This window comes from Oryctolagus cuniculus, chromosome 5 (assembly GCF_964237555.1).
Source record: "Oryctolagus cuniculus chromosome 5, mOryCun1.1, whole genome shotgun sequence".
Classification (NCBI taxonomy): Eukaryota; Metazoa; Chordata; class Mammalia; order Lagomorpha; family Leporidae; genus Oryctolagus; species Oryctolagus cuniculus.
Window position 1 is genome coordinate 38660605 of NC_091436.1, and position 144179 is coordinate 38804783.

General features: G+C 40.1%; 2 protein-coding genes across 5 annotated transcripts; both read right to left on the minus strand.

Annotated features, from left to right (window-relative positions):
• Positions 1-24996: 24996 nt before the first annotated feature.
• Positions 24997-114311, minus strand: TMEM200A (transmembrane protein 200A). 4 transcript variants are annotated; one of them, XM_051855331.2, is made up of 4 exons: positions 113442-114311; positions 110311-110407; positions 53590-53643; positions 24997-27974 (listed from the first exon to the last, which is right to left on the minus strand). In XM_051855331.2, exon 4 carries the CDS (start codon positions 27956-27958, stop codon positions 26483-26485), a length of 1476 nt encoding a protein of 491 aa, XP_051711291.2. In that variant the 5' UTR covers positions 27959-27974; positions 53590-53643; positions 110311-110407; positions 113442-114311; the 3' UTR covers positions 24997-26482. The 4 variants fall into 4 exon arrangements, with proteins under 4 accessions (XP_051711291.2, XP_008261719.2, XP_008261720.2 ...); XM_008263497.4 differs by lacking the exon at positions 53590-53643; XM_008263498.4 differs by lacking the exons at positions 53590-53643; positions 110311-110407.
• LOC100341875 (prothymosin alpha-like) lies at positions 80301-81424 on the minus strand. Its single transcript, XM_002714815.5, has one exon. The coding sequence runs from the start codon at positions 81257-81259 to the stop codon at positions 80933-80935; it is 327 nt and encodes a 108-aa protein (XP_002714861.2). The 5' UTR covers positions 81260-81424; the 3' UTR covers positions 80301-80932.
• Positions 114312-144179: the final 29868 nt, after the last annotated feature.

Consider the following 144179-nt stretch of genomic DNA (forward strand, 5'->3'; position numbering starts at 1 on the left):
ACAGCTTTTTTATAGTATTTAAAAATTATAGCCATCCCTTGGTATCCATGGGAGACTGGTTCTAGGACTCACATAGATACCAAAATCCTCAGATGCTCAGGTCCCTTATATAAAATGGCATCACATTTGCATGTAACCAGCCAATATCCTCATTTATATTTTAAAATATTTATTTATCTGAGTGATGGATACAGAGACACAGATGCAGACAGAGAGATCTCCCATCTGTTGGTTTACTCGCCAACTGCCTACAACAGTCAGGACTGAGCTGGGGCCAAAATGGGAATCGGGATCATAATCTAGGTCTCCCGTGTGGGTGGAAGGAATCCAGTTATTTGAGTTATCATTGTTGCCTGCCAGGATTTGCATTATCAGGAAGCTAGAGCTGGGATTTTTAAATATTTATTTATTTGAAAGGCAGAGTGACAGAGGGTAGGTGGGAGAGAGAGAGAGACTTTTCATTTGCTTGTTCACACCCCAAATGCTTACAACGGCCAAGGCTTGGCCAGTCTGAAGCCGGGAGTCTGGAAGTCAATCCAGGTCTCTCAGGTGGGTGGCAGGGACCCAAGTACTTGACACATAATCTGTTGCCTCCTACAGTATACTGGCATTAAGCTGAATTGGAACTAGAGTAAGCAGAACATAAATCAGCTACTTTGATACCAGATACAGGCATCCCAAGCCATGACTGATTCTGCTGTACCAAATAGCTGCCCTCAGAGCTAGGAATTCAACCTACATACCCCAGAATGGAACATGGGAACTTTAATTGTCATGCTAACTATCTGTTCCTCCTATCCTTTAGGTCATCTCTAGATGACTTCTAATGCCAAACATAATATAAATGCTATGAAAATGGCACTGTTGTTATATTGCACTGTTCAGGCAATAATGCCAACAAAAAGCCTGTGCACGCTGCATTCAGAGGCAATCATCGCAGGCCTAACTACATGGTACACAAGTAAAATGTGAGGCGAACAATACTCAAACAAGTGCTGCAGAGAGGCTGAGACCTGTGAGATGGCAGAGGTCTGCAGCAGGGTGTGCTTACACATCATCTCACATGGATTTAGCTTAGTGCTCTTCATGGGGAAATCCAGGTTTTGTCGTTTGGAATGTCTTTCCAAGCATGTTCAATCCATCAGTAGGTATCTGCAGACATTGTACCTGTGACCATGGCAGGACAACTGTTCTCACGAGTAGAGTAATCTCCTACCCAACAGCTATATTTTCAGGTAACAAATTTTTTACTACAGTGAGTTTAGGGATCTTTAATATCTCTTTCAGGGTACAGTAAACAAAGTTTGATACAAAAAGTCAACCTTATAAAATGTATGTTTCTTTATTTGCTATTATCTTTCTTTTGTCATGTATCTTCATCTTTTGTGACTTGAGATGATTAAACTCTTTGAAGTTTTAAATATTTAGTGTTTGCCTTGCTAGAGAGAGATTAGAAAGTCTATTATTATATAGGTAGAAATTGTTATGGCTTAAACGAAAGAATTCTTAATGGAATGTGGAGACAAAAAAAAAATTCTGTTACATCCATGAAAGGGTAGAGATTAGGCTGTCCTGATTTTAAAAGACAATAAAATGATTATCAACAAGGACACTGCTCCAATCCCACATTTCTTTCTAAAATTTTAGTATCAGAGGGAGAAATATAAGAAATTGTTATTCATTTTTAGGTGAAAAGAGTTATATTATGAAAATGATTTTTAAATTGAGTAATGTCAAAGATTATTGTTTTGATGACTATTGTACAAAGCTTTATTCATTTATTTGGAAGGCAGAGTATGTGTGAATGAGAGAGAGAGAGAGAGAGAGAGAGAGACAGAGACAGAGACAGACAAGGTGAGAAACACAGATCTTCCATCTACTGATTCACTCCACAAAGGGCTGCAACAGCCAGAGATAGGCCAAGTTGAAGTCAGGAGCCAGGGATTCCACTTTGTCTCCCACATAGATGGCAGGGAATCAAGGACCTGAACCACAATCCACTATTTCTCAGGCACATTAGTAGGGAACTGGATCAGAAATACAAAAGCCAGGATTTGAATGAGCACTAGGGGATAGGCTGCTAGCATCCCAAGCAGCTGAATCTGCTGTGCCCCAATCCTTGTCCTGATGCCTGTAATTCTCTTTGCAGTACTTCTTCCTGGACAAAGTAACATTACTACAGGAATATTAGTAATGATGGGTAACTTGATGGCAGTAACAGAAAATTATGGGCATTTTGGGGAATTAATTCAGTAAAGGATGTTTCTCAGTTCTATCACAATCAAACTTAATAATCTCTTATCAATCTTAATATCACAGGAGACTATAGGTAACTCATGCCTCCAAAGGAGATCCAGTGAGAAATACACAGTATCATCTACTAAACGATCTTACCAAAAATGCCTAGCAGATAAAACAACTCATACACAAGACATATGGGCAGAGAAACTTGTCACACACCAGAGGGATGTGATCAATTAAACCCAGATTGTGGAAAACGACGAAAGATAAATAGTTTAATTGCTTTAACAAAAAAAAAATGCAAGGAAAATAAAAGGGAGAAGAGAATGTAAATGAAATCTAAAAGATCTTTTAACCAACTACAATGTGTGGACTTCATTTGTTTCCTGATATGAACAAACCAATAAGTTGGGGCCGGCGCTGTGGCATAGCAGGTAAAGCCACTGCCTGCAGTGGGTACCAGTTCATGTCCCGCCTCTTCCACTTCCTACCCAGCTTTCTGCTATGGCCTGGGAAAGCAGTAGAAGATGGCCCAAGTCCTTGGGCCCCTGCACCTGTGTGGAAGACCCAGAAGAAGCTCCTGTCTCCTGGCTTTGGATTGGCACAGCTCTGGCCATTACAGTCAATTGGGGAGTGAACCAGTGGATGGAAACCCCCCCCTCTTTCTCTCTCTCTCTCTCTCTCTCTCTCTGCTTCTCCTTTTCTGTGTAACTCTGACTTTCAAATAAATAAATAAATCTTTAAATAAATAAATGAATAAATAAACTAATGGGAAAAAATATCAAGAATTATGAAGTGGAAGAATCCAAGATGCTGAATTAAGTAATGACATACTGTGCTAGGTTTGGGATAAATAGTTTTAAAAAAAGTATAGGAAGCACACTCTCAGGGGGGAAATGGACAGAAAGCCACACTGAAAATCCTACAAGAGGAAGAGGAATGCCATGGACCTGTGTGGAGGGTGAGGATGCACAGCAGGAACACAAACACAAACACAATACACAACTACAGCAGCCCAGAGCCAGAGCAGGCAACAGCTTAGAGACAGAAGTGAGACTAGATTGCAGCAAACAATGGTGACAGCCAGAGGGAGAGCATGGCGTGAGTCCGGACTGGAGCCCCAGGGGCTAGCAGTTGCTAGGGGTTGCTGGTGGACCCAGTGGAAACAGAGGGGGCATGTTTATCTCACCCCAATTTCCTCACAACAAAGCCCACTGCCTGGCTGAGAAAGGGCAGGCTTCACTCTGGATTTAAGCAGGAGCTGTGGAAGACTTTGTGCCATGCAAAGCAACTGGCTGAGACAGGCCACCATCTTCTTGGCAGTACTGGCAGCAATGGTGGGGAGAGAGCAACATTCAGCCAGTGGCTCTTAAATATGCATGTGATCCAAAGATTCTAGTGGAGGGAAAAATTCCTAGACCCCACTGACCTTGAGCATAGCTGAGAGGTGGCTGGGCATCCTAAGACAGTGAGTTGCCTGCAGGCTCACAGGACCAAGATGCCTAGGCAGAGCTGGCTCAGGGAACAACTGCATCTCTGTTGACTGGACAGCCTGGCAGGGAGGAAGAAATCTCGGCACCCAGTGACTATGGGAGCCTTGTGTGCTGAGTCCCTGGAGACTTGGTGGTTACAGGAGAGAGTACAGAGAGTAACTGGGTGTCTGCGCATTCACTGGGTGTGGCTCCACATGCTCAGAGCTTCGTGGTTGCATAGTGCAGGTCATTGCAGTGGGGACCGTGCTCATAATGAGGACTGTACAGATCACTTGTATGGTTTATATGGTGGCACAGTTGAGGAGGCTAACATCTGGGCATTGCTCAGCTTGGAGGAGAGGAGGTAAGGGGAATATCACACCAACAGAAGGGACCATTCCTCTCCTGTTGAAAAGGAGACCTATCACACCAAATGTGGGTGTTACCCTGGATACTCCTCTTACCCCAGAACACTGATCAGAGCGCCCTGGCCATTTTTAGAACATACCTCTTAATATTGACTGAAAGAACAGACATTCCACTAAGCCACAGAGTCATAGCTCAAAGATAAAAGCCATCAGAAGAAAAAACAACAATCAACTCCACAAATGCCTAAAAATAAATGCAGAAATTCAAGAAACAAGAATAAGGAAGACACAGTGACACCCCCCAAAGGAACACAACAACATTACGAGAATGTGAAGATGAAGAACTTGATGAAATGCCAGAAATGGAATTCAAAAAATTAATCATAGGATTACTCAAAAGCAATCAGAAGCAAATCCATGAACTAAGGGAAACTGTACGTGATATGAATGAAAATTTTTCCATGAAATCAAGATTTGAAAGAGAAATCAAAACAAAGTATTAGAAATGAATTCATAGATCCAATAAGAAATGCAGGGAAAAGCCCTAACAGCAGACTAAATGAGGCATAAGAAAGAATATCCAAACTAGAAGACAAATATTTGGAAATCTTACAGTCAGGCCAAAAAAATACATAAATAAAAAGAGAAGAAGAAGGAGAGGGAGAAGAAGAAATTAGAAAACTTAAAAAACAGTGTTGGAGATATATGGGATACTATCAAACAACCCAAAATCCAAATCTAGGTCTTAGGAGTTCCTGAAGGTGTGGAAAGAGAGAGTGGACTAGAAGACCTATTTAGTGAAATAATTATAGAAAACATCACCAAATTGGAGAAACAAAGGGATGCCCAAGTATAGGAAGCAAATAGAACTCCTAACAGACATGACCAGAAAAGAACTTCAACATGACACATTGTAGTTAAACTCTCCACAGTAAAACATAAATAAAAAATTCTACAATGTACATGAGAGAAATGCCAGATTACTTTCAGAGGATTTCCAATTAGACTTAGAGGTGACTTTTCATAAGATACCCTATAGGCTAGGAGAAAAATGGCAAGATATATTCCAACTCTTGAGGGAAAATAAAAACTCTCAACCTAGAATACTGTACCCTGCAGCTCTCATTTATGAATGAAGGTGACATAAAGAACTTCCATAACAAAGAGAAATGGAAAGAATTTGTCACCACTTGTCCAGCCTTACAAAAGATGCTTAAAGATGTGCTGTACACAGAAACATAGAAAGGTAGTAATCATCTGAAAGAATGTGAAGGCAGGTACTAGACTTGTTTATGTGCTCCCCTTGACTCTTAGTCCTTTCATTATGATCAATTGTGAACTGAAATTGATCACTTGGACTAGTGAGATGGCATTGGTACATGCCACCTTGATGGGATTAAATTGGAGTCACCTGGTATGTTTCTAACTCTACCATTTGGGGCAAGTCAGCTTGAGCATGTCCTAACAAGTCTAGTACCTGCTAATACTAACTGATAGAATAAATAAAGGGGAGAGTGATCCAACATGGGAAGCGAGATACACAGCAGCAGACTCATAGAATGGCAGATGTCCTAAACAGCACTCTGGCCTCAGAATCAGCCCTAAAGGCATTCGGATCTGGCTGAAAAGCCCATGAGAGTATTTCAGGCATGGAAAGCCAAGACACTCTGGCAAAAAAAAAAAAAAAAAAAAAAAAAAAAAAAAAAAAAAAAAAACAAACACCTAAATGAAAGATCTCTGTGAGTGAGATCCCAGTGGAAAGAACAGGTCTTCAAAGAAGGAGGTACCTTTCTCTGAAGGGAGGAGAGAACCTCCACTTTGACTATGACCTTGTCTAAACAAGATAAGAGTCGGAGAACTCAAGGGGCTTCCATAGCCTTGGAAACTCATGACTGGAGCATAGGGAGATTACTGATGCCATAAACAGGAGTGTCAATTGGTAAAGTCAACAACAGGAGTCACTGTGCACTTACTCCTCATATAGGATCTCTGTCCTTAGTGTGCTGTAACGAGTACTCAAACAGTATATTTCACTTTGTGTTTCTATGGGGGTGCAAACTGTTGAAATCTTTACTTAATGTATACTAAACTGATCTTCTGTTAAAAAAAAATAAGAAGAAATTATCAATTCCCAACTTGACTCTCGCTGGGATTAAACATGACAATAGGTCTGATCTGATTTCATCATCATTTAAAAAATCATCTATTATTTTTCACTTTATGTTTCTGTGTGGGAGCAAACTGTTGAAATCTTTACTTAATGTATGCTAAACTGATCTTCTGTATATAAAGAGAATTGAAAATGAATCCTCATGTGAATGGAAGGGGAGAGGGAATGGGAAAGGGGAGGCTTGCGGGTGGGAGGGACGTTATGGGGGGGAAGCCATTGTAATCCATAAGCCGTACTTTGGAAATTTATATTCATTAAATAAAAGTTAAAAAAAAAAAAAGAATGTGAAGGCAGAAAATCTCCCAGGAAAAGAACAAAAGAAATTCAAAGTAGACAATAGAAAATTTATGGAAAAAAGGCAGGGCCAAGATGTTACTTATCAATAGTCACCTTGAAATTAAATGGCCACAACTCTCCAGTTAAAAGATACAGATTGGGGCCGGAGCCGCAGCTCAATAGGCTAATCCTCTGCCTGCAGCACCGGCACACCGGGTTCTAGTCCCGGTCGGGGCGCCAGATTCTGTCCCGGTTGCTCCTCTTCCAGTCCAGCTCTCTGCTGTGGCCTGGGAGTGCAGTGGAGGATGGCCCAAGCCCTTGGGCCCTGCACCCGCATGGGAGACAAGGAGAGGCACCTGGCTCCTGGCTTCGGATCAGCACGGTGTGCTGGCCGCAGTGTGCCAGCTGCAGCGGCCATGGGGGGTGAACCAACAGAAAAGGAAGACCTTTCTCTCTGTCTCTCTCTCTCTCTCTCTCTCAATGTCCACTCTGCCTGTCAAAAAAAAAAAAAAAAAAAGATACAGATTGGATGAATGGATTAAAAATAAGACCCATCAATTTGCTGCTTAAAAGAAACACTTCTCACCAACAAAGATACATGCAGACTATAAGTGAAAGGATGGAAAAGGATATTCCATGCTAACAGAAATCAGCATTAGGTTGCCAACCTAATATCAGACAAAATAGACTTTAACATAAAAACTGTTAGATGAAGAAAGGCACTATGTAATGATTAAGGAATCAATTCAACAGGAAGGCATGACTATAATAAACATACACACAACTAATTATAGGGTGGCTGGCTATTAAAAGAATGTAAATGGATCTAAAGGGAGACATAGATTCTAGTACAATAGTAATGGGGGATTTCAACACACCACTTTAATCAATGGACAGAACAACTAGACAGAAAATCAACAAAGAAACAGCAGAGCTAATCAACACTATGGACCAAATGGACCTAATTGATACCTACAGAACTTTCACCCACATCTGGAGAATATACATTCTTCTCGTAAGTGCATGAAACTTTCTCTAGGATAGACCATATGCTAGGCCATAAAGCAAGCCTCAGCAAATTCAAATAAATCAAAATTGTACCATGCATTTTCTCTGACAATGGAATGGAGCTAAAAATCAACTATTCAACAATCTCTAGGGCCTGCTACACTGTGATGTAGCAGGTAAGGCCGCTGCCTGTAGTGCTAGTATCTGATATAGGCACAACTTCTAGTCCTGGCTGCTTCATTTCCAATTCAGCTCTCTGCTATGGCCTCTGAAAGCAGTAGAAGATGGACAAGTGCTTGGGCCCCTGCATCTGCATGGGGGACCCAGAAGAAGCTCCTGTATCTTGGTTTTGGTTTTGGATAGGCACAGGTCTGGCCATTGCGGCCATCTGGGGAGTGAACCAGAGGATGAAGATTCCTCTTTCTCTCTCTCTCTCTCTCTCTCTCTCTCTCTCTCTCTTGCTCTCTGCCTCTGCCTCTCTGTAACTCTGCCTTCCAAATAACATTAATAAATCTAAAAAAAAAAAGAATCTCTAGAACATATGGAAACACCTGGAGACTGAACAACATTTCCTGAAAGAACAGTGGGTCATAGAAGAAATCATAGAGAAATCAAGATATTTCTGAAAACAAATAATGACAATGCATCCTATCAAAACTTATGGGAGACAGCAAAAACAGCGATAAGAGGGTGGCTTATAGCAATCAGTGCCTACATGAAGAAATTGAAAAGGTACCAAATAAATGAACTATCAATGAATCTCAAGGATCTAGAAAAACAACAAACCAAACCCCAAATTAGTAGGTGGAAAGGAATAATTAAAATTAGAGAAGAAATAGACAAAATTGAAATAAAAAATACAAAAGATTAGTGAAATGAAGAGCTGATTTGGGAAAAAATAAAAAAAAATGATACACCATTGGCCCAACCAAAGCAAAACAGGGAGAAAACCCAAATCAATAAAATCAGAGATGAAAAAGGAAATGTAATATCAGATACCACAGAAATAAAAAGAATTACCACGAATTACTACAAAGAGCTGTATACCAACAAATTGGTAAACCTAAATGAAATCGATAGATTCCTAGATACACACAACCTATCAAGATTGAGTCATGAAGAAACAGAAAACCTAAACAGACCAATAATCATGATGGAAATTGAATCAGTAATAAAGAGCCTTCCAAAAAAGAAGAGCCCAAACCTGAATGGCTTCACTGCTGAATTCTAACAAATTTTTAAAGACTAATTCCAATTCTTCTCAAGCTATTCAAAACAGTTGAAAGGAATGGAATCCTCCCAACTCTTTCTATGAAGCCTGCATCACCATAATTCCAAAACCAGAAAAAAATACAGTAGAGAAAGGGAACTATAGCCCAATACCTATGATGAACATAGATGTAAAAATCCTCAACAAAACATTAGATAATCAAATCCAACATCACATCAGAAAGATCCTTCACCTCAAACAAGTGGGATTTATCCCTGGTATGCAGAGATGGTTCAACATCATAAATCGATAAATGTGATACATCACATTAACAAACTGAAGAACAAAAATCATATGATTATTTCAACAGATGCCGAGAAAACATCTGATAAAGTACAACAGCCTTTCATAATTAAAACCTTAAGTAAATTGGGTATAGAACTAACATTCCTCAACACAATGAAGGCAATTTATGACAAACCCACAGCCAGCATCCTATTGAATGGGGAAAAGCTGTAAGCATTCTCCTTAAGATCTGGAACCAGACCGGATGCTTACTCTCACCAGTAATATTTAATACAGTCCTGGAAGAGTTAGACAGAGCCATTAGACAAGAAAAGGAAATCAGAGGGGTACAAATTGGAAAGGAGGAAGTTAAACTATCTCTATTTGCAGATGACATGATTCTATGTTTAAGGGATCAAAAAGACTCCACTGAGAGACTATTGGAACTCATAAAAGAGTTTGGTAAAATGTCAGGATATAAAATTGAAAAATCAATAGCTTTTATATAAACAGATAATGCCATGGCTGAGAAAGAACTTTGTGAGAAAGAACTTTGGAGCTTTTCACATTAACTCCAAAAAGAATTAAATACCTTGAATAAATTTAACCAGGGATGTCAAAGATCTCTACAATGAAAATTACAAAATCTAAAGAAAGAAATAAAAGAAGACATTACAAAATGGAAAAATCTTCCATGTTCATGGATTGGAAGAATGAATATTATCAAAATGTTTTTACTACCAAAAGCAATTTACAGATTCAATGTGATGACAATAAAAATACCAATGACATTCTTCACAGAACTAGAAAAATATCTAAAATTCGTTTGAAAATGCAAGACATCCTGAATAGCTAAAACAATCTTATACAACAAAAACAAAGCCAGAAGCATCACAATATCTGATTTCAAGACATATTACCGAGCAATTATAATCAAAACAGCCTGGTACTGGCATAGAAAGAGGCATGTAGACCCAGAAATCAGTCCATTCATCTACAACCAACTTATATTTGACAAAGGAGCTAAAAGCAGTCCCTGGAGCAAATGGTGTTGGGGACACTGCTGCTTCTCTGTGTTCAGAAGTATGAAACTAGACCCATATCTTACACCTTACATAAACATCCACTAAGATTAGATAAAAGACAAATCTACAACCAGAAACCATCAAATTACTAGAGAACATTAGGGAAACTCTGCAAGACATTGGCATAAGCAAAGACATCTTTGAAAAGGCCCCAGAAGCATAGGCGATCAAAGCCAAAATTGACAGATGGGATTTCATCAAGCTGAGAAGATTCTGCAATGCAAAAGTCATACATAGCAAAGTAAAGAGGCAACAAACAGAATGGAGGAAAATAATTGCAACCCATGCTACTGATAAAGAGCTCAAGAAATTCAACAACAACAAAACAAACAATCCAGTTAAGAAATGGGAAAAAGACTTGAATAGGCATCTTTCAAGAGAGTAAATTCAAATGGCCAACAGACACATGAAAAATGCTCAGGATCACTAGCCATCAGGGAAATGCAAATCAATGAGGTTTCACCTCACCCCAGTTAGACTAGCTCTCATACAGAATTCAACAAACAACAAATGCTGGGAAGGATGTGGGGTAAAGGGTACCATAATCCACTGTTGGTGGGAATGTAAATTGGTGAAGCCACTGTAGAAGACAATATGGAGATACATCAGAAATATGAATATAGACCTACCGTATGATCCAGCCATCCCAATCCTAGAAATTTACCCAAACCAAAAGAAATCAGCATCTGAAAGAGTAATACCCCATGTTCATTGCAACACATTAAATAATATCTAAGATGTGGAGTCAACCTAGTTGTCCATCAGCTCTTGACTGGATAAAGAAGTTACAGTTTATATACACTATGGAGTGCTACTTTGATATGAAAAAAAATGACATCCTATTTTTTTTTCAACAATATGGACACAACTGGAAATCATTATTCTCAGTGAAATAAGCCAGTCCCCAAAAGACAGATATCATATGTGTCCCTGAACCGAGGTAACTAATAGAGTACCTAAAATATAATGTATAGGAGTGAAATGGACATTTTGAGATTCAATGATTGTTTACAGCCCTTGTCTTTTCCATTGAGGAACAGTGTCTTTTTTTTTTTCATACTATTTGTTGAACTCTTTCACTTAGTGTAGGGTTAACTATACTATCATTAAATCAACTGAAAGTAGATCTTTGTAAAAAGTAAGAGCAGGAATGTAAGAGGGAGGAGGAGGAAGGGTTGGGACACAGACAGGAGGGAAGTATGGGGGAAGTATCACTGCATTTCTAAATCTTTATATATGAAATACATTAAACTTGTATAACAAATAAAATTTAAAAATAAGAATTATGAAGTATGTGTTTGATAATATTAAGGAATTGATGGTAATTATTTGGTGGGATAACCATAAAATGTGATTAAATTAAACTGAAGGGATATTTGTGAGGGGATAAATGCTGAAATACTTACGGGTGAAATGGCATGCTTTGAATTTAGTTTTTAAATAACTCAGTGTTTATGGTTGCAGGGGTAGTACCTTCACTTTAAAAATGAACAGAAATGGGGTATTTACCAAATAGTAGGATGGTATTAGAAATGAATTTCCATTGTAAAATCAGTGGCTCTCTAAGAGCTAACTTTGTCTGAGAAATGGTCTTTTGCTGGTGAAATTCAACACCAGTGGATTTGCCAAAATTGGTATTCTTTATGTCCTTGCTTGAACAGGTTAAAAAATCCCAGGGGCCCTTGGATTTCTTTTTTCACTTTTCAGCCTTAGGGATGATGTCTGAGGTTTCATTACTGAACTATACTTTAGCCAAGTATTAGTTCCAAAGACTCTGGTTACCTCTGCTCAGTTTTGAATAACTGAATCCTGACTCTTGAGAGGTGTTTCTCAAAGTATGGCTTAGGGTCCTTTGGGGGACCCAAAACCTGAAAGGGGTCTATTATGTCTTTAATACTAAGGTCGTCCTTTCCCCTCTAAGTCTCTTAGGAGAGTACACAGTGGAATTTTGCACAGGATATATGAGATACAGAAAGATTGTTTTCCTGGTGGTTATGGGGTTGTATGTTTATGTTTTAAATTGTTCTGTTTTGCTTCCCAAACATTATTTATGTACAGATATAAAATATATAAACAGAATTTGTTTTGAAATTTTTAATAAAGTGAAGCATTCCTAAGGCTAAAGAGTTTGAGAACCACTATTTTAGATTGCTATCACTCTGCAAGGAGTGACACTGTCACACAACATGTAATAAGAGCACACAATATTTCAGTGTGTTGGGATTTTTATCAAGCACACAGAACAAACATTTTAACCTATCTGCTATTAAATTGTCTATGTTGATATAAAATTCCTGTGTTGCCACAGAGTTTCAAAGGAACCTGGTCTTGATTATAACTGTTAAAAGACAAAATCACAACAAATTTAGTTAAATGCTTTCATGAGCTTTTGAGATTCATGAATGATGGCAGCATCCCTTGTGAAAATATGGGAAAGCTACTCCCAGAAGCTAAGCAAAAGAGGCTACCTTATAGGCAGAGAAATGCTAAAGAAAGCACAAAGAACAATAAATATTCTGGTCAATTCAAAGTTACTTTCCTTTGGATTAAAACTGAAGAGATTTTCTTAGCTCAGCTAACGTTGGCCTATTTGGGAATTTGGCTCTTATCTCTCTCTCTCTTTCTCTCTCTCTCTCTCTCTCTCTCTCTCTCTCCAGGCTTCTCAGAATGTCAGATAAACAACTTGGCTTTGGTTTGGTGATGCGGCTTAGCTCGAGTGACTCCATTTTGGTTTGGAGTACTGAGGCCTAATGGAGGAGCACAGTCCAAATCAGTGGTCTTATATAAATCTTATTTAACACAGCCAAGTAGTTAAGAGGCCAGCTCACTCATCTCTATTATTGAGTGTTATAATCAACCAAATTGAGGGGAAAAATCCCTTAAAGTTGTTTGTGACCACACTTGCTTAGATCAGTGTGTAGCAGTAATGAGAACCATCAGGCATATGCTCAGGATATTTGGAAAGCAGAGTTCGAAAGTTGGAGAAGGATAAAGGCTCCGAAGATAGAGTGGAATCCAAGTTTAAGCAGAGAAGGGAGGAGAAAGGCTTGGGGGAAAGCTAGGTATGTGGATAATTGAGAGGTCTGGGTACCTGGGATGTAGGTGCCTCCATTCCCAGCAGTTCCCTGGCAGCTGTCCAGACCAGACCTGCTTTTCCCTTTCTTGAGAAAGGAGTTTCCAGGAGAGGAGGAGAGTCTACAGAAGTAATATTCCCCTTATCCCAGATTGGAATCATCTGGGATGTTTACTGGAGAACAAAGGCTTTCATTGCACAGTTAGAGATAAAGGGCCTAACATCAAAGTCGAATCAATTAGCAAGCATGAATAACCCTCTTAGATCTTCTCCTCCTGGGAGCTCAGAAGGTGGAAAACAAAGCCCTCAAAGAACCATAATAGAGATCGAAAGAGGAAAGGGGAAAGCTGAAAAGCAAATAGACATATGTTAAAATTTTCCTAGGGCATTCTCTGGGCTGGGTCAAGTCCACCTCCTTGCCTGGGAGCTTTTACCAGTGTAACTGAGAATAGATATTTCTCTGCTTCTTAAGTTTTGAGAAGACAGTTTTAGCCTAAGGGAATTTTTTCCTTATTTCTTCTCTTTTTTTTTTTTTAATAATGATTTTTAATATCCAGAAGATCTCTCACTGAGAAGGTACAAAACTTAGAATATACTCAAATCCATTCATTTCCAGGTGACACACCTTAATAAATTTCAAGTTTCTGGATTATGTCAAAACTGTTTGCCTTTGGTCTTCCTGGCTTTATCCAGCCTCTTCATCTTAAGTCAATGTTTCCTCCCCATCATCTATCAGGCTGTCAGCCAGGCTTCTTTGTATCCATGAGGCCAGAGCAGGCCACAAACACAGAAGGATGACCCTGACGAGAGTGCAAAGTCAGTATCCAGAGTGGGGTTGAGTTAAAGTTCACAGCACCAAGGCCACTTTCGTGTGCTAGAGGGAGATTTTGTTCTTTGAGCCTTGTAAGCACCTCAAGAATGGACCATGGGTTATTTGGCTTTATTTTTACAGAGCCTTACCCTCGAGAGCATGCTGCACAATGACTTCTCAAAAAGTGATTGTGACAGTGGTTGAGAAAGGAATCATGCAGAACATTTCACTCTCTACAAGGCATGGTTCCATTTTGTGCAAATGTGTTTATTTATTCTTTAGGATTTATTTATTTATTTGAAAGTCAGAGAGAGAGAACTTCCATTCACTGGATCACTCCCCAAATAGCTGCTACAGCCAGAGCTGGGCCAGGCTGAATCCAGGGCCAGGGACCTCTTCCAGGTCTCCCACATGGGTGCAATATCATTTTCCATTGCTTTCCCAGGTGCATTAGTAGGGAGCTAGATTGGAAATGGATCAGCTGGGATTTGAACTAGCACCCAAAGGAGTGTTGCTACACCACAATGCTGGCCCCTCAAATGTGTTTTTTTTTTTTATATAGCAATACTATTTCCATAATCAGTAAAATCATGCCAATAATTTTAAATATATTAATACTAATTTTAAGAAGTCTTGAAAGCAACAGTGAAGCAAGCAATAGGCTGGGGTGTCAAGTCAAAAAGAAACAACTAGACCAAGTACACAGGGAACAGTCATGGGAATACTGGGCTTGGGATGTGAGAAAAAGTCCAGAGTCAATTGGTATAGAAGTGTTGGGGACAAAGCAAGTGGAAGCTGACATCACTGAGAAAAAGTCTATAAGATGGACCAAGTTTAGGGGGAAAATTTGAGTTCAATTTTTGTTATATTAAATCTCCTTAGTCTATTAGACATCCAAGTGTTTGCTGTAAAGGGAGTCCCAGGCAGTAGATGATTTTTAAAGCTGTGAGATCACCAGTCAATGAGGGTAGATACAGAAAAGAGGATAACCAACAACCAACTCTTTGCATTTCATTACTGAGTGAATGGGAAAACCCAGCCACAGAGGCTAGAAAGCAGGGACAAGTGAGATAGGAATAAGACCCCGTAGAGTGATGTGCTGGAAACCAAGATAGAGAGAGAGACAAACCAATGCAGCTTGGAAGTTAATAACTGAGAATTGAAAATGTTCCCATTTTCCTTTCTACTACTTTGATCCAGGTTCCACCTACATCACTTTTCCTTGCATCCAAGTTTTCCAGACCACCAAGTAGATAACCACCAGGTTGATATTCCCAGAAAACCTCTTCCAGACTGTTTTTCTTATGTTTAAAAAGTCTTACCACACTATAGGACTGCAGTTCCTTGGCCTGGCTTTTAATATTTTTACTCATCTGTACTCCAAGTTCCTTTCCAATCTTGTCTTCTGTTCCTCTCTTACCCAAACTCAATATTCCAGATGGGCCACATGTCCTGCATTAGACTTTATTTCTCCTCAATTTAGGGTCTTAACCTTGGCAGCTCTTTCCTTCCACAAGATTCTCCTTGAACTATTTCATTGATTTATAGAAATCCTTCAAAGTTTATCTCAAAGTTGTATTTTTTAAAAAAGATTTATTTTATGTTTTTGAAAAGCAGAGGGACAGAGCAAGAGGCATAGACAGAGAAAGATCTGCCATGTGCTGGTTCACTCCCCCAAATGACCACAACAGCCAGGGCTGGGCCAGGGCAAAGCCAGGAGTGAGGAACCCCATGCTAGTCTTCCACATTGGTGGCAAAGACACAAGCACTAAAGCCATTCTTTTATTGCCTTCCAGACACTGAACACTTAGCTGGGACTTGGATTGGAAGAAAAGCACCTGGGTCTCAAATCAACACTTCAGTATGGGATGCTGGCATCATTGGTGGTGGTATAAGTGATTGTGTATCCTCTCAGGCTGTTTTATCCTACTAAACTGATCTTCTGTATATAAAGATAATCGAAAATTAATCTTGATATGAATGGAATGGGAGAGGGAGCGGGAGATGGGAGGGTTGTGGGTGGGGGGGAACTTATGGGGGGAAAAAAGCCATTATAAATTTCCAAAGTACAGTTTATGGATTACATCTACTAAATAAAAGTTAAAAAAAATACTGAAAAAAAAAGAAGAAAAAAAACCAGAAAACTGTCAAAGAAGCAACTTATAGCTGCACCTCAAGGAACTAGAAACAACAATAAATCAGATGCAACATATATAGAAAGAAAAAAAATAATAAAACTCAGAGAATAAATAACATCAAAAAATCCCTTCAGGTATCAAGAATAATGCAAGTCTCATAATTGCATCTGTGTTTCATACATAGAAATCATATGAGTGTGCATAAAAAATCTAGGTGTCTTTTTAAAAATATATTTCTTTATCTGCTTGGTGAAATTCATGTCAGAATTTTTTTCTTACCCAATTTGAAAGAGTGAATATTTGCATGTAAATTTTCTATGTTTCTACTCTTCTAGTATGTGCTGTTAGAGCCAATGTGCTAAATTTCTTTAAGTGAAGGTTTCTATTTCAGGCTTACACCAAGGAAATGAAAGTAATTTGCATGCACAGGTAATGCTGGAATTCCTGAGAGACTAGTGAATGAGGAAAATATGCTATAACAGTCACAGGGCCTTGGTAAATGAAATGTAATCTTCAACTTCCAAGAAACTAAATGAAGATGATCATTTTGACTTACAAAGTCATGAAATTAAAATGATATGAACACCTAGGTAATTGTTTCATCAATGAAATAGAGATATCTCCTTAATTTCAAATAAGACTTGGGCAAGGCCTTAAGGTTAAAAGGCAAAAATAGGACAAAATATAATAGAAAGTAATTGTTTTAAAAGGCTGTTGGCCAGTCCTACAAGTATTGGATTCCTTTTGCATTTCAGAAATGGCTTTTATAGATTGTTTTGGAAAATATATATTAGATTACACTTTATATTTTGTTTCTGAAAATATTTATTTCAGCCTCTGAAATTACTTTCACATTCATTCTAGAATCAAATAACTAACAGTATCACCATGTTAACTCCTCCTCTAACTCCCTACAGTTGGTTTATAGCATATCAATGCCTTATAAGCCAGGAAAGCTTGAAATTATATAGCCAGCCACTTATAGAGGGTACTTCAAAAAGTTTATGTAAAATGAAATTAGAAGATGTTTATTTTTATGCAAATGAATTTTAATTCCATGCATAATTTTTTCATAGTACTCATTTTTCATAACTTTTTGAAAACTTCTCATATGCATGGATTTAAAAAAATAGTTTTACACCAAAATAAGCTTTCCTTTTAATTCCATTTTCCACAAACTTCTTGAAGTCTTTATATGTTCTCTGTTTCTTATCATAGAGTCTTTGGCACACCGACCCATAATTGTATGATAGTGAAATTTAACCTGTATTTTCCACTATGAAGTAAAAAGTAAATTAATTCCATCAGCATTCCTTAGGAGCCTAATACGTACCAGCATTGCACAAGGCAGTTAAAATAGCTCAAAGCTGTTCAGGGATTATTATTTTTTAAAACCAGTTTCTGCAAATATTTTGTACACTCATTAGGTACATATTTTCCCTAAAAACATATTTTAAAGTCATTGGCAAAATGCATTAGTCAGCTTTCCATTACTACACCAAAATACCTGAAGCAACTAATTTTTATGAAGAGAAAAGTTTCACTTGGCTTACAGCTTTGGAGGTTAAGTGCAAACAGCATGACGCTGACTTTGGCAGGACCCTCTCCCTCCTTGGCAACATCATGGTGAAATGTGAGTAGAGGAAGGCTCACATGGTGAGCCAGGAAGCAGAGAGAGAGAGGTTGGGCCCAATGTGAGCTTTTATCACAATTCTGTAGCTAGAACTCAGGAGGTCACACAAGAGCCACCTTCTGAGGGCAGACGTGCCCTCAGTGACCTATGGACCTCCCACAAGGCCCCATTTCCTAAATGGTCTACAGCCTCCCAATACCTTCATGTAGGAAATTAATTCTTTAATACAAGGGTCTTTGGGAGACATTCAGAATCCAAACCATAGCACAGAATTTCCTGGAATTTCCAGTAAACAAATAATTCAGTGACATATTAGATTCACAGTAACCCTCATTCTGATCACTAATTACCTTTTGGTTGATTGTGGCAATAAGAGTAAGCAAACAAGAATAGCCCACATAAAGGATAGTCTTAGCTGAAACCACTCACCTGCCAATCATACCTTCTCACATATTCTCGCTTTCTTCTATTAAGCCCACGGCCAATGTCAACACAACATTGCAGAAGGGTTGGTAATTATTCTTATGTCTCCTTTAACCTATTAACCAGAGAAAACAGCTATAAAAATGAGTTAATCCAAGTAGTCAGTAAATGAAGTTAAAAGAGAAGAGTATGAGCGCCACATAGCTTAAATACTAAATATATAAATATTTGAGAGCAGGCTATACTTTTAGAATGATACTCTTTTGAAAAAGTTTCACACATGCACATAATAATTTTGCATCAGAATTTCATAGTAACTATAACTACCAGAAGAAATCAAGAGTAAGAAAACACTGGCTTACATCAAATATACTTTATAAGTTGCTAAACATTTGCCAGTTAATGTAAAACACAGTGGAATACTCATGTCAAAGAGAATATCTTTTAGCTATATTACTTTACAAGAGAATTTTTCCTACCTTTTAAATGATAATCAGCATGCTACACTACAAGGAATAATCAATTATATCCTGTATTGACTATGATACAGATTCTAAATATTATATATATATACATACATATTGCTCATATATATTTCACTTGACACTCTCAAGGCCCTGGAATTATTGTAAACTACTATAATGAATTCATAAAACACAAGAGTTTTTGAAAGATAATTCCTTAACTCTGACTGACTGGAAAGTTAATTTGCTTTTTCAGGTTACTAACATTTTAAATGACAACACAAAGTGAAACACTTGGAATTTGGAAGTACTGTTGGGAAAAATACATACCTAATGAATGAACAAAATATTTGAGTGCAGAAAAAGTTATTTTTTAAAACAATAATCCTGGAACAGCTTTGAGCTATTGATGACTCATTAGTGGGCAACTTCAAATTAATGATTAATTCAGTAACCCTAAGGGTGACTGACTTAAATGAGCTGGATAATAAACACTGTTAATGTTTATTAAAAATGTATTTTAAAATCAACTAAGAATACTTGCTCACTGCTTCAGTGATTAAAAATTTAGCTTGATGTTAGTCCAAAATAAAGTGTTGGTGGAATGCCTTTTGCTGTGCATGGGTTTCCATCAGCTGGGAAAGCATATGGCTTCCTCTCTGCCTCTCCTCTCTCCCAGATCCCACACTTCCCTTGCCTTCCTGCCTTCCTTCTCCTATGTGTGGCTTATTGAATATGGATGCAAATGTTTCATTTTAGTCCCATAGATTTGTTGAAAGGTGATACAGTGATGTGCAAAGAGTTACAGGCATAATTGTCATGGCTGTATTGGCTAATATAGTATTAAAACACAGGAAATCAAGGTATAAGGTGAATAATAAAAACCTTTACTCCAAGCCTGTGCTATCTCAGATGTCTATCCCTATAAACCACTTCAATTCTCCCTTCAAGATATTATGATGTGTTGGGAATTTAACATGCAATTTCTGCCTGCAATTATAGATATGTCTCTCTTTAGCAACCCAAACTCTAATCACCAGATTTTTAACATACAATGGTCCCCTGATATTCAGGGGGAAGTGGTTCCAAGATGCCCCTTGGATAATAAACTCTGAATGTTCAATTCCTTATAGGAGAAGGCATAGTATTTGCATGTAACACACACATTCTCCTGTTTCTTGGACACACACACACAGTAACGGAGAGGAGCGGGAGGATAATGCTCCCAGTGCTGATGCTGGATCCAGAGACAGGAACTCAATTCAGGTCTCCCACTTGTGTGGTAGGAACCCAATTACTTGAGCCATCACTGCTGCCTCCCAGGGTATGCATTAGCAGGAAGCTGGAGTTACAATCAAGGGCTGGTAACGAACCCCAGGACCTCTAATATGGGATTTGAGTGTCTTAACTGCTAAACACCTACTGTTCTCCTGTATGCTTTAAATAATCTCTTGTTTACTTATAATACCTAATATAAATTCTACATAAATTATTGTTATACTGTACTAGAGAATAATGACAATATAAAAGTCTGTGCACTTTAATACAGATATAATCTTTATTTTCAAATAGTCAAGATCTGCTATGGTTGTTTCAATCCATACATACAGAATGCTGACTCTATGTTTCAAAAACTGGGGTTATTCTAATTGATGCAAACACTAGGAATTAACAATCCAGGATTTAGGACCTGATTCAGCCATTAATTTATATGCCCCAACAGGTGGCATCTATAACATTATATTGCTTCCAAATTCCATATGTTTATGTTCCTATCAATAAATTATTCTATCTTTTGTATTATAATTACTATGGCCTTGTCTGTATTATAAACAATTATGCTATAAGAAAAATCTCAAAATTTAATTTACAGAGTACACATGCTTCTGGGGATATAGCACATTTTTTGGAGATGAGAAAGAACTAGAAAATTAGTATCGATTTCAAAGTATTGAATCATGAATTAATAAGGGAAGAGACAAAAATAAAATTTGCTCAATCATTTCTGTTATAAAATAACTAATAGGTCAGCAAGTTTTGCAAAGGAGGGCATAAGAGAATATAGCAAGCTTAAAATTACACATTCTTCCCCCTGTGCTGAAGACCACATTGAGGCTGTGAGAATGACAAGCTCCCATGTGTAGAGGTCTCCTATATACTCTTTACTATTTTTCCCTTTGCATACACTGTCAGTAAAACAAGAAATATAAATCTATTTACCTGCAATGTGTTTCAAGGAGAGGAATCAATTTGTGACCCAATTCTGCCACTTTAATGACGTTTGACTTGAACAGGCCTGATTTTCAAATTACCTCATTAGGAACTGAATTGTGCCCCTCCCCTACCCCTAATTCCCATGTTGAAGCCCTAACCTCAGTAGCTCATACTATGACTTCAATGAGGCAATGCAGCTGAATTGAGGTTATCATGGAAGGCCCTCAAGCAGTCTGACTGGTGCTCTTATAGGAAGAGGAAATTTGGGTACACAGACACCGGGGACATACAAGGTCATGGTGAGGAGGTGGCCGTCTGCTAGCCAAGGAGAGAGGACTCAAGGAGAAAACAGAGTGATTGACAGCTTGGATTTCCAGCCTTCAGAACAGTGACAGCAAAATTCTGTCGTCTAGCCCCCTGTTTGTGGCATGTTTGTTAGAGCAGCCCTAAAAAATGCACCACCTTGAGACAACATCAACTATTAAGTAAAAGGCACTTCAGTGAAGTGGACTTTTGTTCTATCTTGCTATCACCCTAGGAAAAACAGCCCACAGAGAGCAATCAGTGAGTTGCTTCAGTTTGAATTCAGATCACAAAGGCCCTTCTTCCATCAAAAAATGGAGGTTAAAGACAAAGTCCTATAAGAATCCAACAAGGTTATATAAATCTAAAAATCTTGATATAAGGTTTCAAATAGGATTATGCATTAGATGGGGGAAGGGAGCTGGAGGAATTCATTGAAAATAAGAGACAGGATCACCCATATAATACTTTCACAGTTCCTACCTAGAGAGCAAGTGATTAAGACCTTTGGAAAATGGAATACCATCAGCTGGGTCTGTGTTACTGGGCAGGCCAATACTCTAATGTTTAGAATGTTATAGGAAAAATATTGGTTAACTGATGGATATTTTTCCTTAAGTATATTTTACATCTTTTAATCATAGTGCGTTTATATTGTAGACGACTAAATGTGAACTCTCAAAACAAGTCAAAACTTTAGTAAAGTGTTAAATAGTGGTGTACTATTTTTGATGTAAACTTACTAAACTTATTTCTCATATAAACTTATTTCTTATAAGATTATATACATGGAAATGCTATTTGAGCCTGGAAGCTCTCACAATTGATATTGCACTTACGCCAACTGTGGGGTTTTATGCTCGTGGTTCAAAGAAGCTATATTTCTCTTTCTAAAATTGTGCCTATGTTAAGAGTATCAGTGCTAAAAAGAGGATTATCAGTTGTATAGAGAATTTAATGTTGATTGTACATTCTGCTTGGATCACCTGCCACCCTCCAAGATACATGCCCTGCAAGCTATTTGTAAGTTTGCTGACAACTGGTTTGTTGTCTGAAACCCCTGTGTTTTGGGGACAGGCACTAGTTTCCTATGGCTGTTGTGACAAGTCACCACAAACTTAATGGATTGAAAGAGCAGAGTGATTCTCTGATAGTTCTAGAAGCCACAGGCACAAATCTGGTTCACCAGCCCAAAGGCAATGTGTTACCAGCGCTCGTTTCTCTGGAAAACTCTGAGGAGACAACGTCTTTTCTTACCTTGTCCAGCTTCTAGAGGTTTTATTCCTTGCGTTTCATGGTTCATGGACCCTCCTTCCATCTTCAAAGCCAAGGACTTAGCATCTTCCTCTTTGATCACATCTCTCTCCACCTCCCTCTTACAAAGCCCACTGTGATTATACTGGGCTCACCTGAATAATTAAAGATAGTCTCCACATCTCACGGGCCTTCACGTCTTCACAGCTGCAAGTGCTTTTGCCACAGAAGGTGATACTCACAGGTTCCTGGGGTTAGGATATGGACATCTTTCAGGGTGATCGTTGTTCATGCTACTTCAGGATGCACACTGGGGGTGGGTGGAGTTGGAAAAGCTCTCTGCTGACATGTTTAGGTAGCTTAAGTATATATATTGAATGCTCAGTATATGCTCACCAAGGCACAGCCTGGACTTTCTACAGACATCAGCATCTGTAGGCAGGGCTGGCACTCACTGGCACACCTTGGTAGGCTACATCAGTACTTCTCAGCACCCGTGACAGGTCATTGCCCATGCCCAGGGCCATTTCAGTCAGAAGTGTCTGAGTAGAATTTATATCCACATACTCTGGCACCAAAGTCCATGAGTCGAACCACTCCACTCCAAGGCCGTTCTTGCCCCTCATCCTTTCGAAAGCAAAAGAGCTGCACAGAGACAGCAACAGACACTGGATCTTCATCTGAGGGCACTAAGAACCCCAGGTTGTTAGAGTTAGAAAGGATTTTATAGTTTATGTTTTCACTCAACTAATTTCACAGTGGAGGAATCCAAAGCCTTGAAAACAAGGAGTTAATCAAAACTGAGAGATTAAACGATTTGTTCAATGCTACACAGCTGGTGTAGCAACCTCACTGGGAACCCTCGTGCTCTTCTCACTTAGTCTAGGCAGGGAACATTCACTCAGCTCTCCACATCTCCATTTACGAACCAAATTGTGTCCCCATAAATTCACATGTCAAAGTCCCAACACCATGTAGGTCAGAATGTAATAATATTTGCAAGCATAGTCTTTAAAGGGACAATAAAAGCTACTTATAAGGCCTTTTTGGGGAGGGGGACTCATCCACAGGACTGGTCTCCTATTAAAAGAAAAAGAGACAGACATAGAAGAAAGGCCATACAGACACACAGTGAGAGAGAGCCCTCAGTAGAAAACAATTCTGATGACACCTTGATCTTGAACTTCTAAACCCTAGCACTGTAAGAAACTTACTGCTTCAACAACCAGTCTGTGGCATTATGTTATTGCAGAATGATTATAGGCCTTAGAAACTGTTTGGGCCAAACACAGTTGGCCCATGGTTCAATTTCTGGGATTTACCATAGAAAGAAGTACAGTTTTCTAAATAATTTCCTGGGGAGGATGGTAGGCTGCTTAGGATGCTCTCATCCCATGCCTGGGTTTGAGTACCAGCTCTGCTTCCAACTCCAGCTTCCTGCTAATGTGAACCCCAGGAAACAGCAGGTGATGGCTCAGATACTTGGGTCCCCGCCACCCATATGGGAAACCCAGACTGAGTTTTGGGCTCCTGGTTTCAGTCGGCCCAAAACTGGCTGTTTGTGGCTTTTGGGAAGTGAAGCCTAAGAGAAATATACAAAATACTGTTGAATTAAAGTTCCATGTTTCACTGCTGTTAAGTAGAACTGTACCAAATCAATATGGTAACTCATCTGTTTCATACTCCTTAGCAACATATACCTTTTACTGACTTAATATGAGAAACTTGTCATTTATTAAAGCTGATTTATTTGGCAAATAAAAATCTCTGGCTTTTTGAAGAAGGAAAGTTTGAGCATGAACCACTGCTTTATGCCCCCAATTCTTCTATTTGTATTCTCTAAGGCCCACGCTGCTTAATCCCCTCTGAAGTTCTTGAGGTCTCAGGGTGAAATGAGGAAATTATATGACTTCAGTCATTTGTCACATCAGGGATGTAGGGCACTATTGTTTTCAAACCTTGGAATGTTACAGATATTTGCTGGATGCTATCTTGACTTCCCTGAATCAATGAAATTTTAAGTGAAATGATCTCAAGATAACAAAACAGGAAAACAGCCTCATTGTAGAGGTGGATGAACCTAATTCCTTAACCTAGTGGAAACAAAATTTAAAAATGAAGGCACCCAGTCCATGTCATAGGGCATCAAGTGCCTTCAGTAGAGTGTTTCTGAAAGTTAGAAAAATAGTACTTTAAGCAGAAATGTGCATTTTGTTTTTTTAAAAGATTTATTTGTTTTTAAAGTTGGAGTTACACAGAGAGAGGCAGAGATGGAGAGAGAGGAATCTTCCATCCCTTGGTTTACTCCCCAGATGACTGCAATAGCTTGCTCTAGGCCAGGCCAAAGCCAGAAGCCAGGAGCTTCTTCCAGGTCTCCCATGTGGGTTGCATGGGCCCAAGGTGCATTAGCAGGGAACTGGATCAGAAGTGGAGCAGCCAGGATCTGAACCAGTGCCATTGTTGGATGCTTGCACACGAACAGCAGCTTTACCCACTACATCACAATGCTGGCCCTAAGAAATTTACATTTTATTTAAAAAATAATATAAATGATAGGAAGAACACCAATTCTATTAATAACGGAAGTTTATTAAATGCTTCATAGTAAAATATTGAGCCCATTCTATTACAATACACAGGCTTGATGATCTAACAAGCAACAGTGTGCCTTTAGTTGAGAGAAGCTCAGGATGCAAACAGGAGGTTGGGACTGTGGGGAGCTACACATACCAACATACCTTCCTTCTGCTCTTCCTCAACTGCAATACTGATATGCAGACGTGCTTAGACATTGGAAAAAACCTGTAAAATTTCCTGAGTATTTCATTATTAAACAATTCTGAGAATTGTTATCTTAGTTGAATGTGAAAATGTTTGATGGAAACATCCATTTCCATGTTTATTGTCTTCAATAACCAAGAACCACAATCTTAAAAACATACTACACAAGAAGAAAGTCTTTGGAGTTATCATAAGGCTTTCTAGCAGAAGGTAAATTTCAAGGCAGTTTATCAAGGACAATATTTTCTTGAACCACCAAGCTAGTGGTATATTAAGATAAAAAGAAAATGTCAAGGTTAGCTGATTAGTTTCTAAATAACAGTATATGAAAAATATTGGAGAGAAACAAGATGTGGGAATGAGTGGATATTAGATAACAGATGGCTAGAAAAAGGTAGAGATTAGTTAGCATTAACTAGTACATACTGTGTCTTCATTAGTCATCATTTACTTCACATTTATAATTACATCAAGATAACATTTCTACAAAATCTATAGGCTCATTCATTTTTCAAGTCAGTTTCCAAAGAATTTTTTTATTCTGAATAGATTAAGTTAAAACTAATAGCATTTTGATATTTATCCCTTATGTGTTTCTGGCATTCTCAGCCATCTGTTGATCACAAGGTTTCTTGGTAAAACATCACTAAAATAGTACTGATGCTGAAAAAATTACTACCTACCTAGAGCTTAGGATAGGGGTCACAATAAACTTAACCAATTCACAGTATTGTGCTCACACAAAGTAAACCAATGTAACCACTTTATATTATTTAGTTCACTTAAGTTCAGAGATTTCTCCTTTTAAATAATCTTACGTCATTCAGAAAATGACGTCCTAAGACTTGCACTTATACTGATTTTTAAATATACATTGAATACTTGCCCTGAATTTGGTACTTCTGGTTTATACTTTGGTACTTTATTTTCTTCATACTGGACAGTTCATTCTATAAATACACAAATCAATGAAAGAACGTAAAAAGTAAAGAAAAAGAGTTTCAATTTAGATACAAGTATTTTGTATTCCTATTAATAAAAGGGATCATGCTTTCAAAGGAATGCAAGAATAAAACCATATGTGATAATACAGAGTACTGCAGTCTTAAGCAATCCAAACATACAACCATCTCCATTACACAATGAAGCAGCCAGTTCTAATACACTACAAAACACTGGATTTAAAAAGCTTACAACCAAAGTTTTAAGAAGGAACCACCATTGAAAACAGTTTTAAAATATATATCCTTGTAAAATGACATATTTTTAAACATTAAAACCTCGTTTCAGAAGTTCCCCGCTTTAGGTTGTTACTCAAAAACTCATCATGTTCAAAGCTCAAATTGTTATGTGATCTTGAAATCATAAGAAGCTTCTCCTTATTGGTAAAGTCCTTTTTGATGGTAGCCTGGGGCACTAGCAACCGATCCATTGGGTCCTCTTTGTTCTCTAGTTTCACATACCCTTTGCTGTTGCTTCGATCCAGTCGAGGCCAACTTGGATGTTTACGCTGTTCTGCCTGAACCGTTAGAGTGGAGCGACCTCGTTCTAAGTCTAAGGATTTTGAGTGTGATGAGAGCAAATGCAAGGATGTATTAGATCCAAATTGTCTTCTAGCAGCCCCAGGAGACAAGAGCTGTCCAGCCCCAGGTCCCAGGGCCACAGAGGATTTGTACTGACTTGACAAAGACTCCCCAACAGAATTATTCCTTGGCAGCCCCATGCTGACTGGCTGGAAGGATTCATTGGCACTGGGCAGAGGGACCATAAGAGAATCCATTGACAAATTCCTTGACCTACTTTTGACATTATCAGCATCCTCAGTGATGTTATCAATACTGGGCTCATCAATAACACAGTTATTAAGTTTGATCACAGGCAATGTAAAAGCACTGATAGAAGATGACACAATTGACTTGGTTTCACACTTCTTAGGGCCACTGGTCTTATCGTCAGTTGTTTTGGAAGGAGCTGGATAGAGGCCAAAAACAGAGACAGCACTGTCAGAGAGCAGAGGAGGCATAAGTTGCCCAAAACTCTTGTTTTCATTTAGCATAAGCTCATCCTCCTCCACTGAACTGTCCATTCGAAAACCGCTCTGAAAACCTGAGAAAGACGCAATCGTATTTGCTGCCAATCTCGAAGCACAGGAGTTCCCATTCTGTAGTACTTCGGTTTCTCCCACCAAACCAGTGTACATGCCATTCATATGCTTTTGCTCCTTGATTCTCAGAGTGTGGATGTCAATGACTGTGGAATAGATATCCCTCATGTGTATGATTTTGGTTTCTTTGTCACGGTTTTCATGAAGGATGGCGTTAGCACAAATGAAGATGAAAATGCCAATTCCCATTGTGAAAGGGCCAAGCATTTTCATTTTATCAGAATGTAAGTGCTGCTCAAAGAAGTGCACCACCACGCCACCTTGGTTCCGAATGACCTGAGTTTCATTGGTTGACAATGTTGTTTCAGCATCGATGAAATGTTCTTTTTGGGGCCAATATCCAAGGACAGCCATTGCAATGCCAATAATGGAGATAAGCACTCCTAAAATGAGGAAAAACCCAGATGGTGAGTAAAGCCGGATTTTGCCACGAACAACCACGACATCAGCCCGGGGCCGCCGGCGGACAGGCTTCTTCTCTTGGGCAGCAGGTGTCGGGCTGAGGTTGACGTGATGCTGAGATCTAGCAGAGTCTTGCCTTTTCAAGGCAGCCAGGCCGGTTATCACGCCTCCGGTGGCTATCATTGCGTGGCCTTTTATTCTGAAAAGAAAGGAAGATGATCTAAATAGGTTTCTTGGGTATGAACATCAATTCACTTCACTTCAATTGCTTATATAGCATTATTATTGCTGTTTCATACAATGAAATGGGGGCAGAATAATATTTTTTAATTGATAGTTTTGGTAGTTCTTTTTTATTGACTAATGTAAAATTCTGGAGATTTCCTTTTTTGGGGCTTAATAAGTGTTTTATTCATTCTGAAATGGGAGTTCAAGGTATATTTTATTTAAATAATTTTATCACTTTTTATATAGAAAAGCCCTCTGGTCACAAGACTGACTCACACACATGTAGATGCACATACTTACACACATGCATCCACAATTATCCCTGTTACTCTAAAGAAATAGAAAAATCCAGAATATGTAACCAGCACCAAACAAACCCAAGGTTTACAAAGAAAATGCAAATTCTAGCAAGTCACAGTTCTGAGACATCTCTTGTGAAAGCCATCAATGAACTCCTACCTGCTACATTTAATTGTCTCTTCTCAAATTTCATCTTCCTTACCTCTCTGTTTCCATGGATATTACTGGCCTCTCCTTTCCTAAAATTCTCCCTTCCCTAGTCTTTTATGATACTAACACCTCCTGGCTCTACTCTGACTTGTCTGACCATTTCAGTTTGGCCTCTTCTTCCCTCACCGAAAAGTAGATCACCTCTCTCCTAGACCTGGAGTTGGCCATCTTCTCTTCTATCTCCCTTGGCATTCATATCTATTCCTACATCTTCCACTATTTCCTGTACGCCAATGAGTCCCAGCTCTGTACTTCAGAGCTTCAGGTGAGTTTCAGTTGCACATTTTCAGCACACATATACACTCATGCACCACCAGCAAAGTTGAACTCACCTCTACCACACACCAGCTACACCACTTGACCTGTCTGAATTTTTTAATGTGGTCAGGTCTCAGGCTTGCCTTTTTACAGTTAGCCATCTTTAACTCCCATTTTCCCCACACACACCTTTTCCTCTCCTCATCCAATCAGGCTCTAAATCCTAGAAACTTTCACTGTATGTCACTCAATTCCACCCTTCTCCTACCTGCTCTACCCAGCTGAGCCCAGATCTTATTAACTCTTAGCTAGACCATTACAACCTCCCAAGTTGTCTTCCAAACCCCAATTTCTTTTCCTTTAAAATCGAGCTTACACACAGATGGTAGACTAACTACCTCACGATGCAGCTCTGAAGTTGTTTGAGTGGAGTAACAGATAAAATATTCCCAACTACCTAGTAAAATTTAATCTGGGATTTCAGACATGACTGAGTTCCTCTCTAGTATTTCCTTTACCTGACATAAAACCAAAGCCCAATGAACACTCTATTCTGAACAGTTTCTGAGACTGCTATGAATGTTTCAACTCTACAAATTCCCTATTCCACTAGCACCTGTCTCCATAGACTGACATCTGGCTGGTCATCAAAGCTCATCTTGTACTTCTTTTGAAAGCCTTCTATGACTTTCTCACTACTTCTCACACAAGCTCTCAGTCCCTATGCATTTCAACCAGTTTTCTATGGCACTGGCCACATTATAATGTGTTAGCTCTTCCACTGTTTATGGTCAAACATCAGATTAATTAATATTTTTTATTATCAGAAGTATTCATTATAATATCTTGCACATAGCCAGTGTTTAAGAAATATTAGCTAAAATGATGAAAAGGAACAATTTCTTTTCTTGGAATTTCCTGCAGGACCATGATATTATCATACCAACCTTCCTACTGACAAATATGGAAAAACAGAACTAATATCCAAACAAAACGCAATACTTTGTGAGTTGGAAAATGTATCTGTCTTGATGGGTAATAAATAGTTCTCAAAATTCCAAATGTGGTTGATAGGAAATAGGATATTTTAAGACCCTCTGGTCTGTGGGGACCTTTAGAGAGGGTTTCTTCAGGGCATCAAATCTGATCCTTGCAGTATTGAGCTCTCCTTTTTAATTTCTATTTACGATTTCTGAGTTGTGTTTAAATAATAGAGTTGTGGATGGTACCTACAGTTTTAGTAAGCTGAAAAGTCAGTCCAGCCTTCAAGAGAGTTACAGAGGCAGAGCCAGAGACAGAGAGAGAGGTCTTCCATCCGCTCGTCCACTCTCCAGATGGCTGCAATGGCTGGAGCTGGGCTGATATGAAGCCAGGAGCCAGGAGCTTCTTCCTGGTCTCCCACATGGGTGCAGGAGCCCAATGACTTGGTCTATCTACTGCTTTCCCAGGCTATGGCAGACAGCTGGATCGAAGTGGAGCAGAAGGGACACGAACCGGTGCCCATATGGGAATGCCGGCACTACAGGCAGTGGCTTTACCCGCTATGCCACAGCAACGGCCCCATAAACTAAATTTTAACCCATGGTTCTAGTCTATGAAATTGATCAAAGTATACATACTAAAGTTAAGAACGTTGACTAAAGCAAAGCTCAGTGTCACCGCATATTTTCCTGAACCAAAACCAGTTCCAAATGTTTGAACAAAATGCTTAGATTAGATAGCAGCCTTCTAACCTGGTTATTTCCATATGGCAGGCTAAGGATTTAGTCTGAAATCCTTCTGAATAGAATGGAAACAAGGGCAAAAGCCTTTCATCTGGTTTAAAAGAAACCACAGTAAATTGCATTCCATAAAGATTTCTAGTCCTCTCCCACTTTTCAAAATATTTTCAATGAGTACTGCCATTTTCTATTCCAGAGACTGACAGAAGAACGGAAATTAGAAGAGAAAAAAAAATATCCCAAGGAAACTTGAAGATGGAAAAATTAAAAAGAGAGACGAATGACTGTATTTCTATGAAAGCAAACAAAGTAAGCAGGACAGACTAGATAGGAAGAAAAGCAAGGGTAGCTTAAAAGTGTGAGAATATATAGGAAACAAGGGGAGCAGAAAGCACTGTAGAGCAGTTGGGCAGTAAAAAATACTGTGGAAGAGAGACAGCAGGGTCGCACAATGTCTTCTGCCTGTTCAGGCCCAGAAAGGGACTCCAAACCTCTCAAGAATTAGCAGACACAAGTTTGGTCCCAAAGTCCTCCTTTAGATTCAAGGCAAACAAACACTATACAAGCCCATATTATTATGCAGGGTCCTGAACTAGACTTTGAGGGGAGAGCAAATGCGAGCACCTTCAGTCACTGCTTCAAAGAAATTGACATCTCATGAAGGAGCTCAAACACGTACATGAAACAGATTGAAGGCACTCCTGACGTACAAGTGCCTTTCCAACAGGCCTCACGCTGCAAGAGTGTTCACAGTCCAAAACAAGTGAAGAGCACCAGGGAAGGCCAAGGGAAGGAAGGCAGGCCTGGGAATGGGTGAGTGACCTGCTGTCTGCCCCCAGCGTGGCACTTCTGGAGGGAAGCCAGGGACCAGGGACGTGGGGCTGTAGGGGGAGGGCAGGGCCAGTCTTACTGCAGGCCAGTGCCATTCCTAAATGCTTGAGGTCTGCATTCACCCACAATATAGTGTGGCTAACACATAAACATCATTGGTGTTATTTTAGGAAAACAAGTATCAGTTAGGAGCTAGAAGCAGCAATTGAGGGAATGATGTCAGAAAACAACACGAGGATGCCAGAGGCAGTGTCACAATCAGAAGCCATTGTGAGACCGCCAAGGCCAAGGGGGAGGGAAGCCATGGGATTCTGCAACTTCCAACTGGCACAGTGTCCAGGACATGCAAACCAGTCCACACCTGCCTTTTCATACATGCTTCAGAGCCACATCTCTTCCATCCTACTCTTTGATCACTGTTCTGCTTTTGTTGTGTGTCTTCCTCTGTATGGGAGCACAGGCACCCTGCCGACTAGTCTCCTTCTTGTAACAAATTGCACTGTTCTTCTAAGGTTTGATAGCAATCAGTCCTGATAGTAGTAATAGCTAACCCCTACTGTTTACGTCAGACACTGTTCTGAGTGCATTTGATATAAAAAAAAAAACACTTTTATTCTCATAACAATCGTGGAGGTAGTGTAATAGTTATGATTTCTATTTTACGGATAACAAAACTAAGGCTCCAAGAGGTTAGGTAACTGGCTGACAGCTGCCTTTGTTCCTACAGAATACGAGAAGAGGATGGAGTCCAAATTTACTTTTCCTTGAGGTTTGCTTTCCTTTTCTTTCTTACTCTGATTTCTGTTCCCATCCTATATCAGAGCCTAAAGAATGCACTCTACCTTAAAGACTGTGACTGTGGGTCAAAGCAACTTCCTGCTCCTAAGCCACAGAAACTACCTGAGAAAAGCCATGAGGGGTACAGAGGGATGCAGGCCTGATCTTGGGTGAGCATCTGGCCTCTCACATCTGCTTGTGTCTCCTTCAATATCTGAATCGGTTGCCTCAGAACAGACCAGTCTTCATCTTCTCCATACCACATCCCTGCTCTTCGCTCCCCACCACCCCGACAGGACAGGATCTCATCCTATTTCCTCAAAGACCCAACTGAAGAACTTTACTGAAGCTCACTTTGTCAATGTGCACCCAGAGGTTTTGCGTATCAATCTCTTTGGATCCAGAGTCTGTCTCCCAAAATTGTGTTGTCTTTCTAAGTTTGTGTTCATCTGCAGATACAAACCTGACAGACCCTGCTCAAATGCTTAGTAATTGAAGAAAGCAAATAGCAAACCCCTGTGGTCTTCTAGGCAGTGTTAATTTATTTGGAAATTAATTCATGAAATTCATAGAAATGGTAATTTGCTACTAAAGTAGGTATAGGAACAAATTATGTTTCCTACCCGGAAGAACAGAATGATCTGCAGGCATTTTTCTTTTCTTTTCTTTTTTTTTTTTTTTTGATGAGGCCATTCAACTAGTTATAAATAAATCTAATAGGAGGGACAGCAACACTCAATGTTCCCTGAATCTACAGGAACAAATCATGACTTTCTCAAAAGCCAAGGTAAAAGACAAATATGCTATAATCCTCTTTTGAGAATTTTTAAAAATAGTTTCAGTTAACTTTTGGCTACATATTGATCAGCTTTTTTTTCCATTCCCAGTGCTCATAATACAGCCACAACGTCCCTATTCACTAGCATCAAGATTAGCAGCTTAAAATTTTGCAAAACGTACCTGCTTCCTCACTGCAGGAACCAGGACACTGGTGGGCTATCTCCAGGCTGTTGCCTCCTTGCATGCATCTGAAATTCATCACCAACCTTGCAAATCATCTGCAGGAATTCAATCCTGTTCTCACCAGAGGGATGTAGACTCTTGCCCTCACTCAAGCACTCTGATACTGACTCTGGCACCTTGGACTCACTTCCCTCTGACTCACGTCTCGTCCACCCTTTTCAGCCAAAAGCTCTTTCTCCTCAACTCAGGGATTGCTGCTTTGTGTGTCACATGTATTATACTAGACCATACACGACCCACTCTAATCTTCAGGCTTAGCCTCTCCTATTCTTGCTCTGCTAATAGTTTTTAAAGCCCTGTCGTTGTCCTGTACCCTTTTTAGAGGCTTAAGGACATTCTGGAATTTGTTTTTCAGGGCACTAATCCAGACCAGTTTTTAATATTCTCACGCTCCTGGAAGTGCTTTTTTTTTTTTCTTTTCCCTGTATTTAGGTCCTCTTGTGACCACACTGACTTACTATTCTGATCACATGTCCACATACATCAAGCATGATTTACATACATATCTTGAAATAATAGTGATTAAATAGACTACCAGAGTACAGAGACTTTAGAAGTCCTTGAATCTAGACATTCCTTTTAGGCAATTTAATAACTGAGAATGTCTTCTAAGATCAAACAATGAACTAAGGGAGAACAGAGTTAGAATTCTAATTGTCAGATTCCCATCCAATATCCACTGTTGGTTACCTGTTCCTTTTTTTTTTTTTTTCTATTGATTTTCTGGGTAGTTCAGGACCTATTAGTTGGCCTGGAATGTAATAAATGTTCAGTGAGTATTGTTGACTCAAAACTGACTTGATGAATTCTTGAATATGATTGAAATGTGTTAGGCATGAGGGACACAAAGTTTAATAAAATCTGGCCCTTGATTTCAAGGAATATGGAGTCCAGTGGTAAAGCACTCAAAGAAAACATATAAAATAAAACGAACTAACAGCTATGATGGAATTATGAGTTTGCCACAGAATGCTCTTCAAAACTGAAGGAATCAGGGGAGACTTCCAAGAAGTGGTATCAATTAATGGAGGTTTTGTGCATCAGTAGGAGTCTACCTTGCAGAAAGGGTTTAATGTGTTTTTGTTTCTGATTGTTTGACAAGGTCCTGAGATTTTCCTATGATTTTCTATCAGCTTCACAGTTGAAGTGTACCTATTATTTTAAATGTATTTAATATCCTCTTATTTATACATTGGAATTTTTATCCTTATCAAAGGGTTTGAAAGCTCACCAGAATATGAAACTATCTTCCAAAAGGAAGTAAAATTAATCTATGCCTTCAAGACCAAACAAAAACATTATATAAAAGCCCCATGTGGTCTCTAGAAATGTGACAGATGGAAATATTTTCTGTTCAAGCTAGAACAGTTTTAGGACTTTCTTCCCAGTAGAGACATTTTAAACTTTCAGAGTAGGATTTTTAATCTATATTTTCACAAGAGTTGAGAAAGAAAATTCCTATGGGTGACAACTAGTTCCAATAATACAATGTTTAGAGTAAAAACAGGGGCAGGCATTTGTCCTAGCAATTAAGATGACAGGTTAAGATGCCCGCATCTCATATCAGAATGTCTTGGTTTGAGTTCCTGTTTCCAATCCCAATTTGAGCTCCTTGCTAATGCACAGCTTGGAGGCAGTAGTGATGGCTAAACTGTGTTCCTGCAGCCACATGGAAAGCCTGAATTGAGTTCATGTTCCTGGTTTGGGCTTGGCCCAGCCCCAGCCATTGCTGACATTTGAGGAATGAACTAGCAACAGGAACTCTGACACACACTTATAGCATCAACTTCTTCATCTGTAAGATGCATATACCAAAACCTGTAGGTTTGCTGTAAAGCAAATAAGACAATGAATGTAAAGCACCACTCAGTGTCTGGCTATTAAGGTCTACATCAGAGGTCGTCATTGTGGTGTAGCAGTAAAGCTGCCACCTACCAACTCTGGTGTCCTGTATGGGTGCCTGCTGGTGTCTTAGTTGCTCCACTTCTAATCCAGCTCCCTGCTAATGGCCTGGGGAAAGCAAAGAAGATATCCCAAATGTTTGGGCCCTTGCTACCCACGTGGGAGACCTGGATTAAGCTCCTGGCTCCTGGATTTGGCCTGGCCTAGCCCTGGCCATTGTGGCCATCCAAGTGAACCAGTGGATGGAAGATTTCTCTCTCTCTGAGTCTCATCCTTGCTCTGTAATCCTTTCAAATAAATAGTTTCTTTTAAAAAAAAGTTTACATAAGTTACATCAATTTTGCCTAATTATAAGGATTTTTAAGGTGAATATAAAATACTAAATTCTTAAGTTCTTATTGAACTCTCATTTATATTATTAATTATTCCATTGCTCATATAGGCCAATATCAAATATATTTATTTTTAATTCACTTTTAGATTTGTTTTCCATTTTGAGTGGTATCACATTTAATCAAATTAGTATTTCCATTGGTATTACATTCATCATGTGCAACCATCATCGTAATCTATCTCTTTTTTAAGGTTTTTTTTTAACTTTCATTTAATAAATAAAAATTTCCAAAGTACAGCTTTTGGATTACAGTGGCTTTTTCCCCCCAGTAACTTCCTCCCACCCGCAACCCTCCCATCTCCCACTCCCTCTCCCATTCCATTCACATCAAGATTCATTTTCAATTATCTTTATATACAGAAGATCAATTCATTATGTATTAAGTAAAGCTTTCAACAGTTTGCACCCACACAGAAACACAAAGTGTAAAGTACTGTTTGAGTATTAGTTATACCATTAATTCACATAGTACAACACATTATGGACAGAGATCCTACATGGGGAGCAAGTGCACAGTGACTCCTGTTTTTATTTAATGAATACAAGAGTCTTTAAAAGTCCCTAAAATGCATATTATGAAGCAACTATGCATGGATTTCAATTTTTTGGCACCAAAGCAAATTTATCTCTTTTTTTTTTAAAGATTTATTTATTTATTAGAGAGGTAGAGTTATAGACAGAGCGAAAAACAGAGAAAAGTCTGCCATCTGATGGTTCACTCTCTAAATGGCCACAATGGTCAGAGCTGAGCCGATCTGAAGTCAGGAGCTTCTTCTGGGTCTCCCATGTGGGTGCAGGGGCCTAAGCACTTAGGCCATCTTCCACTGCTTTCCTAGGCTATAAGCTGAGAGCTGGATCGGAAGAGGAACAGCCGGGACTCAAGCCGGTGCCCGTATGGGATGCCGGCACTAAGGTGGAGACTTAATCTACTATGCCACAGCGTTGGTCCCAAAATTTATCTTTTAATTTCATTTTTTCCACAATTTTTTGAGATCTCATCATATAATAAGTTAAATAATTTAATCATGATTCACTGGATAGGAGAGATAATTATAACTACAAGTTTGTACTGGGGTTTAGAATGAAAAACAGTATGAATACTGTCATATCATCCAGCAATGCCACTACTGGGTATATAACCAAGGGAAATAAAAATTACTCCATTAAAAAGGCATCTGTACTTCCATGTTCATTGCAGCAGTATTCACAGTATCCAAGAAATGGATATAACCTACATGTCCCCCCACTAATGAATGGATAAATATGGTAGATATACATAATATAATGCTATCCAGCCATTAAAGAAATGGATGAAATCTTGTCATTTGCAAAAACATGGATGGAAATGGAGGTCATTATGTTACATGAAATAAGCCAAGTGCAGAAATGCAACTACTGCCTGATCTCCTTCTTACGCAGCATCGAAACAAAAATGTTCTCACTGAAGTTAAGAGTATAATGGTGGTTACATGCTTGGCAGGGAAAGGGAGCAGGTTAGGATGGGGAGAGGATGATCAATATGTACTATGTCAGACAGAAGTAAGAAGTTCTGGTGTTTTTCATAACAGTAGGATGACTACAGATAATGATAATCGTACTGTATATTTCTCTATTAAAAGAAAAAAATCTAGAAGAAAGGATTTTCAATGTTTTCATCTTAAGGAAATGTTCTATGTTTGAGGATATATGTATGTTTACCCTAACTGGACATTATGCAGTGTGGACACAAGTAGAAATGTCAGTCACAGGTACCCCATAAATATGTACAATTCTATCAGTTAAGAAAAAGAAACAAACTTAACAAAAAGGAGTCTGTGTATTTTAGTAGCAAAAGTATTAATAATTTTGTAGATGCAAAGAAAAATATAGTTTTATATAAGAAAGACAGTTGGGAGACACAGTGTAGAAAGAATAAAGCATGGTTTTCCTTCTGCTTCTTTTCATTCCGTTTCTTTAGATCTGGAGACTTGTCTTGTGACAAACAAGGTAGGAAAACCCAAACACAGGGGCCAGCACCATGGCTCACTTGGTTAATCCTCCGCCTGTGGCGCTGGCATCCCATGTGGGCACTGGTTCTAGTCCCAGTTGCTCCTCTTCCAACCCAGCTCTCTGCTATGGCCTGGAAAAGCAGTGGAAGATGACCGAAGTGTTTGGGCCCCTGCACCCAAATGGGAGACCAGGAAGAAGCTCCTGGCTCCTGGCTTCGGATTGGCGCAGCTCTGGACGTTGCAGCCATCTGGGGAGTGAACCAATGGAAAGAAGACCTTTCTCTCTGTCTCTCTCTCTCACTGTCTGTTACTCTACCTGTCAAATAAATAAATAAAAATCTTTAAAAAAAAAAGAAAACCCAAACACATTCATCTATGTTTTTAGTTATCTTGATGTGATTGCAGCAAACGGATGAGTAATCTGATCAATTCAGCAAATCTCATTCTGTTTCCATTGGGAAACTTGGGCCTAAACAGACTAAAAGAAAAGAGAAACATAGGGTCTGGGGAAATGGGGCAGAGAAAATGCCATAAGGGTGACAGAATGTGAAAATCTGCAAAATGTTAATTCTGTGGCAAGAAGTTTAAACTATGATTTTATCTACATTCTGAAAATCCTGCTGTTCTGCCTTGGAGAAAATGGCTTTTTAATATTCAGTACACTCATATGAAGGCTGGAACTAAGAGGAAATACAGAATGTTCAGTTAATTAGCAGAATGATCAAGCCATTACATATAAAATGTCTGTATATGTTCAAGTTCATCCCGAGTACGCAGAAAATGCTATAGAGAATTCACTTGAAAATCAATACATCTTACCAGTAATGCATTCAAAGTCTGCCAGCCTGACAAACAGTAAAATGTATGCCCAAGCCAACTATAAGCTGTGTAACAGTGACATGGAACAACTATTCACAAGGACTAAAAGCCATGTAGCCTATGGAACAGAGAAGTCTTCAGGAGGGCAAATAACAGATCTAAAATGAGCTCAGAAAACAAGTTGCTGAGATCCTGTGGGAAACATTTTCTGAAGGAACAGAAGAAAGTAGAAGCCTATTTCTCCAAAACAGAAATATGGTTCCTACCTTGCAACTCAACTTTTTAAATCTGGACCAGCTTCACAATGAACCATTCACTGCATTGTCTTGACAGGAAAGACAACTTGAAACTGGGAAAAGAAGTGATGCTAAAGAAATCACAAATGTACTAAAATGCAGGAGATTAGCTAAGATATTCCTGGAAAAGAACTAGAACATTTAAAATCACATATTGGGCCCTTTATTGATGTCCCTCCTCTGCAGAACATGTATGGCTACTTCACTTACAGAAATAGTCACCACGGTCTGGGAGACAGCATTGGAACATGAGACTCTAATAAGTATTAATGTCCTTCCTAGTGATTTTTAAATGTCTGGAAATCCCAAACACACTGTTGACATACCCACTGTTGACAAAGGGAAAAACTGGAGGGCAGTAATATTTCCAATTCTAATTGCTCCACTTACTATCCAGTATCTTATGTAAGTCTGCCAGTTTGCAAGTAACACAGCTGTGTCAATACTGTTAAGGCTACTGAAGGTTTTACACTCTTTACTGCAAATAGAGCGAAATCACCATCTAAATCAGCAATGAGTTGTGCTGTCTTTAAGTATACTGTACATTAAATTTTGTATAAAGTTTCCCAACCATTGGAAGCTCAATTAATAGTAAAACACATTTAAGACCCTACAAAAATATTAGGGAATGGTTCAAATTATATCATTTCTGCTACAGAATTTTACATTTTCTTCCCATAAGTCAAATTCAAGCAGGGTCTTCCTTAGAGCAAAGCAGAAAGAACAAAGGGAGGACTTAGGGAAAATTGCAAGACTAAACTCCCTTCCATTCACAAAAAAGAGCAAAGAAATCTACTAAGCTTGGAAATATGAAAGTCCTTTGCCATTCAAGTGACATATTCATGGGTCTTTCAAAAACCCAAGCGGTAAACACATTGGGAAAAAACAAACAAACAAACAAACAAACAGGGAAGGTAATGGGGATGCATGTAACTCTCTCTGTTTTGAATCTTCTTCCCTTCCTTTTCCTCCTTGTACAGATTGGCACCAGCAAATACACTGAAGAAAACACAGATTTTGAGACTTCTAATTTTCTTTTCTTTTTCTTTTTTTTTTTTTTTTTTGACAGGCAGAGTGGACAGTGAGAGAGAGAGAGACAGAGAGAAAGGTCTTCCTTTGCCATTGGTTCACCCTCCAATGGCTGCCGCGGCCGGTGCGCTGTGGCTGGCGCACCACACTGATCCAAAGCCAGGAGCCAGGTACTTATCCTGGTCTCCCGTGGGGTGCAGGGCCCAAGCACTTGGGCCATCCTCCACTGCACTCCCTGGCCACAGCAGAGAGCTGGCCTGGAACAGGGGCAACCGGGACAGAATCCGGCGCCCCGACCAGGACTAGAACCTGGTGTGCCAGCGCCGCAAGGCGGAGGATTAGCCTAGTGAGCCCCAGCGCCGGCCCAAGACTTCTAATTTTCAAAAAAGTAGCTGTCAGTCTGTATTTTTCTCATCTCATTCCATTTGGAATTTATTTGCTATAGACAGAATGTGTATGTACCCACCCCCTTCCCAATTCACATGTTGAAATCTGAGCCCCTCAGTGATGATATCCTTGGGAGGTGACTGGGTCAAGAAATTAGAGAGCTAAGGAATAAGACTAGTTCCCTTTTGGCCTAGTCCACTCTGTTGCTGCTACAACAGAATGCCCGGGGAACCTATTTCTTGGAGTTCTGGAGCCTGAGAAGCCCAAGATCAAGGGGCCACATCTGGTGAGGGCATTCTTGCTGTGTCACAACATGGTGGAAGACATCACATGACAAGAGAGCAGGGGCATACCAACTCAAGACTTCTCTTTTCCTTTGCATAAAGCCATTAATCCCATTACGGGGCCCATGCTCATGACCTCAGTGAACCCTACTAACTTCCCAAAGCTCCTCCTCAAGTACCATCAACAAATGGATTTGGAGATTAAGTTTCCAATGCATGAACTTTGGGGGTACACATTCAAACGGCAATACCTTATAAAGACACCCCAGAGAGCTTCCTCACCCCTTTTACCAAGTGAGAATAAAGAGAGAACACAGTAGCTATGAACTCAATAGTAGGCCCCCACTGGATACCGAATCTACTAGCTCCTTGCTTGGACTTCCCAGATTCCAGAATTGTGAGACCTGTATTTGTGTGGTTTACAAGCCATTAAGCCTATAATATTTTTATCATAGCAACCTGAATGGACTGAGAAACTCCTCATGGTAAACAAAACAAAACAAAACAAAAAACAACAACAAAAAAAAAAAAAGAAAGAAAAAGAAAAACCAATTCCTTTGGTTCCCTTAAGTCCCTTTCCCAAAGGTAAGTATGGTGTTACATTTCTTGTAATTGTTTCCAAAGAAGAGAGGAGAATGTTTGGCTTTTTACAACTGATTTGTACAAGGCTTTTATATATTGAGGAAATCAGTTTGTTGGAGTGATTTGCCTGGCAAACACATATAATTTATATTTTTACTGTTTTGGGCTGCATCTTTTGGCATACAGAAAATTTCAATTATATTTGGTTAACTTTATCAGTAATATTCATTGATGGCTTCATGTAACCATTAGACAGACCTTCTATAATCTAAGATTGTATATAAAATCATTGTTCCATGCTTCCTTTAGGTAATTTTATACTTTAATTCTTTAACTTTAAAATTTTTGAGGCTTCTGAAATTTCTTTATGTGTAAGACAAAAGGCAAGAATCTAACTTTTGTTCCTTCCTTGGTTTGAAATGCAACCTTTGCTACACATTAATTGCATATGTTTGTGTGATATAGCAAGCTTCATATGAATTTGGGGCCAATATTAAGACGTATTATTTTATCCCATTAATCTATCAATTTGCCAGACCAAATTTATATAATTAATAGCAATCTAATAATATAATAATATTTGAATATCTGATGACTAGCTTCTTTCCATTATTATTTTTTGTCAATTTGTCTATTCTTAAACTATATATGTTGCATATGAACTTTAGAACTTTATTTTTAAATCTATAATTATTTTTATTTGGATCAGGCTAAATCTGTATATAAACGCAGGGAGAATTGACATTGTTACAATAATGCAGCATTTCACTTTAAAATTAGCTTTATTTTATGCCACAGAATTTTGTTTTTTTATTAAATAAATGAACCTTTCTCATTTCTTGTCTCTCTCTATTTCTCAGGTATTTTGTCACTGGCCTTCTATTATATTTTGTCATGTCTTCTTTTGCTATCATTTCTATCATCAAGTGCTATTTGGATGTTGGAAGGTTATCAATTTTATGAATTTTTTTTTTACTAAGCTGCTTTGTTAAATTTGCTCACTTATAAAAAAGTTTTCAGTTCATTTTCTAGGTGTTCTAGAAATACAATTATATTATCCAGAGATAGTTTTTTGCCTTCTTTCCCAATTTTAATTAATCCAGTTAACGCTATTCTCAACTGTATCACTTAGTACCTCCCAAGATACACAACTGGGAGGATGGTGGACAACCTTATCTCATTGCTGAATTTGATGAAAACAGCTATGGCTTCACCACTGAAGCATCCATCAGTGCCTGTTTTCTTAAGAGTTTTAGCCTAGGATTCCAGGGGACAAAACTAACTGATACCAAGTTGCGGCTGGAGAGGAGGGCAGTGGAGGTGAATGGAAGGTGAGGGGAAGGACCAAGAGAAGCAAACAAAGAGCAGGAAAAGGTGGGTGATTAAGAGGAGGCAGAGAAAGAGAATGCTGCCTTGGGGGAGAAGGTTGTAGCTTATTAAGGGCAATATTAAATATCAAGAGGCATGAATAACAACTCCTATATATTTTCTGAAATGTTCTTATTTCTTTCCATCTTCAAAAAGAATTACCTAAGGACAAGAATTTTCCTCCTGAGATCGTTTGGATTACCGAGTCATCTAAATGTTAGCTGAAGGAGAAAAATGGAGAATGATAAATTGGATAAGACATGAAGAATATGAAAAAGATGGGAAAGAAAGCTTAATAGTAAAAATAGTTTCAAGGAAAGCCTAACACAACAGAAGGTCAAACTATGCCTCTAAAAATTCCATACATGCACATTACCACTTTCTACAAAGGTTGGGTATTTTAGGATCATTTTGAGATATTTTTAGCTTTAAATATGTATTACACTTTACAATGGTTTGTTTCAGTGGTAATTTCCTGTGACAGGTAGCAATTCAAGAGAAAAGTGGACAAAAGACTTCAGTAAGTCCATTCAGAGAATAAAAATCTAATGACCAGTTAACAAATGAAAAGAATAATGAGCAAAGTATTGCAAGCTAATTTCAGAAGCACAAATATAACTGTATTTACTAATTGACAAAAAGTGGAAAAAAAGAGTCATTTGTTATGCCTATTTTTGGTACAGTGAAAGGAAATAAACTGCAATCAGCTGTCAATGAGAGGGCAAATTGGTACTTTTTTTAAATTTATTTGAGAATGACTTTCAAAAATTGAAAGGCTGATTGATTTCCTCTGCCTCTCCAGCCAATTTCACTTCTATGAATACGTCCTTTAGAAAGGCATGCACAAGCGTATCACGGTGTGCATGAGAACATCCTGCACAGTGTTGTAGTAATGGCAACAGCTTAGAAATCACATAAATGCCCAGGAAGAGGAGTCTGGTTCAGACAATCACACTGCCTCTATATAGCAGAATATATAATACACAGATATGTAGAAGAATTAATATATACTAATAAGGAAAACTATTCACACCATATGTTGGAAATTTTAGAATGGAAATAAAGGATGGCCGGTGCCGCGGCTCACTAGGCTAATCCTCCGCCTTGTAGCGCTGGCACACCAGGTTCTAGTCCCGGTCAGGGCGCTGGATTCTGTCCCGGTTGCCCCTCTTCCAGGCCAGCTCTCTGCTGTGGCCAGGGAGTGCAGTGGAGGATGGCCCAAGGACTTGGGCCCTGCACCCCATGGGAGACCAGGAGAAGTACCTGGCTCCTGGCTTTGGATCAGTGCGGTGCGCCGGCTGCAGCACACCATCCGCGGCAGCCATTGGAGGGTGAACCAATGGCAAAGGAAGACCTTTCTCTCTGTCTCTCTCACTGTCCACTCTGCCTGTCAAAAAAAAAATTTTTAAAAAAAAAAAAGAAATAAAGGATAAGATCTGTTTTAGGTCAAACATACAGAATGCATTTAAATATGTACTGAAATGACCGAGAAGGCAACATCAAGCTGTTAACAATGCTTATGCTTAAAGAGTGGGACTGACAGGTGCTGGTGTTGTGGCACAGCAGGTAAAGTCACCACCTGTGACGCTGGCATCCATGTGGGCATCAGTTCAAATTCCAGCTGCTCCACTTCCCATCTAGCTTCCTGCTATTGCACCTGGGAAAGCAGTGGAAGATGGTTCAAGTGCTTGGGCCCCTGCACTCACATGAAAGAGACAGAAGAAGCTCCTAACTCTGGCTTCAGATGGGCCCAGCTCTGACCATTGCAGCCATTTGGGGTGTGAACCAGTGAATCAACAATATCTCTCAATATCTCTCTCTCTTTCTCTCTCTCTCTCTATTTCCCCCCGCCAACTCTTTCAAATAAATAAATAAATCTTAAAAATAAAAACAGCGAGACTGACAGATATGTAACAGAGTGCACACTTTATATACAACTGCATTATGGACCTTTATGTAAGGAACATGCACAGCTTACATTTCCCTGACACATTGAAACCTGGAAACTAATAGCAAAAGGTAGACAAACCTCATACCTATTTGGTGAATTAGGTATGCTTTCTAATTTCAGAAAAAAAAATGATAACTAGTGAAAATAAAAAATGACTAAAATTCACTAAGCAGACTAAACGAGAAATTCAGGAAAGAAAGATTTACTCATGACCTCCTTATAGGCTTGGAGCATGGAAAGACAGTTCTACTCTCATGGACAACACTTGTGTTTATTGGGTGTGTGGTAAGATAAAGGATGAATCAGAATTGGGATGCACCTTTATGAAGCTTATAATCTAGGGCATGTTTAAGGCCAATGCTATGCATCATAAAGCTATGAGAAAGGTGTTGCCATTTCAGGATTGATCAGCTTCCTCTCTGTGCCTGTGTCGTTCTGGTTTATTTCACAATTACTCCCATTCCCCTCCTGGTTTTGAAAGAGGACCTGGCTTTCTTTCTCTCCCAGTGAGGACTCTGCGTTTATGTCCACCTGCAGGCCAATCCGTCAGTGATCTTGCTGAGCCTCTTGACTTGGATTTGCTGATGGAAACAGCTTTCTCTTTGAGACTATCCTGCACGTTCTGAATGATCACTCCTATTAAGGGTACAGCCAGTAAGGCCAGAGATCTTCAGCTTCCTTGTGAGAGGGGAACTTAGCTGGGGCTCCAGAAAGGGTTTTTCCACTTACACTGACCTACGCTCATCTCCTCAGAAAGATGATGGAGCAAGACAGGATGTATTTAATTTCCACGCACGGAAATTCAACTCCTCCTCCATTTACCTTGCTTCATCCGTTATATAGGAACAGCCTGTTTCTATAGAGACCCATGAGTCATCTCAGTGGGTCTATTTTCACTGCTGTGTGTCAACCAAAACCAAGATTCCCAAGATTCGGTTGGCCCTCCACATCCATGGTTCTGCATCTCTGGATTGAAACAATGCAGATACAAAATACAATGGAAAAGAGGGGCCCTTAGCATAGTGATTAAGATGTCCATGCCCCACATCATAGGGCCAGGGTTCAACTACTGGCTCAGGCTCTTGACTCCAGTTTCCCGTTAAGGCAGACCTTGAAAGGAAGTAGGAAATCACTTGAGTAGATAAAGCTCAAGTAATTGGTCTCCAGCCACCCATATTGCATTCCCAGCTTCTGGCTCCAGCCTCAGCCCAGCCTAGTCACTGCAGGTATTTGGAGTAAAACAGTGAATGGGATTTCTCTCTCTCTCTCTCTCTCTCTCTCTCTCTCTCAAATAAGGAAATAAAAACTAAAAAAAATTTTTCAAAAAAAAACATTTTGAGAAATATATGCACTGACCATGTACAGACTTTACAGATTTTTTTCCTTGTCAGTATTTTCTAAACAATACAGTACAACAAATATTTACAGGGCATTTATATTGTATTAAGTATCATATATAACCTAGAGATGATTTAAGGTATAACAGAGGGTGTGAACAGGTTATTTGCAGAACCTGTGCCTATTTACAAAAGGGACTTGGGCATCCACAGGTTTTAGTATGTGTGGTGGGGGAGAGCGAGAAGTTCTTGGAACCAATACAATGCATATACCAACATTGGTTATATTTACATTTGACTTTTTCTCAAGGCATTACAACACCTGGGTCTGATTTAAAATGAGATGATGACAAAGAGAGATCAAGTCACTTTACACTGAATTTTAAAAATACTTTCAATCTTGATTTTCTTAATTAAAATAAAAATCTAGTAGGGTTCTAATGATGAATATTTGATACAATGGAGAGTATATACTTTTTTTTTTATTATTTGACAGATAGAGTGAGACAGTGAGAGAGACAGGTCTTCCTTGCGTTGGTTGGTTCACTCCTCAAATGGCCTCCACAGCTGGAGCTATGCTGATTCAAAGCCAGGAGCCAGGTATTTCTTCCTGGTCTCCAACGAGGGTGCAGGCACCCAAGCACTTGGGCCATCCTCCACTGCCTTCCCAGGCCACAGCAGAGAGCTGGACTGGAAGAGGAGCAACCGGGACTAGAACCCGGTGCCCATATGGGATGCTGGCACTGCAGGCAGAGGATTAACCAAGTGAGCCATGGCGCCGGCCCCGAGTATATACTTTTAAAACAAATTTTTGTGTTTTTTTATTATCCAGGATATCAAACCCAAAGACTAATGTAAGTTACTATACTACGTAAATGTTGTTTTAGATATGCTATAGTTACACTAAAACCAAGGTTTTATTTGTACTCTTTTGAAGATTCAAGAAAATTAAGGAGTTCTTAGCTTATTCACACACTAGTTCATTCAATCCTCAGAACCACCTTGAAAAATACCTAGGACATCCCCTTCTACAAATGAGCTCAGGACTGTATGTAATTTGTATGGAAGTAACTCTTTTAGCAGGTCTTCCAGGTCAAGTTTCAACTACACAACTTTTGAAGTCACTATATGACTCCTGAACTGGCTGTGTCTTCAAAATGAAAATGAGGTAGAGAATAATTGCTTACCCTATACAGTCGTCAATGGCCTTGGCTTTATATTGTATATTGATGGGTTATTGGGATTATTTTTGTATTGCTTTTTGTGTGATGAAGGAGACCCTTCCTCTTCCTTAAATCTGTATAAGGTAATGAAATCAAGTCATTAAGTAAATCAAGTAGCATTCCCAATTCTAACAATGTTTGTGATTGGTTCCCATTTCTAGTTCACTTTGATTGGAAAGCACAGATCCTACCTCATGTCTATTTAGTTCTATGTATGTTGCTTTTAATCTAAATCACGAATGATAATAATTTCAAGCTTCTATGCTCCTTTATCTGGGGGACCCATGATTTTTATCTTAAGCTTCTATGATGTTGATCATGTATTTCTGCACTGGACAGATAGTTGTCAGCCTCTGAACTGTGTGCCGGGGCACCATGACTGAATCTGATTCTCTGTACCTTCCTGGGCTGAGACCCTGGAATCCGGGAGATTAACGAGTACTCAGAAGTATTCTAGGCATAGTGATGGAAGGATCATGGGGTATAGAGAAGGCCAAAAGCAGCCAGTGACCTCTGAGAAGGGCCGACAGGAGAAGAACGAGCAGCAGCCATTTCATCAAGCAGGTGGCTCTCCAGCTGTTTTCAAAGAAGGAAAGGAGAAGAGAAGACAGGCAAAGAGAAATTCCCAGCAGGGAGGAGAGGGAAGATGAGCTCCAAGTACAGCATGTGCCAACTGACCTGAATTCCGATTAGCTGGGTTTAGACCCAAGAAGCACAATTTCCTATCATTAATCCCTAAACAGAAGGCAGAAGTCAGTGGTAAAATCTCTAGGCTTGGCTTGATGAAAACACCAGTCCCCAACATAGCTCACCACCCAGTCCTGCCTGCCTGCTTGGTGACATTCTCACAGTAATTTCTCCCTACAAAAGAAGTTGAGGACTATATACTATGTTAAAGAAAATTTGTTCAGATTGAAAGGGAATAAAGTTGACTAAAGTCTACAGTCTCACTGAGACAGAGTAAATATTAGTTAAATGGTGATGTTTTAATAATGATGAACTCTAGAAAGAAAGAAAAACTGTGTTTTAAAAACACTTATGGGGGGAGGCAACACCTTGGTACAGTGGGTTAAGACTGTGCCTACATCACCAGCATTCTCTACCAAAGCGCCAGTTCAAGTCCTGGCTCTTCCACTTCCCATCCAGCTCCCTGCTAATGCACCTGGGAAAGCAGCAGAAGATGGTCCAAGTGCTTGGGCCCCTGCCACCAACATGGGAGACCCAGGAAAAGCTCCTGGCTCTGGTTTCAGCCTGGCCCAGTCTTAGCCATTGTGGTGTGAACCAGTACATGAAAGATCTCTCCCTCTCTGTGTCTTTCCTCTCTCTCTGTAACTCCGCCTTTCTAATAAATAACACAAATCTTAATAGCGGGAGGCTAGAACAGAACTGAGATATGGGATGTGGGTATCACAAGCTGCAGCTTAACCTATTGCACCAAAACACTCACGCTGAAGTTTTATCCTGAATCTTTCCCAAAAGAACCATCAAGATGTTCAAATTATTCTTCTGCAAACTTTAGGGAAAGAATGAAAACAGAGGGAAGAGTTAAAAATTAAAAGTTAAATAGCAATTATAACTTATTAAGACATGATTTTTTTCTTAGGATTTTAATTTATTCTTCAGAAAAGTGAGTGAAGAAAATCTGAAAATTAATATTTACTCAATGTCATTCAGCCAGGAAGTGGAAGAACAAGGTTTCAAATTCAGAATTGTTTAACATAAAGAACACTGAATGTCTGTTTCATCATACTGCACATTAACCAAAATAGAATTAGGAGAAGGAAGCATAATTGCTTATAATTGGAAATGTTGAATGAAAACAAAGAGATGAAGGGAATAAAGAAGGATTTAGCATTATGAATCTAGAATTCAGTGCGGAAATACGTTATTTTTTAAAAAAGATGTATTTTTAAATAAAGATGTATTTTAGCATTTGAAAGTTGGAGTCACAGAGAGAGAGGGAGAGACGGAGAGAGAGATCTTCCATCTACTGGTTCATGAATTGCATTGCACAGTACATGCCCTTAATAACCTGCATTTATAAGTGAGCACAGAATGAATTCAAGTTCTAACCATTATAGGAACTAATTTCTATAGTTTCCAAAACCATATATGAGAAATAATCAAATGCTTCAAAATAAAAAGAAACACACACAAAAAAACAATGCATAAAGATAATATATTCCAAAATGAACATAATGGCAACAACAAATAATCTATTTAGTTTCTTGTGGACACAGAGGCATAATTTCTGGTATTTTATCTCTTTATTGTGGCAGATTGGACCATCTGTCTTCAAAGCTAAGAGGATATTAAAAATGATTACTAACACTCCAAATTAATAATATTTTTAAACCAAATCAGTTTAAAGATTTGATTGTTTCCTACAGTATCATATGAGAAGTATAATTTAAAGAAATATCCACAAAAGCTTTTTCTTTTGTTAGCAATATATGTATAATTCTTTTTTTCTCTTTTTAGGGGATAATCTGGCAACAGTTTTTTTTTGTCTTTCAGTTATTGCAACACATTGATTTGTTAACTAATTAGGGTACATTCAAACAAAGGAATACCATATAATCATTTTTAATATGTAAGAAATCATTTAATCAAGGATGACTGTTACTGTAAAAATAAATACTTCAACGAACCTAAAACAAACATAGAGAAAACATTTCTTGCAAAACACTCAAAAACATGTTAATTAAATATAAAAAGCTCACAATGGATAAGTCACCTTATTTATTTGAAATTCAAACACATACAAACACCCATGACTGGTGTCAATTAAGCAACCAAAATGCCCCCGCTGTTACTTGAGTCACAGGGAGAAATTCCACACATAAAGAAAACACCCCAGATCTAAGAGAGCTGAATAGTGAGAAGCCAAATGACCTCACCTGCTTAAAGATACCAGAAAAAAAAAACAAAGGAAAGACCATATTCCCAGGGGATGGATTGAGAAACATTTTCAGGAGAGAAGTGACAGAATAGAGACTCTATGGGACAGCAAGGAAGAGGGCAGCCACACCCTGCATCTACACAGCTGGATCACCATCTTCCCAGATCGGGTAGGAAGAAGTTGCCGTGGCACCCAGACATCAGTGCCCCACCACTGGGGGCTTTGACTGTGGGAGAATTCCAAGGGCAGCCATCCAAGGTCAGCCATCACTTTGAGTATGGCCTGTGGAGCTGACTGGGGTCTAAACAACTACTTTGCTCCAGGAGAGGAGGCAGCATTGTTCCTCCCTCCCCTCTGTCTCTCCTTCAAAAGTTCCAGTCTCAAGTGGCTATGGCATAAAAACTGACACATAGACCAATGGAACAGAATAGGCAGCCCAGAAATTAATATACATACATAGAGTCAACTTACTTTTCACAAAAGTACCAAAAATATACATTGGAGAAAGGAAAATATCTTCAATAACTGGTGCTGGCAAAACAGGATATACATATGTAGAAGAATTAAATTAGATCCCTACCTCTCACCGTATACGAAAATAAACTCAAGATAGATCAAAGACATAAATTTAAGACCTGAGACTATGAAGCTGCTAAAAGAAAATATAGGAGAGACACTTCAAGACATTGGTGCTGGTGATGACTTCTTGGATAAAAAGCATATTCAACAGATGTAGAGAGGGCATTTGGTAAGATTCAACAATTCCTTCATGACAAAAAAAAAATCCTCCACAAATTAGAGGAATATACCTCAAAACTATAAAGGCTATATGTGACTAACCAACAGCCAATATCATACTGAAAGGGCAAAAGCAGAGACAACAAGAAGCTTCTGCACATCAAAGGAAACAATAAATAGAGTTAAAGACATTCAACAGGATGTGAAAAATATGTGCAAACTACCCATGTGACAAAAGATTAATATCCAGGATTATCAGCAACTCAAAAAACTCAACAACAAAAACTAATCCAGTTAAGAAATGGGCAAAGGACTTCAATAGATAGTTTTCAAAAGAATAAATACAAATTGCCAGAAAACATATGAAAAAATGCTCAACATGATTAGCTGTCAAGGAAATGTAAAACAAAGCTATAATGAGGTATCACATCATAACATCAGAATAGCTATTATCCAAAAGACAGAGAACAACAATTGCCAGTGAGGACATAGAGACGGGGGAACTCTTATACACTGTTGGTGGGAATGTAAATTATAGTAGCCAGTGTGGTAAACAGTATGGAGATTCTTTAAAAACTAGGAATAGGCTTGCCATATGATTCATCAATCCCACTACTGGCTAAATATCCAAAAGATGCGAATGCATTTTATTAAAGAGATGCACCATCATGTTTATTGCTCCCAATGGCCAAAATTTAGAATCAACCAAGGTGTCCATCATCAAATGAATAAAGAATATAATATATATATATATATATATATATATATATATATAGACAGGCAGAGTGGACAGTGAGAGAGAGAGACAGAGAGAAAGGTCTTCCTTTGCCGTTGGTTCACCCTCCAATGGCCGCCGCGGCCGGCACGCTGCGGCCAGCGCACCGCGCTGATCCGATGGCAGGAGCCAGGAGCCAGGTACTTATCCTGGTCTCCCATGGGGTGCAGGGCCCAAGCACCTGGGCCATCCTCCACTGCACTCCCTGGCCATAGCAGAGAGCTGGCCTGGAAGAGGGGCAACCGGGACAGAATCTGGTGCCCCAACCGGGACTAGAACCTGGTATGCCGGTGCCGCTAGGCGGAGGATTAGCCTAGTGAGCCGCGGTGCCAGCCCAAGAATATAATATATATATTATACACACACATATATATTATACACACACACAATGGAGTATTATTCAGCTATAAAAAGAATGAAGTTCTATCATTTGCATTAAGTGGTTGCAATTGGAGGACATCATGTTGAGTGAAACAAGTTACACACAGAAACAGAATATTCTGCATGTTCTCCCCCATGTGTGGAAGCTAAAACTTTTTAAAAAGTCAAAAAAACAAAAACAAAAACAAAATATATGTATATCAGTTTTGCTACAAATACAGTTTTGCAAAATTTTATTTTGAATCTTTGTTGGGCAAATTATTAGGAGTTATATACTACTACAGTTTTGATGATCTATGACTATCTTGAAGTTTACTGTATATTGGTGAAGTTGACATCTTTTCATTTGATTGCTGTTTATGGCCCTTCTCTGTGGTCTTTTCACTTTTTGGGTGTTGAACTCTTTATTTTGTGGAGCATTAAGCCTTTGACTGCAAAGTAAATTGAAAATATGTTATCTCAAAAAATTAAAAAGAAAACAGCCAGCTAAGCCACGTGGAAAAGAGCTCACCCTGGACAATAACTAATATATAATTTCAATTGTGCTCATCTATCAAGAAACACCTCCTAGTAGTAGATCATTTAAAATGTAGCTTTTCATTTCTTGAAGGTCACATAAATCTTTATTCTCAAGGACCAAATTACTTTTTATATGTCAGGATCAACTTAAGAGATATAACTATGAATTTATAGCTTGAATCAGTAAACTAAATGATAAAATTCACCACCTCAATTTTATCTTCTACCGATAAAGCTGAAGTAACACTTTTTAAAGAATTTTATAAAGGCCAAGTGGCTAACTAGCTAGATACTAGGAATATAATGTAAAAAGTCATAAAAGCTTTTGAAATAGCTGGTTAAAAGAGTCCAAATATCACTGTCACAAGGAAAACCACTTCTTTACTATTGTGACCAAATACAGCCTTCATAAATACTAGCTGGTAACCCTCTTGGCTTTCTCTATAAGGTCTTCTGGTAGGAAAAATCAGTTCTCATATTTAGGAATTCATAATCCACAGCAGTCAAAACAACATTCAGGTAAACATATAAAGGGGAATGCTAATACTGTAATATCAAAAGAAAAATACAAAAAAAAAACCAAAAAACAAAAAAAAAAGACACTGCATTAGGAATATTAAACATTACAATGTGGGTGAATATTGTGGTGCAGTGGGTTAAGCCACAACTTGGAATGACTGTATCCTGTATCATAGTGCCTGGTCCATGTCCCATCTGTATAGCTTCTGATCCAGCTCTCTGATAATGTACATCCAGGAGGCATGGGTGATTATGGCTCAAGTGCTTGAGTCCTTGCAATAATGTGAGAGATCCAAATGGAGTTCTAGGCTTTGGCCTGGCCCCTCCCAGACTGTTGTGGGCATTTAGGAAATGAACTAGTAGATGAAGATCTCTCTATATCTCTCTATTTCTTTCTCTCTCCCTCTCTCCCCCTCTCCACCTCCTCCCTCTGTGTATGTGTGTGTGTGTGTGTGTAACTTTCAAATAAAAACAAAAACACAATGACATGTCACCACACACCTGTTAGGAAGGCTATTATCCAAAAGACAAAATCTTTTTGTGAGGACATATGGCAAAGGAAACACTTGGACACTGTTGGTGGGAATCTAAATTAGTACAGTTTATGGAGAAAATAGGAAGGTTACTCAGAAACCGTAAAATAGAACTTCAATATGATCCAGCAATCCACTTCTGGGTAAATATCCAAAGGGAATGAAATCAGTGTGGTGAAGAGACACCTGCACTCCCACATTCGCTGCAGCATTCATAACAGCCAAGACATGGAATCAATCTAAATGTCCACAGTCATTATAAAACCTTCAAAAGGAAAAAAAAGTTGTCATTTGTGACCAAATGGATGAACCTGGGGAACATCATGTCATAAGTCAGGCACAAAAGGAAAAATATTGCATGATCTCACTTATATATGGAGTCTAAAAAAAGCTGATTTCATAGAAGAGAATAAAATGGTGGTTCTGAAGTGGGTGGGGAATGGGACATGCTGGTCAAATCATACAAAGTTTCAGTTACACCGGTGAGTAAGTTCTATATATATACAATATATACAGTAGGGGAACACAGTTGGAAATACCTTATGGTATCCTTGAAATTTTCTAAAAGGGTAGCTCTTCACCTAAAAGGCAATCTGTAGAAATGAAATTGACACTCTTAGAAGCAATGACTTTAATAGCCTTTAATTTGACTGTTGAGGAATAGGGTTTTTTTTTTCCATACTATTTGATGAACTCTTTACTTAACATAGAGTTAGTCATACATGTATATGGTTAATTGAAAATAGATCATAGTAAAAAATAAGAGTGGGAATTATAGAGGGAGGAGGAAGGGGGTAGGGGTGTGGGTGAGAGGGTGGGCACAGTGGGAAGAAACAGGATGTTCCTAAAGTTGTAATTAGGAAATGTATGAAGTTTGTAATTGTAAAGCTGTACAGTTCTGCATACATTACTATGGACTTACTTCTTTTTTTTGAAATATTTATTCATTTATTTGAAAGTCAGAGTTACACAGAGACAGAAGGAGAGGCAGAGAGAGAGATAGAGGTCCTCCATCCGCTGGTTCACTCCCCAAGTGGCCACAACGGTCGGAGCTGCACCGATACAAAGCCAAGAGCTAGGAGATTCCTCCAGGCCTCCCATGCAGGTGTGGGGGCCCAAGGACCTGGGCCATCTTCCACTGCTTTCCCAGGCCAGAGCAGAGCACTGGATCAGAAGTGGAGCAGCCGGGACTCGAACCAGCATCCACATGGGATGCTGGCACTGTGGGTGGTGGCTTTACCTGCTATACCACAGCACTGGCCCCTGGGCTTACTTCTAAGGGTACAGTTTAAAAACTTACCATGGGACCCCAAATCTCCTTAAGCTTGGTTGTAAAAATAGCATTTTAAGTGTTAAAGTGATCATATGGATAGGATTAAATGTTTGGTAATAATAGTATAATTAGAAAGAAATGAATGCTTCAACTTGGCAAACAGTCCATTCAGTAGATTCAGAGAATGACAATCGCTTTAAGTAGCACTCTGACCTCAGAATCAGTGCTTAAGACATTCTGGTCATGCTGAAAAGCCCATGAGAGCATTTCAGGCATGGAAAGCTAAGACACTGTGGCAAAAAATATCCTACATTAAGGACCTATGTGGGTGAGACCCCAGTGGAAAGAAGTGGTCATCAAAGAAGAATGCATTTTTCTCTGAAGGGAGGAGAGAACTTCCATATTGCTTGTGGCCTTGCCTAAATACCAATGGAGTTTCTGGATTCAAAAGGCTTCCATACTCTAGGCAGCTCATGTCAACAGCCTCAAGTGTATCACTGACATCATACAAAAGAGTGCTAATTGTTAAAATAACAACAGGAGTCACTGTGCATTAACTTCCGATGCAGGACCTCTGTCCTCAAAGAGTTGTATTATGAGAGTTAACAGTCAAACTTGTTCTCAAAGAAAAAATAATGATAGAGTAGCTCTTAAATGTTCTTTCCAAACACACACACAAAGATAAATATGCGAAGAAAAGGATAGATTAGTTTGACCATAGTAACTAATTTGTGGTATGTATGTACATCAAATTATCAAGCCGTGCACCCAAAATACAGAGGGCCCTCCATGTATGTAATTCTCCATCCATGCATTAAAGATAACCAGGAAAAAAATACCTTTCCTGAACATGTACAGACTATTTTTCCTATCAGCATCCCCTACATGGTATAACAACTATTATACAGCATTAGGTGTCACAAATAATGTAAAATTGATTTTGAGTATACAGGAAGATGCATGAATTTATATGCAAATCCAATGCCATTTAATACAATGCATTTGTGCATCTGAGGGTTTGGGTATATGAGAGGAATCCTGGAACCAACACCCCATGGATACTGAGGACAGATTGTAGAAAACTTCAATCAAAGAAAGACAAAAACAAACAAAACATTATATAAATCCAGTAGCTGGCAAAAAGCTGGCATCAGGAAGTCTCAGAAGTCAGGAGGGGCAGGAGGAGGACACGAAGAGGTCAGATAGAGCAGTGCTGCACAAAGTATGGCCTTTTGATAGCTACTCTGGTATAACCCATGAACTTATCAAAATGTGAATTCATAGGCCACTTCCACCTACTGGATCAGAAACCCTGGACCAGGTGGGTCCAGAAAAAGGTTTGAATAAGCCCTCTGGTGGTAGATGATTCCTGAAGTTTGAAATTCAATGAGCTGGAGGAACTTTTGGCACAAACCCAGTCTCTACTGAGTTAAAATGTTGGGAGAGGGTGTATGGATGTATGGGTGTGTTGGGTGGGGGGCAGGTTCTGCAGACTGTATTTTTTTCATATCTTCTAAAAAAAGAATGATTCTTTTTGGGGAGTAGGAGAGGTAGAAAGAGAAGAAAGAAATGTTATTATGAGAGAAATATAGCTATAGGCAGCCATCTCCAGCACATGCTGTAGATCAGGTAATCTCTACAAGGATTCTCCCATGGTCACAACCCTAGCCATGAAGTTCACAAGAAGAAATGAATAGAAAGAATAGAAAGGAAAAGACAATATGCATGGGATTTCAAGGGCCCTGCACTGCTACAATGTCCTACTGTGTTCTCCCTAAGAATTCCTTTAAATGAGGACAATGTTGTTGTGTTATGCCTTCATTTCAGTTCCAAGTGTTGCTGGGTACTGGAGCCAAAAGCTAAAGAACGACTCAACCTGCACTTCAGAGGAGCTCACAGGCCAGGACAGCCCATTGAAGACGACCATGCCAACTGAAGTGCCATAGTCAGTCTTCTGTGTTAGAATGCTATCAATCATCTATCAATCAGTCACAAGGACTCTTTTCTCCTATTTATGAGGAAAGAAATAATGAAGACATAAAGTCTGAAAATGTCTCCTCCCAGCGGAAAGGAGTGAAGAAGGACTCATATGACCAAGAGATCCTATTTTTGCCTAAACTGCCTTGTCAATGATCTGACATCCTTCCTGTTAACCTGGAAAAGAAGCACAGAATCTCTGAACTGTAAGAAGAGCATTTCAAGGCACCCAGAGAACTGTGTGTTCTTCAGCTTAACCTGGCGGACAGGAACATGCTGAAACAGGGTTGGACACTAAAAAACAATGAAGTTGGCTCCATAGATGAAATTACATTCCCAACCCTCTTTGTTCCTTAGCAATTTAAAAATCACCGATTTCCCAGCTGGATAGAAGATAACAAGGCACCGTCAGTAAGCCTGAGTGATGAGTCCCTCAACCATTTCATGGTGCCATGTCTGTGTACTACTCCATGATCTTTCCATCAAGCAAGGTTAGAAGGTTATACAGCCCTAGTTTTTCCTAAACACAGGCCTAATTTCAAGAATTTCAAGTTCTGAAGTAACACAACATGCAACAAGCTAAAATAAGTGTCAAGTCATCATTAATTAAGTTTGCAACCTATGTTAAGTCATAACAAACTGTAATGTTGACTTATTTCTTATAAAATATCAAGCACTGTGCTTAATGTTTGACATTCCCTAAGTTAATCAGTCCTCCTAACAATCTGATAAGGATGGGTGGTGGTCTTTAGAGGGCATTAATATTCCAGTTGCCCTTCCAGGCCCGTGGGTCCATCACTGGACTGTAGTTTCCCAACCCCATGAAATTCAGCAAAGACAGGTTGCTTTGGTCAGCCAATTGCAAGTGAAGAGATGTGTCTTTTCCTGGCTAAAACCCTTTAAGTGCCAGTGTGTGATTTGATCTGACCCCTTTCCTTGCCATGGTGACTGACAACTTTCCAGATGGCACAAAGTCAGTCATCTCAGATAACACATAGGGTTGATACGGAATAACTACTGGTGAAGCCACCATAGACATGAGGAATATACCCTGGTTGTTTAAAATCACTGATACTGGGGATTGTTTGTTATTGCACACAACATTTTTGCTGACATAGTGTTATATGCGAAGAAATAAAAGAGTTTATTTACTAAAATACGCAGAAATGGTGCTATGTTCTGAATGTGTCCCCTCAAAATTTGTGTGTTGCAACTTAACCACCAATGTGATAGTTTTGAGAAGTGAGGCCCTCAAGACATGATTTGGACACTAGGGCTTCAGGCTTGCTGACAGCACCCAAATCAAAGAGGCTTCACACAGCATTCTCTTGCCCTTCTGCATTCCACCATGTAAGGAGGCACCAACTCCGAAGCAGAATCTGCCAGGACCTTGAGCCTGGACTGCTCAGCCTCGAGAACTATGAGCAATAGATTTCTGTTGTTTATGAATTACCCAGTCTCTGCTATTTTGTTATTGCAGTAAGAATGGAATAATATCACTGGGTTAACATATTTTGCTTAATTCTTCAAGAGCCAAAGCAAAATACAACAGCTTATTCAATAGTCCTTCAGTGATGCTGGTTCACATTTCACTACATTAATATGTGAAATATCATGTAGCAAATAATTGATCAGAGATTGTCCTCATCTAAAGAGATGAATTGCCCACTGAGACACAGTGTGACCAAAGAAAGGCACAAACTCAGATATTTGATTTTATCATGCCACCATATTGCTTTTATGGTTAAATGCACCATAAACTGACTAGACGTTCTGGTCCCAACTCCACCCTTTATAGCTATAACCTTAAGATTATAATTCAAGTGATGGTTCCAGGTTTTTAAAGTGGAAATATTTATTTTCCCTTTCTCATAGGTTGCCATGAGCTAGACTGAGTTGAAAGCATTTGTAAATGATACATCAATAGAATTAGAACCAGTGTATGGTAAACCTTTAGCTCTGGGACATTTCTGGTTTATAAGTGGCTTTAGAAAAAAAGCAATAATGTTGTATTCACATATTTTAGAACAAAAGCTTTTTACTTTCATTATTTGGGATGTAAATATTTTTAAAATGTAATACTTCCTTCCAGGCTCCTCCAACAAGATTAAACATAATTTAATTTTCTCTGGATGACTCAGAGTTGTTTCGCTTTGCTCCCTTTTGATTATGAATATCAACCATGACATAGTTTGTATGTTTTAATGACAGCTGTATAAAAGGCCAATGTTTTTCCTTAAGAGGCTTATGATCAAGAATAGGAATTGAATCTACACACATAATCTCACCACCAGGAGAATGTGGCTGGTTTGCTCATACAAGAAAAGGACCAAAGAGTCCAGAAGAGGGAGAGATGACTCCACTAAACCAGCATCAGCATTTGGTGCTAGCAGGCTACTGCAACTTCCCTTCCCTGTCCACTTCTTGTTTGAAAGCTTTTATCTGCTGTGGCCTCAGAAATGAGATAACCAAGTAAACAGCTTTACTGATACTGTGTGCAAATTAAAAACAATCAAATTGGAAATAAAGACTTTGAATATACATATGCTTTGGGCTTTATGGCATCCATTTCATTGGTTTTCTGACTTTTTATTTGCTTCTTGGCTTTGCTTCACCATTAATAAGACTGAAAATTTCCATTGAGTACAAAGTAATGATGCAGGCTTAGCCTTTACACAATTACAGAATTGCTTAGAAATGTAGCATGAGTACAATTTAAATTTAAAAATCTGTTCAAGATTTTACATAGTATGTATATTTGCATAAAGTATCTTTCCACTGTGCAGAGCTAACAAATATATTTGAATTTCTTCATCTGAAAGATTTTTACTATGTGTGCACATACACTGCTAAATCAGTTTCAACCTGGGTAGAAAAAACTGTTGATGATAGTTTCAAACTAACTTAAAAGCACCAGTCATCTGCGCTCCTACTGTCCTATCTTTATTTTTCCAAACTCAGATGGCCAGAATAATTCAACTGTAAAAGTATTTTCATGGCATTCAAATTGGTCTTTTATTCACTTGCTCGTTTCACTTGTTTATTTTCATTCATCTAACAAATATTTGCCGAGCATCCACTATGAGTCAAGCTCTCTGCCAGAGGGCCGGGGATAAAACTGATTGGGTCCTCACCTGCTTATATTGAACCTTGAGTGTAAAAGACAGTGAACAAATAATTACCAAGGTTATGTCCCTTAAGAAGGAAAAATACAGAGCTAGCATTGTGACATAATGTGTTAAACCACCTCCTGTAGTGCCAGCACCACATATGGGTGCCTGTTCATGTCTGGGCTGCTTCAATCCTGATCAAACTCGATGCTAATCACCTGGGAAAATGAGAAGAGGATGGCCCACATACTTGGGCCACAGAAGCTTCTGACTCTTGGCTTCAGCCTGGCCCCAGCCTAGCCATCATGGCCATGTGGAGAATGAAGCAGCGGATATAAGATATCTCTGTCTCTCTCGCTGTCTCTTGCTCTCTCTCATTCTCACGCTCTCTCTGCCTCTCCCTTTCTTAATGTAAATCTGACTTTCAAACAAATAAATAAATCTTAAAAAAAAAGGAGAGGGAAAAACACACTGGCATGGAGGTGAACACTGAAGAGACTGATCTTACTCTGAATGGTTTTGGAAAGTAGTTTGAGAAAGTGACTTTAAACTGGGATATAAGCAGTTTGGATAAAGGGTACCAAATCAATTAGATTGAAGGAATAAGGGTTTCACAGCATAGTAGGTTACTGAACTCAAACAGAATAACCTAGTTTGTTTTATAAAGAGATGAAAGAAAGCAGCTCCAAGGCTACAAGTATAAAGTAATGCCAAAGAAGGGGAAATGTTGATGAACCTGACTTGATCACAGTGCATATCCCTCCTTCCCTCCCTCCCTCCCTCCTTCCTTCCTTCCTTCCTTCCTTCCTTCCTTCCTTCCTTCCTATATCTACCTACCTACCTACCTACATTTATATATATGTGTGTGTGTATAGAAATGTATTACAGCCCATAAATATGTACGATTACTACTAATAAAATTTTCTAAAACCTGAGATAGTGTCAGAAGGAGAGGGAAGAACTGCATGTGCTGAGACCTGAGTGGTGGAATACCTGCTCTGAAAGAAATTACCAGATAATAATGTGACTTGGGTTGGGAAGGATGAGGGACAAGACATTTGGAGCAAGATCACATGAGATTTCATATATCTACTTACAGTTTTGAACTTTCTTAGGAGACAGCATAAGCAGACCTTAAGCAGAGATACAACACACTCAAGTTTGTGTTTCTGTAAGATTTTTGCCATTGTAGCGAAAGGGGCCAAAACAGAGGTAGGAAGACCATTACGAAGCCAGGGCAGGCATTGGGATACCCAAGTTCCATACTAGATGCCTTCGATTGAGTCCCAGCTCTGCTCCTGATTCCAGCTTCCTGCTACTATTTATCCAGGGTGACAGCAGGTGATGGCTCAAGAAATTGGGCTTTTGCTACCAATGTGGGATATCTTGATGGAGTTTCCTGCTCCTTTCCTGCTCCTGACTTCAGTCTGGCCCAGTCACAGCTGTTGCAGGCATGTGGGAAGTAAACCAGAAAATGAGAGTGCGCTCTCTCTCGCTCTCTTTCATCTTCCATCTTTCAAATAAATAATTTCCTTAGAAGCCCCTGCAATAATCCAGCAAGAGATTGTGTAAACTTGAACCAGGGTAGTGGTCATGGAGGTGACGAGCATTTAGAAGATGGAATAAAAAGGCCCTGCCATCAGATGTGAGGAAGGGAGGCAATGCTGCCTTGGGCAATTGGATGGACGGTGGCACCTTCTACTGAAATAAGAAACAAACAGAAAGAAGCTGTTTGAGGAAATTGCTTGGTTCTGCAAGTGCTATTGGGTCTCATTTTCCTAGAGACTTACTGTTAATTGCCTATCTGTATAGACACACAAACTCACACACAGAGCAAGTCTACAATCAAAAGATAAACATTTAATCCACTAATAAAACAAGCAAAAGGCTTAATGACTATGAACCATGATAATCTTTTCTTAGTGAAATAATCTTTGAATCTTCCCAATGGAGTCAAACACCAACTGATGAAAGTGATTTTGGAACTAATTTCTGTTCTCTTACAGCATTTCTTATCTTATAACTTAAAGGAAAACCACAGTAGCAATTACTATGTGATAATTATTAAACCTAATTTACTATTAAGAAAGCATCAACAACCAAAACCCTGCTTCCAAAAAAAGTCTTAATAAAAATCAATATGATATTTACAGTGTGAAAAAATTAATTCTCACTAATGACAAACACCTGCACTATTACATTCCTTTACCTATACAAAGACAGTAACCATTTACACACTAGATCATAGTTTTTTGTTTATACCTGAGCACAGAACTAGACACCCTCCACTGAAGCATCAGAGAAAGAAGGGTTTCATAACAGCAGGATACTGTGTGGGGGTCGGCGCTGTGGTGTAGTGAGTAAAGCTGCAGCCTGCAGTGCCAGCATGCCATATGGGCTCCGGCTCGAGTCCCGGCTGCTCCACTTTCAATCCAGCTCTCTGCTATGGCCTTGGATAGCAGCAGAAGATGGCCCAAGTCCTTGGGCCACTGCACCCGCGGAGACCCGGAAGAAGCTCCTGGCTCCTGGCATCGGATCGGCGCAGCTCTGGCAGTGTGGCCATCTGGGGAGTGAACCAGCAGATGGAAGACCTTTCTCTCTCTTTCTCTCTCTTTTTCTCTGCCTCTCCTCTCTCTGTGTAACTCTGACTTTCAAATAAATAAATAAATCTTTTAAAAAAATCTGAATAGCATACAGTGTGAACAGAGGACAGATAGCGGATTTAGTAAACTAGGGAAAAGTAAGGCTCTAAAAGGTCCCAATTCCTTTCAAAACGTAACACTGCATCATGTGGTAGACACTTCCGCTCTTCACTGATAAACGTCTCTTTTCATTATAAAGAGCGGATTTCTTCAACAAGGAAGGTTGCAACTCATTAATAATGAGTCAAGCACCCATGACCGAGGAGACCATATTAAAAGACATAGCCACCCCCCGCCATGTTTGAATGTCAACATTAAAAAAAAAAAAAAGATTTACTTATTTATTTGAAAGGTAGAGTTATAGGGAGAGAGGGAAAAACACAGAGAGGGAGAGATCTTCCATCTACTAGTCCACTCCTGCAATGGTGCAGTGGCCAGGGTTAGGCCAGGGGAAGCCAGGAGCCAGGAGCTTCTTACAGGTCTCCCATGTGGGTGCAGTGTCCCAAGTACTTGGGCCATCTTTTGCAGCTTTCCCAGGCTATTAGCAAGGAGTTGGATCAGAAGTGCAGCAGCCAGGACTTGGACCAGTGCCCATAGGGGATGCCGTTGTCTCAGGTGGTGGCTTAACCTGCTACACTACAACAATGATCCCTTGAATATCGATATTTAGTCTCTACTGAGTACACAGGGAAGTGTTCAGCTTCCCTCTGCTCATCTTTCCAACTCCTCCAAGAATTGTGATGTGCTTGACAAAAAGAAGAAAACCCTAACCTCTTTCTTTCTCTCTCTCTCTCTTTCTTTTTATTTATTTATTTATTTGACAGGTAGAGTTATAGCCAGTGAGAGAGACAGAAAGAAAGGTTTTCCTTCCATTGGATCTCTCCCAAATGGCCGCAACGGCTGGCACTGCACCGATCTGAAGCCAGGAGCCAGGTGCTTCCTCCTGGTCTTCCATGCGGGTAGAGGGCTAAAGCACTTGGGCCACCCTCCACTGCCTTCCCGGGCCACAGCAGAGAGCTGGACTGGAAGAGGAGCAACCAGTACTAGAACCTGGTGCCCTTATGGGATGCCAGTGCCTCAGGCAGAGGATTAACCAAATGAGCCATGGTGCTGGCCCCACCTCTTTCTCTTTCCACTGTGGTCCCTAACTCCCTGGCACTCTTCGCCAGAGTGATGCCTTTCCTCCTACCTCCCCTGTGGCAAGTCCTCCCACAGCACATAACATTTTGGGTAGGGTGTTAGTGAAGCACTGTCAGTTCTCCTCAGCAGATTACCTACAAAACAATAAATTATTTACAATACCCCTAAAATTTACTCACTTTGAGTGAGTATGCTGGAGACTGATTCTTCCTTTCTCTTGTATTTCATACCCAAAGGTTTCTTTGGAAGTTCAGTATGTTCCTAGGCCAATGAAGGAATATTTTTCCTTCAACCACACATTATATCTTATCAAATGTCTCATCTATAGATTATAGACTCAAAGGGATCATCTGTATTTACAGGTTCCTAGCATAGTACCTGATACATAGCATACTCTCAGTGGATGAAGTGCAGTCCACAAAACCAACTTAGCCAAGTGATGTTACACAAGTCGTTTAACTTCTCTGTTCTTGGGAAGATGTGAGTTTCAAGAGAGATAATGCATGCACACAACCTAGTACACTGGAATGCATTATGTACACGTGAGGAATTATATATTTACATGTACTTTTAAAAAATTCATCATTTTTATAGAGACCAGTCCTTTAAAAATGAAACTAGTAATAATTTGGCAACAATAATACTTTGAGAGTTTCTTTATCTTCCAGCATTTTGAAGTTTCATACAGAAAATATTTTCTACATATTGCAGCTCTTACTCCCTTTTATATTCTCAGTGTCATGATTACATTGGCTTTTATTAAGACTTTTATTTTGGAAGCAATTGGAAACAAAATTTTCTTGTTGTTTTCTTTATAGTAAATTAAGTTAAACCATTATTCCATACTAAGTAATTTCCATGGAAATTCTCCTTCAAGTATATAATAAATAGCTATGATATAGAACAGAAACTAGTCCCCAAACCATAGTCATTGGTGAGCATTTGTTCTAGTGTGAAGATTCAGAGATCCTATCTGGAAGAGTGATGACAATGATATTCTAAGAAGATGATGCTGAAAAGCTCTAAGGCAGCAGTAAGTTAAATTCCAGGAACAGAAAGAAAGCCAAAATGTCTGCACATTGAGTGCAGGCTGAGCAGCACAAGATGAGGTTGGAGAGGTGATTTGTTAAGTTTGTTTAAGCAGGTTGGCGACATGATGTGAGAGGCAGCCATGCCTCTGGTAGCTGTAAGGATAACAGATCAGAAAGTGGTAAGGCTAGAAACGAGAAATGGCCAAGGGAGAGGTTGGTGGCCATGACTACAGTTATGATAGGAGATGCTGAAAACAGCAGAACAGCCCACAGGACACAGGGACTGATTCTAGGCAGAGGGAAACGGAGAAGAATCGAGCACTGCTGTACTGTTGACTGAGACTGGGTAAAGCTACTGCCTGCAGTGCTGGCATCCCATATGGGTGCCGGTTCAAGTCCTGGCTGTTCCACTTCCCATCCAGCTCTCTGCTTATGGCCTGGGAAAGAAGTGGAGGATGGCCCAAGTCCTTGAGCCCCTGCACCCATGTGGGAGACCCAAAGGAAGCTCCTGGCTTCGGATCAGCCCAGCTCTGGCCATTGCAGTCATTTGGAGAATGAACCAACAGATGAAGATTCATTTTCTCTCTCTCTCTGTCTCTCTGCCTCTACCTCTCTGTAAATCTGACTTTCAAATAAATAAATAAATAAATAAATCATTTAAAAAGTATAAGAAGGAATGAGATATTAACAAAAACTCAAAATGTCATCTGCAAACATACCTAATAATTAATGGACAACAATCTGAAACTTTATGATGGCAGATACTCCTTCATCCAGGAAGCAAAGTTAACATCTATTTTAGAAATCATACACTAGCTCACACAATGAGAATATGGCACCACTTCTGTGATTCTCCTGTCAAACTGAATCCACTAGTAAAGAAGCATCAGATAAAACCACACCAGGAGACACGCTACAAAAGTAACTGAGAGCCAAGTTCATGACCGTCGGGAAAAGACAGGAATCCTTCCAGAGTGATAAAGAATACAGAGAAATGACCCCTCAACCCAACACATGATTCTTAACTGGGTCCTTTTGCTGTCAAAGATATTATTGGGAAATTGATATAATTTGAGCATAGTCTGAGGATTACGTGGTAGCAATACATTAATATTAGTGTTGTGAGTCTGATAATTTATATGTGTTGTAGCTACATAGGGAATTTCTTTGTTCATAAGAAATGGACAGTAAAGTAGTTGAAAGTGAGGGTGAATTCCTTTCAAGTGGTTTGGGAAAACGGTTCTTTATATGATACTTGCACAATTTCTGTACATATGAGATTTTAAGAACTCACAGTGTTAAAAATGGCACTGCCTTGCTGTAGAGCCCCATCCCACTCATTCCAACACAGTCAACCATAGTCAGAATAAGCCTGGAATATCTCTCAGTGAGAGACACCACACTGATTTTCCAAACTTGCTCTTTCAGAAGCTAGCCTCCCTTAATAGCCGAGTCTACAATTCACAGTGGTTTCTTCAGAACTAGGATAATGATAATAAGTTATTCTTAATTAAATTAGAAGGTCATATCCCCCAAATTCAATCTTATCAGATTTAAGACATAAGTTCATTAACATTTCACTTGGCTTCTGAAGAAATCTTTCTTGCCTTGTTTATCACTTGGCTTGGTTTAAACGAGGGATCTACCACACTCAGCAAGAGAAATGCCTCCCTTGCACCTGGGTTCCAAATACTACAAAAGTATGATATTATGTGAGATACTTTCACCAAACAGACTCACAGCAGTATGAATACCAGACAATATCACAGAGACACAGGATTTTTCTTTACGTGGTTCATTTCACATTTAACTAACTCCTCTAAATGTGAACTTTCTAGAAAGTGCCCACAATTGCAGTGAGATCATCTGAACTTAAAAGGTACTTTTGTAGTGCAAAAGTTAAAGACTCTTACATAACGCCACAGGTTTTGAATCCATTTGAATTTTTTTGGCCTTTTAGTTGTCTCTTACTGAAGAGTCTCTCATGTGTAAGATGAGAGCAAAGCAGCAGAGCCAAAATCATGAGCTTAGCCTTCTGCTCCACCCTAAATCATCTGGACCACCCAGGGAATTCCCGCTCAGAGCACTCACAAAGGCACTTTGATCGCAGGAACACCCAAGATCCAGGAGATAAAATAAAGCTCGATTCTACAACTTAACCCAAATATACTTTTTTTCATTTCAAAATGCATGATAGGCAACCTAGTGTTTTATTTTATTTCAAAATACATGCTATGCCATCTAGCATTCAATGTAGCATGCCCTTTTGCTGTTACAGGCATATTATATAAACTTCAATAAACAGGATATACTAAAAACTGAAAATTAACTTCCACACTTTTCCAATATTTGACGATTATAACCATCATCCAGAACACCATTCATTATTTGTACTAAACAATGTATTATTGAAAAAAAAAGAGAGAGAAAGATAAGTATAACATTCTGCAGAGAAAAACCACTCAAAAATCACACAATGATTGGCTTTAATTAATGCTGGCCTCTCAAATGCTAGGCCACCAGCTTTTAAGAGTCTGAATTATCCTCTCCTTTTATCTAACCACCTGCTAGTCATGAGATATCAAAATACTTCATATTATAAGAATGACAGCCAAAAAAACTTTGTCTGAACCACTTCTTGTCCATCAGCTCTTTGAACCTGAGCCAATTCTGCCACAGACAGGCTGTAGAAATACATTACTAAGTAGAACTAAGCAAGGCTGCTGCCTCCACACTGTCCCCTAGGAGGCTGTGAGACCCAGAAAGCTTGGGTGAAAAACTTGGCATTAGCTTGTTTAAATGGTAAAACCTAAATAACCACTTAATGATAAATACTAAAATCTAAAAATAGGCTTTGAGGAATCACGTGTCAGTTCATGTCATCTGGGAAACAGCTGTCAAGACAGAATTAGAAGCAGATTATTAGGAGACATGCCTCTGAAAGACAAAGAGAAGACAAGACGACACAGGAAAAGAAAAGGAAAGCATCAGACCACCCAGAAAAAGTAAAAAGAAAGAACTACTGAGTGGGAGGAGCCTTAGTGGCATGTGGCTCTGAGACAGCGAAGCAAACAGTGCCCACCCCATGTGGGGCATCACTGGCCCAACCCAACCATGCCATCTTGCTTTGTCACTGGCTGGGAGCTGCCCAGGAGAATGTGGCCCAGAGGAAATGCTATGGTGATCAGATGCTGTCACCTGTACCTGTGGGTCAGCTAACTCCTGTAGCAGATTTTCTCCTGAAAGGAGGTCTGGGCACTGTCCCAATCAGTGACTTCCATTGAGAGCCCATCAAATTAGTGAAGTAGTATGCATACACTATACAAGTCTTCCTGTCACTCCACTACTTGAAAGTCTACATATTAACCTCTAAATCTGTTAGTAAAGCACATAGGAGCACAGTCCTTCATAATGTGGACCGTGCTTTTCTTGCCAACTCCACTGCCTACCTTTTCTCCATATGCACTATCTATGCTCAATTCTTGTATATTTCTTAATGCTTTCTACATGTCTCATGTGTCTTTAGTTTCCCTGACTTTTCACATGCTACTATCTTTGCTTTCTGATCCTCACATCCTGTCTGGGCTACAACATGTGCCAAGCCTATTCTGCCCCTTGGGGCCATCTTGAGACTACAGAGATCAAAGAAAGTAGGAAGGAGTAGGCCAGGATTGAATATAGGGTAGGCAGGAGTAATGACTGAAATACTCACAGATGTAGGTGGAAACTGATCATAGACTTTCTCCCTCCCTGGGTATGGTTGGAGAAAAAATACCAGGAAAAATGTCCACCTGGGCAGAAAACTAAGAATGCTATCGTCCTAGGCTGCTCTGCTTGACCAGTCAAGGTTCATAACTCCTGTGTTTGGGCCCCAATAATATCATGTACTATGGGGCACTTTTAGTACTACTCCAGGAGTACCGTGAACATTTCCACACCTGACGATTCTGAAATGTTACACCAAGTCTCGTCAATCTTGGTATGTCCCACACTTTGTGGTTGGAGCATAATAAGTACTTAAAACAGGTTTCATAAGGGAACTGCATTTATCACAAATGTTAGGATATAGAAGACATGTAAATGATACATCACGCATATAATAATAAGAAAGAGAGAGGACAGAACATGCAGAGGTCAAGTTTGAGATGCAATCTCTTAACCCACTTGAACTGCAAATAAATTTCAAAGCTGGGAGTGTTAAGTTCCCTTCATATGATCCTTTATTACAAGTTTACTTCAAAAATTTTGTGGGAAAATGGAATTAAAAGATAAGCTTATTTTGGTGCAAAAACATTTTGAAATCCATGCATAATTTTTTCATAACATGCATCTTCCACAAACTTTTTGAAGGCTCTTAATAGGCATGAATTTCAATTTTTTGCACTGAGATACATTTACATTTTAATTCTGTTTCCCATGAACTTCGTGAAATATCCTTGTATGCTTTTCCTATTTCTTAAATTTCACCTGTAATCTGATTCTCCACAAAAATTACTTGTCTAATTATGATCTTCTTTTTCATGTAGGTTGGGGGCAATTTAAACACTCTCTCTTACTATCTATCTATGAATTTATTGCACCAATCAGTGCTTCACATATAGTAGACACTTATGGTATCAACCAAATCATGTACCTTCATGGACTGGGTACAAAAGAACAAGGATCAATGATATTAAATTATTCACATAATTATCCTGGAGAGAGACAATTGAGAAAACAAGTGTTTGGGTTTTGAAAACCTAGTTTACTGTTTTAACCCTCTCTGCTGAACTTTGTAAATGCAGACAAAATTTACCTTCTGACTATTAAAATCCTACTATAGCAAGATTCTTGTCTGAATGAGAAGCTACTAATCCTATTGCCAAAAATGTGTTATTCCACAATCCTAATTCTGAACTATATTCCAATGAGTCTCTGAATAACAATGAAAACATTAGGCTACATTTCTTCCAATTTTTTATTCTCTTCTCACTATCTTTCAGAAGGTACTTAAAATATATTTAAGCATTTTCAGAATCAAGGTCAAGATTATCTATCTTCTCCCACCTGCTCATCCACATAGGCTATTACAGCACCAGCAGACTTCCAGAGCCCATTTATAATTATAGGAGCCATTTAAATTATGTAGTGGAGCCTTTGCTTTATCCAAATGAAAATAAAAGAAGTCCACATTAAAATCAGGCACAATGTGCTCAAAACCAAGAAAACTAGACTAACTTCTCGTTAAGGCTTGCGTTTCACATTTAGCAAAGAGAAAATTTAAAACATAGAGCAGTCAACCATAAAAAGTTCAAATGGGGGGGTTGGGTATTGAGTCACAGTGGGTTAAGCTATCACTTGGGATATCATGAGGTACCTGGTTAGAGTCCTGGCTGCTCTGTGCTCCCAAACAAGTTTCATGCTGATATGCCCAGAAAGCAGCAGATGAGGAACCAAGTACTTGGGTTCTTGCCACCCACAGAGAGAGGAGTGTGGAGTTCTTGATCCCTGGCTTCAGCCTGGCCTAGCCCTGGCTGTTATGGGCTTTCTGAGATAAACTAGAAGCTGGAAGATCTCTTTCTCCCTCTCCTGCTTAATCTTAATCTTAGATCAAATAAGGCCTGTGTGGTAAGCTAAGACAGATACAGTCAGTAGGAATTGCTCTAAGATTTTAATCTTGAAGGAAACGAGAATGACAGATCATTAGAGAGGGATAAAAATGATTAAGGAGAGAAGATTGGTTTTTCTATTTAAGATGAAAGAATTTAGTTTCTGGCAATAAGGCTGACAAACGGAAAGTAAATAAACTATTTCCACCGAGTAAAAACTGAGAAGTGAAGTTACCTTGCTTGGAATTCAGGGCATTGTGCATCAGGTATAGAGTTTATGACAGTGTGTCTGGAGAACAGGAACTGGATGAGAGAAAACGACCACCACACATGTGCTCAAAGATTAATCTCATACACACTGGGGGACCCAAGAAGCTACTCTCACAGACAAAATGCATAGTCTTGAATAGAGATTCCACTTACATGGAAAACATATGAGACTGAACAAAATATTTGGAAGGGATGCATACATGGATTAAACTATAAAGAAAAGCATGAGGAAGTACATAGAAAATTCTAGACACTGTTTGGGGGAGGGAGGAAGAAGGAATCAGGGCACGTAAAGCCTTTAGAAATGGTCTGGTTTTAAGCTGGGTAATGTTTGTCAAACTATTATTCTTCTTTAAACTTCATACACATTTTATATTTCTCCTCATACATGTGGTACATTTTATACATTTTTAAAAGTCATACATAAACAAGACAGAAAAAGACTTGGCTATATTATATGGTAATGGAAAGCAGCCAAGGAGAAAAGTTAGATATTGAAGATGCGAAAAGACAAGATTCTGAGGGAGACAGATTCTGGGTGGGAAGCAATTTTTGGGTTCCTGTGGAGATAGTACTAACATTGCAGAAGAAGGTCATCTATTCCCAGATGTCAGGAATAACAGAGGATGGAAATCAGTTTGAATTTGCTTCAGGTAGATGGTAGTGCTGATTTTTCTAGTCTAAAAGCAATAAAACATTGGCCATTTCATGTGAGCTCATTCAACACATAGAGAAGCAACTGAGTGAGGAGTTCACTGTGTGCAGTATCTCTCACCTGGATTAGAGGCTGCACATTACCATGAGCGTGGAGAGGATTAGACAACCAGAGGGACCAGGGGGAAAGCCAGCAGGGAAGAGGGTGTGGGCTGAGCAGCAGTGGAAGCATACTCAGGATTGAAACTAGGATCACACAATGGCACCAATCCATAAAGTTGTACCATTTTCCCAGCAGCTCTGAGGAATCCAGTTGCTTGAGGAAAGGGATTTAAGTGTTCACCCAGATATGAATGCACATTTTTCTCATGCTCAGTTACAATGACTCTCCCACCATGACATAAAATCAACTCATGGAAAATGAACTGTAAGAAGATATCAAATCAGGGCTGGCGTTACTGTGTAAAGCCGCTGCCTGTGATGGCAGCATCCCATATGGGCACCAGTTAGCATCCTTGCTGCTCCACTTCTGATCCAGCTCCCTGCTAATGGCCTGGGAAAAGCAGCAGAAGATGGCCCCAGTGTTTGGGCCCCTGCCCCCCGTATGAGTGATCTGGATGAAACTGCTGACTCACTGGCTTTAGCAATCTGGAGAGAGAACCAGTAGATCTAAGATCTCCTTCTCTCTTTCTCTCTGTAACACTTTCAAAAAAACAAATCTTAAGAGAGAGAAAGAGAGAGAGAGATCAAAACTGCCACAGTAGTCAAAATAAAGTGCTAAGAGCAATTCTTAAGTTTCTGAAAGGAAGAGGGTTTACTCAAAGGCCTTAGAATGATCCATATTTTCCCACAGTAAAAATATATAAATACTTGCTACCTATGATTATATTTTTCAATCAAAATTCTGTAATTTTAAGCATATAATAATTTGCTTCTTCCAAAAACATTCTGATTATACAAATGATCATCACTGTAAACTATCAGGGAAAAAATCTCTCACAGTTTAAAAAAAAACTACTTCTGAATACCATTTATCAAAATAATAATAATGAAGTCATCATTACAGTATCTAGAATTTACTTGGTGCTATCCTCTCTGCTTATACATTCCATCTGAACAACTGGAAGAAAAAAAAAAAACTTGTGATCTACTGTCTTCAAAATTAGTTACATGAGTATCTTATTAAACTTATCAACTAAGTTCAATTTAGTAATTGGTGAACACTAATGCAGTTCCATGTGAGGCATTTCTCACCATGGAGGAGGATGCTAGCATCTATCCATGTTTTTCCCAAGTGATTTCTACTGGTGCTGCTGTACTTCCAGATAAAAAGTCAGAAGCAGGACTGACAGTGATAAAAAATAATATCAAATTAAGCTTCTACAAACGTAGAAGATGGAGGGTGATCTTTAAATACAGTAAAAGAGACAGTAAACTACAGTAAAAGAGGGAGTGGAGAAAAAGATGAAGAGAGGCTTTTGTGTACATACAGAGACGTTAAATAGGTTATATTTACAATGACTTAAGAAGAAACTAGATAATAAAATTTCTAATAAACATAGGAATAGTTCACATCATCTAACATGTACTTCTAATAAACTTTGTATATCAACTTTCTGCAAAAATTAGATAAACTGAAAACCTAGGATAGAAATTCTTTCAGACTGTCATAGATTGTTTAAAATGTATGCACATTATATTTCTCTTTTGTTTCAGCAATATTTTCCCACAGGAAGATAACTGGATAGACTTACAGTAAGAAAAACAAATTGAGACTGGGAGAAGGAAGGAAGGGAGGAAGAGAGGAAGGAGGGGAGGGTAGAAAATGTATGCTATGTTATATACTGAAAGATGGAAACCAAAAAGAAAGGAAAATACTGAAGGTATAGAAAGACACAGATAACTGATAGAGTCAGGTTCTGGAAAAGACAAGACTTGGGAAAATCTTGAGGTGGGAAACAGTCTGGATCCTTCCTAGTAGCTGGGGTAGAGTAAACAGGAAGTAGGGAGAAAAGAATCAGACTAAGTTGGCATGAAGTTGAACCGAATGAAATTGCTGCAGGTCAAATGTGACTAAATAGCAGTAATTTCATAAGAATCGATCTAATAAGCCAAAGTTATTACAAACTTTTTGGAACACAGCAGGTAACTCATATGTTTACTGAATGATGAAATAAAAAAATAGCTTAGTTAAAATTGGAATCCCAAGTAATTCTCATATGTACAATAAAGTTTTGTAGATCTTATCTGTTAATAATAACTCCCTCGTAATTTCTACTCAATAAATCGTGGTTCCTAAACTTTTTTCATTTAGAGTTAGAGTCTCAATTGTTGTCCTATTTTTACTCAATCAATTCTCATTTTTTTTACACAAAGTTATCATCTCTCCATCAGATACATAGTGTTTCAATTTTTGTTTCTTGAAAATTGCTGTTTCACCTTCAAGTTTTCAGTTTTAATTATTTTAAATGTATAAAATTTTTCCTTGTATTTTGGAAATGCTATTTTTGCATAATGCATTTGCTTATTATATGAATTACCTTGATGGTAAGTTAGAATGTTTCTCATAAAAGTATTTTATAAATTTCTTCTTTATAGAGCTTTATATTCATATCAATATAACTATTTAATTGCATTAAGATTTTTTTTTACTATGAATATAAAAAATTAAACTCCTAAAAGATAAAGACAATCTACTCAAATCTAGAACACAAAGAATAAACAGTGAAAAAAATCAAAATTTATATGACAGGCAAAATATATTATCTGTACTACTTAAAGAATTCTTAGAAATCAATGGTTAAAAAAACTACAATGAAACAACAGGACATAAACAGGCATTTACAGAAGAAAAAAATTTTTGAAAAAGCTCACAAATACACAATTTTAGTAATAAGAAAATGCTAATTGAAGGAGTGAGATAATTTTTTTATTGGAACAAATGTGGTGCTGGAGGTATAACAGGAACCAGCTTTCAGAACATTCTTGTAATACCAATCTAATCCTTTAAAATGTGGACAACCTTAGATCCAAGGATTCCCTTTCCAAAGATTTAGTATGAAAAATTATCCAACAGCTAATAAAAATACATGTACAAGTTTCCTGATTGCAGAATTGCTTAATATACTGGAAAAAACAGAAATGACCAAAATAATCTTCAATAGGAATGAGTAATTAATCAATGGTTCAACTGAACAAAGAAATACTATGAAGACAAAAAATAAACTTATCGTCAACAACATGCCCACCATATAGGTAAGGTAAAAAAAGAGATACTAAAAAACCATGACACCTGGACACAGTGAGGGGCACTGAGTTAAGATGGACCTCATTGCTAGAAATGCATAGAAATGAGGAATGACTATAACAGCAAACATGCCGTACGCATAGCTGAGTTCTGATTAAAGGAAATGTTCCCCAATCCCTACTTATGAAGAGCCACTCAAAGCCAAAAAGAGTAATTTTACATAGTGGCAAGACATTCCAGGGGAAGGCCAGCACTGGAATTAGGTCCCACCATCCAACGGCTAGGTTTTGTTTATTTTGCTTCTGTCATATCTGTGTGGCATCAGCTGGTATGACACATAGGCCACACAAGGCAGGGGCTGTACTTGGAAGCTTTGCACAGATCCTAGGCCCTAGAATGTCAAGCGTGCAGAAAGGCGACAAGGAAACTTTAATCCCTCGCACAGTGAAATGATAAGGCAGCTTTTCTTTGCCTGTGGCTCTAAGACTGCGGTGAGACAGAATCCAAATTGACTCTTCATGAGGTATAAAAATCTTCTTCAGACACAAAATCACAATAAAAAAATTTGATTCTGGACTGATGAAAAAATAAAAATCCAGCAGAAGTAAACATGAAGTAGCTCTGCTGAAATAGTCATAACTCAGTCCCAGATAAAGATGGGCTCACAAAAGAAAATGGTCTCGGTTTAAGGGTGAACAGAGAATTTAAAAATAAATAAATACAATTTTTTTAAAAAAAGCAGAAGAGATAAACTGTCACCAGGAAAAAGAGTCAGAAGATTCCCCAAACAGCAGGATTCACAATCCCAAGAAGAAGCGACAACAGGAGGTGACTGAGAGTTTAAAACTGGTACATTAATAAAGGAAGAACTAGAAAGGACAAGAACATAACACTAAGGAAGAAGAACTGATGTATTGAAAAGGAATTTGTAGAATGAATAAAGATACCACTAAATCAAAGCTCAGAGGGTAGCATGTGCTGCAGATTAGTCATTGCCAGGGATGGTTGTGGTGCATTGAGGATGCCTTTTAGGAAAACACCAGGAATAAAGAACTGGAAGGTAGGAAAGAGACACAGTGGTTTGCACCAAGGGTCCAAATTCGCCAATTAAAAGTTCCTGAAGCACGGCCGGTGCCGTGGCTCACTTGACTAGTCCTCCACCTACGGCACTGGCACCCCAGGTTCTAGTCTCGGTTGGGGCACCAAATTCTGTCCCAGTTGCTCCTCTTCCAGTCCAGCTCTCTGCTGTGGCCTGGGAGTGCAGTGGAGGATGGCCCAAGTGCTTGGGCCCTGCACCTGCATGGGAGACCAGGAGGAAGCACCTGGTTCCTGGCTTCGGATCAGCGCAGCGCACCAGCCCTAGCGGCCATTTGGGGAGTGAACCAACAACCAACGGAAGGAAGACCTTTCTCTCTGTCTCTCTCTCTCTCTCTCTCTCTCAAAGTCTAACTCTGCCTGTAAAAAAAAAAAAAAAAAAAAAAAAAAAAAAAAAAAAAAAAAGTTCCTGAAGCAAACAACAGAAAGCAAGAGAGGCAATCCAAAAAGATAATGAAAATCACGAGTTATCATGATGAAGTTTTGAGTGAAAAAAATTAAATATACTTAACTAAAATGTGATATAATTAGAGAACACATAAAAAAGAGAAAACCTCGAAAATAGCAAAAAGATTAAATACAATGAGACTGAGAACAAACTTCCTATGAGAAATGACAGAATTGGGGTCAGCACTGTGGCGTAGTAGGCTAAGCCTTCACCTGTGGCGCCGGCATCCCATTTGGGCACCAGTTTGTGTTTCAGCTGCTCCTCTTCTGATCCTGCTCTCTGCTAATGGCCTGGGAAAACAGTGGAAGATGACCTAAGTACTTGGGCACCTGCACCCACGTGGGAGACCCTGAGGAAGCACACAGCTCCTGGCTTTGGATCAGCTCCAGCCATTGCAGCCACTGGAGAGTGAACCAGTGATGGAAGACCTGTCTGTCTCTGCCTCTCTCTGTCTGCAACTCTACCTCTCAAATAAGTAAAATAATATTTTCTGAAAAAAATTTACAGAATCAGAAGTTAAAGGGTGCGGGGTCTTCAATATATTGAAGACAAATAACCATTTATAATTACTTGGCCAGAGGAGTTACTGTTCAAGATAGTGGGCATAATAAAGTTATTTTTAAACAAACTAAGATCAAGTTTACACTCAAAGATCTTCAATGAAACAACTACTAAAGGGTATACTTCAGTTGGAAGGAAACTGAACCATGAAATAAAAGGAAACACAAGAGCAATAGAAAACTAAGAAAATGGAAAACAAATGACTAAATAGCAATAAAAATTGAGTATAAATAATAATTATAATGAGATGATTTTAAGAAAATTTAAAACAAGAGGAAGCAAAAAAATGCCAGATAATAATAATAGGAAAGATGAGAGGGGATGAAAAGCATTTCGTCATTGTGAAGTCCTATTATTTAGGAGGGAGGTAACACTACCAGGTGACTTTAACATTAGATGGTTTAGTTAATAATGAATGTTCAAAACATTGAGATACTCACTATAAGAGTATTTTTATGCTTTATAATAATAAAAATGTGTATCTTCCTAAACAGCAAAAGGAAAAGATGAGTCCCTATGAAAAAGCAATCAATACATAAGTGAATAAAAAAGCCTGGTGAAAAGAGTGTGGGGAGCAACTGGGAGCAACTCGGACTAGACTAAGTTACTGGAATTAAGACTTATTCTATGCATCTGCTCTCCCACAATATGGCGCTGGGAGAGGAGAAAACAGCTTCTACGCAGCTGCCTCTTGCCAACTTGAGTGATGACCTCCAGGAGCTGATCCTGCTCCTGATTGGAGGAGAGCAGCGTACTCGGCGTGTGGGCAGCCGAGTTGGGATTGGCGGAAGAGGACTATAAAGGAGGAGAGAGACAACATGCACCAGGAACATCTAAGGGGAACACCTGTGCAGCCCCCGAGAGAGCCGGCCGGCGGTGTGCCGCTCCCCTGCGGAAGTGGGGAATGTGGCCAGGGGGAACCGCCCTTCCACGGAGGTGGAAGGGACAGTAGCCAACCCGGGAAGAACCAGCAGCAAACCCGGGGAGGGCCGAGCAGACAAAAGAACAGCGCAGGGTCCTGTGTCGTTCCTCCACGAAGAGGGGGAGCGACAAAAGAGAACACAATATGGAGAGGTGTGAATGAATCCAAATATGCCAGCAACATAATAAACCAAACCCGAAATTTAATAGTTAAAAGCCAAATATTTTCAAATTGCACTAAAGAAAAGAAATGCAAAGTGAAAACACAAATGACACAAAGTAAAAAGATGGAACAGAAGAAATATTAAATAAAAGGATGCTAGTATTGCATGATAATATCATACAAGACAGACCCCAAGGGAAAAATTTATTAGTAAGGATGAAAAGGATTGCTATGTATTGACAAAAGGAATAATTAATCAGTGGACTAATACCAAACCTGTAATTATTCAACAACATGAATTCAAAATACAGAAAGCAAAAATGGACTAAAAATTATCCTTATTAACAGGGTATAGACTGTGCATTTTAGACTTCATACTTGCAATTATTAGTAAACTTGAAGTTGCCTTTAACTTATGATTCTGCTTGCAGATATCAATCATGTAGAAATCTATGTGTATGAAAAGAGACAAGTTGCTCACTGCAGCATTGTTTATAATGTGGGAAACTGGAAATGAAGCAGCTGTCCACCAGGGAGTGGATGATGTAATTCTGTGATCTAACACTACACAGCAGTTCAAATAATCAACTAGAGCTACAGAGATCAAGCTGGCTAAATTCACAAATGTAGTATCTGATGACAAAATGTGTGAACAACATATAGAATAGGAAAACATGTAAATTTTTAAATACATGAGGCCGTGCTGCAAATAACTGCAGATGCAAGCACAGGAAAGTAATGGTCCTACTTACTCTGAGGACAGAGGTAGAGCTGTGGGTGAGGAGCCTTCAACAGTGCCTGCACGATCTTCATTTGGTTTCCAAATATTTTTTTAAATAGCTAAATGTTACATTGTCTGAGTGATGGGTACATAGATACCTCCATTCTCATGATATTTTTACATACGGAAGTATTTCACTATTAAATCTAATGGTAGCAGTTGAAAAAGGACTCGGTAGCTCCACTTTTGTTAAACATTTTAAGCACATAAATGTGTGTATTCTTATATTTTTAAAAATGTTTAAACTAGGAAAGTTATCCTTAAAATATGGATAATCCATATATCTGGAGAGAGAGAGGTTATTGCTGACTCATCTCTTTCATTATACTTTTCTAAATTATCTGATTTGGTTTTTAGAAGAAAACATTTTCATAAAACCCAAAAGAGTAACAACCAAAAAGCCCAACTTTCTCCTTGGGAAAGTTTACTCTTTATAACCAATATCTCACAAATTTGGAATACTCTTAGTTTAACAACAATAACAAAAGCCGGACAGAATCCAAGATGAATCTGAGAAATCTATCAAAGCTCCAATGAGAATATAAACAAAACTGAGCAAATAGAAAACCAATGGTAAATGTTTTTCTGAAATTATTTTATGTCCTGTTTCACTGCTACTTCTAAGAATCTGCCAGCCCCATGTCCAGTGAATACTGGTAACATTAATTTATTCATTAACAGCATGAAAGGTTTTAAAGGTTTAGTTGGTTTAGTTGATACTTTAAGAGGAATAAAATTAAAACATATCGATTCCTAAGTAAAGCATGTCCAATGACTTACTATTTTCATATTTATTTCAAAGAAAAACTTAGAGCTAACAAAGTACGAAGTTTTTGTCACTAAAATAGCAACACAAGCTGGAGATCCATGCCCTCTTTCAGACTGCCATCACAAAGTGATGGTCTTAAATGAGGATGGCAGTACAGGCTCAGTGTTTTAATCTGTCACACAGGACTTGCTTTAAATTCAAATGGACTTTGAACCAGCTTGGGTTATCTTTGTGTACACCTAACATAACACAGGCAAGCAAGTGTGTAATCAACCTGTTCTATCATTATTACCAGAAAACCTTCTCCATTTGACCAATGAATCTGGAAGTAATTGTTAGGGACAGAAACTTAGTTCTTTCTTATGTTATTTTATTTTATTTTATTTTATTTGACAGATAGAGTTAGTGAGAGAGAGAGACAGAGAGAAAGATCTTCCTTCCATTGGTTCACTCCCCAAATGGCCGTCATGGCCGGAGCTACACTGGTCCAAAGCCAGGAGCCAGGTGCTTCTTCCTGGTCTCCGACACGGGTGCAGGCACCCAAGCACTTGGGCCATCTTCCACTGCCCTCCTGGGCCACAGCAGAGAGCTGGACTAGAAGAGGAGCAACCTGGACTAGAACCTGGTGCCTATATGGGATGCCGGCGCCACAGGTGGAGGATTAACCAAGTGAGCCACGGAACCAGCCCTCGTATTTTATTTTAAAAATTACTTCCTAATATCAGGCTTACTGATAACTTTGTTTTTAAATGACTTAATTGAACACTTAAGGCTCTTAATAAGAGCCTGAAAGACTGAAATATCTGGGGGACTACTTTCATTCACAATAGTTGTGTATATCTTCATTCCCACTGAAGAAACAATTTGTGAGATCTGTTCCTCTTGAGCATGCCTTCACAAATCTGTGATTAATGTTTCAGAGAGTGTAATAGAACAGACTGTCCAGGGCGGGCAATTGGAACCACTTTTGCACAGTGCCTGAAATTACAGATTGATTTTGACACATTTTAGCTGGCTGACATTTCAGCTAAGGGTTCCATCCACTTGGGAAAGGGGAAGACTACTGAAGTGACCCCTTTTCCTAGCAGCTCAATATAGCTGCAAAAATGATAACCAAACCAACCAGTATGATTACACAGCTTGTCAGAATTTGGGGGGGGGGGGGTAGGGGCAGAGGTGTTTTCTTCTATCATATGCAGAAAGAAACTAAGAAGAGAAATGTTGAAAGAACCCGACTCATACTTCTTGAATGCCTGATAATTTGAAAACATGGCAATATAGTGAAAATAACACAGGACCAAGAGAAGACTAAAATCTTAGCTTGTGCTCCAGCATAGCCAGCTAGGTGGCTTTGGGCAAGTCATTTAACTATCTTTGTCTTCAATTTCCACACGTGGAAAATGAAGGCAATAGATCACACAAACTTTCCAAATCTTACCCTCATACAAGTTTAGGATGCTGTGATTCAATGTCCACTAAAGGGCTTTGGAAATTTTACAGGAAGGCAGGCAAATCGGGTCCACTATCCTCTTTTTTTTTTTTTTTTTTTTTTTTTTTTTTTTTTTTTTTGTTAGAACAACTCAGCAAAATAAAATTCCGGTTTATTGTTGGACAACATTGTTTCACACATACATCAAACAGGCCAAAAAAAATAAACAGCAACTTCATAGACAAAAAAAGGAAAAAAAGAAACCTTTTATCTTTGGCCTTTTTAACCATCTCATACAAACCAACTACTTATAGTACAGCTAAGTACATACACAAAAAAAGTTACTGGAATGCTCGGAATAAGATTGTTTTTTGTTGTCGTTTTTGCTTTTTTTACAAGGTTTTTTTTCTCCTTTGAGATTAGAATGAACATGGTCACACCACAAGTAAAGTCAGAAGTAGGACAGAGGACGCTCGAAGGCTGGTCTGGTCATCCGAGATCATTAAAAATGGCTGACCCCTAACAATATGTACAAAAATATAAAATGTAAATAAAAAATACAAACAAATTTTCCTTTTTAAAGTACTTTTAAGAAAGAAAGCAGGGCCTGGAGTTTGGTGCTGTCCCTCCCCTGTTGCGAATTCACTGGGTTTGTGGGCGTGAGTGCTGCGTCCGCAGGGGCGCGGGCGGCCTCTACTTGGAGGTGACCACGTTGGGGGAGACCGGAGTGAGGGTGGAAGGTCACGGCGGCCTCGGGTTCACGGGTGCCTTCTGCCTTGCGGTCTAGTCATCTTCGTCGGTCTTCTGCTTCTTGGTGTCCACGTCGTCCTCCTCGTCATCCTCAGCTGCCCGCTTGCCTGTAACCGCCTCGGCCTCCTCGTCTTCGTCTCCGTCCTCTTCCTCACCATCGCCCTCTTCCTCTTCCTCCTCGCCACCTTCCTCCTCTTCCTCGTCTACCTCGTTGTCCGCCTCCTGCTCCCCGTTCTCCTCATTGGCGTTGCCGTTGGCGGGGGCGTCTCTCCCATTCTCCGCCTCCTCCACCACTTCCTTCTTCTCCTTCAAGTCCTTGGTGGTGATCTCGGAGCTGGTGTCCACGGCCGCGTCGGACATGGTGGGGCACGCCGGGGATCCGAGGCAGCGGACTCGAGAGAAAGCGGGCGTTCGGGGGCTCTGGCGACAAAGCCGCCGGAGTCCGCGGCGGCGGCGGCGGAGGCGGCTGCGGCGAGCGGGGAGCCGGGCCCGGGAACAATGCAAAGATGGCTTTTCAGAGCAGCCAGTCCACTATCCTTTACTTACCCCACACTGTACCCACTATTCCATGGAGAGCTTTCAAAACCTCACACCTATTGGAAGCTCCAGAGTGTGAATTCTGCCTTCCCCTCAATGCTTCGTATGCACCTTTTGACGTCTTAACAAATGCAGAAGAAATGCCAAGAAATAAATTAGTAAGGGTGCTGTCAGTCAGGCATGAAGAAAAGAGGATAATCCTTGCCAAAAAATGTCCTCCCACATATAAAGAAACTGGTAATTGGAAGTAAGAGGAATCCCCCACGTCCCGGAGCAGACTGTGCAGAGGCGGGTGCCCCTGCCAACACGGAAGCCTCTGCCAGAGCAAGCAGCATGGGGAAAGAAGAAAGCTCTTCCACCCCTGCTACTCAGGGTATTTACAGGGCAGAATTCCAGTTCCCCTGGCAGGAGCCTGCTGGCAGAAGTAAGTATTCTCTTCCGTGGGAGTGGAAAGGAATTTCAATGTGAGAGTTGTGAAACAGCGAACCCCTATGGAGCCTTGATCAAGGTTCTTTCCGGCATATAGGTTCAGCAATTCCTTTGAAACAGTCTCAGGCTTGCCAACTCCAGGCTGGGTTCAGGATAAGGATGTCAGCTTCTTCGATACAGAACAGTCCAGATGCAAGTCTCTAGGGGATTAGTATAAGGTTTTTGAGAAACGGACAAATAGCGACTTCAAACCCTAACAACAAAATCAAAAATGCAATTTACTGCATCATTAAGGACTACTAGGGATGTGACTCACTGCTATTTCCCCCTCACCAGCAAAGCAGTGTACAAAGAGTTAGGAATGGAAACTCATCCGTTATCCTAAGCAAGAGGCCATGTGTGACACACAATCTGTAAGGTCAAGACAGGAGGAAAGTCCTTACTCAGAAGGTGGGATGAGATTCCAGCAGATGCATCATGGTCACAGATGTTTCCAATGTAATTTTAAAAAGCACATATCTAGGCAATGAGAACACGTTCCCTGGACTGAAAAGGTCAACCTGCTTTCTTGAAGAAGTCCTGGTTAAAAATGGCTACTGATGTGACTACATGATGTTCTGGTTATCTCCTTAGTGCTGAGAAAACTGCATACTGTGCCGCCTTTTACATGACAAGCCTGAAAAATTATCTTCCTGAAAAAAAAAAAGAACTCTGGAGACTTGTTTTTATCAGCAAACCAGTCTAAACATTTTGTTTACATAGAAAATGACAAAACACAGGCTCCCTGTGCAGCCGAAGCAACGTGATCCCAAGGCACTCCAACCTCCTGAATGTGATTCTGGGTCTATGTCCTTCAGTGAGGCTATACTGACCTTGGAGGCCTTGAGACTGATGATGCAAAACATCTGTCCACTGCACCTCCAGCCCTGATATTTTGAGCTGGTCCTATCTGGCCACAGGCAGTGATATGATTTCATTTGTGGAAGTACTGTTTCGTCTCTATTGAGGTACATACCTTTTAATAGCATTCTATTGTTAGAATTGGTGTTTTGTTTTTTTTCAAATCTGGTGTTTCTCCATTATAAGACCAATACCTATAAAATCAAAGGAAGTACAAGGGGACAGTGTGGCTTAACATCCAGACCCTGGGGTGGATATTTGGCACAGTGGTTAAGATACTACTTGGGATGTCTGTGTCCCAAATTGGAGGGCCTGAGTTTGGGTCTGACCCAACTCCAGCTTCCTATAAATGTGCACACTGGGTAGTAGCAGATGTTGGCTCACATGGGCAGGTCCTCATCACCCACATGAGAGACCTGGATTGAGTTTTTGATTCCTGGCTTCATTATGGTCCAACTCCAGCTTTTGTGGGTATCTGGGGAATAAACCAGCAGATGGGAGCTCTGAGTTTCTCTCTTTCCGTCTATCTTCCTCTCTCCCTGCCCCTCACATAAAATAAACAAATACTTTTTTAAAATACAAAGACCAATTGACCTTCTTCTCTATACTAACTATTACAGACTATCAGGTAGGAACTCTAACTGGATCTCAGCTTTTCACTTCTATTTGTGGATCCACTGATTTCCTGGTTTTATGCAACAGAGAGGCCTGCATGGTCTCCTCATTTTGAATTTTTCTGGTTAATTCTGTCCATTTTTTCCTGATACAATTTTGTTCCCACAACTTTGAGTCTACAATACCTGACTCAGTCTTCCAGAACCCTAAATTCACTCAACCATGAGTAGCTATCAGGTACCTACTATGTGTCAATAAATGCACTACTCACTATAGAAACAGAAACTGAATGGGAAGCCAAGATGAAAGAGACTGTCAAAAGCTCAAAATGTTTGAGAAATACGATCAAGAAACATAAATTATACACAGTAGGGTTAGGAAATACATATGTGTAACGTGTTATCATGGTAAGAGGACAAGTACAAAGTGGAACAATGATCTTGGGGAAAGGGGTTAGATATTGCTTCAAAGATTAAGAGATGATGATGATGAGCTTTGTCTTAAAGATGAGTATACATTAGCTTAGAACAAGTAAAATATAAGAAAAACAAAGAGGGAGTGACAGGTGCAAAGTCATGAGTGGGCCTGGCAGGTTGGGACTGAACTGCTAAACCATGTTGGGATATTATGGATGGCAAGACTGAAAATAAGCAGGACTCAGGTCACAAATGGTTAGATACGTCAGGTTTGAGAAGCTGACCTTCATTAACAGGCAATGGGAGACACTATGGTGTATCCCTGTCCAGGCAGCAAGCCAATGAACAGCTAGCTGACGGCAACACTGGGTGTGGAAAAACCCTGTAAAAGCTACTGTAATGATCTGGACAGGAAAGTAATCAAGGCCTGCACTGAAGCCATCTAAGCATCCTTCTTAAAATAAACAAGAATGGGCCACATGGCACTGAAATGGAAAAAACAGGGTTAAGGAAATGTAGACTTGGGTGGGAATAGGCAAATGGTGAGAACAGAAGTGAAAGACCTTCAGGCATCTGTTCAAAGCATGATAATAACAGCCTCTATCATATAGCAGGCAGGCCAAGCACTATATTTGCATTGCACATTTTTTTTTGACAGGCAGAGTGGACAGTGAGAGAGAGAGAGAGAGAGAAAGGTCTTCCATTTCCGTTGGTTCACCCCACAGTGGCCACTGCGGCTGGCGTGCTGCGGCCGGCACACAGCGCTGATCCAAAGCCAGGAGCCAGGTGCTTCCTCCTGGTCTCCCATGCGGGTGCAGGGCCCAAGCACTTGGGCCATCCTCCACTGCACTCCCAGGCCACAGCAGAGAGCTGGACTGGAAGAGGAGCAACCAGGACAGAATCTGGTGCCCCAACCAGGACTAGAACCCGGTGTGCCGGCGCCACAGGTGGAGGATTAGCCTATTGAGCCGCGGCACACCACACTATCTCTTTTAAGTGAGTCATGTACATTACCTAATTTGATCCTCACAGCAACGTGGAAGATGAGATCCATTTGACAGATGAAGAAAATGAAGCTAAGAGGACTAATAATCTACACAAGACCACTGAGTTACTAAGTGGAAAAACAAGATTCGGATTCCAAAACCGAAATATCATTCCCTGGGATAAAGAATCTTGAAAGAAGTTGAAAACAAGCAAGGGAATACACAGGGAGCTTAGTTTTATACAGAGTAGGTTTCTGTTTCTCCAGCTTGTGAACTATACAGGGCTTAGGAAATCTGACTCTGGGAATTACTAGAGAGATCCTAAGATAGAGATGCATAGTTGGAGTCTTCAGGGTATAGGTGGTTGTTGGAAGGTGTTACAGAGTTGGAGAGAAAGAGAGATGCCTTTAATCTCTGCCTGGACTTTGAAGTCTAAAGTCTCAGGTACCCAGTCTCAGATTACCCTCTACCTTAAGTGAGCACACTGCAATGTTCTGTTAGTGATGGGACACCTGGAAGAAGATGGTGACATTAATGGCTTCAGAAAAGATTCCTGAGGCTATGGCCAGTCCTTGCCCTTTTGGTTGAGAGAAAGCAAAAACCCACTGCATATAATGAACTGACATGAGCATTATCATTGATATTTTTAAATATTCCTCCTTTTTCCCTTTTAGTGTTTATTGCAGTAGTGACATGTGCCAGTGCTGTGGCTGCCACTCAGAGAAAAACTCAGTGCTGCCCTCTAGAGGCTACCAATCTGTGGGGGAGGGGCACAGGCAAACTGATGGCTACATCATAAAGCAGGAACTGCTGGGTGCCCTGTTTCTCAACAAGGTGGCAATTCTGTCCCCCAGAGGTGAATAGGCAATGTCAGCAGACATTTTTCATTGCTACAACTTGGGTAGGGCCACAACTGGCTTTTAGTAGGTGGGGGGTTATAGATGAAGCTAAGCATCTCACAGGGCACAGAACAGTCCCAAGGAAAAAAACATCTGGTCCAAATGGTCAATAGTGGGGAGGCTGAAAAACTGTGCTGTGATGGTGAACATATAAAGACCAGAGCAGGGGACAAAACACTCCAGGCTGTCTTGGAAGACAGGACCTATGCAATGCATCCTCATATATTCTATAGAAGAGAAACAGTCATGAAAAAGATAAGGTTTACACCTGTAAGTATATAAAGAATACTAACGCTGGCCAAGCTTTTTGATGTGCTTCATCATTTAAACCTCAGCAATCCTATGAAGTAAACAGTACTAGTGTCACTTTGTAAATTCAGACGGCTCACTGGCATTAAATGGCATACTTCAGAGCACACACAGCTGCTTTGAACCAAGTCTCTCTCATATCTCAGATCTCGGCATAATAACACCCTACAGAATGTGTGTCACTGTTGCATGACAGGGCAGAAGGCAGTGATCATTTTGCCAAAATGCCACACATTCAAATTTGCTATATAGCTATAGATGCAGAACTTTAGAATGCTTCTTAGGTAAAATCTGATGACTGAGAATTAAAAATGAAATCTTCTCCAGGATCTAAACCCCCATCATAAATAATATCCTGATTTATAATCATACATATCAGGTCCTGAGCTTCTGTAAATAAAAGAAAGTTTAAATTAGTGTCAAAAATTGTTGGGGGAGGGGAGGCAGTGTTGTCACAAAGTATATTAAGCTGCTACCAGCATCCCATATCAGTGCTAGTTTAAGACCCAGCTGCTCCATATCTGATCCAGCCACCTGCTAATGTGCCCAGGAAAGCAGTGGAACATGACGGAAGAAGTTGGGCTCCTGCACCTACGTGGGAGATCTTAATGGAGCTCCTAGTTCCTGGTTTCCACTCAGCCTAACCTGGCCATTGTGGACATTTAGGGAGTGAACCAGAGGATGGGAGATCTCTCTCCTTCTCTCTCTCCCTCCTTTCTTCCCCCTCTCTGTTGTCTCTCCTAAGACTGAAAACTTTACTGAGAAATTTTGAAATTTCTGAGAAAACGTGAAATTCGTTGAATCTTTCAAATCAACTGTTAGTTGCAAAATCTGGTCTGTGATCTGTTATGTAAAATCAATGGTTTCTCAAAATTGTAAGTCACATCTTTGTTTTTCTTCTGCCCAAAATTTTTTGGTAGAGGGTCTTTGTATATCACTTTCAAGTTTATAACACCTTTTTTCTTTCACATGGTATCTTATGATAGAATTGAAAGTTGAGGGATGAAGTCATGTAGTGCCAAAAGAGCAACAGCTCTGGTGATACCTGGTATGCAACCATGGAAAATTTCCTTCACCTCTCTAGAATATTCTTACATGAAATACTGCTACCTCACACAGGGCTGTTGTGAATCAAAAAGAAAGTGCTTAGCAAAGTACAACGATTGCACAATAATACATGCTTGCCATTTTTTTTTCTTGACAAGGATGAAATTGAGGTTCTAAAGTAACATTTACCTCACACAGCCTGTTACACTGAAAAGGCCAGCTCTCACAACAGGCACACCGGTACAGAAGGTTGGTCTGGAGAAATACGCAGTTCCTGTCCTATGTCTCCTCAGTACTTTCCTGCAGGGTCATAACTACCTCACCCTGCTTGCCTACTGTTAGAAGCGGAGCGTATTATCCAGTATGACTCATCACTACTCCCAGTATGTGCTTTCCCTGCCCTTCCCAAAGTCTACACTTCACATTCTGATCAGCATACCATAGTGGAACGTGCTCTGCACTAAAAGTCAGCAGAGGGGCTGGCATTGTATGTAGCGGTTTAAGCAGCCGCCTGTGATGACGGCACCCCATATGAGTACCGGCTGGAGATGCACTTCTTTTTTTTTAACATTATTATTTTTATTTTTTTTAACTTTTATTTGGCAAATCTAAATTTCCAAAGTACAGCTTTTGGATTACAATGGCTTTTTCCCCCCATAACCTCCCTCCCGCCCACAACCCCTCCCAACTCCCACTCCCTCTCCCATTCCATTCACATCAAGATTCATTTTCAATTATCTTTATATACAGAAGATCAATTCACGATAGCTAAGACATGGAATTAACCCAAATGCCCATCAACAGTAGACTGGATAAAGAAATTATGGGACATTTACTCTATAGAATACTATACAGCAGTAAAAAACAATGAAATCCGGTCATTTGCAACAAAATGGAGGAATCTGGAACACATCATGCTGAGTGAAATAAGCCAGTACCAGAGGGACAAACAGCATATGTTCTCCCTGATCGGCGACAACTAACTGAGTACCAAAAAGGAAACCTGTTGAAATGAAATGAACACTATGAGAAAGAGTGACTTGATCGGCCCTTGTCCTGACTGTTGATGTACAACTTAATACTTTATCCCTTTTAGTATTTTTTTTTTGTTCTACTTAATACTATTGGAGATGCACTTCTGATCCAGATCCCTGCTAAGGTACCTGGGAAAGTAGCAGAAGGTGGCCAAGTGCTTGAGCTCCTGTGTCCACGTGGGAGACCCAGAGGAAGCTCCTAGCTTTGGCCTGGCTCAGCTCCAGCCATATTGGTCATTTGGGGGAGTGAACCAGTGGATGGGAAGGTTTCTCTATCTCTGTCCTTAACTCTGCCTTTCAAATAAAATATATAAATCTTATAAAGAAAGAAACAAACAAAGAAACAAAGAAAGTCAGCCAGCAGAGTCCCCATCTGGTTCTGCCTCCACTCATGTCTCACTGTGTGGCTGGATATCAATTCTAAGTCTTCACTTCCTCATTTGTAAAACTGGGACTCTATTACAAGATCTAGTCTATCCAATTCCAACAACCCATAGTTTACAGTTCCAATTTTTGAGAGACAATGAAATAAGTGACTCAGTTAAACGAATCATTGACATATAAATACAATGGAGCAAGAACATACTAATATTTTCATACATATAGTTCTACGTTACATAAAATGCATTTTATGTTATATATATTATGTTCTGCAAATCACCACTTAAAATATAACAAAAAAGTTTGTTAAGTAAGTTTGCTTGACTTCTCCTTAAATAAGATAACTGGCTTTAGAACTACTACCACTTTGTCATGAGTTAGAGGATTCTGTAAACACACATGTCTGCACTGGTTTTTGCAATTCCTATAAACTGGAGGAATTATGCTTTCTGTAAGGATATTCTAATGCTTTCTTTTTTCAGTGTTCTCAGATTTAATGTTTACAACAGAGTGATACATGTATTTTTTAAGTAGTAGAATTGTTTTCTTTTTTATGAGTTACTAAAATTTCATTTGTGTAAAGTGACAGGAAGAGAGAGACAGAGAGAAGACACAGAGAGAAACAGATTTATCCTCTATCTTTCATGATGTAGGTCTCTGTGCTGCACCCAAAGCTGGGGCAGGCTAAAGCCTGGTCTCCCATGATGGCGGCAGGGGGCCAGGCACTTGCACCATCACTGCTGCCTTCCCAGGTGCCCAATATGGGATGCAGGCATCCCAAATGGCAGCTTAACCTGCTATGCCATAATGCAAGAACATAATTCTATTTTTTAAAAGGATGTATTTTGGGGGGCTGGCATTGTGTCAGAGTGGATACAGCTGCTGCCTGCAGTATCAGCACATGGGATGCCAGTTCATGTCAGGGCTGCTCCACTGTCAAACCAGCTCCTTGCTAATGGCCTAAGATTTTTTATTTATTTATTTATTTGAAAGGCAGAGTTAGAAAGAGAGGGAGACAGACAGAAAGATCTTCCATCCATTGGTTCACTCCCCATATGACTGCAACAATAAGGGCTGGTCCAGGCCAAAGTCAAGAGCCCAGAACTCTTGGGCCATCATTGCTACAATAGAATTGTGTTAAAAGCCAAATATATACTTTCAAATACAGAAATAAACTAACAGTCATTGCTTTTGCGACAAGATTGAAAAAGCATAATTATCTAATTATATCACTCACCAGAAACATCAATCACGTATCATAAATAGAAAAAATAAGAATATTCGAATTTGGGTTATATAACACTTACATGAGTGAAAATATACAGAAGTAAGAATGCATACAACATCAACAGAAACAGAACTTACCTAAGTGAATAAAAGTGTGAACTGTAACATCCTGAGGACAGATCTCATGTTCTACAGCTAACAGGTATTCACATATAAAACTTCTCTTCAAAATTCATTCTGGAGGTTGCTATCTTAGGAAATATTTTCAAAGCTAATATTCAAATCTTTTTAGTTTAAGCACATTGTCTTTTTCATTGCATTTTCCCTAGGGAGGGAAATATATGATTCCTACACTTGAAAGCCCTTAGTACAAGCCTTTTCTTCTCCAGAAAAATCCTAGTTTCTTTCACATTTTCTAACTTCTTGATCAAGCCTTACTGCTTGCCTTAAGTCTCAACTCCTTTACTTCCTTCTGTGCTGTAGATCACTAAAACAGACATGTGCTATGCATTGGGATGGTGTGGATGTCTCCCAAGTGTCCACTGTGATTGGAAACTTGGTGCCCAGAAGGCCAGTATTGGGAGGTAGTGTGGATCTTTAAGGGATGGGGCCCAGTGTAAGAACATGGGATCAAATAGGGCAGAGTCCACTTGAAAGGGATCGTGGGACTCCACTTTTATATCTCTCCTTATTATAGACAGAATTGCTTGCTTGGGCTGACACTGTGGTATAGTAGGCTAAGCTTCTGCCTGTAGCAATGGCATTTCATATTAGTGTCAGTTCAAGACCCAGCTGCACCTCTTCCAATCCAGCTCTCTGCTATGGCTTGGGAAAATAGTGGAAGATGGCTCAAGTGCTGGGGCCCTTGCACCCACACGGGAGACCTGAAAGAATCTCGTGGCTCCTGGCTTCTGATCAGCTCAGCTCTGGCTGTTGCAGCCATTTGGAAGACCTTTCTCTTTCTCCCTCTCTCTCTCTGTAACTCTACCACTCAAATAAATAAATAAAATCTCAAAAAAAAAAAATCACTTGCTCGCTCCCAAAGTTCCACTCACTATGAGGTCCTAAACAGAACTGAATTAATGGCAGCCCCATGGCCCTGAACCTCTAAAACCCCTCCTTATCCAATGATTCCTCCTTATTCAGTAAGTAGCCTGTGTCATGTACTTCATTATATTTATACAAAGTTGACTGCTACAACTTGGAAATATACAACAGATCTCCACTAGTACATAGTATAATAAAGCTGCTCAATTTTGAAATTTTCTCTCCTTTCTTGAGTGGTACTTGCCATTCTCCCTCCAAACCCCATACTACCCATTTGAAAATGCCCACCTGTGAAGGGAAAACTATTTCAAGGATCAAAAACTAACTACAATTCCAATTCTTTAGGACACAGGAATGTCCTGATATTTGTGGGTTCCTTCACAAACCAAAAGTTGATTTTAAAAGCTTCTCAAGAGAAAACTCCACAGGTATGGGACAAGGATAATCAATCTAGTCAAAAAGTTAAACCTAAATATTCCCAAGTCTAGTTATCAGAGCCTCATCCACGGCCATTTCAGGGAAACATACCTAAGCACACGGAAACTATGTCATGACTTTAATCTACAAGTCCCTCTACGGACTTGAGTTCTGTTGGCTCAACCAAGTGCAAACACTTGAGAGGGCATGTGCACACGACAGCACTCAAACTAAAAGGGTTTGTCTACACTTACACTTTCAAAAACCGTATTCAAACAGAAACATCCATTCCGCTACAAAGGACTGAGGGGAGGTTTTGCAAAGGCCTTTAATGGTGTGATATTACTTTTACTGAAACTTAAGAGGGCTAGGGAATAGTTGCAGGCATGCAGCCCCTCTTTTTTTCTCTTCAAGCATCTTAGACTCTTGTACCCCTACCTTCACGTAAGAAAGACATATTGTCACAAAATGGTACAGTCACAAAGGATCTTAAAGGTCAAGTCCTCTTAGAATTGATAATTAAAGAAAGGGCTCTCTTCTATCCACTCACTTCAATAGCATTAAAGGCTTATTGATGAATGAGCTATGTGGCTGCTTCCACAACTGAAAGGGCTCAGGTTTAGAAATATGTTCTCCAAGAAGTAAAGTCAGGGATTACTGCAGGGAAAGCTATGAAAGGACTTGATCTTCAAATGCTGCTGCTGAAGTCAAAGGAACACTGTCTTTGAGCACAGTTGAAAACCATTGAGCAATTGTGCTTGATTTGAAAAAACTCCAAGATCCTATATTTTGAGAGGACATTCTTACCAGATTCCTTTTTAATTTTTTTGATGAAAAAAAAGTCTTAATGCTAATCATCTATATGAGTTTCCTTCCTATTCCAGGGGTAAGAACTAGGGCAATCTTATAATCATATGGTATTAGAAAAACAGACCTCTAAGATGAAGAGGTTAGACAGCTTCATAATCACTTCTCCAGATTGTCTCCACTAGTCTAAAAAGAACTTAATTCCCATGTGCCAGTCTTCACGGCTGACATAACACAGTTTCCTTTAGTGAACCTAATGGTAGCCTGCAGAAAGTGCACCATTAGGGCAATCATAGTCTGCACAGGCAGAATCGTGTTCGACAACAGTTTTCAGTCCTGCACTAAGGCAACTCAGTGATCCCTTTCAGTGGAGAGGACAGAAACACTCACCTACATTCATGAATGCATCATGGATGGGAATGCATCATTCCCATAAATCTCTTCCCCTTCCTCTGATCAGTGCTAACCATTTACCTGTCAGGTATGGGACTAGAATCAACTCAAGGAACAAAAATAAAAAAAAATATTTTTTCTAAAGATTTAATTGAATTGATTTGAAAAACAGAGTTATATAGAGAGAGGGAGAGACAGAGAGAGCTCTTCCATCTGCTGGTTCACTCCCCAGATGGCCACAATGGCTGGGGCTGTGCCAGGCTGAAGCGAGGAGCCTGCACTTTTTTTCAGGTCTCCACACAGGTGCAGGGGCCAAGGCACTTGGACCATGTTTGGCTGCTTTCAAAGGCGCATTAGCAGGGAGCTGAATCAGAAGCAGAGCAGCTGAGACTCGAACCAGTGTCCATATGGGATGCCAGCATCACAGGCAGCAGCTTTACCTGATATGCCACAACGCCGGCACCAAAAAAGCTTTCAATATTTAAGATTATTTTCCCCAAAAACTGAATGTTCATAAACTGCAATACAGATACCTACACACAGGAGAAATAAAGAATAAAGGAAATCTCCAGAACATGCAAGTTTAAAATCTCCCTTATAAACATTAAAACATGTTTCTTCAGAATATCAAAATGGTTTTAGAGCCCTGGGATTTTACTTTTCAATGTGAGGATATTTTTCTCAACTGTCCATTTTGGGTTTTTATTATGTGATCCCAATAACTGATAAATCCCTAAGGTATCACTAAAGGGCAAAAAATAGCTCCTAAAAACTCATCTGCCAATTCTCCTGGCCTCTATTTCAAATAAGGTGAGATTACGAAGCATTGTGCAGTTGATGTTCAGACTCTTGGAGAAGTTTTTAGAAAGACAAATGGCATGAAAGATCACAGGTTACAAGGTGATGAACCTCCTTCACTCCAACAGAAGAACACAATGTAATTTTAAAATTACAGAAGAGCAAAGAAAATTAATTTCTTCTGTAGACAATGAGTTTCTAATTAAGGGCCTTTTCTTGGAGGGATTTGTGTGGAGGAATGGTAAGGATTCCTGATAAATAGTCTGTTCTACACAATGATCATTAAAATGATTTTTACAGCTAGTGCTGTACCAGGGTAGGTGACCTTTCTCTATCTCAAATTAAAAGTACTTATTACAAAGATTTTGAATTGGCAAAATAAGACCTCTACTTTATTTAATGAGGTTAACAAAAGAAATAGCCTGACAAATTTCTAACTATAAACTCTGTTTAGAATTCAAGTGAACTCTCTTAGTTCACTGGAAGAATAAACAGATTATAAAAATGATCATAAAAAGGCACCATCCGGGTGGCAATCAGACTCCAGGGCCATGATGTCACGCCTGCTGTCACTCACACACACGCCAAGCATCCCAGTAGGGAGCCCTCATCCCCTTCAGTCCCTTACAGGGGGCTCCCTGTGCTAAGAAATTAAGGATTTATATTATGTGATCTCCATAACTGATAGTTCCCCAAATGTACGCACATGGAACATAATGTTAACAAACTTAATCCTCTTCCTAGATAAGAACTGCTTTTTTCCTGATGGCTTTCATCCATTTTTATATCCAAAAGACTGTACTAAAAATGACTGAATGGTCTTCCTGCACTTCTCTCTACAACTGGATGAGATGCTGTAATAAAGATAAATCCTTCCACAAAGAGATAATCATCAAATGTGCTCCCATTGTAAACTTCTATAATGTTAGAAGAGGAGCAAAACAAATTCCCAAAGGAACACTCTCAAGCTTCTAACATCAGAAAAAGGAAAAAGAAAAAGAAATTCCATGAGAAATTTTTACAGGAGAATTATCTGCCCATTGACAAATTCACCAAAGTGTGATTTGCTCAACACTTCAAAGGTTACGCTCCACAGAAAATACCACCATATTTGGGAAACATGCTATTCCTTCCTGTATCAAGGATCTTGAACTCCCCTAAAAAGGCTCTAGATGTCAAAAGAATTAATATTTCTTTTTAAATAACTAAAAATTATAACTTAAAAACATAGGTAACAGAACATCATGAGCTGTTAGAGAAGGGTGTTTACAAAAATTTCAGTAACATGGCAAATGCTTAAAATAAAAAGTATTCATAAAAAGTAAATTTTTTATGTAAAATACTAATTAAAAACTTACAATGTCAAGAAAGTATTTTAAGAAGTGATTTTTTTCTCTCCTCATATTATCTGAATAAATTATTCCTTTGACCTTCTTTGGGCCTTTTGGTCCTCAAAATTTTAATACTTGTCAGAATTATTCAGAAAATAAGAGAAAAATATCCTTTACTCTCCAGATGAAGAGAGTATTCACCACTTATGATACTCATTTTTATCTCTATGCCAACCAAATGTGATCTACTAAAACACTAAAAACTAAAAGAAAGCTCAAAAATACTTATTGGGTTTTAAGCATGACAGCTCATCGCTTATTGATGAGTATTTTCACAGACACCCAGAAAGCAGTAACTCCATGTGTGGCCGAGTTATGATGGCTACGGGGACTCGATTATCTGCCACTGCCAGGCATGCAAGGATTCACCCTTTTAGTAGGACAGCTTCATACATGCTTCAAAACATGGAAATGAATATGGCCAAGAAGAGGACAGGATTATCTATCATTTAACACTCCCCATCTGGCTGTGTTTTCAAATGACAACATGCCCAGGCTTGCTGCTCCAGAGTTTCACTCTTTTCTGGATGGCATTGCTGACTGCTTGGCAATCATGAAAATGAAAACGGCTAAGCCTAGGGTGGCTCTTCCTCTGAACCTGTTAATGCCCTTGGCTTGATATGACTTGCCCCTGGATTGAAGTGACATTGTGTTTCCTGATGCTGCAGGCACCCAATGCATCCCCTGGAGCTGCTGTCCTAATTCAGTGTAACCACAAATTCAATAAGCCCTGAGCAAGTGTAAAGGCATAAGTTGTCAGAGACACAATACAGCATGTCTTGACCTTCAGGGACCCACACAGTTTTTCAGGTGAGACAGTTTGCTTCCTGGTCTGAAGTCACTAATGGGCCACAGGAACCTGGCCTCAACAATGGCTTAATGATGGCCGGAATGTTCCTGCTTCATCCAGCGACCTTGCCCCATCCCAAAAAGATGCAAGGAGGAGGACTTGGAGGCAAGGGAAGAGAGGTACATTTTGTGGGGCTGCAGCCTTTCTTCTGAAGCCATCCACTTGTCTTCAAAATGCAAGCACTTAATTCCGCACCACTACAGATGAAGGGCATCCATGTGTGGGAAACATTTCTAGTCGTAACATCACTAAAGGAAATAAATCATCTCCTCTCCACTCTGTTCAACCCTCTCTGTTGTCCTGATGGAGATGTTAGGTCCATTTTTGTCAATTATACCCCTGCATCTGGGAGATAGAAAAGGCAGGCAAGTCCCTATCCTTGCATACAGGCTTAAGTGCTAACTTGGGCAGAGCTCCTTGAAACTTCTAGAAGGTACAATCCACTCTCCCAGGAAAGGCAAGAGAAGACTCTACAGAGGTGCCTGAATTCAAGGTGGATTAGGAGAATGTGAAATGTCTCTACCACCAAGGATTGCCCATCTAGGCAGAGCTAACAACTGCTGTACATAAAGTGTGCAGGCAGTGGAAGTGCATCCCCTTGGCAGCAAATGAAGAGAATCAAGTAGAACCAGTAGAGAAGGGAAGAGCCCCTGCTGGGCGGTGTCCAGGTGCCAAACACTGTGCTGGATCGTTTACATACAGGATCTTCTATAACCACTCCCTGACGTCCTGCTGCCCAACACTAACCTGGGGCTCAGCAAAGTCAAGTCATTTGCCCAAGGTCTTGCAGTTCTGGGGTAGTAATGCTCAAATTCTCTGGGGGATTTTCAAACTCTCTTTAGCAACAGGGCTATTTCTTCAAACAAAATCTCACATCACAAGTTGCCCAGACAATGAGAAGTTGGCTATGTGAATTTTTTTTTTAATTTAAGATGTATTTGTTTATTTGAAAGAAAGAGATACATATAGAGAAAGAGAGATCTTCTATCCTTGGGTTCACTCCCCAAATGGCCACAACAGCCAGGGCTGGACCAGGCAAAAGCCAGCAGCCAGGAGTTTCCTCTGGATCTCCACATGGGCGATAGGGCCCAAGCACTTGGGCCATCTTCCACTGCTTTCCCAGGCCCATTAGCAGGGAGCTGGATCAGAAGTAGAGCAGATGGGACTTGAACTGGTATCTATATAGAATGGCAGCACTGCAGGCAGTGGCTCAACCTTCTATGCCACAGTGCTAGCCCGTGCTATGTGTATTTTTAAAAGTGCCTTTGAGGGACAGCCACTGAGGAAGATAGTCACATGGCAGATGGGATCCAATTCAGAGACACTCCAGTCAAGTCACTTCACCAGCTTTAAAAGGTTATCTGCAGTGAGCAATTCCCCAAATCCTACTGGATAAACTATACAGCTGAAGGACACAAACCAAATAAACCGTTTATTGTCTCTATACTTAGTTTTGAAAAGATTTATTCATTTATTTGAAAGGCATTGTGAGAGAGAGAGAGAGAGAGAGAGAGAGAGAAAGAGAGAGAGGAGAGAGAGAGAGATATCCTCCACCAGCTGGCTCATTCCCCAAATGGCTGCAAAGTCTGGAGCTGGGCCAGTCAGAAGCCAAGAGCCAGGAACTTCCTCCAGGTCTCCCACATAGGTGGAGAGGCCCGAAGTTTGAGCCATCTTCCAGTGCTTTCCCAGCTACATTAGCAGGGAGCTGAATCAGAAGTGGAGCAGCCAGGACTTGAACTGGTACCCATATGGGATGCCGGCAGCATAGGTGGCAGTTTTACTTGCTATGCCACAATGCTGGTCTCCCATACTTAAATTTTTAAATAACATTGAGGCAGGTCTTGTGGCAGAGCAGAGTAAGCAGCTGTTTGGGATTCCTGCAGCCCATATCAGAGTGCCTAGGAACAAGTCCTGCCTCTGCTTCAGATCCAGTTCCCTATTAATGTATCTAAGGCTGCAACAGATGAAGACGGAGATAAAGATGAAAGCTCAAGTACTTGAGTTCCTGCCACCCACGTGGAAGACTAGAATGGAATTCCTGACTCCTAGTTCTGGCCTGGACCAGCGCTGACTGTTGTGGGCATTTAAGGAACAAATCAGCAGGCAGAAGCTCCCTATGTCTGTCTTTCCCTCCCTTGTTACCCTTTCAAATAAATAGTTAAATGAGTCATTAAAATAAATAACATCCTTTCCACAAACTTTTTAATCTGTTCATCTCAATGGAAAGTAAAATGCGAAAATTGCCTCCCGTTGTCTGGGTGTAATATAAAGCTATCATGTTCGTGTGGCACAGCACAAGGCAGCTTTGGGACTTCCCTTCAACATTCTAGAGTTGCCACAGGAAGATAGCAGCATTTTCAGAGCCCTGAACTTGAAGAGAAGTCGGTGGAGTCTCCTGCACAATAACCCACAGCTGGCGGCTGTCCTTCAATCAACTTTTGCAACAGACACATCTGTCTAAGAGAAGCCAACTTCCACAAAGACTCACAAGCACCCTCTCTGAACAGGAAACAGCTCCACTTTCCTCTGCAGAGATGGTTCACCCACAAAGATTTGGGGACCAATTTTTTTTGGTGGGGAAGGGAGGATAGACCAAGCAAAAAGATGGATCATCAGAAACTGGAAACATTCACAATAGCTAGCAACCCACCAAGGAATCAATGGGTAAAGAAAATGCAGTCTATATATCCAATGGAATATTATTCCACCACAAAAAAGAATGATATTCTATCACTTGCAGCAAAATGGATGGACGTAGAGGACACCATATTAAGAGAAATAAATAGACAGAGAAAGACATACACCGCACGTTCCCTCTCATATGTGAAAGCTAAAATAAAGTTGATCTGAATGTAGAATAGTGGTTCCTAGAGGTTGGGAAGGGTAGAAGGGGAAATAGACACAAAAATCCAGTTTTAAGGAAGGAATATGTTCTATGGTTCTTGTGCACAGCAGGGTAATAAGCATTCACAATAACCAGTTATGTATTTTATGAAAAATAGAAGAAAGGAATTCAAAAGTTCTGAACATGAAGCAATGATAAGCAGGAAACATTAATTTCCCAAATTTGATCAGGACACATTGTACACATGTATTGAACTGCCACACTATACCCCATAAATGTGTACAATTATAATAAGTAAAGAAATAAGTAGTATCTGGCACTGAGTCTTAGAAAACTCTGCTGATGAGGGTTTTACATATGTGATGGAAACTCATGCCAGGATGGATAAGTTTCCCTTCCAAATATTCAAGTAAGAAAAGTGCCAATGGATGGACTGGAGGCTTCTCATTGAACTGGAGACCCCGGGTAGCCCAATGCTAACTCCCAATGGACTCAAAGTCCAGGAGGGTTTTCATTTGACCATTTAAAATCATAAGACAGTAATGTGAACAAAATAGCACTATTAAATGCTTTGATAACTCCATTTTATAAGCTGGGATATTTCTGAATCAATATTTCAATATTATAAAAATATAAAAAAGTGAAAAGATTATCTTAGAAGATTGGAGAAAATGTAAAATAAATATAGTTAACCACTTCCAATTTGACAACACCCACACACAATGGATTTTCCATTTTTGTACATTACTTTCATGTACCACCTGCAACTGTCCACTGTATCTTTTCCTGCAGGAAAATAAGAACAGAGACATTAGGCTCCCTCGGGTCCAAACAGACTGGGAAAGCTAAGCTCCCAGAGAGGTTAAACGCAACCTCTAAAAACAGGTCTCTTTTTCTCTTCCATTTTAATGAACTAAACTGCATTCATAATAAAAGCCAGGGAAATCCTTTGAGTTTTCTGCTAGCTGTTCAAACACTTTTAAATTATATACTTTCCCTATAGTGTCCTGATAAATAAATACTCTACTTTAAAGAGCTTAAACTTCTACTTGCAGCTTTAAAAACATCTATCACAAAAATATAATATGTGACCTAATAATAAAAGTTTGACTGCTTTGAAAATATAGAGACCCACTAAATTGGAAGGCAGCAGAGGAACTGAGGGTAGCAATGGATTAGTAATCAGCATGACAATGAAACTGACCTTCCCATGTGTTGTTCTATCATGATTTCATTGTGCGTCTATTTTAAAAGTATCAACAAATATGACATGAAATTCCAAAACAGATTTTCAATAAGTTCAAATCTTTCACCCTAGAGAATGAAAGCTGTAGTAATCACAGTTGCCCTGACAGACTGAACTGGAGAAAGAATTGAACCTCAGTCTTCAGAAAGCACTTAGGAAAAGCTGTCTGCAAGCAAAGGTTTACTGCCAGCATCATCACGCAACTTCCAGGAGATGGAGACAGGCATCAAACCCAGGTGCTCCAATATGGTCTGTGGGCATCTAACTGCGAGGCGAGGCACCCACTCCTGAAGGTGTAATTCTTTTCTGCAGCCACTTGCAGATGACAAACTCTCTGCCCACCCTGTTCACAGCCTTTCCCTAGCATCCCACAGTGCCCGAAACACCACAGGTCGCCACCAATGCCTATTGGCCAAATGAACGCTTACTCTAAGGAAGCTTGCTGAGAATGCTCCAAGTCTTCACTCACCTTGAGCGCCCTGATTCTTACGAGGTGACCAATCTTAGTCCAAATCTCACAATTTCACATGTTTTCCTCAATCGATGGACACCACCCACATTACTCCAGGGCCGTGATTGGGAGGAGAAAAGTCCTCACTTTTAATCCTGTATCTGCACCCTAATTTAGTAAGTAGACTTTAAAAATGTGAGCTTCTTCTCTGGGCCTCAGATTTTTCACTGTTGTCTGAGAAATTCTCTTCATATCCCTATTCTGTAAATGCACATTGTTTTCAATCCACAATACAATTTTGCTCACGTTCCAAGTAAGACATCTCCAGGTTGGCTTTGGAATTCTTTGGGCTATTCTTGCTTCAAGATGTCACTTTCATTGAGCCACATGATTTCTAAAAACCTTGAATTAGAGTTCAGGTCCATCAGGCAGAGCCTACAGCTGATGGACACTAAACCTGCGAACTTCCATCCTAGACAGGTGATGACTGTGAGGGTGGGCCCAACAAAGTCCTATTGTGGGTTAGGATTGCAGCAGGTGCTTTGCGTGTTACTCAAAGTGAAGTGCAGAGCTCCTCATGGACTCAACACTGTGAGTCCCTACCTTGTTCCAACGGCACTGGCTCTAAGCCTCTCCAGCCTTCCAAGCCAACTGCCACCTCCCTAACCAGCTCCTCCAGGGCTTTGTACCACTTTTAGTGGTGCCTCCTGCCTGGCCCATTCCTCCCCAGGACATTTTCATGATTTCTTCCCCTTCCCTTTTCACTCAAGTATCTGCTCAATGTCAGACCTTATCAGAGGCCTTCCGTGACTATGCTACACTACTCTCATTTGTCCCTGGCCCCTGCTTGGTTTTTCTTATTATTTGTCACACAAATTATGCATGTCCTGTCGGTTTCCTCTAGCTGAAGCATAAGGGTTATAAAGAAAGGAACATTCTTTTGCTTCCTATTTTTTTTTTTTTTTGACAGGCAGAGTGGACAGTGAGAGAGAGAGAGAGAGACAGAGAGAAAGGTCTTTCTTTTGCCATTGGTTCACCCTCCAATGGCCGCCATGGCCGGTGCGCTGCTGCCGGCGCACCGCGCTGATCCGAGGCCAGAAGCCAGGTGCTTCTCCTGGTCTCCCATGCGGATGCAGGGCCCAAGGACTTGGGCCATCCTCCACTGCACTCCCGGGCCACAGCAGAGAGCTGGCCTGGAAGAGGGGCAACCGGGACAGAAACCGGTGCCCTGACCGGGACTAGAACCCGGTGTGCTGGTGCCACAGGTGGAGGATTAGCCTATTGAGCCGTGGCGCCAGCTCCTATTAACATGTCTAATGCCTAGAGTAGTATATAGCAAATATTTAGAAAATAATTACTGAATGAATAAAGAGTGAATGGGTGGCACTCTACCAGAAATCAAGAAGGTAGCAGGAAAGGAATTTCTTTCAATCCAAAGTTGCAGGATGATGTGGAGTTCAGGGTGAGTGTGCCATTGAGGATGCAAACAGCCAGCTTAGGTCACCCTACCCAAGGCAGCACAGTCAAGATGCAGCCCTCAGGGCTGGCGTGTGGCCTGCAATGCCAGCATCCCATATGAGTGCTGGTTCAATTCCCAGCTGCTCTGCTTCAACTCAGCTCCCTACTAATGTGCCTAGGAAAGCAGCTGAAGATATCCCAAGGACGTAGACCCCTGCCACCCACACGGGAGATCTGGATGGAGTTTCAGGCTGGCCCAGCTCTGGAGATTGTGGCCATTTGGATGATCTCTCTCTCACTTTCTAACTTTGCCTTTCAAATAAATAAATACATCTTTATAATAACAACTTTAAAAGATGCAGCCCTGCACACAGGAGGCTGAAGAAGAGAGTACTGGGTCCAGAAGGCTGCAGGTGGAGATGGGTCCCAGGAGCCTGCCAGTCAGCTGGGTCTCCTACCAGATGAGCAGATGAGTCTCCTGTCATGGCCGAGAACAGGGAATCCCTAGGGCAGTATCTGTGGAAATGAGAGTCAGGACGCAGGTGGCCTTGTTACCTGGAGATGGGTGGCACGTGCTGCCTTTTTCATCTGTCTCCTTTGTGTAGCCTGCCTTTTAAAAATCACTTAGCCAACTTCCAAATTTAGTAACTACCACCCCTCCTTTCCAAACTTAGACACATGGAGGCCCATACATCACCTTACAAAACTCGCTCTAAGTACCTGGAGTCTCACCTGATGGTTCTGCAGCCTGTTTGGCTCTCAATATCAAACATGGTGACCAGCACTTACTATTCTCTCAATAAATGCCTGATGACTCAGTAAGTATATTTTGAAATAGATATTCCAGTTGACACAGAACTGAATATTCATGAACAAGCACCACTAATTATATGCTATTATAACCTTATATTCAATTATTGCAGCTGCTGGGAGAAAAGTTTTGAATACAGATTAGTTTAAGGATTGGGAGACTCACAAAATAAGAAAGGAATCTCCATGGATCAAGTAAGGTGTGATAAAACAAAGGGATACTATTAAAATTTTTATCTAGATTGTGGGTTTTCCAGAGATTTCTACCTATACCGAGAGGAAAGAAAGGTATGTGAGGAAGATTATACCTGTTGTATCCTATCTTTATTTTCAGTATTTCAATTTTTAACATTTTGAATATAATTTACAATTATTATTAATATTCAGAATATAGTGAACATATTATGTAAATTTTTCAAAAGAAATTATTTGGTCTTTTCCTAAAAATACTGTGTCTTAAATGTCATTTTATATACTAGGGTAACATTTTTCTCACAACATAGGATATTTGCTATAATTAATTCAGTAAATAGTCACTGTGTAGACATACAAGTTACTGTGGTAGGCCCAGTTTAAAAATATAAACTCCACATAGCAAAAACTTTCTGATGGATATGTCTATTCTACTGATATTTATATCTACTTACATTTATTTATATATGTTCACTTATTAAATGAGTTAAATACATTCGTATATGAGGGTACTTCAAAATTTTCATGGACAACAAAATTAAAATGTAAGTTTAAGGACAGGTATTTGGCATATTAACTTAAATGCTCCTTGAGATGCCTACATCCTACACTTGTATGCATGGTTTGAGTCCTAACTACTCAGCTTCCAAACCAGCTTCTTGCTAATGTGCATCCCAGAAGGCAGCAGATGATAGCTCAAGTACTCCCTGCCACCCACACGGGAGACCTGTATGGAGCTCCAGGAGTGAAAAAGATGGGAGACCTCTCTGTCTCTCTGCCTTTCAAATAAAATAAAAATAATAAAAAATTTCAAGTTCATGAAAAATTTTAAGTTCATGTGCTATAATCAACTGTATCCATGGATTTCAAATTTTTTGTACCCCAAACAAATTTACCTTTTAATTCACCTTTCCATGAACTTTCTCAAGTACTGTCATATTTATGTAATTATATTTAATATTATGTGTTATATTTAATATTTTTTACTGATATTAAAACCCCCGTGAAGGTGGGCACACAGTATGTGGACTGTCTTTAGCCACACAATGCTAAATGGCACCTTTGGGCTAACTACACAGGGAGTCTCACATGGTGGTTATGTTCCCACCTCCAATACTCACCATTACCCCAAATGCCAAATAAACAACCTCAAACATTATGCTGGGAAAGACTAACCTTGCAGTCTTTGAAGCCTTGGTTTTGGATGACTAAGAGCCTTTATGGAGGTTTAAGATCTACGTTCTCCCTACATATGAAGTAAACCAGCGCTTATTGCCATGAATGGTACATACTGTGATGTGACTGCCTTTTCTTTGGAAGACCGAATAAAATCAGAAGGTTTAAAATTCAAGGACCTTCGGCTTGGTGTTGGTGAATCAGTGACTAACAGAGTGGAGGTTCTCTAGGGGAAAATCTGAAATACTGTCACTTGTCACCTCCTGGCACAACCTGGTCCTGTGTCACTTATTGCGGATCCATTCATGAACAAAACACATACAGGCCTTCCCTCACTTATCAGATAGTGTGAGGCACTTGGCACACATACAGGCTACAGTTACCACATTCCATGACGCTGAGGACCTGACTACCAAGACTACAGAGGCAGAGCATCAGAGGGTTAGCCCCGCAAAGTGGGGCTCTCTTGTATCCCCTTCACTCACAGCTTGCACCACATGATGGTCTGAGGGCTCCCCTTCCCAGGAAATGTATATCATATTATTATTGGCTTAAAAAATCATTAATTGGGTGAGCATTTGGCACAGTGGTTCAGTTGCCCATTGGAATACCTGCATTCCATTTCAGAGTGCCTGGGCTTGAGTCACAGGTCTTCTCTCCATTCCAGCTTTCTGCTAACATGCACAATGGGAGGCAGCAAATGATAGCTCAAGTAGTTGAATCTCTGCCACTCATGTGGGAGACCCTGAGTTCCCGGCTCCTTTGGGTTGGCCCAATCCCAACTACTGTAGCAAGCATTTGTGGAGTGAACCAATGGACAAAAGATCTGTGTGTATGTGTGTGTCTTTGCATATCAAATGAATTTGAAAAACAAATGTGTAAAAAAAATCATTCACAAGCTAATTTTCTCTCTATAATGGGTCCCTAAATGGTTCAGGAACCTAAATGGGTTCAGGAACAGTTGTAAATAATTTTTTAAATGGAGTGAGTGATTCAACAAGTATCTTATAGTTGCATATTCTAGAATAGAGGTTTTGGTAACAAAAGAACAAATTCAGCAGTTAACTCAAACTATTATTTCTTTTGACATGATAGCTTTCCTTATTTAAAAGCAAAAAAAAAAAAATCAAACTAGGGAAGACGTGGTGAGGGGTACTTCCACGCATTGTCAGTCTCTTACTTATTCTGAAAGCTGGCTTGTCACCAAGTATCAAGTTCATACCCTTTGACTCAGGAATGGGCTTTCCATGGGTCTTTCTCAAGAAGTAACCTGATACAAAAATGTAATGATGAATAAAAATAAACATAACTTTCATCTGAAATTTGAACAAAGATTTCACCAAAGTGCCATTTATAATACCAACTACCATTTATAATACTAAATACTTGGAAAAAGTCTAAAGGTCAGATTGTAAGGGAATAATTAGTAAATTATGATATATTCATACAATGCAATATTATGCAGACATTAATAAAGCTTGCCTAGAGGTTGGAAAATATTTAGGACTTAAGATTAAGCAAATAGAGACGGTTGTATTATGTTACTAACTATGGAAAAAATCATTAAAAACAAGTAGGAAGAAAATGCCAAAATGTTATGGGTGCCTTTGGGTTATACAATTAGAGGCAAATTTTCTCCCTGACTTTTTAATACCTAATGTATTTTCCACAGTTTTTACTGGGCGCATGCATTGCTTTTACGACTGGAAGTAATCGCCTCTCTTCAGAAATGTCAAGTTCCTCTATTCTATTACAAATACTTGTACATATATGTTCACAGAGCCAATATGACTCATTTTGCCAAAGGAGCCAAAATGTATGTTTCTCCTGTGCCAACATCAGCTTAGAGAGATTACTGAGATTCTTTGGATTCACTCTGCATTTCAGCCCAGAGTTACAGATTCTCCAAAGGAAAATATTTTCTCTGCAGCAGCTGCTAATCTATCCACACCTCTGTGATTAGCTCACTATTTGCAAAAGAGCCTGATCCTTCTCAACATTACTTTTCCTTCATGAGCCTTTAATGTTCTTTTTAATATATCTACCAGCTTCGATGTATTGTAAATCATTTGTTTACATCCGCTCTTATTAGATCATGAGTTCTGATCCTTATTCTCAAGGATCTCATAATCTAATGGAACAAGCACATGAATGTTGTCTGGCCCCCCAAATGGCCAAACACTCCCTGAATCTGGTTAATGTGAATGACTGGTGCTTTTTCAATGACACTGATAGCTTCTTTGGTCTTGCCTTCTTCTAGATAAGATCTATTAAGATACAAATTCAAAGGATTACCCCTACTTCAACCCAGAGTAAAACCGTCTCTAAAATCAACCAACACACGTGCAAATCCTATAAGGAATTTCCAACACTCTCTTGTCCCATGTTTCCCTAATGTACACATTCCCCCTCGCTGCCATGGGCAGCAAATGCATCTTGTTCAACCACAGCTCCTGGTGGTAGGTTCTTAGTCCTACAAGGAATGCCCTCCTCTCTTCTCAATACTCATATGTATTCAGTAGAACTTGTCTCTTCACAGAAGCCTTCCCTGATTGGCCTTCTGCACTTTAGATGGTTCCATTCCTTTTGTTCTCCATACACTGATGTTCAGCTGTTACTATTCAGTTTGTATTTCCTAACACTAGCTAGCATGTGATCTTGATTATTCTCTAAAAGATTCTTCCAATACTAAAATCACATCATTCTTGTATGCTGTTTCAAAGATTTATGGGGCAGGAATGATTAACAGAGGTTAAGAAGATGGTTAAAACATTTATATCTCTATGGCCAGTGTTGGGGCACAGAAGGTTAAATTGTCATTTGTGATGTGGGAATCCCATATCAGAATGCTGGTTTGAGTCCCAGTCACTCTGCTTCTGGTCCAGCTTCCTGCTAATGTGCCTGGGAAGTCAGCAGACTATATGCCACCCATGTGGAAGACTTGGATGGAGTTCCAGGCTGCTGGCTATAGGCTGGCCCAGACCTGGATGTTGTGGACCTTTGGGAAGTGAACCAGCATATGGAAGGCCTTTTTCTCTCTCTCTCTCCCTCCCTTCCCTCCTCCCTCTGCCTTTCAAATAAATGAGTCCTTAAAATAAAAATAAGTAAATAAAAATAAGTAAAAATAAATAAATAAATAAAATGCCTGTGTCCCACATCAAATATCTGCATTTGATATCAGATTCTAGCTCTACTTCCTGACTCCAGCTTCCTGCTAATGCACACCCTGGGAAGCAGCAGTGATGGTTCAAGTAATTTGGTTCGTGCCACCCATGTGGGAGACCTGGATTGAGTTCTCAGCTCCTGCCTTCAGCCTGGCCCAGCCCTGGCTACTACAGACATTTTGGGAGTTAACAGATGGGAGTGCTCTCTCTCTCAAATTAAAACAAAAAGACTCTGAGGTTCTCACAAATATGTCCATTTTCATATACTTTCTTATTTCCCTTATTCTTACTATACACACATATGCACACATACAGTCTATTACATAAATCCAGTCATACATCTAAGCACATAGAATTTGCCTGTGCATTTTCTGGAGACTGATATGATATTGCTCATATTCTGTCAGTAAATCATTCCATTTAGAATATCTTCAAGTATAGACCTTTGTAACTAGAATAAGTTCCCTGTACTTACTACATTCAGCATGTCCTAGAACTTTCTCTCTCTTTCTATTGACACCATATGTATCTATCTCTTCTTTTTCAGATTTAAGGACAAAGCACCCATATGTTTAAAGGTAAATTCAGGCCACAGCAGTTGGCAGAGGTCCCTTCTCTTTAACTGAATTTCATGACTAAAATTATTTTCCAAACATATGACCTGCTAACATATCTATACACTGCATAATGACTGAGAGCTTGCACCCAAGGAAAAACACCTACTAGGCTGTTCAAGTTTGTGCCAAAGAAGGGTATAATGCTATGGGACAAGTCTCACATGGTCTGTTTTTACTTCTCACTCAGATGTCTCAAAGTTAGCTCTTTGTCTTCCTGTAATCATATGCCCTGCTGGCTTCCTTTTTCCTGTCACTTAGATTTGAAATTAATCTTGCCCTGCTAGGACCAGAATGACTCTCTGAGGATCTAGGATGAGGTCTGGATTCAGACAGATGTGGGATTCCACGCCAGCACCTTCACATTCCAGTCTGGCTCCAGAAGCTCCAGTAAGCAATTTAACCTCTCTGATCTCCCATTTCCTGGCTTAGTATTGTACTGAAGATTTAGTGAGGTTGTGTATCCAAGGCACATACCACATGATCTACAAATGTTAGCTATTCTTTCCCTAATGGTGCCTGATCACTAATAGAACCCTGTCTCCCTCTGAGGAGCTGCTCACTCCCTATTCTTATTGACTTACACCAGGAAGGACATTTAAGGCCAGGACAGATGGCGGAGTTCCTGTTCTCAAATCAACAATCAAGTCCCAGTTCTATTGATCTACCCACCTGTTCAACTTCCTGATATTGCTCCCATTGCTTTTTTTCTGTCACACTCCAACCTGCAAACCAAGAATCTAGGTACACAGGATTCTGCTGGAGTCTCCCCTCGGCACTCTTGTCTAGCTTGTCGCTGAGCTGGATGCTCCGCACCTTTACCCTAATAACTTCTATTCTGTGCCTTCTGTCTGACTTGGATTCCTGCCACTCTGCTTACCTACTGGAAGGCCCAGCCTTGATCCTGTCCTTGATCCTGGTCCAAACACTGGATTCTGGTCTTGGGCTTGAGAGTCAGTGGTTAAGGCTCTGGCTGTGGTGTCAGACCACCAAGGTTAGAATTCCAGATCTACCACTTAATGACCATGTAATCTTTTTTTTTAACTTTTTATTTATTTTTTTTATTTTTATTTTTTTGACAGGCAGAGTGGACAGTGAGAGAGAGAGAGAGACAGAGAGAAAGGTCTTCCTTTGCCGTTGGTTCACCCTCCAATGGCTGCCGCAGCCGGCGCGCTGCGGCCGGCGCACCGCGCTGATCCAATGGCAGGAGCCAGGTACTTCTCCAGGTCTCCCATGGGGTGCAGGGCCCAAGTACTTGGGCCATTTTCCACTGCACTTCCTGGCCACACCAGAGAGCTGGCCTGGAAGAGGGGCAACTGGGACAGAATCCGGCGCCCCAACCAGGACTAGAACCTGGTGTGCCGGCGCCGCAAAGCAGAGGATTAGCCTAGTGAGCTGCGGCGCCAGCGTGACCATGTAATCTTAAGTAAATTATTTAACTCCCTTATCTACTCACAAGACTCTCATACTGTAGTTCACACATTCCTGCTGCCAATACTGTAATTTGACAACTCTAACCTGTACCTGTTGTTCCCTTTTTGCCTATCTCCAACAACCCATGAATTTTCAAAGACAATAGTTGTGTGTTCATTGTTTCACTTTCCTGGCTCTACAATTCCCAAAGTAAGGGTCACCAATCTCATTAATATTAGGTGCCAGGGCTTCTGCAAATTAAATCCCTTGGTGGGAAACAAGGCAAAAGGCTGTTTGCTGAAGGGACACAGAGATAAATGGCAGGTTACTCATTCAATCATAGTCTGAAAACGACAGTCCTTCCAATGAAGTCTAGACATGAGACATTATTGCATCACTGGGTTTCACCTTGGATGGAAGTTAGGTGCCATTTCTGGAATCTGCTGGCTTTGGGCACCTGAATTGCCTACAATGAAGTGCAAACTCCATACACAGGGAGTTTGTTTGGAGTTATCACAAAAAAGGAATGAGTGGGTCAGCACTGCAGCACTGCAGGTTAAGCCATTACTTGTGATGCTGGCATTCCATATCAGAGTGACCCAGCTATAACAGTCATTTGGGAGTGAAATAGTAGATGGAAGCTAGCTTGCTTGTTCTTTCTCTCTCTTTCTCTCCCTTACTGCCTCGCTCCCGTTCCCTCCCACTCTCCCTGTCACTCTACCTTTAAGGTAAATAAATCTCTTTAAAAAAAATGGAGAGAGAAGTTATCCGCAATAATAGACATACTGTGTTTGATTGACAGAATTGCTTGCTTTAAACAACCATACTTCTATGTGGTATAAACACAAATGCCCATCATAGAGCCATACTAGCCCATTCCTTCCCATCCTACTATCACCAGAACCACATACGCACTGGGCTGGGCACATGATACAGTCTGACACTATCCACAGGATCACTGAGTTCCTCAGGGAGATTTACATAAAACACACCCAAAAGATACAGGATGCCTCTTTCTTGTGGACTCCAAGCCCAAGGATAGAGACTTGGAACTAATGAGAACAGACCTTGTCTGCACATAGAAAGATCTCAAAATAAACTTAACAAAGAAAGAAGCGGAGTCAAGAAATGGGAGTGGAAAGAGAACCTTGATAAAATCATGTGAGTATCTGGGTTCCAGCCATGACTCAAGCAAGGTCTGCCTATGGACTCTCCATTCACGTAGCCAATAAATCCTTCTGCCTGTCCCTTTTTGCTTAACATGGTTAAAAGCCATTTCTTTGTGTATACAATCAAATGAATCCTGACCAACTCCTCTTCTCAGGAACACAGGAAGGGTGATGCAACAGGGGCCCTATCCATCCTTGTGCCCTTAAAACTCAGGGCCCAGTATGATGAGAGTACTGAAAGAAAGAATGTATAGAATTCCTATCTTTACACCTTGCTACATTTCTATGCCTAGTATGTAATTCTCCTCTGGTGACAAAGTTTACGAAACACAGCTTGCTACTAGAAGACAGCCCATTAATTAACAGTACAATGACCCAAAGAATTCTCACCTTTATATGAGAAGCAGGTATTTTCTTTTTGCAGTTGCACTCAAGGCTCTTGAAAATCTTACCAAGGACTTTGTTACAGTCAAATCCCCCGGAATTCCTGCTCAGGAAAGAGAAGGAGGTGAGGTGGAGAGGAAGTGCAAAAGAGGTGCAATCAGACTAAACATCAATGATCAGAACTCGAGGCATAAGGAAGTCTTGCTCTCATAACTGGAGAACCTTGCCTTCCAGAATGTAACCTAAATTATAACCCAGAAATTCCACCTCCACTAAAATCTGACACCAACCTTTCTCTCGCATTTTACTCAGGGTCTCCAAAGCCTGCAGGAGGGCAGTGAAGCGTACTGTACAAACACACTCTGTAGTACTAGCCTGGCTTTCATCACCTTTCTGCTCTAAATACTCCTGAGGGTCATTAGGAAAAATCAATTTCCATTATTTGTGAAAATTCATGGAAAATCATGTTGTATTTAGTGCAAGTTCGCCTTTATTTTATTATGTTTGTCAACTCAGGGAATCACTGATGGGTCAGATGCCCCGGGCCAGATCTCATTGACCTCCTGTACCAAAGCCTTTACCATTTTCCTACATCTATCACAGCCTTTAGCCTTCCACCCAACTCCTACACGACCCCCCAAAACACACGCGTACACATCCTGATTTCTCCTTCATCTTAATTCCACCAGAACTTGTCATGCAGCATTTCGAAAAGAGAACATAAAGATCGCTGGTCCACAGCCCGCATTCTGCAGACGACAGCACCAAGGGACTCATTCAAGGTCATGTACTCAGGGCATAAGTAGGTCAAGAAGACAACTCACCCATCCAGTGCCCTTTTCAACCCCAGACTGCACCCCATTCTGCAATGGTCCCCCAGTGCTCGGAGACCAGCCTAGGTGCTAGGTGATCTGTGGCATATTTAGAGTCCTCTCCTCATTAGTCTATAAACTCTCATACAAGAAGCTGGATGGGTGTCCATTTGCTAGCACGGCACCACAAGTGCTTGTCAGTGCTCTCAGTGCTTGGGCACATATCAGATTTTAGCAGATAAAATGTATCCTATGTCTAGGAACCAGCATGTACACTTGACAAAAGTGCAAATCATATATTCCTTAATAAAAGCAAAAAAAAAAAAGGATCTAACTCATTACAAGTTTTTTTTTTTTTTTTTGTCCCAACCCAAGTTATTTTTGAGATATATTTGGATTGACAAAGACTCCCCATGCTGTCTCCTATTTAGGGAGAGGAACATTATAAAAATTTATTTTTAAACTGCCTCCTCTTTTAAATTCTACAATCTACTTGATAAACAATGTGCATTACTATGATGACTTATTTTTTATCTTCTAATTTTACTTAAGAAATGAGAAAGGTGACATTTGCTTTGATCTTTGTCCTTATATGCCTTCCTAAGCAAAATACAAATTTCTTGTCCTTTCTGCTAAGGGTCACCACGGGGTTGAGAAAATGTAACCAGTCAATTCAGTTTCATGCCCTATGTATGTCAGTAGCTACCGTTCTCTGTTCAATGAGCTGTTGTCAAAATTCCAAAACTCCCCAAGTCCAAATATAGCAGTCTAACACTTGGAGAACACAAAAGCTTCACTGACAATCGCTCCAAGTTACAATAACAAGTGAGGCCATCCTCTTAAGAATGATCTATTTTGCAGGATTCTTTCTGATTATGGTGCCTCTTGGATTCCACATGCATTACATAGCTCTACCTCAGAGGCAACAGGTAAAGAAGTCTCTCTGTGCTGTCTGGAAATCACATACAAAGACTTCCCACGCAACAACTCCCTCTTTTGCTGAATGCTTTCCCAGCCTAGATACAAAGCTAATTATAACCAGGGCTACACATGATTGCCAAAGCATCTCATAATTATGACCTCTCTAGTAGACTTCATTAGAGAAAAACCATCCTTAACACTTGGGCATATACTTTTCAGAGCAAAAAGAAAATCTTAAACATTAAATTGTCAAAAGAATTACAATTTCCACTGAAAAGAAGAATTATTTTCTATTGAGAAGGACTCAGATTCTTCATTTGAGCTGCTTAAAAAGCATTAAACTACAATCAGATGCTTCTGTGTGGGTAAACAGCAGCAGGAAAATAAAGTAAGGTTTTGAAAGTTTCAGAATTCAGCCCACTTCTCACCAAATGTGAAAATGTTCTAGTATCAGAAGCTAAATACCAGACTGAACGTCACTGTATTAGTGTTTCCATATGGCAAGAAGTGACAAAAATCCAACTACATAGCCTCCACAGGCTCTGTTACTAGTAATGCCTCAAGCGCGGCGCAAAGTAGCCTCTGAACTTGGTGCGACTGCAAACCGCGAGTTCAATATTCCTACTGACAAATAACAATTTTGATGGACTCTTGATCATGTTTTGCATGCAGTTGTCCCCAACTACTTCTGAAGATCTTCAAAAGAAAAGGCACTTTAACCCAACACATTTTTACTTAAATACACCAAAGGTGTGCAGAGAATGGCTCCAATTACTCAATTCTACGCGTATATGTGAAGCATCTGCCTTCCTCTCTGACATTACCAGTGCCTGGCACAGAGTAATTACACACACACACGCAAACACACACCCCAAAGAGCAGTAAACACACAGAGCTTGCGCCTACACAATGTGAAGTGCTGGCTTGCACAATTAATGAGCGCAGAATGATGAATGGAGCAAATCTTGCAAGCCCTGGGTCCTTTCTCTTCAGGACAGCCTCTATTGGGAGAAGAATAATGCTGAATTGTGCAAATCTCGGTCCTGCCTCTCCATTTTGTCTATGCAGGCACCACCACGTACTCCGCTGCCCATCAATTAGCTCTGTGGACTCCCTGGAACCGAGACAAAGGAGGGTGTAGCTGGCAGGATTGCAGCCAGGCGCTCTGATACTCCGCGCTCGCCGAGGCTGCCCCACGCGGCTCTTCTCGCGCCCCGGGGACCGAGGCGCCCGGACCTGAAGGCGGACTTGGTTTGTTTCCCAAACTTCAGGAGGTAGCGCTTGCCCTAACTCCTGAGGCTACAGCGGAGGCGGGCGCAAGGGGCTGACGGCTCGCCCGGATCCCGCTGCAGCGGCCGCCCACCCACCTCCGCACGCCCAGCGGTGCCCAGTCCTTCCCCTCACCTGTCCTGAGCGCGGGGTCTCGGGGGTCCGGTCGCCTTTCGCGGCTGTCACTCCTGGAAATGCCCGGGACCTCAGGCGCCTGCGGTGACGAGCGAAGGCAGCTGCGAGCGAGGGGGCGTCAGCGGGAATCTCGTGGGCAGCCGCGGGCAGCCGCGCTCTTCCTCTCCATCCCGGCGGGGCTCCGGCAGCCGACGCGGCGCGGTCACCGCGGGCGGATGAGTCAGGCGAGGGGGCGGGCGAGGGGAAGGGGCGCCCCTACCTCCGCGCCGGGGGGACGCGGGCGGCCTCGGGGCCGGGGGTGCGCCGCTGACTGTGCCCGCCGCGGGCTGCGGGGTCGCCGCTAGCCGCCATCCGGAGCGCGGGGTCCGGGGACGCCGGCCCGCGGAAGGCACGGGCGCGGCGAGCCGGCGGGGCCAGGCACTCGCAGCTCAGGCGCCGCCGCCGCCGCCCAGGAAGACAAAAGGGAGCTCCGACCGCTGGGAGGGGAAAAGTTTTCTGCGAGGTTCCAGACGGATCCCAGCCCCAAACCCCGGAGAGGCGGATTGGGGGCGAGGGGCGGGGCTGGCTCCTAAGAGCGTCGCCACCCGAACGGGACCCGGGACCGAGCCAATATCGCCGCCGCCCGCGATTCGTGGGAACCCTGGCCCTGCCTGCCTTTCTTCCAGGGAGATGCGGACAGGATCCCCTCCTCCGCTCCAGGACTCCAAACCGCCCGACTTGCACCCTGACCGCAGAGTTGCACTTCTAAGAGCAGGGGTCGCCCGCAGATCAAACCCAGCCCCGGGAACAAAGTGCCGGCTCCCAGGCGCTGGGTCCTGGCTGCAAGGCCGGCAGGCGGAAACGGACACACCCACCCCGAGGCTCGCCCCTCGCCGCGGCGCGACCCGCGTTTCCGGAGCCAGGGGTCCCGGCCTCGCCAGTGCTCCCGAGCAGAGCGGGCAGTCCAGGCCGATTCCGGGCTTTCTGGGGAGCAAGCGTCAGAGGACCCTGGGCTCCACGCCCCTCGCACGCTTTCTCACCAGAGGCCACCTGGGCGGGTCGGGGTCCCCCTGGTGGCTGCGCCGGCGCTGCGCGAAAGCGACCACACCTGACCCGAAGCGGACGCTGAAACGCCCGCTCCGTCTACACTAGAGCGCCCAGCGGCGCTTGGCCGCTGTTCTGGCCCTGTCGGGGGCTCTGGGAGAGCGGTTTAGGGGGCGAAAAGACAATAGGGGTGAATTGGGACGCTGAGGACTTCGACGAGCGGTGAAGTTCACCTCCAAACATCAAAACCAAAGAGAGGTTCAGGTTAACCTCTTGCCCCCAAATAATATTGAGTGGAGACGGTTCCCTACTCATGGAGTGAAATATGCCACTTCGGAAGGGAGAGAAATGACGAATGCATTTATGAAGGTCAACCCAGTGAGTAAAGTTTTCTGTAAAACTGGATTAGGGGATATTCCCACCACTGCAACCCTACGCTGTAAGTGTGGTGCACCTGCGTGTCCCCTGTACGTGTTCTTAGCCCTGGACTAGCAGGCACGAATGGCATTCTGGTGCAGTGTATTTGTGAATTTAAATGCATTATCTGCTGATGGCAGTCACAAGAAAAGGCTGTTTTTATCAGGGGAGGGAGGAGAATTCCATGCCAAGAATCAAACGGTTTAAAAAAATGGAAATCAGATATGGCAATGAGGAGAAATGGGTGTCCTTGGACACTGGGTGCTTTTCATAAAAAGTTCACAATGGAAACGTTAGAACTAAGAGGAAGGGGGGGGAGGAGAGGCTGAAGGAGGAGGAAGGGCAGGTAAAGAAGGGGGAGAAGAAAGGAGGGAAAAGGAGATGAGTCACCTCTGTAAGCCATCTGTAGTTTTATTTTTACCGCACCTGCGTCTAGTACTCTTGAGCCCACCTCCACCTGCTCAATTCTCTTACATATTTATCAAAGAACAACGTGGAAGCAGTGTGATTCCCCTAGGCCAGCCTTATAATTTTTGCCTCTGCATTTTATAAATAACTTGAGGCCACAATCGTCCCATAAAGCCCTTAAGAGTGAACACCGCTTCTTTAGGAATTAGTAATAGACTCACAATGTCCAATGTCCATAGTGGTCATTTAACATAACACACTATCTACGACAAGCAATGAAACGTTTAAAGTGGCCATATAGCCATTTTAGGCATTGAGTGAGTATTTCTCTAAAAGGGACTGATGTGAACCAAGAAAGAAGAAATAAGCACATTCTCATAGCCACTGATGGTGATAGTTCCTCATATCTGAACTCAGATTTCACTGAGTCAACCAAGAAGATGAAAAGGAGGGAGAGCTGGGGGAAGGAGGAAGAGGAGAAAGAAAAAAGCTGCACCAGGTAAAATCATCAAAATGAAATAATTTACATTTCCTTTTTAAATAATTACTATTACTCTCAGAAGACTGGGATAAAATGTGGTAAATAGAGAATTACCTGTAATTCACTAGTCTGAGCAACTCCCAAGATGTTAGTTATAAATTCTTCCCCAGCACTAAGTGCTCAAGGCAATGTCAGGTAAATTATTTAATCTTTGCTAATGGCCAATATTTTTCCATCTGACAAGATCCCAATGAATATGCCATGGCGGTAATGGATTTTGAATTTAGCTCTATATCTGCTTTTCAAATAATGGATGGCAATCAACTACTTCTCACCATCAAGAGCTGCACTGTGCTTCATACATGATATGTTTTTCTACATCCTTCTTAGATGTGTAAATTTCCAGTAGAACAAGCCCATCCTAAGAAGAGTGCATGAGAGACGAAAAACACTCCCAAAACTCAGGCACAAGCACCCATGAACACAGGGATTTTGAACTCCATTTCTCCCATCTCTTAGGCAGAAAGAAACCTACTTCAAAATTCTGTCATTAAAATTAAAATAGCATATAACATTCTTCTTGGCTGTCATATAGATCTTCAACACACAGTTGAACACAAACACACCCACACATCAGAATTATTTTAATAATATTAAAATATAGTAATAAAAGAAGATTCTGGGTTCTTGAATCAAGAATTAATTTGATAAAATTGTGAAAATGTGAAGATCAACATTTTCACTCTCGGTACACAAGAAACATAAGCCTAATGGACAGCAATGAATTTTTAATGAGTTAATTTTGGAAACATACATTGGAATGAAAATAATGAGTATCCTTAAGCAGATCATGCAACAAGGTTAAGAGAAGGCCTATTAAAAGGCATGTGTGAGGTTATACTCACAATTTTTTTCCATAAATGTAGCCCATAGTGGCCCTGTAACCAGAGAGAGGATCCTCAACCAGGAACCAAAAATGTCTTCGGTGGGAAGCAAATGGAATTGTTTGCAAGACTTCTGTCTGAACTACTTTCTTCCAGCTGTGAAATAGATTCATAGTTTTAAACCCACCCCCACCTGAGGTATTTCTGCCAACAACTGTGGTTGCTATTTCAAAGTGGGGGTTGGAAAAGAACAAAGCCAAGAAAGAAAATGAGCTTTCTGATTTCATCTTTGGCATAACAAATGGGTGGAAAGAATACAGAAGAAAGAAAAAGGTGGAAGAACCACATTCTGAAATAAATTAAGATAATGTTTACTTCACTGAGATTCTAAATAGAACTTTGTCATGTTCCTAATTATTTCTTTTTCTTTGTGTTCAATGGACTAATAGTTCAGTGGAATTAGTGACAAAAAGGTGTTGCTAATTTCTTTTTCTATTCATCAAGTGTGTAAGTGAGAGTGCTAATTCCTCTCAAGTAGATTTATTTATTTATTTGAAAGTCAGAGTTACACACAAAGAGGCAGAAAGAAAATAGATTTTTTTTTTTTTAATCTGGAAGCTGATGCTAGTACTTAAAATCTTTTAAATTCTGTATTCACTCATTATCAGATGATAAATTGGATTAGATACTTTTTGACTTAGGGACACTGACAGCATACCATTGAAAAATGAGAAAGGGGACACACTTTTCCCCCTCTGATGCCCCAGTTCTTTCCCTGGACAAATATGAAGGAAATTACATGAAGGGAAAAAACACAAAATAACTGAAGACAATTCAAGAAGCACTTTTTTAGAAAAAGATTCTGACCATGTATTTTGTTACAAGAATGTACCCACAGAAAATAACAGAGATTTGCAAACTTTGGAAAAGATGGCAATGATAGCGCACCTGTTCCACTGTCCAAGGTACTGAACCAGTCATTGGTCATTAGGGTCTGGTTACTCAAAACTGCTTACTCATAGTCTGCAACTCAACAACTGCAAGTGATTCGACTGCATGCTAAAATTTGGGAACTAAAATGAAATAAAAATTTGAGAATTACAACATGAGGACACAGTTCACACTGCCCTGCTCGCATGACTCATTTCGATCCTCTCCAGAGCCACAGCCTGAATGTTGCATTTTTAGCCTCATTTCATTTGGTGGTGGTAGTGTGGCTTTATGCAGAGAACATGGCTCTTGAATCAAAGAACTCAGTTAAGATCTCAATTCTTTGGAACACCCTGCACCTCATTGTCCTTATCCATAAAGTGCTCATAATTTCATGTCCTTATAATGCAGTCTTAAGTACTTAATGACAATAAAATCATAGTTGTAAAGCCCTTAACCTGGTGTGTAGTAGAGGTTTAACAAACATCCCAACCATGATGTGAGTGCTACACATTCAATCATGGAAGGATGCCCTCTAAACAAAGCCCTCTGAGGCATAGTGAAAATGTATTGTAAAGCAATTTAATCTCCAGTGTCTGCCCCCAAATATCAACCCTACAGCAACTATAGTTAATAAAGTATAATTTTAATGGACAAGCATAAAGCCTCTGCTGTCTGTGATGCCTTCATCCCATATGGGTGCTAGTTTATGTCCAAACTGCTGCACTTCTGATCCAGCTCCCTGCTAATGGCCTGAGAGAGCAGTGCATTATGACCTAAGAACCTAGGCCCTGGCTTTGGCCTGGCCCACAGTTGGCTGTTGTGGCCATGTAGAGAATGAACCAGTGCATGGGAGATCCCTCTCTCTGTAACCCTTTCAAAATAAGGAATATTTTTAAAAAGGTATAATTTTAACACCTACCAAATCTTCCTTCAGTGTGGGGGATTTCTCTTCCCATAATTGTGATCTGGAGTAAAGAAAGACAAATTCTTTCTTAACAATTACACTAGATCTGTTTTTATTGAAATAGAATAAGATGATTTGGCATTTTGAATTCTAAAATATTTATAAATATCTGGATATTGTACTTCTTTTTTAAAAAGATTTCTTTATTTGAAAGGCAGAGTTCAGAGAGAGAGAATGAATCTTCCATCCACTGGTTCACTCCAAAAATGGCTGCAACAGCCAGAGATGAGCCTGGCCAAAGCCAGGAGCCAGGAGCTTCATCTGGGTCTCCCATGTTGGTGCAGGGACCCAGGACCTTGGGCCATCTCCACTGCTTTCCCAGGTGCATTAGTAGGGAGCTGCATTGGAATTGGAGCAGCTGGGACTCAAACCAGCACTCATATAAAATGCTGGCATCATAAGGAGTGTCTTAACCTGCTATGCCACAATGCCAGTCCCTGACAGAAATCTATACACACATATAGCTGACTTTGTAATATATATGCACATACAGTCAGACTTATGTATGGACCAGAATTAAGCTACAATATCAGTAAAACAGAATGCTGTTTAAACTGTTCTATTTAGCAATCACATGCATACCCTTTCAAACATTTATTAGAACATGAGAAAATGTTGACATTTTCATTGTTCAAAAAGAAATATCAGGGCCGGCGCCGCGGCTCACGAGGCTAATCCTCCCCCTTGCGGCGCCAGCACACCGGGTTCTAGTCCCGGTCGGGGCGCCGGATTCTGTCCCGGTTGCCCCTCTTCCAGGCCAGCTCTCTGCTGTGGCCAGGGAGTGCAGTGGAGGATGGCCCAAGTACCTGGGCCCTGCACCCCATGGGAGACCAAGAGAAGTACCTGGCTCCTGGCTTCGCAGCAGCGCGCCGGCCACGACAGCCATTGGAGGGTGAACCAACGGCAAAGGAAGACCTTTCTCTCTGTCTCTCTCTCTCTCACTGTCCACTCTGCCTGTCCAAAAAAAAAAAAAAAAAAAAGAAAAAGAAAGAAATATCAAACTTGATTATTTGCTCTATTACCATAGTCATTTAATTATTTTTTTAAATGATTATTTATTTAAGGGGTAGAGTGACAGAGGCAAGATGGCAGCAGTGGCAGAGAAAGAGAGAGATCTTCCATCTGGATGAATCACTCTCCAATTGCCTGCAACAGACAGGGCTGGGCCAGGCTGAAGCCAGGAGGCCAAAACTCTCAAAAACAAATAATTGCAGCATGAAAAGTATCCTAATATGTGTTCCAGATGGTGATATAAAGCAAGAGTCAGAAGTTGTTTGAGGTGTATAGCTCAGGTGAAATTTCAGACATTGAGATAGAAAATATCAACTTTTAAAAAAAATGATGCTTCCAAAGGTTCACAAGAGAGTAACAGATCTAAGAACTGTCTACAGCAACAAAAACATCATAGCATATCTTCAAATGGTAGTAATGAAATAGGCACTAAGTCTTCACAATAAACTTCTGGAGTAAGTACTTTTTTTTCCATTTTATAATGAAACTGGGAATAAGGGAGATTAAGTATATTACACAAATAAGTGGAGGAATGGGGTTTATGAGCCCAGTGTGTGGGCTCAATGCAAAATTCCATAGCCTCAGCAACTATGCTAGTTGACTTTCAGTGAAAATTGGAAATCACCTCTGTTCTAAGCCATAGGAGACTAGTTAAATTATATGTTCAAACAGTGGAACAACACCCACCATTAAAGAGAAGAGCTCTAAATTCACTCATATGGCAGACATCAAAGAGAAACTCTTAAGTAAGACAAGAAATTGTAGAACTTGTATGATAGCATCTTTGTTTAAAAGTGTGTGTGTATGTGTGTGTGTGTGTGTAACGCAAGGTGGGATACATATACATACCAAAATATTAACATAGGGTGTCAGTGGGTAATACAATTGAAAAGTATGAGGATCCTTCTGATTATTGTTTTAAACAATTTTGTTCTAATTTCTTATAAGGCTGTTATATTAATTTTATGATGAATATTTTAAAGATAACAATAACTATTGAGTCTTTTCTGTCTACTGTGGATCTAGCAATGTGGTAGGCCTTATTGATAAATGCTGGATTTGGTAAGTTCACCTTCTCTGCAAGTGTAACATGTATACACAATCACAAATTTAAAAACTGGGCTTCACCTCGTAGTTCATCAGCTAAAATACAAAATGTATGAAATCCTTATTGAGACCTGCAGGCTGGATTGCTAAACTTTCCTTCCATCTAAAAGAGACTTCTAAGAAATCTTCTGGTTAATTCAGTCAATGTGCGACTTCATTTTATTTCTTCTTTTAGACACATAAAAGACTAATTTACCTCAACATGTGGAAAAAGGCAAGGTGACGTCTGCTGATTTTTTAAAATATCCAGTTGGGAAGAACATTATCTAGGTAGGATTTTAAGCTTCTATGGCAGAAGGGAAAGCAATATTTTTTGCCACAGTGTATTTTATTAGAAATTTATAGCTGATTTGGCTGGCGCCACGGCTCACTAGGCTAATCCTCCGCCTTGCGGCGCCGGCACACCGGGTTCTAGTCCCGGTCGGGGCTCTAGATTCTGTCCCGGTTGCCCCTCTTCCAGGCCAGCTCTCTGCTGTGGTCAGGGAGTGCAGTGAAGGATGGCCCAAGTACTTGGGCCCTGCACCCCATGGGAGACCAGGATAAGTACCTGGCTCCTGCCATCGGATCAGCACGGTGCGCCAGCCGCAGCGCGCTGGCTGTGGCGGCCATTGGAGGGTGAACCAACGGCAAAAGGAAGACCTTTCTCTCTGTCTCTCTCTCTCTCACTGTCCACTCTGCCTGTCAAAAAAAAAAAAAAAGAAATTTATAGCTGATGAAAGGACAGAAAATGACAAATTGTTGCTATTAGAGACACTAACCCTACTAACTATTCTTGTAACAAATTGAGCATTCCTTTTCCTACTGAAAGACCATTCCCATTTCACAAGTGGTTGTCAAATCAGCTCTTGTCTTCCTGTGAGCTTTCTGGTTAATTACTTAAACAAAACTTTGACATGGACCAACAAAAAAATCTGATAACTATTCTTACACAAAATTTACCCAAATATACTGATGAACAGCACTCTTTTACAGTAGTTAAAAAAAAATGTAGAATACTAAAAGGTTTTTCTCTCCCAGGCTGATCAATTACCTAGCAAAGAATTTGAAATTACTTTTTTAACATTAATGAAAAAGCACAGACATTGTAATGTGGGATATCAGAGAATTTAACATGCCTAGAATACAGCTCCTAATAATTGTAAGGGTTAGGACAAGAACACAGGTTCCGGCACGGCTCACTATGCTAATCCTCTGCCTGTGGTGCCGGCACCCCAGGTTCTAGTCTCAGTTGGGGCGCCGGATTATGTCCCGGTTGCTCCTCTTCCAGTCCAGCTCTCTGCTGTGGCCCGGGAAGGCAGTGGAGGATGGCCCAAGTCCTTGGCCCTGCACTCGCATGGGAGACGAGGAGGAAGCACCTGGTTCCTGGCTTCGGATTGGCGCAGCTTGCCAGCCGTAGTGGCCATTTGGGGGTGAACCATAGAAGGAAGACCTTTCTCTCTGTCTCTCTCTCTCTCTCACTGTCTAACTCTGCCTGTCAAAAAACAAAACAAAACAAAACACAAGTTCCCTGTTTTCTTGCTCAATACTCTCCTATACAGAAATGTTTCTTCAACAAATACTTATAATTGGAAAATAGGTGATTTGCCACTGGCTCCTGCAAGTAAGAATTAATGTGTGATAGCCTCCTGGATTGGCAGTTTTGCTGAATGATTGAAGGAAGATGTTTTTAACTAACATTAAAAGATGGCTCTTATCAGAGAATCTTAAAAAATACACAGCTTTTAAAAGATGAAACACAAAATATCAAAGAAATTCTGCATTCTCACCTAATGACTTGACCTTTGTGTCCAGTTTATGGCACAGTTGCTTTAAGGGTAAAAGTCCACTTTCCTTCCATCAGATTTCAAAAGGGATATTTTGATTAATATGCTTGTGAATCGCTTGTCAAACAGGGAACTAAGCAACAGTGAGATGAGTCACTCAGGTTTGTGAGCATTTGAAATATGAATGAATGACTTCCAGCCAGTAGCTATCTGATGGTCCTCTTATTTCTTCCCTTTAGTTTGAATAGGTAAGTAACTTCTTACAGAAAAGGAGACCTACTAGTCCAGGGAATGAAAGTGAATTGAGGACAGAGCACATTTTGATGAACTCCACTGGCAAGAGGAAAATGACCAAGGAGGCTCTGGTAGCCTCTGGTACAGTGTGCAGGGGTGTCAGAGACAAGATACTGCGACATCCATTCGTTCCTTCACTCACTTTTCATGAGTTCCTACCACTATGTTTCAGCCACACTGTCTCCACCCATAATGGTCTATAGCTCAGAGGGGCAGATAATAATATAACACCTAGAAGTGATCAGTGCTTTGAAGAAAACTAAAGCAGGGTGAGGGGCAAGACATTGACCCTGTAGTGGGAGGGGGATTCTCTAGGAAGTGTTGTTTCAGCAGATTTCTATGTGAAATTAAGTAGAAAGTTTGTAAAAACCTGCAGCAGGAGCAGTCCAGGCTGTAGGAATGATAAATGTGGGGCTGAGGTAGAGTGTTCTGGGCGTGTCTGGGGACCAACAATTCGAGGGCCCCTCTAACTAAGCAGACAAGGGGAAGGGTGAACATGATTGGAGAGGGGGAAGGGTCAGGGGCTTTGTCTTGTAGGACCTTGTAGGACCCAAGTTTCTATTTTCGGTTTGTTGGGGAGCCAATGAAGAATTTAAAACAGGTGAGTGACATGATCTTATGTTTACACAATCTGATTTGCATAGTCACAACTTTGAGAATTTCAGAATACTCTCACACAATGATGCAAAAGCGGGGGGGGGGGGGGAGAAGAAGAAATAGGATCACGATTCACATCTAGAAGCCTGTGGTAAGGAGAATTAAAATCGTGAAGAAAGTGTCCGAGAATGGATAAGACACTGCAGAACGTTGATTGGCATGCTCCTTCATGCTTTTCCTGAATAGTCACTGCATTGTGCTGTTCCTCACCTGGTGTGTGATATTGTCCCAACCGTCCCAGGCCCACATACTCTGGCCTCTCCTCATAGCATTTCTGCTGCTGCTCCTCGTGTTTTGTACCCTTTGGGCTGCTCCCCTTCCTTTTCTCCTGTCAACACGTCGTCTTGCCTCACTGGGGCCCAGTGAAGCCCGGTTGCCTTTCATCCCCAGGTGTGCTTATCATTATCATTTTTAAAATCGGGATTCCTAGATAGCAACAGCACCCAGCAACCACAGCCTTTCTCTCCTAGAGAGAGGTTATGTCTTCTCAGTGTCTTTGGAACTCTATGCATAATAAGGTCCAGTGGTTTAGATGTGGTTTTTCCCTCAGAGGTTTATGGGCTGGAAGCTTGGTCCTCAGTGTAACAATTTTATAAGATGGGACAAGGCCTTCAAGAAGTGGGACCTAATGGCATGTTCTTTGGTCATTGGGGATTGGCATGGTTCTCAGGGCACCCCAGGCAGTCTCTGGTAACCCCCCTTTTAATATTTATCTATTTGAAAGGCAGATTGGCACACATGAAAAGAGAGCGAGAGAGCAAGAGACAGAGCAAGAGAGTGAGAGAGCGGCCGGCGCCGCGGCTCACTAGGCTAATCCTCCGCCTAGCGGCGCCGGCACACCGGGTACTAGTCCCGGTCGGGGCGCCGGATTCTGTCCTGGTTGCCCCTCTTCCAGGCCAGCTCTCTGCTGTGGCCAGGGAGTGCAGTGGAGGATGGCCCAGGTGCTTGGGCCCTGCACCCCATGGGAGACCAGGAAAAGCACCTGGTTCCTGGCTCCTGCCATCGGATCAGCGCAGTGCGCCGGCCGCAGCGCGCCGGCCGCGGCAGCCATTGGAGGGTGAACCAACGGCAAAGGAAGACCTGTCTGTCTCTCTCTCTCACTGTCCACTCTGCCTGTCAAAAAAAAAAAAAAAGAGAGAGAGTGAGAGAGCAAGAGAGAAAGGGAGGGAGAGAGAGAGAGAGAGAGAGAGAGAGAGAGTCTTCCTTCCACTGATCCATGTCCCGAATGCCCACAACAATCTGTACTAGGCCAGGCTGAAGTCAGAAGCCAGAGACTCCATCTGAGTCACCCTTGTGGGTGGCAAGCACCCAAGTACTTGGGCCATAATGTGCTGCCTCCTGGCTGTGTTAGCAGGAAGCTGGATCAGAAGTATGGAGTAGCTAGGACTCGAACCAGGCACTTGAGTAAGGAAGCAGTCATCCCACACTGTGGCTTAACCCACTGCACCACAGTGGCTGCCCTGGCTTTTGTTCTTGCCATGCAATTTCTCTCTCATGTACAGTCTTCCACCACTGTGATTCCATCTACAGCGAGGTCTTCACCAGAACCAAACTGATGCCAGTGCCACACACTAGAACCTCCAGAACTGTCAGCTAAATAAACCTCTTTTCTTCATGAAGTGCAAGCCTCAAGTATTTTCCATTACTGCCTCAGAAAAGATCTAACACACAGGAGAACTGGGTTTAGAAAGAGTTGTGCATGACACATTTAGAAATGAAGATGACACCAATGTAGGCTGACATAGGGACAGACATACCCTGTGAGAGCTGCTGCCAGTGGTATTGAGGGTGCAACTGCTCTGAAGTGCAGTTTATGAGGGAAACTTACAAGTAACTGCTGAGGAGGTTAGAGCCTTACAAGGAGAATTCTGGGTTTTTAATAATCAGTGTAACTCCCACAAGGTAAGTGAAGGAATGTGGATGAGAGGAACATTTAACACAGACCCAAGAGGGAGTGAAGAGAGAAACAAGAAGTATTTAGTCCAAAAAAGAATAAACTCTGCTTTTTCCCATAGAAACATGAGGAAGTGGAAAATAAATGCTTCAATTTCCCCTAACACAATGGTGTTAGGAACTTATTAATTAGGTAAAATCCAAAATATGTATACTAGATCATAAAACGATCCTTTTTGGCTGAGGCTTATTAACATAAAAGCTCTGAGAATGCAGAATGAAGACACACTTACTTACCCAAGGCAACATAGGTTTTCTGCTTATGAAACCATGAACTACATGCAAAATAAAGGTCTATTCTTCAAAATGCTAAATCTTTAACTTGGGGAGCATGAAGACCCCAGACACGTTTGGAAGTCAGTTCTGGGAAAGAGAAGTTTGCTATATGCCAATTATTTTCATTCTAAGTGCAGCTGCAGTGAGCTATGTTACCCTGTCCTTGACCGGCATTCACACTATGTTGATAGGGTAAGTAGTTAGAATCCCTTTGATTGGAGGTAATTTGTAATCATAAATATTAGAACTGCTGGTTGCTAATGGTAGGTATTAGATTTCATTGAAGCTACAAAAAGTCAAAGAGTGGGAAGGTTTCCATTCAAATCCCCTTAAGTTGTAAATTATGTAAACCAGTCTGGTTTGTGCTGCTATGCCAGAATACCTGAGACTGAGAAATTTACAATAGAAATTTATTTTCTCACACTTCTGGAGCTGGGATGTCTAAGATGAAGACTCCAGCACCTGGTAAATGCCTTCCCGCTGAGTCATCATGTCAGAAGGTGGAATGACAGGGAGAGAGGGAAACTCCTTCCATCAAGCCCTTTATAATGACATTAATCCATTCATGAGGGCAGAGACGTCCTGACCTAAACACTTCACATCAGGCCCCACCTCCAAACACTGTTGCACTAGGGATTAAGTGTCAATATGAGTTTTGGAGGAGACAAAAACATTCAAACTAAAGCATGAGTCATACTTAGGTTTTAAAATATGATAAGGAATATTGCTATAATAATTTTAATGGGATTTTACTCATAAAACCTTCATATCTGTATTCATTAATATAGCTCCTTGACTCAAGTTGATCCCTCTCTCTTACAAAAATCAACCATATTAATTTTTAATCAAGTCATTTTCCTACCCCAAAATTTCTAGGGCTGCCTATTGCAACATGATAAAATACAAAATATTAGCTTCTGATAACTTGGGATGTTTTTTACCTTCTACCCTTATCTATAACCCCTTACATGACACTAATTCTGCCTTCTTATAATTCTGAAGCTAACTTGGGAAGAGGGCACCACCCATGACTCATGATAGAAACAGAGAACTTTCTAGAAAGCTCTCATTTATGGGTGTCTGATCTTTTTTTCTTGTGCATTCTCTTTGTTTCTATGCAAAGCTAGGGAGCTAGACATCTTCGGTGCTACTTGGGAACAGCCATGAATCACAACCTCCCTGCAATAAGAAACAACTTGGAAACTCAGTTTCTGTATTTGTTCATTCAGTAAACAGGAGCCAAGGGCCTGCCATATGTCAGGTGCTAAGGATTCAAAGGTATCTCTAGTCCTGCTGACTATCTGGGGTGTTTCATGAAACTTGGATGCTCTCCTATCCTCACACCCCCAAGCCATTCACAACCATAACTTCGCCTAAGGTTTGTCATAGCTGAGGAATTCTTATTCCTGTATACAAATGCAGTTCCATCTAGAGTAACACAGCTTCTCCTGTTTTACTCAATGTACTCCTTTTGGCTAACACCCCCACAGGCAGGAGAATCTGAGGGGATGTTTACACAGTTGCTGGCCAGGAAACACCTCCATGGTTGGCATCTGCTTATTTCAACTTGACTGAAGAGACTGTGAGTTTCCTTTTTATCCCAACTCTCCCATCTCTAGTTTCTCTCCCCCTGCCTCTAGCTCCACTTCTACACAGGAGCCTCATGACTTTCTGAAACATTCAGGCTCCCTGCTCCTGAGTAGATCCAACCCAATTCAGAACTCATTTACTAAGGGTTTATTGAGCCACTTGTTAGTTGCTCAACTGTAAGAAGTGAGGGTAAATCTACTGATGAATTTGACAGAAATTTATTCACAGGTCAGTTTTAAGTCAGTTGAACATTATTTTCCCTCCACTTGTGTGGTATTCTTTTTTTTTCCAAGCTTATTTTTTTTTTAGATTAACAGAGAGATTAACAGAGAGACAGATTTTCTATCATTTGATTAATCCCCTAAATGCCCACAATGGCCTGAGCTACCAGCCAAAGCCAAGAGCTAGGAATTCCATCCAGGTCTCCACATGGATGACAGAGACCGAAGGACTTGAACTATCACCACTGCTTCCCAGGGTCTGCATTAGCAAAAAACTGGATAGGAAGCAAATCCAGGGCTCTAACCAGGCACTTAAAATAGGATGCAGGTGTTCCAAAAAGCATTTTTGCCAGCTGTACCACAATGCCTGCCCCCATTTGTGTACTCATCTGTGTGTTTCAGGTATAAATAAATTGTGCAGAAATTTTTGTAGAGAAGACAGATGGGAAGAGTTGGGCACACTGGGGGCAAGTTTCCTGAAATATAAGAAGGAAAATTTCCTAGACCCAAGTAAAACAGGATCTTTCTTTCCCTCTTCCTCCCCTGTCTCTTTCCATCCCTTCCCCCAGCCCCTTTCTCTTTTTCCCCTTCCCTCCTCCATGTTTACCTCCCTCCTTCCCTCCCTTCCTTCCCTCCCTCCCATCCTCCCTTCCTCCCCCCTTCCTTCCTTCCTTCCTTCCTTCCTTCCTTCCTTCCTTCCTTCTCTCCTTCATTCCTCTCCACACCCTTTTTTCCTGAAAACAATAATGTATTTGGTGAGAAGTGGTATCTACAGGTAGAGGCTGCCTATTAGGGTCCAAAATCAGAAGCTAATGTTTCTGGAAAAATATTTAGGCATAATTCATTAGGAGAATAATTGTAATTTTAAAATAAGCTAGATTGCAAGATTTTGTCAGAGTGCAAACACATGGAGAAATAGAGGCATATGTGTAGGAGAAATAGTAGAAGGAAGCATGTTAATAGCCTTTCTTACTGGTTAGGATGTGCTATGGTTTGAATGCTTGTAGCTCCATAGAATTTGTATTAAAATTTAATCCACATATGCAGTAGTTTTAAGAGGTGGGGTCTTTGGGAGGTGCTCCTGGATAGGAGTAAAATCTTATAAAAAGGCTACAGAGAGCCCATGAGTCCCCCTTTCCCTTCTGCTCTTCCAGACATGGCATATGTGCCCTCCAGAGGGTGCAGCTATGAGGCACCATCTTGGAAGCGGAAACTGGGCTCTCATCAGACACCAAACCTGCCAGCACCTTGATCTTGGACTTTCTGGCCTCCAGAACTGTGGGAAATATATTTCTGTTATTTACCAGTTACCCAAACTCAAGTATTTTTGACATAAAATCACAGAGATGGGATAGTTAGGGGAGAATTTTTCCTTGTGTGTATTATCAAATTTTCCACTATGAGTGCTTGTCACTCTACAATAAGAACAATAAATTGTCGGTAAGAAAAAGTAAATAAAAATCAAAAAAGCTTTCACCCCTGAAGGTTGCCTGCTGCCTTGAGTGACTCAGCAAAGTTGCTGGAGTAAAAGGCACACCCACATCTCCTTGCCAGTGATTTCTTCTACGACTGGCACATTCTCTCTCACCCAATTCCTCCACTTGACGGCCACACTTGCTACACACAGTCCCTCACCTGATCAGCCCATCCTGTGCTATATGTCCTTTGTCATTGGGAGGAAACCGTCTGCACAGTGAATTAGCACTCAAGGTCTGATTTCTAGGAGACAAGCATGTGGATGATGTTTGAGAGCAATACTGCAAAGTTAGTTCATATGGCTTTGCTACCATAATATAAAGACATGCCTTTTATTATTTAAAGCTTTCTTCACCCATACCTTGGTATGTTATTGTTGTACAGGTAGTGAAGTTTCTCACAAGGTCCTGTGCAACCAGAAAGCATCCTTCCATTATATTGGTCACTTCTTGTGACACAGGTAGCTCACTTAAGATTCAAGTTGTAGAGATTTGGGGCTTCAAGGAAAATGTTTGATCTTTCAGCAAAATTAAATCTTTTTAAGTTAGGTTATTTGAAAAAGATTCTAAGTGTTATTGATAACACATCCTTGAAATTGCCCTTTATACCAGATTTAATATAAAATCACACATGAAAAGTACACTTAGATCAATAGCAATAAACCTAGAGGTGATTGAATTCCATTTTCATCTTCAAAAGTTGTCTTCTCTCTGAAGTTTTCTAAAATGACTTATTAGACTCCACAAAAGTCAAGTCTTGCATTTATTATGGTTCCATCAAGGCCCCTCACCATGGTCTGTTTTCTACATTCACCATTGACACTGCTTAGCAAACCATATAAACCATATTTCCTTTTCTTACATACTATATAGATGATGCATAATAATTCTATAGGATTTAAATAATGCTTCTTACTGCTAATATCAGGAAAGTTATAACAATTAAAATTAATTAAAATGTTGAGTTACATCTGAAATCACTCTATAACTAATAAAGTTAAATAGGTTTCTTCCTTTTCCTCTTAATTTTAATAATAGTTTCACTTTTTAAGTTATCATTAAAGAAAAAGAAATGTTCATTTATTTTTTATATATAGAAACCAAAATCCTCATTATGGAATTTTGCCTAATATTATAGAAATCTGTCTACATGATATGGTGTTTGATATTTTTGAAAAGACAAAAATTGTTGAAAAATAGGACATCCCTTAATGTGTTGTACATTGTGAATTAATGCTATAACTAGTACTCAAACAGTGTTTTACACTTTGTGTTTCTGTGTGGATGCAAACTGTTGAAATCTTTACTTAATATATGCTAAATTGATCTTCTGTATATAAAAATAATTGAAAATGAATCTTGATGTGAATGGAAGGGGAGAGGGAGCGGGAGAGGGGAGGGTTGAGGGGAGAGGGAAGTTATGGGGGGGCGGAACACCATTGTAATCCATAAGCTTTGGAAATTTATATTCATTAAATAAAAGTTAAAAAAAGAAAAATAGAAGGACATCACAATTTGCAGAGCCTGTAAAGTGAGATATAAATAATTAATCAATTAATTCCAAAAGTGATTGTGAAATATTAAAATTAATAGCCAAATTTTTAGCTAAAATTAATTGAAAATGATGCTTAATGCACAGGTTGCTTAGCAATTACATTTTTATGTTTTCACATTAATTTTCCAAAAAGCTGCTGTACAATTTATGCATGAAAGCCAGAAACAGCTCATTATGATTCTAAAACAATTTTTCCTGAGGTTTATAAGCAACATTTTGTTAAGAAATTAAATTAAAATTTTAAAAGTTCTAAATCTCTTTTCCCTAACCATTCATTTAATTTGTTATTCATGTAATAAACGCAGGGTCCTTTGAGAATCTGGGAAAAATTAAGGCTGATCCCCATTCCAGAAAAAGGCAGATGCCATCATATCCACAGTTTCTCTTATGCTTAAAAAGGGTTCATTGATGGCATAAATCCTTCTGTGAAGCTCCCAATTACACATAGACACAATACTAAGAATCCCTGTGCAAAGGCCAGGTCAAGAATGCATGTTAAGGTCAAGAGATATGTCTGATTTTGATTTGTAGGAACTCTATTTCCCTGCTACTCTTAATCCATCAACAGAATAACAGAAACAGTTCATGAATATTTGAAATTCACTGGACCAAACTTACAAATGTGTTTGTGGAAAGTCTATATTTATACATTTTAATATTTTAGCCAGTTAACAGGTTTAATAGCATAGAGAAGACACAATGAAATAAAGTCCCTTTCACCATTTATTTCCTGAGGCCCCTAAAGAGCATGTTTCCATGTGTTTAGCAACCTGCTGCAATGACAAAAATACCCCCAGTGCTGCCATCAACACCAGTGACAGTGCACCAATTCCAGGACACTGTATAGGCCCTCACATATCAACACATGAGAGTTGCTTGTCACTGATAAAGGACTTCACTGATTCAGATTATTTTCATTTGCCTTAATTTTAAACATTATTGGAATTTTAAGCCAGAGTAGTCTCAAGCTAACTAAAGTATGCTTCCTTTAGTTGTGATGCAAATATAGCCTGATTTTCATCAGCTTAGTGGGTTCTTAACTGGGAGAAAGCAACAAAGAACTAAACTAAACTAAAAAACTAAACTACAACCTCAAATAAAGACTAAGAATAGATTATTCTGATAATTTCAGGCGGCTGAGTAAGTCTCCATCAACCCCTCCCTGGAGACACCAACATGAACAGCCATATGTACACCCTCAGAAGCACTACAGAAGCCAGGTGACAGACCACAGCACCTCATCTTGTTATAATTTTAATAAAAGTTGCATTAAAGAAAGCAAGAAGGCAGGGGTGGCCCATGTCACCCCTGCTCCAGTTCCAAGGAGCATGGCATGGAAAGATACCTTCTCCTTGGAAAAGAGAAAGAAAACCGAATCCCAGTGCCAGGCCCACTGCAAAAATTTCAGCCATGTGCCCAGGTCTTTATCTATAGAGTGCATACTTCCCAGCCAAGCTGTCCCCAACTGCTGGTATAAAGCAAAACTCCAATCATATGGAGAGAGCAGGAAAAGGAGCTTAGAACCTTGTCTTGGAGCTCAGAGCCGGGCCTACTGTGCTGAGACCCAACACCTGATGAAGTCCAAAAGCCTCTATCACCCAACCAGTGCTCACCCATACTGAGCCTCTAGATTTCCCTGGCCTCAGGTATACACCTGCTTTCCAGGTGTCAGACTCATTTTAATGTATGTCACTGCCAGCTTCATATGAGCCTGGAGGGTAGCCCTGGTCTTTGTGGGGTCCAGGGACAATGGGACAAGGTGTGATCAGCCTGGGGCCAATTTCGGAAGCTAGGGGACTGCTTTTATTACCCTCTTCCAACTTGGAGTAGTCAACAGGGATCCAAGAATTGTGTCTTGGAAATCAATGTCCCTAATCCAGTGCATGTGTATAGAGTCTCTGGACTTGCCCCAATATCAGGCAGAGACCTATGCTCTGGAGAAGCAGACTTATTTTGGTATTGTAGCATCACCAACTTCTTGTTGGCATAGTTTCCATCCCCAAGATGAGACCCAAGTATGACCCATTCACCTGAGGGACTGGCCAGTTTCACCCATCCTACCACCTTGGGCAGACATCAATGAATTATAAGAATGAATTGAAACTAAGTGCCAGGCTGATAAAATCCAGCATTGAGCATATCTAGTGGTTTCTGTCCCCAGGCCAGTGCCTCCAGAGAGCCTCTGACCTCTGGACCTACTTCAGTGTCCAGTATGGTTCTGTGGTCTCAGTAAAGCAGTCATATACTCCAGCCAGCATCACTGTTGTCTGAAAGGTGCAGCCTCAAGCAGTAAGCCCACCTCAGCAGCAGACACACCACAGTCCACATCAGCAATAGAATAGTCTTCTTAGTATTTTTAGAATAGCCACAAATGAAGCTAGACTACTAAAACTAATCCTGCAATGTGGAGATGATGTTGTACTTCAACAAGCATCAGGAACTTCCAGGGAACCATGACCTCACCTAAAGAGTGAAATAAGGTGCCAGAAACGTAACATCTAGAAATGGAAATTTTCAGACTCTCAGATGAAGATTTTAAAATGGATGTTTTAAAGGAACCTAATGAAATTTAAGGGAACACTGATACTTATTCAATATTCTAACAGAGATTTGAGAGAGATGGAATTACATAAAATCAAGCAGAAAGGCTTCACACTGAAAAATACACTGAGTGAAATTATAAACATGAGAGATGGCATCAATAACAGAATAGAATGAACAGAAGGTAAAAACATGGAGTTCAAAGACAGAGTTTTTGAAAACACAAAACACACATTTGGAGGAGAAAAAGAAAGAAGAATCAAGGGGAATGAAGAAAGCTTGTGGGAAAAATGGGATCACATGAAAAGCGCAAATATTCAAATTACTGTTCTTCAAGAGGGGCTACATAATGGCAAAGGGGTAGAAAGAAAGCTAAAGAGGTAATGACAGGGGTTCCAAGATGGCAGAATAGTGACAGGATGGTCCAAACAACATGGGGCAAAATTAATAATTAAAAAAAAGATAGAAACTACACATGTGCAATAAAGCCATGGGGAACTTGCAGTGGGAAACCCAGCGAGAACAACAGAGATGATCCAGGTCTGTGCTGAAAGAGGGAAAAAGGGGAAAGAAAGAAAGAGAGAAAGAGAGAGAGAGAGAAAGAGAGAGAGAAAGAGAGAAAGAGAGAAAGAGAGAGAGAGAAAGAAAGAAAGAAAGAAAGAAGGAAAGAAAGGAAGGAAGGAAGGAAAGAGAGAGAAAGAAAAAGAGAGAGAAAGAAAGCAGGAAAGAGAGAAAGAGAGAGGGAGAGAGGGAGGGAGGAAGGAAGGAAACAGCAAGGGTTCAGACCCAGAGGAGGATGCTGGCCCTGGCAGAACAGGTGACAGGGTAATCCATGGGTCTATGAACTGTGGATAGCAGTGGAAGGGAATGCTTGTGAACAGCTTTAGAAGCTCCACACAGGAGAAAAAAATAAATGAGTATTTAGGGAGGTGGCACCTCCCTCCTCCTCCTCCCACCCTGCAGGGACCAGCAGTTGGCTGGCCAGGAGAAACCATTCTGCTTCTTTGTTTGTTTGTTTTCCTATTTTTGGATGCAGGCAGGTGGAGTACAGCAAAGGGAAGCAGGGCCTATCCAAAACTTGTGTCCGCCCACCACCTTTGAGAAGTGAGCCAGGCTGCCGTAGGCAGGGATTCACACACATGTCCATGGCCCACAAACCTAAAGCAGCTCATAACAGAGTGAACCATGCTTACAGGAAAGTTGCCACAGATCAAATGTGCAGTTTATTAAGCAGCATGAACAAGTACTGAAAACATCAGGACTAACACCAGAGCATCCCACAACTGTGAGAAGGGCAGGTCACACCAATTGAGGTGTATACCCTCCTCCATCCAGATAAAACATCTCCTCTGGTTAGAGGAGAGCTACAAAGCCCCATGGGAGCCTTACCTTGGATACTTGCTCCACCTTGGAATACTGAAGAGTGCAAGCAGGCCATACCAGCACAGACCTCTTGGTACTCACTAAAAGTACAGACAACCCACTAAGCCAAAAAGACACAAAATAAAGATAAAAGCCACCAGACAAAAAAAAAAAAAAAAAAAAAAAAAAAAAAAAAAACTATGAATCCTCAAGTGAATGGAAGGGGAGAGGGAGTGGGAAAGGGGAGGGTTGCGGGTTGCGGGTGGGAGGGACGTTATGGGGGGGGGGGAAACCATTGTAATCCATAAGCCGTACTTTGGAAATTTATATTCATTAAATAAAAGTTTAAAAAAAAAAACTACACAAATGACAAAAAACAAAGAAAGAAACTTAAATAATAATGAAGACACCATGAGCCCGCAAAGGAACTCTATAATGTTTCAATAGTAGAAGGTGAAGATGAAGACATTGAGTATATGCCAGAAATGGAATTCAGAAAATTAATCATCAGATTACTTAGAAGTAACTTAGTTACTTAGATTACTTAGAAGTAACAAGAAGCAAATTCACAAACTAAATGAAAAGTTTTCCCATGAAATTGAGATATCAAAGAGAAAGCAGAATGAAATATAGAAAATGAAGAACTCAGTAGATTAAATAAAAAAATGCAGTATAAAGTCTGAACAACAAAGTAGGGAAGACAGAAGAATATCATAAATAGAGGACAATTTCAGAAAATTTTACAGTTGGACCAAAAAAAGAAGAAAAGATTAGAAAACTAAAAAACACTGTTGGAGATCTACAAGATACTATCAAACAACCCAACATATGAGTCCTAGGAGCTCCTGAAAGCGTGGAAAAAGAGAAAGGATTAGAAGGCCTTTTTAATGAAATAATAACAGAAAACATCTGCAGTTTGGAGGACAAAAGGGACATCAAGTACAGGAAGCACAAAGAACTCCCAATAGACACAACCAGAAAAGATCTTCACCATGATACATTGTAGTAAAACTCTCCACATTAAAACATAAAGAAAAGATTCTAAAATGTGCACAGAGAAATGTCATATCACTTTCAGAGGAACCCCGATTAGACTTGCAGTTGACTTCTCATCAGAAACCCTACAGGCTAGGAGAGAATGGCAAGATATAGTTCAAGTCCTGAGAGAAAAAAACTATCAACCCAGAATACTGTACCCTGCTATGCTCTCATTTATGAAGGAAGGTGAAATAATGATCTTCCATAATAAACAGAAATTAAAAGAATTTGTAACTACCCACCCAGCCCTACAAAAGATGCTCAAGCATGTGCTACACATAGAAACAGAAACATCACTATGAAAGAAAGTAAAAGAAGAAAACCTCCCAGTAAAAGTACAAAGAAAACCCAAGATAAAAAAAAAATAGAACTATTAATGGAAATACGACAAGGCAAAGTCATTACTTAATAGTCACTCTGAATATAGTCTCTCCAGTTAAAAGACACAGATTGGGTGAATGGATATAAAACTCAACCATTTGCTGCTTACAAGAAACATCTCATCAACAAATATGCATGCAGACTGAAAGTGAAAGGATGAAAAAAGGTAATTCATGCCAACAGAAACCAAAAAAGAGCTGGTGTAGCCATCGTAATATCAGACAAAATAGACTTTAACACAAAAACTATCAAAACAGGCAAAGAAGGGCACAATATAATAATTACGGAATCAATTCAACAGGATGATGTGACTATTATAAATGTATATGCACCTAATTACAGGGCACATGGCTAATTTTAAAAAAGGTAATTGATTTAAAGGGAGACATAGACTCCAATACAATAGTAATGGGAGACTTCAATACCCCACTTTCATCAATGGATAGATCAATCAGACAGAAAATCAGCAAGGAGACAACAGACTTAATCTTCACTATAAACCAAATAGACCCAACTGATATCTATAGAGCTTTCCATCAAAAAGCCACAGAACACAAATTCTTCTTCTCACCCGTACATGGAACCTTCTCTAGGATTGACCACATAGTAGGCCATAAAGCAAGTCTCAGCAAATTCAAAAAAATTGAAATCACACCATTCATGTTCCCTGACCACAATAGAATAAAGTTGGTAATCAACAGCTCAGGAATCCCCAGAACATATGCAAACACATGGAGACTGAACAGCATGCTTCTGAATGAACAGTTGGCCATTGAAGAAATAAAAATAGAAATTAATCCACTCTGTCTGTCAAAAAAAAAAAAAAACCTGGAAACAAATGAAGATGACAATACAACATATCAAAGCTTATGGGGTATAGCAAAAGTAGTGTTAACAGGGAAGTTTACAGCAACTTGAGCCTACATCAAGAAACTGGAAAGATACCAAATAAATAAGCTATCAATGCATCTCAAGAACCTAGAAAAACAGCAAACCAAACCCAAAATGTGTAGGAGAAAATAATTAAAATTAGAGAAGAAATCAACAAAATCAAAAGCAATAAAATGCAAAACAAAGCACTGGTTTTTGAAAAAATAAATAAAATTGACACACATCTGGCCCTTCTGATGGCTCCTTTTGTTTTATCATGAGCAAGCCAGACAGGAGGATCAAGTTTCCTGCATGGACCTGGCCCTCTGTAATTTTTCTTTAAATCTAGGAATATCACTACCTTTAAAAATATTGCTTTGTAACGTGCTGAACTTATTTTGCAATTCATTTTAACAGGTTTTCGGGTAATCAGTACTCAATGAAACAGCAATAGGTAATTAGTACTTGTTTTAGATGAATGCAATTTTAATTTAAATTAAATTCAGATAAAATATATCAGCATACTAAGTCATTTAGGTATAACTGCTAATTTAAATTGGGTAAAGACAAATGAAATAAATGTGTCTAAATGTGAACTTTTGTATACTCAACGTGTTATATTCTATAAAAAACTATTTGGGTTAGTTTATAAACTGTCAATGAAAATAGTTCAACACTGTTTAAAGTAACTCAGGCTAAAATTTGATGCATTAACTTAATCTTAATTTAATTTGGAGATTTTTAACAGTTTATCTCAAAATGTAAATCAAGGACATTGGCAGATGGAAAACATCACAAGTATACTAATCTATTCCTCTTTAACATAAAATTAAAATCTGATTCTCTGTTAAAGCAATGTGTTAAAGTAATGTATTATATTCCCTTGATGTCTGTTAAATTCTAATTGTTTTCAACAGCTGAGTTTTTATTAAGAGCTATGGGTTATTTAAATATGTGCTTATTTTCAAACATTTAAATAATTACCTTGTAGAAATGATCAAATTTGGTCTATATTATGTCATGATGTTAAGAATCTTATTTCAATCAGATATTTTGGATTTTAAGCCTTCTTGAAATTCTTGACAGGCATTCAAAATATCAAAGTTCCAAAAAATTTGGACTCTGAAATTTCCAGTAAATTCAGTTTGGGCCCAACTGAAAAAATCAAAGGACATATATGTCTCTCATCTTGTAGAGACACCAACTAATCAGGTTATTTGGATTATATTAGAAGTACTGTCAAGATGTGAAGTGGTACTAAATTTTAAGTTTCTATAATATAAAATGCTATTGATACAAATTAAATTAATACAAATGTCTGAAAATTAAAAAGTCTAATAATCTTGTATTACTAGTCAAGATAGTTATCTTAATGAAAAAGCCCCAGAGGCCTAAAGGGTTAAATGCTTTGTAAAATCCTACAGGTGCTTTCAAAAATATTGTGAAGTAAGCAAGTGCCTCTTGTTGGTTAATGAGTTTATAATTTTAAACATGGCAACTTATAGTTTTATCATCCACAGTTTTATATATCAGATTTGGTGCTCATAAAACTAAAGCATTGTTGGTTCTGTGTTTAGCTGTCCTCCTATAGGTTCCAATGGACTTTTTCCAGCCACATCTATTGTATTCAGTACTTTGGGATGGCTCTGTAAATGGATGTAGCCAATAACGTATTGGTAATTTACAAACAGGAGTTAGATTCTCAAAAAAAAAAAAAAAACTATTAAAACTGCTATATTGGTCTATTATGTTATGTTATATGTGTATACATATTGTATGTCTACATGGGAAAATTTATTAAGAGTTTTATTTTAATTGGCTTATAGATAAGATTGCCCATAAATTTAAGCTGCTAAAATTAATCAAAGATACATTTTAATTCGTGTGACCTAAATCTCTGTATTATGTTTTAAACTTGTTGGTAGAAAGAAACTAAAAACATTCTATATGCTTGTGCTTAAGTTTGCTGGTTAAACAAGCTACACCATGTTAGATATTTAAGAGATGTTTCCAAATATATGTATTCTTAAAATTTATAGAAGGCATTGGACCTTCTGGTAAATGTTTTCCTAAGTTGTTATCTAATGGTTGAAACTGTTTGCTAAGTTTTCACTTTATTGCTATTATCAGTAAGCGATCTGGGACTTGCTCCCTCATTTCTCTATTCTAAGCCCAACTTGTTCTCTCTCTATTCTCTTTGAGGTAGGAAACTAATTCTATTGTGAAGGAATCTCCAAGATGCAAAACTTGATTTTATATCTTAAAAAACAGATGGCTAACATTTTCTGTAATAATGGCATAGCCAAAATGAAAGCTTAAATTATAACTTCATAGTATATAATTATACTTCGCTGGTGGCGAAGTAAACAGGAAAAACCTCCCTTTCAGACCAAACGAAAGGAAAAGAAAGTTTTAAAGTGAGAATATAATTTTCCCCATGGGCATTGTCTACCTTAGAAAAACTACTACAGAACATGCCTGTGACTGTAGGCTTTAGGCCACAAAGATTAGAGATGGGACTTGAGCACCCCCTTGACTTGCATCCTCTGGTCTGCTTTAACAAAAACAAGGAGGAAGAGAAAGCTAGGCATCAGAAATGTAGATATAGGTGGCAGACCTATTAAAGGCAGCTTTGTACAGTGATCTGCCCTCAAGGAGACCCAACAGGCCAGTCCACTGCAGTGGCTTTTAGTGTGGTAAGCCTGGGCTTCAGCAGAAGTCAGCTTGTGAAGAGCCCTGGCAGCTCTGCCAGGCAAGAGTTGGATCACTGGAAATGGACCTGCCCTGGAGTTGAAGGAGCCACTGATCTTATTGGCTTAAGCTGAAAAGCCCTTCACTCAGCCCAGCTTCCAAAGTGACCACTGCAGCTGAGGGGACAGCCAACCAGGGTCAGCAACATTGCAGGCAGATCTGTAAATTTCCTGTTAGAGATGCCACCTGCCTTTACCTGGCCAGCTCTCCTCCCAGGCCAGCTAGGTAATGGAAGTCAACAGGGTGCCTTCCCTAAGAGGTTCACACCTCCCTTAAGATGTACCCTATGTAAAGAGATAGGTCTGGGCCTCTTAATTTACAAGGCCTAAAGCCCACCAGATTATTATCAAGCCCCTTCCATCAGGTTCTATTTGCCTCTCAATCAGAGGCACATACAATTTGTAACTTAGACAAATTTCTTAGCTCCTCTAATAACAACTCTGTCCCCTGTCTAGCCCACTTGGGCCTCCTTCCTTTGTAATCATAGCCTCTACTCTACCACCAATGGCTCTACTCCCAACCTGTGTGTACTGATGGTCCTCTCCCCCACTTAATGTTGTATGATTGTTCACAATTTCTCTACAGACAAACCCCACTACCTGTAAGAGTTAAGTGGCCTTTCTCCAGGCTTGGCTGGAATCAGCTTTAAGCCACATCCATCAAACTCCCCACAAAGGTCCAGAGACCCTCCCCCATTTCCTGTCTATGAAATCCTTTCATTACCTGGTTAATGCTACTCTTAGGATCATTGGTTACTATTCTCACCCTGTCTTTTATACTACCCTGTCTAAGTGTTTATAGCAGGTTATAATGGAATAAACGAAGGCCTTCAGCTACCAGGTAGTCAACCAAATGGTGCTACAGGGATGTACTCGGCTCCCCACCCAGGAGACAGTGGCTTGAGACATCGCCCCATGCCAGCAAAGAGTACCTCGTCACCCCATGTCAGCAGGAAGTAGCTCTAAAGACAGATCATCGCCCCTCTACCCCTCCTGGACTTTTGGGACTAATGTAATCCCATACAAATCCTGCTTTATAACAAAAGGGGGGAATGTCAGGAAACTTGCTCAGTTTTATCCAGGTGGCTGCATGGCCCAGCTACCTGAGCCAGGCTCCACCCCCATCCTAATGGGATTCACTGCTCTGGCTTCCCTGCCCGCCCTCAGGCAAAGTTTTAAAAGGGCCTGTTCCTGAACATGTGCTCTCTTAGCTCTCTTCTCCTGCTCTCTGCTCTCCTCTCCTCCTCTCTGCTCTATCTTCTCTCCTCACTAGCTCCTCTCCTCTGGCTCTTTCTCTTATACTTTCTCTCTTTTTCTCCTTCACTGCCCCTTCACTCCGGTCTGTTGGGTGTTCCCCAATAAACCTTTTCCCTTAAAAAAAGGGGGGAGGGAGAAGACCAAATTAACAAAATCAGAGATGAAAAAGGAAATGTAACAATAGATACCATAGAAATAAAAAGAATCACGAGAAATCACTACAAAGTACTGTACGCAAAAAAAAAAAAAAAAATAGGACACATAGAAGAAATGGTTACATTCCTGGGCACATATGACCTACCTAAATTGAGCCATGAAGATATAGAAAACCTAAACATACCAATAACCAACAGTGTTCAACTATTTTCATAGACAGTTTATAAACTAACCCAAATGGTTTTTTATAGAATATAACACGTTGAGTATACAAAAGTTTACATTTAGACACATTTATTTCATTCGCCTTTCCTGGTATGCAGGGATGGTTCAACATCTGCAAATCAATCAATGTGATACATCACATTAACAAATTAAAGAACAAAAACTATATGATTATCTCAGTAGATGTAGAGACAGCATTCGATAAAATATAACAACCTTTCATGATGAAAACTTTAAGTAAATTAGGAATAGAAGGAACATTTCTCAAAACAATCAAAGTAATTTATGACAAACTCACATTCTATTGAATAGGGAAAAGTTGTAAGCAATCCCACTGAGATCCAGAACCAGACTAGGATGCTCATTCTCACCACTGCTTTTCAATATAGTCCTGGAAGTTCTAGCCATAGCCATTAGATAAGAAAAAGAAATAATCAAAGGGGTAAATTTTGGAAGGAGGCAGTCAAACTATCCCCATTTGCAGATGATGTGATCCTATCAATAGGGGATCCAAAAAACACCACTAAGAGACTATTGGAATTCATAGAAGAGTTTGGAAATGCAGCAGGATATAAAATCAGCACTCAAAAATTCCACTGGGTGGGAGTATGGGTGGGAGGGTGGGCACAGTGGGAGAATTACCAAGATTCTAAAGTTATAATTGTGAAATTATGAAGCTTGCAACTGCAAAGCAGTATAGTCCTACATACATTCCTATGGACTTACTTCTAAGGGTACACTTATCTAGCCATAGGCTCCCCAAATCCCATAAGCAGGTTAATAAAAATGGCAGCTTAAGTGTTACAAAGATCAAACAGATAGGAATAAGAGGTAAAGTGGCCATATAGATAGAATCAAGTGTTAAAGTTATCAAATAAATAGGACTAAGTGTTTTAAGTTTATAAAAGGAAAGAAGGGGGGGGAAGGAAGGGAAAAGAAAAAGGGAAAAAAAAAACACTTTCGAGATACAATAACATAGAACAGCCCTTGCCTAGACTGTTGAGGAAAAGTTATCTTAGTTTTTATTCCATTCTTTCTTTCTTTCTGCTTCTCTTTCTTTCTCAGACTAAACAGGAGAGGGAGGAGGAAGGGGGATGAATGGTTGGGAGGGTGGATACAGTGGGAAAAATTACAATGTTCCTAATATTGTATTTATGAGATACATACAAATAAAAAAATAGATAATGACAGAAAAATTCCCAAACCTAGAAAAAGCTACAACTATCCAGGGAGAAGAAAGTCAAGGGTCACCAGTCAGAGTCAACCCAACCAAATCACCTGTAAGACATATTATAATCAAGCTCTATAAAGTTAAACAGAAGATTCTCAAGGATGTAAGAAAGGAAGAAGCAAATAGCATAAATAGGGGTCCCAATTCATCTGACTGCAGACTTCTCAACAGAGAACTTACATGCCACGAGGGAGTGGAATGAAACTTTGATAGTACTTAAGGAAAGAAATTACCAGCCAAGAATTTTGTGTCCAGAAAAGTTATCCTTCAGATAGCAGGGAGCAATAATGATATTACCAGACAAAAATGAGAGAATTGATCACTGCCAGACCTGTGATACAACAAATGTTAAAGGGAGTTATTTAAACTGAAAGAAGGAGACGCTAACAAGTAAGAAGGAAATATCAGAGGGTAGAAACCTCTGTAAAAGTAACTATATCAATACCTTCAGATTGCTCTAATGTCATAAATGTGGTATATGAATCATTTAAATCTTTACTTGAAAACTGAAAAATTATAATTACTATAATAAAATGTTGAGACCAGCAATATGGAAAAAGGTCAAATGTTACATCAAAAATTCAAAATGTGAGGGTGAATGGAAAACAAATGTCAAGTGTCTTATTAAGATCTCTTATCTGTTTGTTTCTTTTCCTATTTTAATATCAATGTTAATTTATTACTATTTCCAGATAGATTATTATAAACAAAGAGAGTATTTGTAAGCTTCAAGAGAGCCACAAAGAAAAGCTTATACATAGACTTACCAAAAATAATAAGCAAGAAATCAAAGTAAACCACAGAGAAAATCACTAACCACACACGAAGATTATAATTTAAGGACAAAGAAAGGAACTACAATAAAAATACAAAACAAGTACCAAAATGACAGCTGTAAGACCTTGCCAATCAATAACTACCTTAAATGTTAGTTGGACTAAATTCTCCAACTAAAAGAAATCGATTGCATGAATTAAAAAATTCATAGAGTGAGTGGATTAAAAAATAGGACTCAACTACTAACAAGAAACTCACTTCCCTTCTAAGAAAACACATATACTGGAAGTAAAGGAATGTAACAAGGTATTCCATGCAAATGGAACCCAAAAGAAAGTAAAGTAGCAATTCTTATATCAAACAGATGTTAAATCAAAAGCAGTAAAATCTGTCCAGAAAGATCATTGTATGGTGATAAAAGGTTCAATTTGGCAAGAATTATATAAAGCAAACATTAATAGATCGAAAGGAAAGGATAGACTCATATTCAATAATAGTAGAGGGTTGTACACTCTACTTACAGAAATAGACAGATCATCTAGACAGAAAATCAACAAAGAAACAGCAGAGCTAAATTTCTGCCTAGATCAATTGGACCTAATAAACATCTACAGAATTTTGTATCCAACAGCTGCAGAATATACATTCTTCACAACAACATGGGGAATATTTTCCAGGATAGATCATATAAAAAACAAGTCTAAGCAAATTTTAAATAATTTAGAAATCATAACCTTTCTGACCATTATGCAATAATACTAGAAATCAACTACAAGAAAAATGCTATAAACAATACAAATACGTGGAAAATAAAGAACTTTCTCCTGAACAACCAAGGAATCAAGAAAAAAATCAAGAAAGGCATTTTAAAAATTTGCTGAAACAAATAAAAATGGAAACACTGTATACCGAAACTTATGAGCTATAGCAAAAGCAGTACTAACTGGGAAGTTAATAGAAATGAATGCCTGCAGGGGCCTGCACTGTGGCGCAGTGGGTTAAAGCCCTGGCCTGAAGTGCTAGCATCCCATATGAGCGCCAGTTCTAGTCCCGGCTGCTCCTCTTCTGATCCAGCTCTCTGCTATGGCCTGGGAAAGCAGTGGAAGATGGTCCAAGTCCTTGGACCCCTGCACCCACG

Coding starts and splice junctions, on each gene's coding strand:
- TMEM200A (XM_008263498.4), bottom strand. CDS start 27,958: ATGATAGCCACCGGAGGCGTGATAACCGGCCTGGCTGCCTTGAAAAGG.
- LOC100341875 (XM_002714815.5), bottom strand. CDS start 81,259: ATGTCCGACGCGGCCGTGGACACCAGCTCCGAGATCACCACCAAGGAC.